This window comes from Microcebus murinus, chromosome 23 (assembly GCF_040939455.1).
Source record: "Microcebus murinus isolate Inina chromosome 23, M.murinus_Inina_mat1.0, whole genome shotgun sequence".
Lineage (NCBI taxonomy): Eukaryota > Metazoa > Chordata > Mammalia > Primates > Cheirogaleidae > Microcebus > Microcebus murinus.
In genome coordinates this window covers 23109217-23253395 of record NC_134126.1, presented here as the reverse complement: position 1 = coordinate 23253395, position 144179 = coordinate 23109217, and the positions used below count along the sequence as shown (strand labels likewise).

The 144179-nt window shown below is 41.2% G+C and overlaps 2 protein-coding genes and 1 long non-coding RNA gene across 5 annotated transcripts; 1 reads left to right on the top strand and 2 right to left on the bottom strand.

The window, feature by feature from the left end:
- Positions 1 to 57207: 57207 nt before the first annotated feature.
- Positions 57208 to 58304, bottom strand: LOC142863893 (uncharacterized). Its single transcript, XR_012914553.1, has 2 exons — positions 57906 to 58304; positions 57208 to 57295 (listed from the first exon to the last, which is right to left on the bottom strand). It is a non-coding gene; the product is annotated as an uncharacterized LOC142863893 (long non-coding RNA).
- Positions 58305 to 58446: 142 nt separating this feature from the next.
- PPP2R5A (protein phosphatase 2 regulatory subunit B'alpha) lies at positions 58447 to 106173 on the top strand. 2 transcript variants are annotated; one of them, XM_012781659.2, is made up of 13 exons: positions 58447 to 59306; positions 89290 to 89486; positions 92037 to 92138; positions 93525 to 93617; positions 97332 to 97462; positions 99203 to 99262; positions 100156 to 100264; positions 101213 to 101266; positions 101533 to 101583; positions 101851 to 101970; positions 102058 to 102185; positions 102974 to 103075; positions 104975 to 106173. In XM_012781659.2, the coding sequence occupies exons 1-13, from the start codon at positions 59126 to 59128 to the stop codon at positions 105105 to 105107; spliced, it is 1461 nt and encodes a 486-aa protein (XP_012637113.1). In that variant the 5' UTR covers positions 58447 to 59125; the 3' UTR covers positions 105108 to 106173. The 2 variants fall into 2 exon arrangements, with proteins under 2 accessions (XP_012637113.1, XP_075853190.1); XM_075997075.1 differs by lacking the exon at positions 58447 to 59306 and adding an exon at positions 59537 to 60381.
- Positions 106174 to 108631: 2458 nt separating this feature from the next.
- Positions 108632 to 141335, bottom strand: PACC1 (proton activated chloride channel 1). 2 transcript variants are annotated; one of them, XM_012781658.3, is made up of 8 exons: positions 141161 to 141332; positions 136254 to 136350; positions 127354 to 127563; positions 125828 to 125979; positions 121798 to 121940; positions 119794 to 119938; positions 117936 to 118043; positions 108632 to 109369 (listed from the first exon to the last, which is right to left on the bottom strand). In XM_012781658.3, the coding sequence occupies exons 1-8, from the start codon at positions 141194 to 141196 to the stop codon at positions 109208 to 109210; spliced, it is 1053 nt and encodes a 350-aa protein (XP_012637112.1). In that variant the 5' UTR covers positions 141197 to 141332; the 3' UTR covers positions 108632 to 109207. The 2 variants fall into 2 exon arrangements, with proteins under 2 accessions (XP_012637112.1, XP_075853191.1); XM_075997076.1 differs by lacking the exons at positions 108632 to 109369; positions 119794 to 119938 and having other exon boundaries at positions 117932 to 118043; positions 141161 to 141335.
- Between the last annotated feature and the right edge of the window lie 2844 nt (positions 141336 to 144179).

Genomic DNA, 144179 nt, shown 5'->3' with positions numbered 1-144179 from the left:
CCATTCTAATTGTAGGAGGAAAAAATGACAGTATTAGCTAAAACTTGCTTTTACCCATAGGCCTGGCACTATTCCAAGTGATTTACATACGCTAACTCATTTAATCTTTACAAGAATCCCACCAGGTAGGTTGTATTATTATCTGTATTTTACAGATGAGAGCACTGGGGCAGAGAAGGTTTAAGCAACTTGCCCAAGCCTCTCAGATTTGAGTGGGGGATCCATGATTTGAACCCAGGCAGTCCTGCACCGAAGAAAATGGGGCATGCTGCTGACCTTGGGTGCAACCTCTAGGACAGCACATGGACTGTGCCCAGGAGGGGCAGCACACTCTGACAGTATGAGCTCTGAGTGACCTCTTATTGGTGACCACCTCCTCCTCAACTTGCCCTCCAGGAACACCATGGCCATTAGCAGTTTTCCAAGAGTTGAGGAGGAAGGAAGCTTTGCACTATTTATTCTAGTTCATGATTCTTCTTTTGAAGGACTTTAAAAAAACACAAAAGATACATTTATGACTCTCCTGCAGATATAAAAGGAACACATCGCTATGGTTTGAATGTGTCCCCAAAAAGCATATGTTGGAAACTTAATTCCCAGTGCAACAGTGTTGGGAGGTGGGTCTAATGGCAGGTGTTTAGGTGACGAGGGCTCCACTCTCATGAATGGATTAACGGTGGCTATAAAAAGGCTTGAGTCTACAAGTTCAATGTCTCACTCTCACCATGTGAATCCTTTTGCCTTCTGATACGCAGCCAGAAGGCCTCCCCAGACGCAGCCCCTTGATCTTGGGTGTCCCAGCCTCCAGAACCAGGAGCCAAACATATTTCTCTTCATTATAAATGACCCAGTCTGTGATGTTCTAGTGTTAGAGTGGGAAACCGTAGTGCCACAGAACAAAGAGACAGGGTCACTGAGGCTGAAATCATCAAAAGGAGTTTTATTGACTAGCTCGAGCTAGGGTCTAAGTCCCAGAGCAGCAATACGGCGGCTCTATTGGGACAAAGACCCTGTGCACTGTGGGACGGAGCCCTTTATACTCTAGGTGCATAACCTGTCCACACGCTTGATCTTTACATTGATTGGTTGGCCCCTTGTGCCCATGCGCTTGACCTTTACATTGATTGGTTGGCCCCTTGTGCCCATGCGCTTGACCTTTACATTGATTGGTTGGCCCCGTGTGCCCATGTGCTTGCCCTTTTGCTTTATCCCAAAATTTACTGTGATCAGCCCGCTCAACCCAACTTCTTAAAAACAAGCAATATACATAAGCTAAAAGAAAGCACTTAGCCTGAGACTTCACAGTAGTATAGCAGCATACAATAGACTAAGACATGTGTTAAAGATTTAAAAACCTCATTATTAACAAGAGGACCAGGTGTATGTTACAACTGGTTCGAAGGAATCCAATCGACAGACGCATTTATAGATTAGGAATAGTGAAGATAATTTGCAAATGAATATAAAACTTTTTTCTAGGGTGAGGAATGGGGGCATTCTGGTTGTACTGGAAAGAATTTCTTTGCACGTCTATAGACAAGAGTTATTTTGCATTGCTATTAGTTCTCTACTAATTACAGAGTTGTGAAATAGAGCAAAGGCAATGAAATCTAGAATCACCTAATCCTAAAGGATGTGCTCTAAACAACACATAGTTTTCTGTTGGAGACAATCAGTAATATTTTTCGTAACTTAGTTCAAATTTCCTTACATTCAGCATTGCTCGAGTATTTACAACATGCTTATATCACTGTATTATTTTAGTAATTAGTATAGAATATGTTAAGTGTATTTTTTAAAAAAGAACATAAGCTCAACACTCCATTCTCTCACCTTTTCCCTGACCTTAGGACTTCTTTCCTTTCCTCATTCCACTGATACCAACTTTCTTTAATTTATATTCTGGTTTGATAATTCTGATACCTAATCTGATTCTTCTGTTTGTTGTTTCTGTTGATTGTCACTCATGGTGCTTTGTTTTCTTATACACTTAGTGATTTGTTTTTGAAAACAGTGAGTTTGTAATGTTGGGGACCACCCAGGAACCCCAGAGTTGATATAAAGATAATTTTAAGCTGAAAACATTTGAAATTCAACAGATGCAGGGAGGAAAAAGGCCTTCTTGGAGCTTTCTTTATCCTCCTAAAAGCAGCAACTTCTGGGAAATAAGGCTGCTATAAATTCCTCTTTAGGACAGATCTACTCCCAGAAGGGAAAATGTGAATAAAACCTCCCCCAAATCCCTTCTCCAGGGCAGTTTTATGGCCCTGAAGGGGACATAACTGCATAACTATTAATATATAGACAAACATTATGGTGAGGTTTCTTAGCTCCTGGTGCTCTCCTGAAAATCCATTTATCTTTCCAAATAGTCATTTGTTTCCTGTAAGTGCCTTTCTCCCTCTCCCCTTCACACATTCAGATGGTATATAAACCCCAAATTCTAACCACTCCTTTCGAGTTACTCATGACTGAGTTTTCCCATGTATATGGGTATTGCACACAAAAATACATTCTGCTGTTTTTGTTGTTAATCTGTCTTTTGCTGGTTTAATTTACAGGCCTTCACCACTGAACACAAGAGTGTAGAGGAAAAATGTTTCCTCCCACACAATATTTCCTTGATCTTTACCTATTGGAATTTTTTGAGACATGATGGAGGAAGGCATATTACATTTGCTTCTCCTGGGCAGCCGGAATAATATATACCCACGATCAATTTAAATGAAATTCTTGACTTGAGGTTTTCTAGAACATGCAAGTAGAGTGAATTTGGACCCCTAATCTGAGTTGAGGGCCGGCTTATGGTCACACGTATCTCAAGGGGACTTTTTTTCCTTCTCGCAAACTGAGATCCAAAACAAGCACTTTCCTTTAAGTCTCTTGGCGAGGTCCCCACTCCTACTGTAGCTCAGCCCTTTAGAAGTCCCAGCTTTGCGCTGGGCTCTCTAATCTGATCCTTCAGCTTCTGTGCTCCCCGTGGTCCCTGGAAATTGATAGATTCCCCCTCAGGTGCCTCTGGCTTTAGCATTCACTTACCTCTAAATTTGTGCTATTATTACTTTGATTTTTTTTTTTTTTTTTTTTGCCTTTCAGTTTTTCCTTGTCTCTGTGTGTACATGCATGTGTGTGCAGCTCGGCAATACATTCTAAAAGTTTTAAAAGTTTTATCCACGTATTTTTAGAATTTCTAGTCTTCGTATTTCTGGACATAAAAGTAATCTGTTACTTCTAAAGTAGTAGTGTGGGGTAATAAAATAAAACCGGGATTTGGGGATGGCTACTGTGTGCCAGGCACCGTCCTAGACACTGGTGAACAAAATTCTGCCCTTGCCCTCAGGGGAGGAGGCCTGGTCCAACCTCTTTCATGAAGTCAAAACTGGATTGAGTTTGGACCAGCTGTATGAACTGCAATGCATTTCTTAACCTCTAAAGAGGATATCAATACCACATGGACAGGAGTAAAGATGAAGTGGGCTAACCTATGGATGTCAGCACGTTCGCTGATGCAAGTAACGGAGCCCCCAGCTTGATGTGATTTATGCAGAAAGAAATCATCGTAATCGCACATCAGGAAGCCCCGGGCTCCAGGGGAGAGTATCAGGGCTCTCGGCTCTGCTGTTCTCTAGGTGTTGACATTCATCCGTAGGCTGATAGCAAGATCACTCCAGCAGTTTCAGGAATCTCACCTAGACGCAATACCCAGACAGAAGGCCATCTCCTTCTGTGTCTCTTCCCTAGAACCTGTCTTTCCCAGAACTCTCCTTCCTGTTTCACTGGCCAGAGCCACGTTATGTGACTTTTCCTTAAGTAGTTCTTGGCAAGGGAGATGGAAATAGCATGGTTGGCTTAGACTAATCAATACTTACCTTTAGAATTGGGGACAGGGTCACCTTTCTCCAAGCCTCAAAAGGGAAGAGCAGATGAACAAAACTGGGGTTCCGTTAGCAAGGAAGACGGGAGAAATATAACAGAGACTGAGCAGGTCTGCCGCAAGTCTGGCATTGCATTCTGCAAATGCCAAGCACAAAGACTATAGTACCCAGCAGGTATAAGCCCAAGAAATGTGAGTCATCAGTTTTCTCAATTGCACCTACCCTACATCAGTTGGTTTGAGGGCAACATCTTAAAGCAACTCTTCACTTAGAAATCAAGTCATCTAACAGGTGCCGATGGGAAGTTTTTCAAAAACTTCAGACGGACAGCGTCAGAAAGTAACTGCTGGCTCTTCACAGCTTGCAGCATGTTGCACAGCATAGCACATTGCCAAGCAGGTGTCCGGGATTGGATAGCTGCTCCTTCTGCTTTGAGACCCCAAGAATCTGGCGTTTCTCTCTTCTGTGTTGGCGGATCCTCTGAACATGGGCACAACCTTCGTTCCACAAATGGAGAAGACGTCTCCCCCGGGTTAGAGCCCGCACGCACTTCGGGCCTGGGGAGGGACGACACCCAGCCCTGTCCTTTCACCTCAAATGAGACACAATACATACGAAAGCAAAACAAAAGACAGGCAGACAAAAAGCAGACTCAAAAGCCAGAATTAGCCAGACACATCTACTTTCACTAAAGCAAGACGGAACAAAAGCAGGCAAAGGGGAAACCTCCTTCTGTCTACTGGCCGCTGAGAAATCAGGATTTTTTTAAAACTATATTTTAAATGTAAAGATTTCTTTCTTGTCCTCTCCTTCTTGGCGAGGATACACAATAAACAGTCCTCTTTTCTGCAGTTTCCTTATTTGTCGGGAGGAGATGACCAAAGGATCTTTCCTCCTTTAAGAAACACCCCCTCCTTCCTCAACTCCACACCCCTGCCCTAGGAATCCGTGACTCCAGGAAACAATTTCAGATAAAACAATTCCAGTTACTGGAAAATCATAAGGCTTTCCTCTGTGCGTTTACAACAGCCTGCCCTCTGACCCACCAATAAGAGAGATTTACTAAGTGAGCATAGCACCTTTTATGCAATCTCAACGTGACCAGCCAATTCATCCGTCTCAACGCAGGCTCCTCAATCATGCAACGATGAAGGTTGAAATGGATAAGTGGTTTCAAAGTGTGTGTGTGTGTGTGTGTGTGTGTGTAAGTGTGTGTGTGTGTTTAAGTAAATATGTATTTACTTAAACAACAGAACATCATTTCAAATGATGACCTCTTATGTGGAACTTCAACATAAAATGGGGTAAAACAAAGATATTTCAAATGCAGGAAGGTGGGCATGGAAAGGGTGGACTGATGTCCTCATTGTCACCCCAGCCAGGTTTCCCAGGCGGTTTGGCAGCCTCTGGCCTAGCTGTTCGCTAAGGCACCTTCGGATCTAAAACACTAAGATCCTGCTCTTTCTTTCTCAAAAACCAAGTCCAATTCCTCTCTTCTAGTTCTACCCAGTAGCACGATACCCCTTGATATAGAAGGAAGACACAAAGTAGGAGAGGAAAAAATTCCCTTCCTAATCTCATTTTTCTCTTTTTTTTTTTAATGGAATTTTGAAAAAAAAAATTCTTAATAGTGAGCCCTACAGGTAGTAATATAACTGACACCTACCACTCATAAAACTACAACTTGACATATTTGTCTCAAATAAATTTTTTAAAGTCAAGAAATAAAACCTGGCAGATAAAGTTCTCTTAGTTCATCTTCCCAGTCCAATATTCCTCCTTTTCTCCTCTGATAAACACTAGCATGACTACATAATGGTCCCCCCACAGAGAGCCATGGCCTAACCCCTGGCACCTGTGGATATGTTGCCATGGCAAAAGGGATTTTGCAAATGGGATTAAATTAAGGATTTTGAGATAGGGAGGCTCTCCTGAATTAGCCAGCTGGGCCCAATGTAATCATGAGGGTCTTTGTAAGAGAGGGTAGGAGGGTCAGAGAACATGTAGTGATGACTACAGCAGCAGGGGCTACTGTGATGTGGCCAAGAGCCAAGCAATGTAGGCAGCCTCAGGAAGCTGGAAAAGGCAAAGATTCTCCCCAGGAGCCTCCAGAAGAACATAGCCCTGCCTGCCAGTGGCATACTTCTGTCCCGAGAACGTAAGAGAATCCATTCATGTTCTTTCACGCTGCTGGTGTGTGCTCGTATGTTACAGCAGCAATAGGAAACTAATCCAACAAGTTGGGTGAGTTTCCATCTGGCCCATGTTTTTATACTTCTAGATAGATAGGCATGTAGAAATAGAGAAAATAAATTTTTAATATATTTTCTACACTCACTTGATGTTTTGAGTATATCCATTTGATGCATAAATGTCCAGTCCATCCAGCTTCACTGCTGTATAGTATTTCCTCCTATGACTATACCATGGTTTATTTATAGAGGTCTCTAAAATGAGCATTAGGATACTTCTAATTTTTCACAGCAATAAAAATACTTGTAAATATTTCCTTACACCCATCTCCCTGTATATATCTGCAAAAGGTCCACTGCAATATCTATCTAGGATTTGCAGATTCTGGTTTAACTCAGCCTCCAGATTACATAATAAAGTTCGAAGCCCTTGGCTTATGTCCCCAGACTGTTAACAGGGACTATCTCTCTGGGAAGGGAATAGGATTCAGGGGAGGCAAGCAGAGGTAAACTTTCACATTCAGCTTAATACTTTGATGTTGTTTGGATTTTTTTTACAGGCATATATTACTACATGAAAAAAAAATGTTATCCAGACATTTAGGACTCTAACATAGAGGTTGAAAACCTTTGATCCTCAGGCTGAATTCAAACATTTTTTGTTTGTTTGTTCCACATAGGATTTTAAAAATATTGAAATATTCATTTATATTAAAATAATTAGGAGATTTCCCATAAAAACCCAATATTCTGAATTGTCTTGAAAAATTAGAAGAGTAGGAAACATTGGACCTGCATTTTCATGTGAAGGTGAAAGATGAAGGTGAGCTGTTCCCACGGGAAGAGGAACAAATGTCCTCTCATTTTGCTGTGGTCCCCACCTCTCCCTATTGCCTGCCCACACAGCTCATTTATTTTGTCCTCTGGCCTCCCGTAGGCATTTGAGTTTGCCACTCTAACCAGAGTTGCTGGATACAAAAACAGGACTTACAATTTAAATTTTAATTTCAGATAAATAACAAGTAATTTTTCGGTATTAATATGTCCCAAATATTGCTGAGCATCCTGTATTTTTATTTGCCAAATCTGGCAATTCTAACCCCAGATCCCCAGCTCTCAACAGCCTGGCCTTCCCTCATTCCAGCTTTATCACTCATTGCTCTCCTTTACAGGCCCTGAGCTCTGGCCAAATCAGATTGCAGTTTCCCGAACACATTTGCATTCTTCTCTTGTCTTGGAGATCCTGCCTTCGCTGCTCTCTGGTTACCTAAGATCAAATCAGCACCCTTCAAGACCAAGTTGAAGTTCCAGCTCCTGCAGAATTGTCTCTGCCTTGGGGACCCCTTCTTCTTCCCAAGTCCCATTGCACGTTTAATAGAACTCACTTATTATTTATCATTTTGAACTGCAGGGTTCCTTATCTTTTCACAGATATCTCCCCAACTAGGTTATAAGCTATGAATTTTTACTTATCACTGTATCATCCTTCATGCCTAACAAATGATTTGTACAAGGGAGGTAGCTGATAAGAGCGTGTAAGGAGGATGTGTTATGAAATTAGCTTTTCATAACAAATCACCCCAAAACTTGAGGCTTTAAAACAACTCTCTTAGATAACTTTTAGTAAATTGGGCTCCTGTAACAAAATATGGTAAACTAGGTGGCTTAAACAACGACTTATTTCTGACAGTTCTAGAAGCCAAGGGACCAACACATCTGGTGCGTGATTCATAGATAGTGCCTTCTAGCTGTGTCCTCACGTGGTAGAAGGGATACATCAGCTCCCTTGGGCCCATTTTATAAAAAGACACCAATCCCATACATAAGGGCTTCATGCTCATGGCCTCATCTAATCCTAATTACTTCCAAAAGACCCTACTTCTTAATACCACCACATTAGGGGGTAGAGTTTCAACATATGAATTTGGAGGGGGGAGACACAGCAATCGGTGTAGTTCATGATTCTGTGGGTTGGTTGTGGTTCTTCTGGTCTGGACTGGTTTGGCTGGGGCCGGATGGTCTAGCAAGGCCTCACTCATACATCCGGGGCCTCGGGTGGAATCCTGGGGCAGCGGGTATGGCCGGAGCCTCTTTCCGCATAGTGCTGCTCATCAGTTACAGAGGCAGGAACGGGCTTGTTCACACGGCGGCAGAAGGCTTCCCACCAGCAAGAGCCTCTGCCCGTGTCACGTTTGCTGTTGTGCCTTTGGCCAAAGGTCACATAGCCAAGCCCAGATGCGATGGGTGGAGAAACAGATCGCTGCTTGCTGGGAAGAGGGACAAGAATCACATTGCCAAGGAGCACGCAGAGAGGCACGATCCCATTGGAGGCTGTTACCGCAACAGTCTGACTCAGATGGTAATGAGAGTCCAGCTCCCATGGTGCTTGGAAATTTCAAAACTCATCTCGATTCAGGAAGTACGCTTGGTCTCAGCATGTCAGGAGAACTGAACTTATCTTGCTCGGCCAACTCCTTCCCCCAGGGGCCTTTCCCATGCTGTTTGCTCTGCCTGGAATGCTCCTCCCATCTCTTTGCCAGGCTAATTGTTACGTTTCCTTTAAGTCCCTTCCTAAAGTCACTTCCTTAAGGAGCCTTTCCTGATTCTGCAGCCCAGGCCGGTTCTCCTGTTCTACACACTCAGAGCACCATGGTGCTGTGTTACTGGCGCCCGCCACCACCGTCATGCATGGCTTTCTCGTGCAGTTATTTGTTTAGTATCAGTCTCTCTCTCTCAACCGAAAGAGCCCCAGGGCAAAGACTGAGTCTAGTTTGTTCACTAGTGAATTCCCAGCATCTAGTGCAATGCCTAGCACAGAGCAGGCGCTCGGAATGGGAGAAATAAATGAATGAACCTGCGAATGAATGGCCTACAATGTGCTCAGCGTGGAATAGGCCTGTTCAGAAAGCTGTCAGAGTAGAAGGCTTGAAAAACTGTAACCTGTTGGGGACTGGGTAGCACAAATTGATTTGAGAACAACTCAGGCCCAAAGAGAGAGTGAGATACCACATGCTGGACTGCAGATGCAGGGGGAGATCAGGAAGAAGGGAGCCAGATAGGCCAAGAGGAAACTGAAGGTTTCACATAGGAGGCAGCACATGAGCTAGGTGCAGAGGAGGAATGAGATTTGATGCAATGAAGTCGGGGAAGAAAGCTAACACGTTAGGGTCATGAGTTTGATACGCCGTAGCTCCTATTATACTCGTACCCTCATAAGCTTTTTTTTCTCTCTTTTTTTTTGAGACAGAGTCTCACTCTGTTGCCTGGGCTAGACTGAGTGCCGTGGCGTCAGCCTAGCTCACAGCAACCTCAAATTCCTAGGCTCAAGCGATCCTCCTGCCTCAGCCTCCCAGAGGTAGCTGGGACTACAGGCATGCGCCACCATGCCTGGCTAATTTCATATATATATATTTTTTTGTTGTTGTTGTTGGCCAATTAATTTCTTTCTATTTTTAGTAGAGATGGGGTCTCACTCTTGCTCAGGCTGTCCTGGAACTCATGAGCTCAAACGATTTGCCCACCTCGGCCTCCCAAAGTGCTAGGATTACAGGCGTGAGCCACCATGCCCGGCCCTCCATTAGCTATTAATCGCAAGACAAAGCACACATGAGAGTCAGTGGAGATGGTTTGTGGGAGCCGTTCCTGCTATCATTGACACGGCTTCGGAAGGTTGTGTTTCAGAAGAAACTGCAAAGTCAGGTGCCCTCACGCATATAACAAACAGCTCATTCAGAGACCAGATTCCTCCCAGCCATTTGAATAGAACCACAATAAACATCTGCTTCTACTCGTCTGGAAACACTGTGGTCTGGATGTTCTCTTTCTTCTCTTCCACTTTTAATTATTTACTATGAAAACTTCCAAATATACACAAAGAGAAGAGCATAAGAAATCCTATCACCAACTTCAACAAGCATCAATACCTTGTCATATTTGTGTCATCTCTCTCCCTTCTCAACCTGTTTTTTCTCTCTCTTTTTATTTTTTTTTTGTTGCTAAAACTTTGTAGAGCAAATCCTAGCTACCATAACACTCCTCAATACTTCATCTCTGAAAGAAATAAGGGCATTGTCTTACATAACCACAACACCTTTTTCCCACCCAAAAAATAAAGCATAATTCCTCAATAATCATTTAATACTCAATCCATATTCCAAATTTCTCGATTATCTAAAAAAAAATGTCTTTTGACAGTTGGTTTCTTTGAATCAGGATCCAAACAAGGTCCTCACATTAACTTAATTGACATGTCTCTTAGATCTCTTTTAATCTAGACTGGGGATGTTCTCTTTTAACTGGAGCTTCTCTTGGCCAACAACCTGCCTCAGCTCTCACAGCCTTTATCTCAGCCCTGGATTGGCAGGGAGCTGGGAGATCAGAGGCAGGAGGAGTGAAACCAACAGTGGGGAGAGGGTGGGAGGGACAGAGTGGGTGGCAGAGTCCTCAGATCTTATGAAAAGAAACTCCTAATCAGCTTCAGGAGAAACAGATTAGAACAAGAGACTCTTAAGAACTGGTGCTGACCTGCACGCTCTCCTAACACCTAAGAATGACAAGAATTTACCGAGATTATAAGAGGCTGATTCCTGTGGGCAAGAGAGGGAGGGCAAGAGAAAGGAAATCAGGATGAATCTGATGGACAAATTGCGTTGAGCCTAATTTGCAACGCAAAATAAAAATCCCGGAGCCCTTGTTCAATAATTATTAGGAATTTCAAGATGGTAACAGCAGAGCACTGAACCAAGCATGCGGCCCTTCAAAGCACAGAGACTTATGTGACTGCACAGGTTACCTGCCCACCCCAGAAGCTGGCCCAGTGCATAGGTGGCTGAGTCCAGAGGCCCCAGGGAGTTGTTCTACAAGCCAAGGTTTCAAGAACCGTGTGTCTCGTTTGCATTTCAGAGACAAGCACAGGCCATCACCAGCATTTCAGACTTGTCAGGATACTTAGGGGTGGTGAATGGCTTCCAGAGGGTCATAGAGATCAACACTACATAGTTACAAACCATGGATATTGCTGGGTCTGGACCCTCTAGTCCGTGCGCTAGTCTATGTGAGCCAGAATGCCCGGCTCCAAAACATTGCTCTATCACTTACTGCTACTGTGTAACCTTGGTCAGTTATTTGACTTCTTTGTGTTTGTTTCCTCATCTAAAAACTGGGGTTAATAGAAGTACCTATTTAGAGGCTTATTTGCATGTTGAATCATGCTGGTACGTGGAAAGCACTATGTGCTCATCAAAGCAAAATAAATTCGGAGGCTAGAGCTGTAAGTGTCTCGCAGTGGTGATACGTGCAGGACAGACTGACTCTGCTCTTCTAGTTGGGGGGGAGGCTGTGCCTGGCATCTTGATCCCTGCTCCCCAACAATTACACAATGGCCATTCACTCAATAAGTGTTCATCAAGTGCCTACTGTGTACAGGCACTCACTGAATGGAGAAAGAGCCAGGCATGGTGCTTGTCCTCATGGTGCTACTGTCTAGCATAGGGAGGGCTCCATCTGCAAAATCAGTCCTGCCCAGGTGTAGGACCAGACTTGGCTCCAGGTAGGAGGAAGAAGAGATATCCTCAACCTGCAGCTCATCAATAAGGCAGTTCTGCAGCTGGTTAGCATGGTTTGACTTTAGTATTCTGATTCCCTGCTACCATTCTGCTTTGTGATGTTCTATTTTAATCAAACCCTTATCTGGTAATTCAGCATTTCCCTTCAAAGATCCAATATTTTATTTCCTGCTCCAAAACCCAGACACTCCCAGCCTGAGTTCCAACACCTGCTGTGGAAACCTCCAAGATGTTGTTACATGTTTGGATGTCCCTCCCCCTTTAAAGGGGTTCTCAGGATCTTGGATTTGGTTTTGGCCACTCTTGGTTAACAATGATTGTGTCATTGTTAGGACAGATAATGGGGAAGGCCAGAGTACAATGCCAGGACTTTTTATGGCCTTCTCAGGTTGGCCTGGGCCCATGTGTGTTCATCTCTCCAGTAACTAGTCCTGACCCTGCCCTCATGTCCTTAACACCTGGCTACTCCTTGACTCTGCATAGCTGCATGGACTTAGATGCCCATCTCACTAACATTCAAACCCAGGATCTGAAGGATTTGGTCAGGGAGGTTGTAGGAGCCCTTACAAATGGCAGCCTAACATTGAAACAGGATTCTTTTCCTTCAACTAACAAATCTTGGCCCTCTGCCAAGGCCTCTGAGGAGTAGATTATGGCAGGACGGCCATGAGAGGATAAGGCCAGGCGGTAGAGGTGCAAGAAGAACAATGGATACCATTTGATCCTGCAATTCCACTACTGGGCATCTACCCAAAAGATCAAAAGTCGCTTTATGAAAAAGACACCTGCACTCCAATGTTTATAGCAGCACAATTCACGATTGCAAAGCTATGGAAACAACCCAAGTGCCCATCAATTCATGAGTGGATTAATAAAATGTGGTATATGTATACCATGGAGTACTACTCAGCTTTAAGAAACAATGGTGATATGGCACCTCTTGTATATTCCTGGATACAGCTGGAACCCATTCTACTAAGTGAAGTATCTCAAGAATGGAAAAACAAGCACCACATGTACTCACCAGCAAATTGGTATTAACAGATCAACACCTAAGTGGACATATAGGAGTAACATTTATCGGGTGTCGGGAGGGTGGGAGGCGGGAGGAGGGGATGGGTATATACAACCACAACGAGTAAGATGTGCAATGTTTGGGGGATGGACATGCTTGAAGCTCTTACTTGAGGGGGGAGGGGGGTACGGGCAATATATGTAACCTTAACACTTGTACCCCCATAATACACTAAAATAAAAAATAAAAGAAAAAAGAGAATGATGGATAAAGATACCAGCAGCTTTCCTGTTGGCTGGCTCCAACCCTGAGGCCATTCTGAATGCTGCTCTGCCCATTCAGGACACTGGGGACACTGTCTAGAACACCACCATCCTGGCCAACAGCCTACCGGCAACTGGACTCTTCAGGTAGCTTGTGATAAAAAAAAAAAAAAAAAGTGGCAGGTGGAAGCCAAGGGAGAATTTTTTACACATCCTTTTTCACCAATCTGCATTTTAGAAGTTCTGAAATGCAAACAACTGGGTGGGGGAGAGGGGAGTTTTCCAAGGTCACCTTGAAAGAAGCAATCAGTGCATGCTCATTTTCCCCATAGAGCCTCCAAGCCACGGTAGGTCAGAGAGCTGCAGGCCCCGCTGATGAAGTAGTATCAGAACAGCAGAAAACCAGACCCTGCAAGGGTGATGCCAAGAAAATCAGAGAGGACTTCGATGTGTAAATCTGGGATTGCCTCTGACGCCTTTGGCCCTGGGAAGGCAGAGCAGAGCCTGGCCTGGGAAGAGGCCAGGCAGGAGGACAGACAATGGGGAAGGTGGCCAGGGCACGGTGCCAGGACATTGCATCGTGTTAGGCCATCACGTCGCTGCATCTTCCAAATATACAACCTTCATTCATCTTACACAAACTCTAGGCTTCTAAGTGGGGGACAAATTGAGTCAGACATTAGGGTAAACTTTTTTCTATCAACTAAGAGATTTTATAACAATTGATGTTGATGTCTTGAAGGACCAGCAGACAAAGTAATTAACCAACATTATGTCCTAAACAACAACCAAAGGCCTGCGGAGGGGAGGGAAGAGAAGAAAAAGTGTGACTTCCCTAAAGCATATTATAGTTTAGTAGGAGAAACTATTTTAAATCCTAGAAAACACAAAAAATCTACAAGAAGAGAGAGGGAATACGTTACAGGCAATAAAAGAGACATCGTTCTGAGGGAGCAGAAATCTTTCCTGGGGAGTGTCGGGGAAGACTGGGAGAAGGTAGAATTTGTGCCTGACCTTGCTGGTCGGGGGATTTAGATCATGAAGCACCTACTGGGTGCTAGGCACTTTGCATGGGAACGCAAAGACGAGCACTTCGTGGGTTCTGTCCCCAGGGACGTGCTCACAGCCTAGCATGGGCAGCAGATCTGTGAACAGAGAACAGAGCAGAACCCTGGAAAAGGGTGCCATCTTTGCATGGCTGGGGACGTAGGTTGGGGCCATGGAGCATGGCGTGTGCACACAAATGTGTGTGTGGGTAGGGAGAGGATGGGGGAGCGTTCTAGAGCAGGTCCACTGAGAATGTGGCATTTGAGCTGAGTCTTGAAGCCTCGTTTCACTCTGAGGACTTGGAGGAAGGGCATTCTAGACGGGGGGCGTGGGGGGCAGCTTGGGGGAGCAGCGAGTGAAAAGGCACAGACAGGTGCCACATAGTAAAGACCCGGAGAACTCAGAGGCGTCCGTGCGACCGGAGTAAAGGACACACGTGGGGTGTGGTGGCAGATGAGTCTGCCAAGTGGGCAGGAGAGAGATCGTGAAGGCCTGGGTGCCAGCAACTTACACAATGGCCGTTCACTCCGCAGGTGTTCACTGAGCACCTACTATGTGCCAGGCACGTAGTAGGTAAATAGCCCATAAAGAAAGAGCACGCATTTTACCCTGCAGGGGACTGAGTGCCAGCCACAACTTTTACGCAGGAGAGCATGGCTCATACTTACCTTTCAGGAAGCTCGCTCCCTGGGAGGAGGGATCTCATCACTTCAAGAAGCTGGAGGAAGGGAGACTAGTTAGTTGTAGGTGAGTGGGTTGGTTGGGGGTTGGGGACACTGAGGCTTTTAGGCAAGGACATAGCGGCAGCTCACAGCTGTGTGGTGTACAAGATGGATTCGAGGCAGGGGTACCATTTGCGGCTGGGAAACCTTTAGAGGAAAATGTTCCATGAATGGCATTTTTTTTTTCTTCAATTCCCATTGCTCTGGTTTTTTCCACCCCTTCAGAAGCACCTTTGATTTAAAAATGGTGAAAATGTCTGTCATTTCTGTAGCTTTCTGACGTTTGGGCAACAATTTCCTCTTCCCCTCAGTCAAAATGGATTGTGCTCGGCAGGACTCGTCAGAGTTGACTTTGACTTCCTGTCTTCCGAGACCTGCTTCAGCGTGTGTGGCCCTGCTCCACGCTTGAAGGAAGATCTGGGATTGTCTCAATGCCGGGAATTTTCTAGAAATGTGGACTGAGATCGGCTGGCACAACTGTGTTTGTTTAAAAAAAAACAAAAAAACAAAAGCAAACAAATACCTCAGGGGCAGCCCCCACATTCGATCCTGCCTACCCAGAGCACCCCACTCTCCAGCAGGTCGTGGGGTGGCTCTGTCCTGACAGGAAAAGCCACACTGTAACAAAAGGGCACTGCAGGAAGTGACTTTTGTTCTAATGTCAAACCCCTGGGAGACTGGTGCTCGGGACGTTTACACCCTCCTGACTTTTTACATGATTTCTCCAATTCTTACATTTCACGCACCAAGAGCAAAATGCGACTTGACCCCGGGTGACTGCATAGTGGCTCCACCCAGCCGGCCGTGGCACTCGGGCTTTGCCACGTGCACAGGCTGGCTGGTCAGGAGCCGGGAGCAGAGGGCAGGTGAGGTCTAGGTCGTGGTTGAAATTCCTATAGAGGCCAGCTGGCTGGGCACACCTGGCCCGTGCTCTCTCTGTCACCCCGGCCAGAAAGGGCACTGAGGGAAAGGGTGTGGGTGGCTCCACACGCAGCCCAACCCACTCTCGAAAATTGCATGGCAGGTTGCATCGTGTGACCTGAAAGGCCAGTCAGTGATGCGGACGCCAGGCGCAGCCCGACCTTGCTTAAACAACCCTCTGGAAGAAAACGTCGTTGGACATTTCAGCTGTGATTTTTTTCCCCATCCTTCATTGGTGATGTGGAGCAGCAATGATCGCAGTACCTTTTCTACCAAACAGAAAACATTTTGTCCGCTGCTCTCGCCAAAAATACGCGCTTCACAGATTTAATTTGGCCCCAAACAACTGCAGGTCCACAGGTGAGGCCAGTTTCCCTTCCCCACTGCCCCCTTCTGTGCCCTTCCCCACTCACCGATGGCCTCTTCTCTCCTGGCAGTCCCTGGTGGCCGTGCTTCTCCCTATCAAAGCAGGAAAGGCTCTTGTGATGGTTGTTTGTACCCGGTTGACATTACCCTTCATGGCAATGACTTCTGTCACCATTACTTCAACCAGGCGCTGTGTTTCAGGGCTTCTCCTGGGAGGCTGTAAGCAGAGGGTGGCAGTTAAGAGTGGGAAGTTTAGAACTATCCTGGTGGCGGTGTACAGTAATGACAAGGACAGTAGAGCTATAAGCAAGATTAGTGGGATAGCAGAGAAAAGCTATTAAAATTTTTAATTGAGGGGCCGGGCGCGGTGGCTCACGCCTGTAATCCTAGCACTCTGGGAGGCCGAGGTGGGCAGATAACTCAAGGTCAATAGTTCGAAACTACCCTGAGCAAGAGCGAGACTCTGTTTCTACTAAAAAAGAAAAAATAGAAATAAATTAACTGCCCAACTAAAATATATAGAACAATTAGCTGGGCATGGTGGCGTGTGCCTGTAGTCCCAGCTACTCGGGAGGCTGAGGCAGGAGGATCGCCTGAGCCCAGGAGTTTGAGGTTGCTGTGAGCTAGGCTGATGCCATGGCTCTCTAGCCCAGGCAACAGAGTGAGACTCTGTCTCAAACAACAACAACAACTTTTGAGTCGGAGTTTCACTCTGTTGCCTGGACTAGAGTGCCGTGGCATCAGCCTAGCTCACAGCAACCTCAAACTCCTGGGCTCAGGCGATCCTCCTGCCTCAGCCTCCTGAGTAGCTGGGACTACAGGCATGTGCCACCATGCCTGGCTAATCTTTTTATATATTTTTTTTAGTTGGCCAATTAATTTCTATTTATAGTAGAGATGGGGTCTCGCTCTTGCTCAGGCTGGTTTTGAACTCCTGACCTTGAGTGATCCGCCCGCCTCGGCCTCCCAGAGTGCTAGGATTACAGGCATGAGCCACCGCGCCCGGCCAAAAAAACTTTTGAAATGAAAAAAAAAAAAGAGCGGGAAGTTTAGAATCAATCAAAGCCAGGTTGGGATCTGGCCCTCACAGTTACCAGCTGTGTGACTTGGCGTAAGAACGTCCCCTTGCCAAGCCTCAGTTTCTCTCTCTTAAAGGAAAGCCCATAATGTAGTGTTCTGAGGACCAAAGGAGAAAATGCATGTTAGCTCTCAGCATTGCCTGGCACATGATAAATGCTAGTTACGATTACTTATTAACTAACTGGCACGCAAAAGGCTTTATTCCACTATAATAAAGCCCTCAGTACAATAGCTAGCAAGCAGAGAGAATTTTTGTAAATTTTTTTACTATAAATAATTTCAAACATGTAGCAAAGTTGAAAGAATAGTATAGTTGGCACTCAAATCCCTTACCTAGATTCTACACTTCTTTACATTTTACCATAGATAAATTTTTTCCTGAACTATGTCAACATGAGATATAGACATCACTCCTAACTACTTCAATACACATCGCTTGAAAATAAGGACATCATCCTCTTACATATTCACAGTAACCATTATTACACTTAAGAAAATTAATGGGCCGGGCGTGGTGGCTCACGCCTGTAATCCTAGCACTCTGTGAGGCCAAGGCGGGCGGATTGTTCAAGGTCGGGAGTTCGAAACCAGCCTGAGTGAGACCCTCGTCTCTACTAAAAATAGAAAGAAATTAATTGACCGACTAAAAATATATATACAAAAAATTAGCCAGGCATGGTGGCGCATGCCTGTAGTCCCAGCTACTCGGGAGGCTGAAGCAGGAGGATCGCTTGAGCCCAGGAGTTTGAGGTTGCTGTGAGCTAGGCTGACGCCACGGCACTCACTCTAGCCAGGGCAACAAAGTGAGACTCTGTCTCAAAAAAGAAAATAAAAAATTAATGATCATTACTTAATATCACCTCATTCCCAATCCATATAAAATTTTCTGAAATGTTCCCTGATATGTTTTTTAACAGATGTTTGCTTCAAAAAATATCCAATCAGAATTCTTACATTGCATTTAGTTGTCATGCTTCTTTGTTCCCTTTTATGCTAGAGCAGGTTGTGTGGGGAAGTTTTAATGACCACGTTGTCGCTGAAGTCAACTGTTGGCTGCCAGGTGGAAAAAGCCATTGCCCCCACTGGGCCACATTTACTAACACGGGCCCTGTGATATGGTTGCGTGGTTTGGTTTGCTGCACTTGTTGGTTGTTAGCATTACTACTTAATAACAGGAGGTTAGGGACTCTTCCTTTACCTCTATATTTCTACCACCTACATGGCACCTAACAGACAGGTGGTCAATAACAGTGGATGGAAGGAAAAGAGGAAGGAAGGGAGGGAGAGTGGGAAAGAGGCAGGTGCAGGCAGGCACCTGCTTCCATACCTGCTAGGTACAGGTGCCTGGAGGGGGACACCCTGCTCAGAGGGTTGACCCAGGGAATCCTGGCAGAAATGCAAGCTGAACTGAAGGAAAGAAAGATCACTCTTGAAGACGGTGCATGACACGTGTGTGATCGGGGTGAAGAGTCATGGAAGGGGAAGTGGGCAGTGGGTAACCAAGGTATGAGTGAAGGTTGAGGGTTGGTTAGGGACCGGGAGGAGGACTCCTGGCTTCCTAAAACACAAGGCCTAACTTGTGCTGCAAGATTTCTTGGGAAGCACCCACCCTCTTTTGGTTTGGGGAGGACGATTCCTTGCTATGGCACGTGCCTTTTGTCCTAATACGCCTTCTTCCCTCACTCTCTGCTTTTCCCATCTCCCACCTAGCTTCCCTGAGCACTAGCTGCGCTCCCTCAGAGCCTCTGCTATTAAATTAAATCTCTTCCTCTCTTCCCAGAGACATGGTTAACATTTGACATTATTTAAAAACTAATGTAGAATAGGTTGCCTTTTCCTACAACCACACTCATTTCCCCAATACCCTGGAGGGTAACTCCCGCGTGATTTCTATCTTCAGTAATGAAATTCTTGACCACCAGGTGAGTCCTGAGGAACATCTGCTCGATTCAGAGAGGTGGCATGGTACATCCATGAGGGGACAGGCCCTGCGTGGGGACTGTCCTCCCAATACAACCCACAAAGTTTCAACGAAGCCTTCAGGGTCATTCTATTCTTTGTAGTGAGAACAGTGACCCAATTGGCAGGAATAGACCAAAGTGTGTCTGGTGAACTTTCTCCATACCTCATCTCGAATCCATCTCTAAAAGTCTGACTTCAAGAAAATTCTAAGTTAAGCAAATTTTGAGTTAAAATTTTTGAGAAGACCTAGGGATTGGATGCAAGAAAGTCTCGATTATCTGCATGGCAGACTGGCTAACATTCATTCCAGGCTGACCTCGTTGATACGCTGCTCTGTCACCTCTCCTTGCTGGGCGGCTGGCTTCTATTCAAAGTACACAAGGCCATTTAATTATTAATCTGAGCAAAACATTCTTAGGGAAGTTACAGCGTCGAGTGTGTGTGTATCTGTGCACACGTGGGTCCTTAGATTACCTGGCTCTTTTTTTTTTTTTTTTTTTGCTGTTCACCGTTTTGAGCCCCTGCTCCTGTCCATCTGTGGAGACCTCTAAAAGGTGATTAGGAACACTGAATTCCGCAGAGCTTTTTGGTCCCTCTCCCCTTGTCCTCGGACGTGTGTGGAAATGTTTGCCAGCTGTGGAGCGCTCGTGTACACAAGAATCGACTGACCTTGGCCATTGAGTGGAGTGTGTATCTGTGACCAGGAAAAAGTCCAGAGTTTGTGTTTGGTGATGGCTTTATGCCCTGCCGTCAGGAGAGAGTGCTTTGTAGGGGTTGCTGATGGCCCAGGGCTCCAGGAACCATCATGATTATTTAGCCAACGATTTTTAATGGGCCCATATAAACTCATTCTATTTTTATACTAATAACAGGGAGGGAGAAGTTGGAAGATTAAATATAGAGGAGGATGTGTTTTAGCTTCCCTGCTCAGGGCCATTGGAAATTCTTCTACAGAATTAGATCCAGCTTGTTTTCATTATTTCCTTCTTCCTAAGGCCATCACTCTCTCCTTATTCTTCCTTCCATTGATTCCTTTTCTTCTTTCCTTTCTTCTCCTTCTCTCCTCCCTACCCCTCCCTCCCTCCCTTCCTTCCTTCCTTCCTTCCTTCCTTCCTTCCTTCCTTCCTTCCTTCCTTCCTTCCTTCCTTCCTTCCTTCCTTCCTTCCTTCCTTCTCTCTCTCTCTCTCTCTCTCTCTCTCTCTCTCTCTCTCTCTCTCTTTCTTTCTTTCTTTCTTCTTCTTGTACTGCATGCTCACTGAGTATGAGGCACAGTGCTAAGTGCCAGGGTGCAGAGAGGAGTAACACATGGCCCCAGCCCTCCTGGGACTCAGTTTAGTGTGGGAGGCAGAGGGAGACACGGATCACCCCGATGCACTGGGCAATGCTGGAGGTTAAGCACAGGGTGCTGTGTGAGCTCTGTGGAGGTTACCTCAACCCAGCTTGGCTTGGGAGGGAAGGGAGGAAGCTGCCTGGAAGAGATGATGGGGAGGTTGATTGGGAGTGGAGCTGGCAGTAGCACTCAAGCCTTTACCTGGCAGGCCAAGCCATTCATGTGGTTTAAGAGCGTTGGACAAAGGGAATGGGATGGAGGCCTTTGAGCGTGTGGACCTTCCATAGATGAATAACACCAGATTTCGTTGTCACTGGGTATGGTTGGGACCATAGGGGCAGAGTAGAAGTGTGTCCCACCCTTGAGATGTGGGGACATTCCAAGATGCTTGCTCAGAGGGTTGACCCCAGGGAACCCTGCCAGAAACAAAGACTGAAATAAAGGAAAGAAAGATCACCCTGAAGGCCAGTGCATGCAATGTGTGGTCAGGGGTGAAGAGTCACGTAAGGGGAAGTGGGCAGCGGGTAACCAGGTGACAGTGAAGGTGGAGCGTGGGGGGTGTGGAGGAGGACTCCTGGCTCCCTAAAAAGCAAGGCCTAACTTGTGCTGCAACTTTTACTGGGAGCTCAGGACTCTAGAGGAGTTCTTTGTGCCAGGAGGCAGGCAAGTGGCCGCAAGAGTTAGGTCTGGGAACCAAACGTTGCATAGCAAGGATTTACTCTACCCCTGCATCGACGGAGGCTGCATTTCAATGACTGCTCCATTCCGTCAGAGTCCATCCTGCTGCAGAAAAGGAAATTCTCTGGTTTAGCAGCTTCTGCTTTCTCACCTTTCAGAAGTTCTTACTTAGCAAGCCCAAACCCCTTTAGTTTCGGGCCCATTTTGCCAAGTTCTGTTCTCAGTGGAGTCGGAGATGCAAGGTAGCCCTCTCCCCTATCATAATCCTCAGTTATTTAAAGACTACTAAGTCAGGTCTATTTTTAAAAGCAGTGCTTCTTTCTCTGTTCTTACGCCAGCATTACCCAGTTCGGCCAGGAGGAATGAAACTCTTTGGGGCACTCTGGTTGGGGTTCCGGCTAGAAGCAGCACCCTCCTCACTTACCCCAATACTATCAGCTCTGAGTCCTCTGTAATAAAGGGATGGCAGGAGTTATAAAAGTCAAAATCTGGAGAGAGAACGAAAACTTGAGTTTAACCTTTAGTCTCATCACTACCCTTCTCAGAACCTGATCAGCCTGCTGTTCACAGGTAACAGTGACCTGGTTTGGGTTTTCTCTTTTCTCCCTGGCTCTAGATTTCTCCCAGTCAAGAGATTTGGAAGCAAGGGTTCAGCCATCTACTGTGGCCAAGCAGGGAAGCCTGAATAACCCACAACCTGATAGAGAGTTACTAGGTTGTCTAAGAGCCTAATAGTCTGTGACAGGTGCCTAGCCACTTCCACCTCTGTTCTGTCCCCATGAACTCTGATTTCTTTTTGCCCCAGAAGGGTTTGCTGTCAGTTCTTTGCACCTTTGTGCAACTTTAAATCAACGTGTTTCCTCTCTCGGGGGCATTTGTATTTTGAAATCTCTCTCTCTGAGTACGGAATGAGATTTGTCCTTTGTTACAGAGGCTAGCTGGTCACCTAATGACAGGTGATTTCATGTACCTGCCTCAGATGGCACAGAGAGGTTGGCGTAGGCATCACCTGCTAGAAAGAAGGTGCCACCACTTGATAGGTACATGGTGATGTCCTGGGAGGAGGGATGGACTATTCCAGGAGAAAGCAAGGCAGGCAGGAGGGGACTGCCAGGACGGCCTGTGTAGTTTGCAGGTTTTGGGGTGCAGGGGTATCCAGAGGCCTGCTGTTAGCCCAACCCCACCCTCAGCAGAACTTCCTCCACCGTTGCGGAAGGTACAATGGGACTAGTGAGCAGGGGAGGCGACGGTGACTTTTGGCGTACCCTGACAGCCCGTGTGCAGGGTGCTCTGCCTCAGGATGACTCACCAGGCTTGGTCATGACTCTGGGCCCGGGATTCACAAGTGTTCCAGAATTAGCAGCCAGCCGTGTACGCCCACGGAGCAGATCGACACTTCCCACTGGAAACACTCAATGGGATAAATACACAGAGACGGGGAAGGTTAGAAGAGCTGTAGGTTATTACAGCTCCTCCGATTAGCCTGGAGAACATACTCCTGTCTGCCCGGCCATCTGTATTTCTCTTTCTGGAAAATATATGCCCCTTTGCTTTGCTATTTAGTACCCGTTCAGTCACTCATTTAAGAATTCTTTTTACGAAACATCTTCCCTGTGTCTATCACTGTTCTGGGTCCGAGGGAGGCATCAGTAGAAAGCAGTCTTCACCCTCAGGGAGCCCACCATTAAGTAGGGGAGCCTTGGACAAGTGACCTACTCTCTTAAAATGTCATCATCTGTGGAATGGACTTAATAATGTGCCTGATTCATTGGATCCATTGGGTAATGCATATAGGGCACTCATCAGAGCACCTGACACTTAGTAGACATTTAATCAATCGTTGGCTCTTAGCTTCTGTTGAGAAACAGCTGGTTAGTACTGAGATTACCGGTGTGCTGATGTGCTTGCAGGTGCCATAGTGACACCTTCCCCGTGGGAGTGCAGGGCCTCAACAACGCCATGGCTGGGAGCTTAGCCACAGCAGGGCTGGGCCCAGAGACACCGAGCTCAGCATGTGCCTCGATCGGTCAGACTCACTTCATCTAAAAGGCATCGGAAGCCGGGCGCGGTGGCTCACGCCTGTAATCCTAGCACTCTGGGAGGTTGAGGCGGGCGGATTGCTCAAGGTCAGGAGTTCGAAACCAGCCTGAGCAAGAGCAAGACCCCGTCTCTACCAAAAATAGAAAGAAATTAATTGACCAACTAAAATATATATATACAAAAAATTAGCCGGGCATGGTGGCGCATGCCTGTAGTCCCAGCTACTCGGGAGGCTGAGGCAGGAGGATCGCTTGAGCCCAGAAGTTTGAGGTTGCTGTGAGCTAGGCTGACGCCACGGCACTCACTCTAGCCTGGACAACAAGCGAGACTCTGTCTCAAAAATAAATAAATAAATAAATAAAAGGCACCGGGTAGTCAAATAGTGCTTGATGGTGATGATAAAGAATCTATCTAGAGTATAATTCGATTTTACAGTCATCATTGATTTCCTCTTTAGTGGGGGGACCCACCCTCCACTCAGACAGCTGCTCAATGAAAATAAAGGCTGAGAATGCCGAGGTGTGTCACTGGTGGTAGTCCCACGGCTAGCGTGAGGACAGTCAGATTGCAAAACCAGCGCTGGCTGCCTTCAAAACCTGCGCTTCTCTGCCTCAGCAGAGAAACCCTGCTGCCTCCCAGGCCAGCAGCTTCTCTAGGCCTCAGTTCCTTCCCTGGGCCTCCTCCTTGGTGAGGTTTCTGGACTCCTGCAGGCACTGACAGTGTCTGGGTTTTATGCTCCTCTACAACTCCTTACAAGTGTCTGTTAACACAATCTTATGGTATTGTCATCATTTGCTTGTACGTTCCTTAATAGATCTTGTTTATTTCTCTATTCCTGGTGACCCTTCAAAGAGCCCCTTTGGGTTTAGAAAAGGCAAGACAGACCCTCTGGCCCTGCTCAGTGAGGACCTGGGCTGGTGGCAGTGGCAGGAGTGGGTCGGTGGACGAAGCCATCGTCAAGGGGGCAGCTTCTGCATCAGCCTCCCTTGCGTGATTCCAGGCAAGTGCCTAAAATAGCTCTGCCACCACCCGGTCACTCAGCCCCATTCACAAGGGCAAACCTTTCTCTTCTTCTGTCCGGGGCAAAAGGTTTAAACATACAAAAGAAGGCAACTGTTGCTATAAGTAGCCTTAAAGCCGACAGAGGGGCACTGAGTCCTCTCTAAGATTCCTTCAGGTCGGTGATTCTAGGATCTCAGCTATCCTGAGCTGAAGATAGTTTGAAGCTGGGCTGCAAAACCCTGGGCGAGGAGAAGAGCAAAGAAAACTAACGGATGGCTTAGAAAGTGAGCAGGGAACGGGAGACAAGTGTTGAGATTTTCCCATTTGAAATCTGGCTGCATTTAGAGCCATTTTTTCAGCATTTCCAGGTTCACCTTTCTAAAAGGCATTTAGAAATCTGCCACTGTCAGATTGAGATCAGCTCCCCGATCTGGCTGATTGATGGGACTCGAAAGTGGCAATGGGGCAGGCAATCAGAGGTCTGGCCTTTGCTGTGCCTGGGCGCTACCTCCAGCAGGCCTGATTTGCACCTTCCCAGCTTCTGTGGTCTTGCGGTGAACTCCTTTCTGAGCCCACTAAGCCTTTTCCTCTCCCTTTGCAGGGTCTTCTGTCTGTGTCAGGGTGTGGTGGAGCCAGACAGGCCGGCGTGATATCCACCACTTTTTAGTTAAGAGACTTGAACATAGTTAACCTGTCTGAGCTTCAGTTTTCCCATCCATAAGATGGGACCACATTAACCTGGCTCATAGAGTTACTATGAGAATTAACTGGATACCTGTATGCATGATCACGTTTAAACTTTACTAGAAAAAGCATTTGAGTAGGTGTCTTAGTCTGTTTTCTGTTTCTATTAATATAACTGAATACCTGAAACTGGGTAATTTGTAAAGGAAAGAAATTTATTCCTTACAATGCTGGAGGCTGAGAAGTCCAAAGTTGGGAGACCACATCTGGTGAGGGACTTCTTAGGGGTGGGGGTGACTCTGCAGAGTCCCAGGTGGCATGGGGCATCACATGACAAAGCGGTGCATAACAGAGAGCCAACCTGGCTTTTTACAACAGACCCATTCTCGTGATGAATAACCCACTCTCATAATGATAACCCATCAATCCATTAATCTATTAACCCATGAATTACCTCTTAAAGGCCCCGCTCCCAATACTGGTACATTGGGGATTAAGTTTCAACATGAGTTTGAGAGAGGATATTCAAACCATAGCAGTAGGGATTATATGCATGTCTGGCTGTGAGACCTTAAATAAGTTACTGTACCTCGGTTTTCTCATCTGTAAAATGGAGATAATAATACTACCTATTTCAATGGGTTTTGATCATGATTAAATGAGTTAATATGTGCAAAATGCTTGGCACAGTAATCGGCAGCTGGTGTGTGCTATCTCTTAGCTGTTAATATTACTATTATTATGCAAAATACCCAGTATAATGCCTGGCACACAGTAATGCTAAAAAAAAATTATTGAATCCCTCAGCACTGATACCTTTAGTTCTGAATTTGCTGCTGGTCCCCTGGAGCTCCTTCCTGTGGCTGGCTTGTTTAGCTGAGCCTCTCTCTAGCTAACATGAAGCTGGGGTTTTGGTGGCTGCTGAACCATCGGGCATTCAAGGTCCACGTTTGGTGGCCCAGGTAGGGTTAGCAAGTGGGTGCAAAGGAGGCGGAAGGGGTGAGAAGGACCAAGAGCTTTCACTGACTTCATTCCATTTTTTTTTTTTTGTCTGGGGTTCTAGCCACAGGGGCACACCAGAGAAGGGAGCCAGCGTGTGTGACTCAGGGCCCTCTCAGGAAGCAGGCCTTCCTAGGGGGAAGTCCCCAAAACAGATGGCACCTCCACATTTTATCAGCTCTCCCACAAGCTTAAGGAAGCTCTGGGTTAGCTTCAATAGGGATGTTTTTCTAAGGCTGCAAACCAAAGTAGGTGACAGTAACTTCCAGTCCCCAAAATTGGACTCTGCATTTAATATAAAGCTTCCACTTGCTGGGGAGGGCTGCTGGTGCTTTGCTCTACTTCGGGAAGGCTGCCACGGAGGGAGGAGAGCTAGGCCGCTGGGCCAGCTGCCCACTGCCCTGACCCAAGCTGGCTGTGCCGGGTCTACAAGGAAAAGACACTCTCACCATTGGCAGAATCAATCCCAGATTGAGCGAAGGCGGAGGGGAGGGCACACTGGAACATAAGATGAAGCCCATGCCCTCGAGGAGTTCCCCAGGTTGGTGGAAGAAAGAGAAACACTTGAAGAACAAACTAATAATAGCAGGATATCTGAAGTCACCAGTTTGTCCTTGCAGATATCAGAGACCTGTAAGACTCTTTAAACTCCTGAGATTCTAGGTAGAACAAACCTTCCTAGCAGAGGCATAATACTATCTATTGCATGGTAGGCATTCTTGTAGAGGCTTTCATATATATTATTTTATTTAATTTTCACAGCAAGCTTTTGCAGTAGGTGTTGAGATCTGTATTTTCAGATGGGGAAACGAGGGCTGTGAGTGTGTCTTGCATTCAGTCCCCTGAGAGAGAATCTGCTCAGCATGGCCATCCACCACCCAGAACAAGAGTCCCTCTCAGGGCAGGGGTCTCCTGCTAGACCCCTCACAGGTTCTGGCCCACTCCACATGGCTGCCCTTGGGGGAGAAAGGGGTGCCAGTCCAATCCCTTGTGGTGGGGGTCGCATGGTACAGAGGAATCAAATGGTTCTTTGCAACCACCTGATTGTTAGGAAGAGCTTACCAAATGCAGCAGTCCACAAAAAAAGGGGTGTGACAGCTCTACTTCCCTAATCATGCTGCACTGCAGCTGGCTTCTCACTCGGAAGCCTTAAAAAAACACATATTTGCACGTAGTATATTTATAAGACTGTTAATAAATAGTGAAAAATAAATCTACCCAACTATCCAGCCATAGGGGATGGTTAAATAAATTTGGGTGCGCCTAAACAACAGATTACTATATAACTATTAAAATCAATGCTATACAAATGTATTTATTAACATAGAAAGATGTTTTTCCAGTATGTTGCTAAATGTCAAGTTCAACTTGGAAAACACAATGAATAGTCTGATCCTATTTTCAGAAGGAAAAAAATGTGTATGAGTATATAGAAAAATATTCTCATTTATACACACAAAATATTAATAGGAGGTATCTCTGATAAGAAAGATTTTAGGTTATTTTTGCTTATTTGTATTTATATTTTTCCATGCATTTACATTTTTCCATGCATTTAAACATGCATTTCTTATTTAGTAAACCTGTTATTTAGAAAAAAATCTAATGGTATATTAGAAATAACTTTAATTTTGTAAAAAGAATCATGTTACCTTAAATATGGGAAAACAAAATATCTGGATTTCTTGTTATCTCTTTTTCCCCCTTGTTTTCAGTGGAAAGCAAATAGTATTCATTGTGGAGAATGAATATAAGCCAGTAATTTACCTTTGAGTCATGGCATATGAGAGCTGCCCAGTTCCTAGGAATCATGTAGCCCAGTTCCTTATGTAGCAGTTGAGGAAACTGGACCCAGAGGCTTAGCTAGTCCTGTAAGTTCTGGGTAGCAAAAGCTTGGTCGGATTATGGGTCCTCAGACTCCCAGACCAGGGCATTTTCTACATTTTCTACATGGGAAAGAGCCACTATTCTCAGCTCAGAAGGAAACATGGGGCTTGAGTTACTGCAGATCCAATAGTGAGAGTTACAATATTGTGACGACTGATGGGAAGATAATTCTTACAGTCTGTTCTAGAAACCTCTTCCCTGGGAAGACTCTGTGTGATTCCACATGAGGGCAAAGGCCCGGCCATGGGCTACTCTCTAGGTCCCTTCCTCTTCTTTCTGTTGGGTCATGAATGCTACTTGGGATATTTTCATTCTTCTTCCCAACACATAGTGATAACCATTCAAAGTCAGCATACTATATACACTGCCCTTAACCCTTTGTGAAACACATTTTGAGATGCTACGCTGATAATACTGCTTTGTCAACTTCCCTGGAGAATCCTTGGTGTTAGTACTATGGCTTTAATCAAGACTTTTGGTTGCACGTATCAGAAAACCCACTTGAACTAGTTTAGGCAAAAGACAGGCTATATTAGCTTATAGAATCCACCATGGAAAGGTTGAGTACCCAAACTCAGCAAAGGTAACATGGAGCAAGGCCTTGGCAACCACAGGCAGCGGGGACTTCAGCAGGCCAGGCCTTTGTCTCTGCCACTCCTCTGTTTCTCACTCACGGTTGCTTCACTCTCTTTCACTGCAGACAGACTGTCTCCATTTCCGTGGCTGTATTTCCATACGACAGCCTGCATCACCAGAGATGAAGTTAGCTGATGATCTCTCACTTTTCCCAAATTAAGAAATCTCCTGGCTGGGCCAGTGTGGATCAGCTGTGACTAGGTACTGGGTCATGTAAGAACATGGGAGGCATTGGACCGAGGCCAGGAAATCCTCCGCCCACACCCCCTTCTTAGAAATAACGAGCTTGATGAGAAGAGACTGGACCCTTAGCTGCCCGGCGAGAATCCTTAAGAAGGCAAAATAAAAATCCTGAGAGCAGGATGTGCCTGGCCAGGGACATTCTTTTTTACAATATTTTGACATCCAGTGAAAAAAATGGCTGTGACTCTCTCCTTGATTGGCCCCTAAAAAGGCACACCTGGGTATTTTAGGCCCCGAGTCAAGTTGGAAGAACTGTGCTCCCTCTTCGGAACGCTCTCTCCTTGGAGAACTCAACCACGGAGGTAGCAATCCTATAATTTTGACTGTATTTATAAATCCCTGATCCTTTATGTAGTGCTTTTTTTCTACTCCGCGCTTAGTCTGAATGTTGCTATTTTCACAGAGGAAATCAGAGGAAAGCGACTGTAATTATAGGTCAAACACCAGCTCCGGAAACAGTGAAGGCAGCCGGCTCCAGGCCCTCTTCCGGGTTACACCCTGGACGTCACCCCCCTCTGTCCCTGAGCCCAGGTCAGTTCTTTGCCTCTTTGTCCCCATATCTTTGCCCTCTGTTGTTTGCCAGTTCAGCATATCATGAGACAAAAGGGGCAAGAAAGCTAGAATCAAAAGCCAACGAGTTAAAACTGCATGATGCTGGGGCAGGCCTGCCTCTTGGAGATAATTCAAATGGAAAAGAAAAGACAAAAAAAAAAAAAAAAAAAAAAAAACAACCAACATTTCAGGTCATTGGCCTTTTTAAACAGACCGCCGGCAATATTTACTCCTCCTGAAATAGCACAGTCACATGAAATAAAACCGTGTTGGGTAAAGCCTACAAAACAAAAGGACAATTTGCAGGCTGGCATGCTCACGCAGGGCCCTGCTTCTGGCTGTCCTGGCCACCCTCTGCCCAAGGCCTGCAGGAGATCTGTGGGGGGTCAAGTTCCGATTGCCTTGGAGACCCTCCCCAAATTTCCCCCACAACCCTTAGATAATTCTCTCTCACCTGCTTTCCTCCATCCCACTTCCCTTTCTTACATTCCCTGTTTGCATTCTCTCCTGACCTCCTAGTTCTGCCGGGCCCTTCTTTGGGCTCTATTGGTTAGTCCAGCTGTTGCCGGGAGGTCTGAAGTTGCAGCCAGTGGCAGGTTAATGAATGCACAGTCACGGGCGGGGTCTGGAGTCGTGGAGAATTCCCACTGAGACTGAAACCTCACTGAGGACTCAAGGGAACCTTCTCCACCTCACTCTGAGTCTTCTATTGCCTGAATTGTTCCTCATTTTCCTGGTGCTGATTGAGATCATTAGCATTGCACGAGGCACTGTACACCTCAGTGCTGCTAAATTGTGCAGCATGAATCTAACATGTTGAAAGAGGTTGCGTGTGTAGATCACACAGTGTCAAACCTCTGTGGCTGTATGTGGTGGCCCTGGCCAGTTACATATTTCCTCCAACTTCTCCAACACTTATAGCCCAAGATGGAATGTTGGATATTATTTTTTTCTAATTGTTTCATGAGTGCCCATCTTATTTCCCTAATTACGACGTAAACTTTTGGAGAGTGAGACCATGCATTTTCAGGCAAAGGGATTCTTTTTCCATTCCTGCCCTCAGCTGAGGACAGGTAGGTTCTCCCTGGCGATGTGCCCTCCCTGCCTGACTCCAAGCTGAACGTAGACCTTATTTATGTCCTGATATTTCTTAGCATCATTTGATGCCTTCAGTGGGGGCTAGATTAATGAAAATCCCTTCATCTGATTTTTCTGGGTCACATAAACTCCACCATGGAGTAGGCTGGTTATGATAATACATTTGATAGAAAACTCCAGCAGAATCGAGGCCTCAGCACTGAGGCCAGTTGCAAAGTTACTCCAAGTTTCACTTTCAGTAGAAGAAAGTTCCAACTAAAAAGTAGGATGTGGCTCCCTCCATCTAATTCCTCCTGACTTTCCTAAACTTTGGGGATTAAAAAATCAATCATTTTCTGACTGTGGTTGGTTAGTTCCTTTTCCTCTGAAAACAACGGTCAGAAAGGTAGACAAGTTCCCAGCATGCCTCTGTGGGTTGTGCAGCGGAGCCAGGCCCCCTCCTCACCTTTGCACCTGTCCCCTGTGAGAGCCATCATCACAGCCTGTTCTCTCCTCCATGCCCTGCATTGCACGAGGGGGTCTGTCTCCAGACACCGGTCGGTGTTTACTGGAAGGCTTGGACAGACAGGAATGCCACTTCTTTAGTCCAGCATGGCGGAGAGCCTTGCTCCCCTCTCCTGGCCGCGAGCCACAGGTGGCCCAAAGTCTGAATGTCCCCACTCCGCAGGCACGTTCCCAACATGCCCTAGCCCGGGTCACAGCTGGCCTCAGAGTCTCTGCCTCCTGGGGGGGGGGGGGGTACGTGTGCTTGTGTGGTTTTGTGTGTGTGTGTCTGTGGGGTTTGTATATGCATATTATGGGTTGGAGTGCTTCTGTGTCTGCATGGGTGTGTATATTTGGGGAGCTGAAGTGGCTAAGTATATATAAAAATCAATCTTTTATTGTGAAACAGCCAACCAATAAAGAAAAATATAAGTATATTATAAGTATAATATAAAAAATATAAGTTCACTCAATATCACCTTAGTGGACATTTTCCAAGCTCCCCTACATACATGTGCACACACACACATGAAGATGTAATTTTCCATGATGTCTTCCAGTAGGGGAAGGCTGTTTTCTAAGCTAAAAATAATAATAATAGATATTTAGTGAGTGCTTTCTATATGCCAGGCAATGCAGTCCCTTAACATAGATTAATTTCACTCAATCCTCATGGCCACCCAAGAGGTCAGTACGACCATTATCCCCATTTTACAATGAGGAGACTGAGCTATGGAGATAACAGGCAAGGGTAGTCTCTAGTAGGTGGCCACACAGCTAGTAAGGAGGCCGAACCAGGATTTGGACTCATCTGAGTCCAGGACTCTGCTCCTGACCACTGCCTGATAGAGCCAGGCAGGTGACAGCAGGCAGCACAACTGGGCAAGGATCTTGGAGTTCATGCATTCATTCATCACTTACTGAGAGCCCGAGCTAGGTCATGGGGGTAAAAACATAAACAAGATACAGATCTCCTTGAGACTCAAAGTATTTTGAGGGAGACAAATGTGTAAATAAATTATTGCAATTCAAAGTAATTAGACAAATTACAAGGAGAGCAAAGGAGAAGCCATTACTTCTACTTGGGGACACAGTAGAGGTAACATTTTAACTGAGTATCCAGGGAAAAAAAAGAGAGAGGCTATTTGTCAGGGAGTGAAGGATAGGTGGAGTGGGACGGAGGGAGGGGGGCAAGGCCACTTCAGGCTGAGCAAATAACACGTGCAAAGGTGCTGGCAAGCTCACACGTGTAGCGCGGCCGCAGGTAGAGAGTAAAGGAGGTGAGGGTCACACAGGAGAGTGCAGACTGCACAGGGTCTAGATGCTCCACTGAGGACTTTGGCCTTTACTGTATAAGCAGAGAGAAACCACTGGAAGTGTTTGAGCAGGACAGTGGCATGATGGATGGTGTTTTGAAATATTAAATAACAACTGCACAGCAGCCTGGAGGAAGGCGTGGTGTGGAGGAGAGCTGGGGTTAGAGAAAGTGGTCATGCACGGGGCAGCAAAGCAAGCGTTCTCCTGCCTGGCTGCCCACAAGAACCACCCGAGGAGGTTTCTTAAGCTACCCATGTGCAGGCTCAGCCCTCAGAGATTTTGATTCAATTGGTCTGGGGCTGGGGCTGGGATCATGGCAGTCTCTAAAAGCTCCCCCGGTGATTCTGGTGTGCCACCAAGGTTGGCACCACATCCGTACAAGCTAGTGGTTAAGAACACAGGCTCTTTGCAACACAACTTACCAGCAAACAAGAGGGCTTGGGCAAGTGACTTAATATTGCTAAGCCTTCAGTTTTCTCTAAAATGGGGATAATAACAACTACCTCACTGGCTTCTAATTGCACCAGATAAGATATATATGGTTTGAATGTCCCCTCCAAAACTTATGTTGAAATTTAATTGCCATTGTAACAGTATCAAGAGGTGGGAACTTTAAGAGGCGATTAAGTCATGAGGGTTCCACCCTCATGAGTGGATTAATGCCATTATCACAGGAATGGGTTAGTTATCAAGGGAGTGGGCTCCTGATAAAAGGATAAGTTCAGCCCCCATTTTTCTGTCTCACACATACGCGTGCGCACACACACACACACACACACACACAATAGACTGTCTCTTCAGGAGCTTGTACTTCCGCTGGGAAGCAGCAGTACTTATGTATACAAAAGTCAGGTCAAAGACAGGGCAGGGCAAGGTAGAAGGGTTGAGTAGACTATACATGACACCACAAGGAGACAATCAGCAAATCCAGAATGTGGGACATTCCACAGGAGAGTTAACTTGGTCTGTTGTATATTTACTTAGTCAATGCCATGGGGGAAAAGTAGAGGAGAGACAATTCCAGTTCAAAAGGAGTTAAAAGAGGCCTCACAGACATAATCAAATACAATGTAGTAAGGGACTTGACTTTGTTTGGATCCTGATTAAAGCACACCAACTCTAAAAATGACCTTTTTGTTAAGACAATTTGGGAAACTTAAACATAGACTGTGTCGTAGATGATAAGAAGGAATTATCAATTTTTAGATATGATAATGGCATTGTAGCTATGTAAGAGAATATCCTTTATTGAGATGCATGCTGAAGTATTTGGGAGTAAATTGACCTAATGTCTAAAATTTGCTTTAAAATGCTCCAACCAAAAACCAAAATGGCAGGTGGAGGTGGAGGGAGGGCAGATGAGATGCATATGGCAAAACTTGATGGCTACTGAAGCTGGCTGATGGGTTCAGGAGGGCTTTTTATGTGAGTTTGGAATTTTCATAACAAAACGTTTTGGTTTTGCTTGTTGTTGTTGTTGTTGTTTTGTTTTTGTTTTTTTTTTTGAGACAGAGTCTTGCTTTGTTGCCCAGGCTAGAGTGAGTGCCATGGCGTCAGCCTAGCTCACAGCAACCTCAAACTCCTGGGCTCAAGCAATCCTCCTGCCTCAGCCTCCTGAGTAGCTGGGACTACAGGCATGCACCACCATGCCTGGCTAATTTTTTCTATATACATTAGTTGGCCAATTAATTTCTTTCTATTTATAGTAGAAATAGACGGGGTCTCGCTCTTGCTCAGGCTGGTTTCAAACTCCTGACCTCGAGCAATCCGCCCGCCTTGGCCTCCCAGAGTGCTAGGATGACAGGCGTGAGCCACCACTCCAGGCCTGCTTGTTTGTTTTTCAATGAGCGGTGCAGACACCGATGGTGGAGTTGTTCAGAGGAGGTTGCTGGGAGTCAGGACTGGAGCCTCTGGAGAAAGATTCGTGGAGGAGATGGAGCTGTGTGTTTCCTTCCTCCCTTCCTCCTTCCCTCTGTCTCTCCCTTCCTGTACGTTAGCATCTCCTACTACCAGTCAGGGCGCAGGGTTAGAACAGTCTGGCGGGAGAGCGAGTGTCTTTGGAGAGGTGGGGACTGCCTGGGGAATGTGGGGACTGCCAGGCCAGGGGCCTTCAGGTGCCATCGGCAGTGATGAAGCTTCCGTGCACGACAGAGTGACGCAATCTGCGCTCCGTGTGGGTTACTGAGGACACACTGGCCGTGAGCCAGGGAAGCCTGGTAGGGGGCCGCCACCCCGGCCCAGGCATGAGGAAGCGATAAGAGCTTTGACAGTGACTAGGGACATTTCAGATGAATGAACCAACCAACAATCAGCCGAATCTGCTGGTGCCTGTTTGTGCAACTATCAGGGGTGAAGCAAAAACGTACTTGAACTTCCGGGTCAACGGTGGTCCTGCTGAACGGAAATGAGGGACTGAGGCGATTTGAGAGATGAGCATGAGGGCTTGATTCTGAGTGTGCAAAATCTGAGGTGAGGACAGAAAGACCAAGCTGAGAGATTTCACACAATAGACTGTTCCAAACAACAGGCCACGTCAGGGGGACAGCGAGGGGACTCGGATGGGTTAGAGCCCCTGGTTAGATCTTTCACGCTGTCCCCCCTTCCCCAAATCAAACCTGAATTGAGTTTGAAGACTAAAGTCTGAAGAAGAATGTGACAAGGTGAGTGGGTCAGCAGAGGTGAGAGGTGAAACGACAGAGAAGGTGAGGAGGCGAGTGGGCGTCCCCACAGGCGCTGAAGAAACCCGGCTTTTGAAACCCGGCTGTCCTCTGACTCTGGCTTCCTGTTGTGCTAGAACCTTCCCAGTGTTGCAGGGGGCACGGCTCTCCTGAGTCACGGCGTCTGCGTGTCGCTGCCTCCCTGGCGGACAACCGCATGGCAGAGAAGGACACCGAGCGTTAGATGGGCACCGCCTCTCCTCCCCGCCGTCCCAAGTGACAGGAAAGTGTGCTCTTTCCGGACACATCCACAGAAGGTGCCTGCGACCTCCTGGGTCCCCACCCCACAGAACCGGGGAGCGGTTTCTGTCACCACTATCTAATTACTGAACTAAACAAACAAGAAAGAAAAGTCACATGAGGCAGGATTTCAAGAGCAAAGTTACTTCAGTTGCCTGTGGAAATAACATCGGGTTGTGCAACAAGACTTTTGGGGTGAAAAAGGCACACTGGGTCTTGGTCCGACGGCCTGGGCATCTGTAAAACTCACAGCCCACTGGTTCTTTTTCGGAGCCTCAGACAGGGCTGTGATGAGGCCTCTCTCCCTCCCCCCCCAAAAAAAAAACACCCAAAGAAAGGCCTGATATTCTGTGACACCCTAGATGCCTTGCTTTGATTCTTTTCTCTGATTCATTTTCAGAAAATGTCACCAAAAGTGGATTTTTTTTTTTTGCTCAACCTTCCTTCCTGCTAAAAACCTCTCAAGCTCCACCCATCCCTTCTGTACCCTGCCCTCTCCCCACCACGAACCCACTTCCTCCCCAGTCCCAGACTGCAGACCAGCACCTTCTTTCCCTCTGTCCCCTCCCCTCCCCTCCGCTCCAGGCTGCCAGCTCAGGGGCTCACGCCCAGGGAAGCCTGATGCTGGCTGAGATTCTCACCTCGCTCCGCAGCCCTGGACAGAGCTGGCACCTCCGAGCTGGGTCACCTTGGGGCAAGGCAGGCAGAGAGTGTGGCCAATATGGGTCTTGTTGTAAGCACTTAAAATATGGCTTCTGTTATTAATATTAGTATAGGAAGAAGAGCTACCAGTGAGCAAGTACCTACTGTCTTCCAAGCACAGTGCTAAACACGTTTCATGCCTTTTCTCACTTGATCCTCCAGCAAACGCATCGAGTAGGTGCTATAACCATCCCCTCTTTAAACATGAGGAAATAAGGTTTAGAGAGGTTAAGCAACCTGCCCAAGACCAGACAGCAGCGAGCGGCAGGGCTGGGATGCAGACTCAGATATGCCTACTTCCTAGTCCCCTGCTCTTAACCATGGTGACACACTGCTCGAAAGGCATGCACCTTGACTTAGTCCCCCCTGCTGACATGGGAAGACCATTTCAAAGAAGAAGCCTTGGGGGCTGGGGGGAAGCTAGTCGCCAGGCATCTGGGATCAGACTGCCCCAAAAGCCACAGAATCTGTAACTTGTCATCTGAAGGGTAGCCTGCTCTTTCTCAAGGGAGCTGTGGCCAAGCTCCATCTTTGCCAAGCCGCTGGGCCCACGTCCTAGTTGGTTCAGTGGTAATAGGACCAAGGTCACGATTCTGATTCCTCTGTGGGCCAGTTCACGTCCATCCGCCCCAGTCTCCCAGGTGGCTTTCCTAATTTTGGCCAACATTTCTCAAGTGCAGGCCGCTGGATGAGAATAAAAATGGTTTAGCACAGCCCTGTAATTATTTTTTACAAATAAATAACTCATTAAATCATATACCCTGCAGATGGATGGTCAACAACCTTATATAAAAATAGCTTTCTCTCTGCAATAGAAGAGACCTAATATCTCAGTGAATCCCAATCCCTGAAAGGCCAAGCTTCAAATTTACCCCTTCTCCCCACAAAAGGTACAGTGAGAAATTAATAAAGGTATTCTAGCTGAGATATCACATTTTGTTGAATTGTTCTGAGCTTGGTTAGGTCACAATTCACTACCATCTCATCAGAAATCCCTGAGATAGAAGTGAAATGTTAGTGTTCAGTAACTCAGCATGGATCTAGTGCAAAGCTCAAAATACAGTGGAAATGAATAGCTATGGGGGAAAGTTGCACTAATTGGCCTCTTGCAATGATGGCTATGGACTGTAGGGCTTGTGAATTATCCCCACAAGGCTCTGGGCCAGTGAAGGAGGCAACTGCCACTGTGCACACAGCACTGCAGTGGGCTTGGTGGGCAGTCATGGCTGGACTTTGGCCTGAATGGAGGAGACAGGGCACACACCCATGCATACAAAAACAGACATAGAAACATACACCCCAAACATAGTATACGTAATGATGAGGGGTGGAGACATGAAGGAAAAAGAACCAAATGGGTTTAAACAGGGAACAGATTTCCAAAAGAGGGACAGCATGGAGCTCGGCATTGAAGAGTTCAAGTCTAGATGGAGAGAATGTTGTGTCTGCGTATAGATGCAAGACCCATCCCAGGGAGCCTAGGGAGCTGCAGACTTGTGCCCAGAAGAGAACTGGAGACGAGACCAGCTATATCCTGTGGCACTGTGCCAATGCCATTTGGCTGGCATGCTTCTACTCACAATCTATACCTAATTAATCAATTCATCAACATCTATTGAGCTTCTACAAGTGACTGGCATTGTGCAAGTCACCAGAAATACAATGATGGTTAATATGTAATCTTACCTTCAAAGGTCCAGTCTAGTCAGGGGGACAGAAAAGCAAAGAGATGCTTACAGTATCCTGTAGTATCCTGCAACTGAGATCTGTCTGGGATGATCAGAGGAAACAAAAGAGGGAGATCAGGCTCAGGAGGGTGTCAGGGATAATGGCACCTGAGTTATCTTCTTAAAGAACAAATAGAAAATGGAAAGTGAAGAAGGTGGGAAGGGGGGCATTGTGAGAGAGAGAGTTCAGCCCAGGCAAAGGCACTGAAAGGAGAGAGCACACTGGGAACTGCAAGTCGTATTTAGGTGTGGCAGGGAGTGCTGAGAAATGCATTTGAAGATACAGGCAGGACCAAATTTGAAATTGAATGTCAAACCTAGGATGCAATGGGAAGTGTTCTTGGGATGAAAGGCGTTAAGCAGGGAAATAGTAGTGTTAGCATTTAATCCTGCAGTTGTAGGCATGGATCTGGGGTGAGAAGACAGAATAGCTTTTATGGAGAATAACTATGACACCTCTCCTCAATGCCCACCCTTTCTGCCAACATGCCCACTACCTCCAGCACTTCCCTCTTCCCTGCCCTTGTGCTGTTCGGCACACACACCAAGGATGCTGGGAAGGGCAGCCTGATTCTACTGCTACTAAGGAACAGCAGCAGGCTGGGGTAGATCTTAAACAGTCTCTCCTGAGTTTTTAGCATTCACCCCAAAGTGCCCTCCCAACTTACCGACAAGATGGAGAAGCAATTTGCTAGGAAGATACCATCCAAAGTCTTAAAGATATCTCTTTCCTGCCTCTCCAAAATCCCAGGAAAAAGGCAGGCTCTAGGAGCCAGCATATTCATAACTTTTTGATATTAGCGCAGAAGAATCTGAAAATAGGTAGGATGGATGGATGGGTAGGTAGATAGGTAAGTAGGTAAATGATAGAGAGATAGGTAGATAGAGAGCTAGATCAGCCAGTACTAGTTTTGGTTTCACTATCATGTCCAGCTACCCCAATTTCTCTTTTCAACAGCTATTCTTTCTGTTGCGAGAACTTTAACCTATTTACATCTGATTGTTTGCCTCTAAAATGGTTAAAAATGCCCATTTGATTTCCAAGACGCATTGGGTATTGGGGGAACAGATTAGCTTTTTAAATGGGTTTGTCTTTTTCAAAACAGGAAGCAGCATTGTCCAAGTTCATTAAAAATCAGCATCAGAGAACACTTACCGAATGCCTAATTATGTAATCAGATTTGGGCCTGAGGGCTGGGAATAAAGTTAGAAAGAGAGAGGAAGAGTCTGGCTGAACCTGGTTGAGTTTAAAAAAAAAAAAAGAACATGAGTGAGAGATCAAACCATCCCTCTCCATGGATGGTGGTCTCTGTTCATTCCACGTCCTTGAGCCTGATGGACCCAGACTTGATATGTCCTCCTTCCCCAAATCCAGTAATTAGTGGTCCTTTTCCCTGCATGGTGTTAATACCCTTCCAGATTGATTGTCATTGCGGCATCACACCTAACGACAACAGTCTAACTTTAACAGAACTTTGAGACAGTAAGGCACATCTGTATTACCCAAACTCAAATGAGTTGATAGCCAGCCCAAACTCACACTGCACTTGGTGACAAGAGCTGAATCATGCCTCTCCTGACCATGCTGCCTCCCCTTGTCCTTGCCCATTCACCATCATCTTGAAGCCACAGAAATGCAAAACAAACCTGAACCTTGTGTTGGGAGTTAAGTGCATGAGTCATAGTTGAACAGTAGCTTCTTTATCCCCACATTAGCTGTGTTTTTCCTCCAGTGTGGCCCAAACAAGAATCAACTTTGTGACATTCATTCATTCAGTGGTTCTGGAGTGCCTGTTATGTCGTAGGAGGTGTGTTTGGAGATGGTAGCTTCTGCAACGACCCAGGTGGTAAGATGTCTTCTCCTGACTGAGGACCCACGGTGGGGCCAGGGGCAAGGGGTGTGTTTGTGGGATTTATGAGTTCAGAAGGCAGGAGAGGAAGGCACCTAACTGCATTCACTTCCAGGTGGTCAGCAAAAACTGCATGCAGAAGGAAGGATTTCTGAACATTCTAAATCCCTGGGTGTAGGGAAGGCTCCCAGGGCAGGAAGAAGGAAGCTCTCAGAATAAGCTGAGATCAACAAGAGAATTAATTGGGTTTAGGCCTTGTGTCACTTTCTAAAAGCTGAGTGTGGCCAGACATAGCTGTTGTGGGGATTATGGGAAAGAAGGAGCTCTGCCTTGAGTTCTAGGACTGTCCCACAGGGGTGGGTGTCCACTCTGCTCCCTGACCTCTGCTCTGTCCTCAGCCACCACCTCTGCCCTTCTCAATATTCCATGTCAGCTCTGTTCAGCCCTTCATGCTTATCTCAAACTTTTAAGTAAAATTTCTTCTCTCCAGTGACACTTTTGTTTCTTTATAGAGGGTACCCAGATCTCTAGAGTCAAAATTCCTTTTTTCCCCTAATTTTTTCCAATGCTCCTACGTGGTGGTCAAATAATTTTTGAGCAATTGTCATGTGCTGTTGGAAATTCACAAATTATAAAGCATTCACCGTAACCTGACCAGGAACACATACACATGATAACATTAAACGGCAATGCAAGGTAGTATAGGACTATCTGCTAGATATATACAATAGGCAGGAAATGTTTCAGGAGTTTAGAGGATTGAAAGATCGCATTGGGGCCAGAGTCCACACTGAGGGCCTCAGGGAAATGTGGGTCTTCAGTCTAGATGGATGTAGGGAGGTCCGAGTATGGCAGATTTAGGGAACATATGCTCTCAGGAGAAGTTTCATGGGGGAGAATAATAAAAATAATGTTTAACAACTAAAGATCAACTTATGATTTACAAGTTCTTTCACACACACACTATTGCATTTAAGGGTGGCAAGCTGAACCAGATTACAGAGACTTCTGGAAGATTCAGCAAGTTTGTTGTGGTCACCTACCTCCTGCCAAGCAATTCTGTATATCTTAACCTCTTTTCATCCAAGAATTAATCTTGTGATGTAGATGTTGTTATTAACATTTTACATAGGAGTAAATTAATGGTTAAGAAACTTCTCAAGATCACATAGTTAATAATGATAATGATAATAATAATAGCAATTACACATGGTAATTACTACATGCCAGAGACGATTTAAATATTCTTATAACAAACCTATGAGGTAAGAACTATTGTTATCCCCATTTGTAGATGAAAGAATTGAAGTATGGAAACATTAAAACACTTGCCCAAGGTATACAACTAAGAAATGTCAGAGACTAGACATTTGCATTCTGGTTTCAGAACCCAGCGTCTGAAGTCTCTGCTCTAGAGCAAAGCTGCCAATGGAAATATAATGTGAGCCACAATGGGAGCCATATATGTAATTTAAAATGCTCTAGTAACCACATTAAAAAGTAGAAAGATAGCCAGGCACAGTGGTGCATGCCTGTAGCCCCAGCTACTCAGGAGAATCAGTTGAGCCCAGGAGTTCAAGGCTAGCCTAGCAGAGGCAACATAGTAAGAACCTGTCTCTAAAAATAAATAAATCAATAAAAAGAAACAGATTTTAATAATATATTTTATTTAACCAGACAGCTCTAAAACATTATTTCAACATGCAATCGCTATAAAAATTAATTATATATTTGACATTCTTTTTTAATGTGAAACCATCTAAATCTAGTGTGTATTTTTAAATTTACAGTATATTTCAATTAAATGATAAATTTGCATCAGAAATATTTGATCTGTATTCGTATTTCACACAATTTATAGTTGAAAAAAAGTGGATTCACATACCCAAGTTATTCCAAACACATTTAAAAGTTTTCCAATAACTGAGTCAAGCACTAAAAATAATTTCCTTTTAATATTTGTATCTATATTGTCAAATCTGATTCCTTTATTTTTAGAATTGACTTGATTTTGAAAGAAAATACCATCAGTTTCAAAATTATGTCAAAGTGACTCACTAACTCTGCTGTCAACTCAGTATTATTAATACTTAATTGAAAGGGATATTACATAAATTGAAGATAAACTATAAATTTATCAATATTGATGTGTTCATATTTTTCTTAGTTTTTGCAACAAATCTGCATAATGCCCTTGATTATAATGAAAATCTGCACTTTAAAAATATGTAAAATTATTATCAACTTGTATTATGAAAATTTTCAATTTCAACATCAGTTCTTGTACATGTTTAGCTAGGTCGCAGACATGATTTTCCTTTCCTTGGATCTTCAGATTTAGCTCATTCATATGCAGTGTGATATCGGTAAGAAAACATAAACCACACTGCCATTTTTTTTCTTTAATTATTGAATATTTGGCAATTATTCCTTTTGTTTCAAGAAAATTTTAAATGAAAATTACCAGTACAATAAATCATTGTAAAGATCCTCCACTTCTCAACCAGTGGGCAGTGGAAAAGAGCACAAGATCATCACATTCATTTTCTTTTATTTCTTCCTACAGTTCCACAAGCTGATGATTCATAGCATTTGCACATGTATAGAACAACTTAAACAACTATATCCATGACACTGTTCAGAAAACTGAATACAAGTATCTTCAATATGTATCATATAAAAGGAACAAAACAATAGAAGAAAGAGCAGTTTCTTGCTTTAAAATTGCAATCAATCCAGACTTTTGACTTAACATAGCTGGAGCACTCTTTGTTGCGATGGAAGCTATGTTCTTCATCTGGCTGAAGATTTTCTTTGACAGGCATGAAAGACTCAAAAATATATCTACACCAACGAGTTCAGTTTTTAGGCTGCAAAATGACAACACTTTTACAAAAAATAAGTTAGAAAGTCCTTTGAGACAAAACACAACGAAAATATTCATTGAGCAATGTCTCTTACATCACATAACTCTTCTAAAGTGGAAGAAAGTCCTTCCAATTTTTCAAAATTTGAATCAATTGAACTTTGATATTGTCAGAAAGATTTTGCGTTTAATAGGCAATTGTTTGGTGGCTTAATTGAAGAGCTTCCAACTGTCCCCCGGCTTCACTGAAGTCTGGTTGACAAATAAAAATTGTGTGTGTTTAATGTGTACAATGGGATGATACATGTATATTGTGAAATGATTACCACAACCAAATTAATTAACATACTCATCATCTCACATAGTTGCCCTATTTGTATGTGTGGTAAGAACACTTAAGACCTATTCTTTTGCCAAATTTCTATTTGTACATTTCCATTTCCAATTGGGCATTTGCCAAATGTACATTATTATTAACCATAATCACCATGCTATACATTATTAGATCTCCAGAATGTATTCATTTTATAAAGGCAAGTTTGTACACTTCGACCAACAACTCCCTATTTCCCTCAACCCCAAGTCCCTGGTAACAACCACTTGACTCTCTGTATTTATGTTTGACTTTTTTAGATTCCATATATAAGTGAGATCATGCACTATTTATCAGAGCGTCTAGCTTACTTTATTTAGCATAATATCCTCTAGTTTCATCTATGTTGTCACAAATGGCAGGCTTTTCTTCTTTTTTAAGGCTGAATAATATTCCAGTGTGTGTATAACATTTTCTTTATCCCTTCATCCTTCAGTGGGCACTGAATTTGTTTCCATACTTCGGCTGTTGCAAATAATGCTGCAATGAATGAAGTGCAGATATCTCTTTGAGATACTGATTTCATTTCCTTTGGATAATACCTAGAAGTGGGATGGCTTGATCATATGGTAGTTCTATTTTTAATTTTTTAAGGAACCTCTGTATTGTTTTCCACAATGGCTGTACCAAACTTTCACTTTTTGTAAAATATTTAAAAATTTTTTTTCTTATACTTTTCCAAAAAAATTTCAATAACTGAAGTAATAATTAATTTTACTACCTCTCCACCTAAAAATGATTTTTTCTTTTTGTGTAAGAATCCAAGTCATCTTCAATTCTTGGATTCTTCAAGTCATAGGTGGCCAACATTATAAGTTTAGATCCTGCTTAAAATTGTTTAAAAATATTGTTGGACATTTAATTCTAATTTCAGGCAACTAATATTGATTTTCTTTTAACTGTTGATAGGAAATGTCCTATCAAATTCATATATATTTGCTGCAAATGTCTCTTATTATTATCTACTTTATTACCTTAAAAATTATTTTTTTACAAAACAAATAGCTTTTTCATTTTTCTTTGCTGCAGAAAATTGTAGTTACCATTCATTTTGTCACTTGTGACTTGCCTTTTTCCAGTCTCTTTTCTTTACTGTTCCAGTTACAGTATTTACTAGCATCTGCTGCATCTCTACTCAGTTCTGTGTCAGTGGTAGGCCTTCACTTTAAATATTACAAATTTTTCATAGGCTGGGCACAGTGGCTCACGCATATAATAGCACTCTGGGAAGCTGAAGCAGGAGGATTGCTTGAGGTCAGGAGTTCAAGACTACCCTGAGCAAAAGGAAGATCTCGTCTCCACTGAAAATAGAAAAATTAGTCAGGCATGGTGGCACGGGCCTGTAGTCCCAGCTACCTGGGAGGCTGAGGCAGGAGGATCGCTTGAGCCCAGGAATTTGAGGTTGCAGTGAGCTATGATGACACCACTGCACTCTACCTAGGGCAACAGAGTGAGACTCTGTCTCCCAATAAAAACAAATTTCATACTTAACTTTTTTAAAATTTCAGGATATATACCAAGAAGAGGAAGCCCTGAAAGAAAAAAGAAAAAAAAAAATTTTTCAGGATATAATGGGAGTACAAACATTTTGATTACATGCTGTAACTTTGCCACACCCAAACCATGATTTGAGACGTGCCTTTTCACCCCTACAACACTCACTGCGTCCATTAGTTGTGAGTTTACCACCCCTAAGCCCCTAGCCCCAAAGAATATGACTACTGTGTGAGCACCTTAGTGTTGATCAGTCAATGCCAGTTTGATGGCGAGTACAAGTGGGCTATTCCTCCATTCTTGTGATACCTCACTTTGGAGAATGGGCTCAAGCTCTACCCAGGAAAATATAAGAGGTGCTAGATCACCATCGTTTCTTATAATTGAGTAGTATTCCATTGTATACATATACCATATTTTATTAATCCACTCATGGATTGATGGGCACTTGGGCTGTTTCCACAACTTTCAAATTAGAAACCTAATTTATTATGTCATAATTAAAATTAAAATAAGCATTTCAATTTTATTACCAATTTTGGCTTACATAGGTATCACTGTAATTGCCTTGTCTGCATAAAATATTTAAATAAACATAATGTTACATCAGTGTGTAAAAAAAAATCATTCAAGCCAATCAATCCATTAATACCAACTAAATCAGAAATGTGATGATGTGTATACTAGAAACTATGCATGCACCCAACACATGCACTACAATACAATATTTTTCACACTATGTTTAATGGAAAAATGATTTGCAGTATTTCAGGTTTTAAATTAAAATCAAATTGAATTAAAATTAAATAAAATTTAAAATTCAGTTCCTCGGTCACACTAGCCACATCTCAAGTGCCCTATAGCCACATTTGGCTAGCGGCTGCTGGATTGGACAACACAGCTCTAGACTGTCTCTCAGGGGCAGAATCAGAGCTGTGATTCGAACCCTGATTCTAAGTCCAGTATTGCTTCTTCAGCCCCTCATTGCATCTCAAGCAAGAAGGTCTGGCTGCAAGAAGTCATGCTTGTGGCCTCCCAGGTTCAAAGTCTATAAACGGGATGTTAAGAAAGCTAAGATAAATTTTAACAGCCCAAACTCCAGGCAAGTAAGAGGCTGAGAGGACAGGTGTGGGTCTTTTTGCAAAAGGAGGCAAACGAAGCATAAACCACTTCCAATAGTTCTGGTCCAGAGACACACAGAGACCTGGCCTTAACCAAAGCAAGATAAAGTAGGGCATATCTGCTTAATTGTGAGGAGGCATGGTCTACTCCCATGGCAGTCTTCTATGGGGAGTGCTCAGAGTACCAATTTCCCTAAAGATATCTGGCCGAGAAGTGATGTGATGGTTCAGGTTAAGGAAGGCCACTCCGGCAGCAGCGAACTGCAGGATAGACTGGATAGCGAAAAGAATGGAGCTTCATGCTCAGTTCTGAGATGACTGCTGTCCAGAAATGAGGTATGTGGACAAGGAGACAAAAAGGAAAGGATGAAAACTGGAGGTGCCACTCTGCCCTCTTTTATTCTCACGGGTTTCCTCCTTACTCTGCAACTTGTCTACACCTTTCAGTATGGGATTCCTCCAGATGGCCACCTCCCCTCTTTGATTAGCCTTTTGTGCTTTTGCCTCCTAGACTGGTTTCTGCTTTCTCCCAAGTTGTGTAATGCCTTACATTTTATAGAGCTTTTCCTTTTCCTCTCCTCCCTGGACTAGTGCCTTTAGGTACTAGTCCATTCAGAAAGTCACTCCATTATTGAAAATACTCAGAATGCATTTTCTATTTCAACTGATTTTTATCTTACTTGGGGTTTCTTGGATTTATTGAATTTGTAGTTTTATAGTTTTTGTCAAGTTTCGAAACTATTCTGCCATTATTTCTTCAAATGTTTCTCCTGCTCAACCCACCTTCCTCTGGGATTTTAATTATGCTATGTGAGACCATTTCATATTTCCTCATGGGTCACTGAGGGTCTATTTTGTTTTGTTTTGTTTTGTTTTGTCTGTTTGTTGCTTGTCTCAATTTTCTCTCTGTAGAATGGATAGTTTCTGTTGATATGTTTTAAGTTCATCGATCCTTTCTTTCTACATTGTTTAAGCAGCTGTTAAGCCTACTTGATGAATTTTTCATTTCAGATATTTCTCAGCTCTAGAAGTTCCATATGATTCTTTTTTATGCTTTCCATTTTTAATCCTTATTATTTCACGTTTTCCCTTAAATTCTTGAGTATATTTGCAATAGCTTTTTCCAGTTTTTGTCACCTAATTGCATAATCTCTGTCATTTCTGGATCTGTTTCTATTGACTGATGTTTTTTCTTGTTCATGGGCCACATTTTCCTTCTTCTGTGCATGTGTAATAATTTTTGATTGAATGTTGGACATTGTATTCCTACATAGTTTGGTATATGGACAATTAATTTACTAGCAGATTGGTTTGATCTTTTTTAAGGGTTGTTTTTAAGATTTGCCAGGGAAGATCTAGAGTAGCCTTTACTTCAGGGCTAGTTTAGCACTGCCACATAGGTAAGGCTACTCTGAGGTCCCTTCAGAATGCCACAAGGGTTCGACAAGGTCCCTCCACTCTGCCTGGTTGGAACTTGAAAGTTTCCCAACCCTGTAGGAGCTCAGGAAATTATTTAGTGTACAACTCCCAGGAGTTTTCTTTGTTGGGTATCATGGAGTTGCACTCTATGTAGGTTAATATTCAGCCTAAAACTCAAGTAGCCTCAAGATTTCTGGAGCTCTTTCTCTGCTTACTTCCCTCTTCTCTGGTACTCTCCCTCACCAATTCCAGCCAACTCAGCCTCCCCAAACTCTGATCTTCTTGTTCTCATCTCAGCAAAATTGTCATGTCTACTTGGGTCCCCTTCCTTGTGGTGTGGAAAGTGCCCTGAGGCAGAAAGCCAGGAACACTGTAGGGATCACTTCGTTTGTTTCTCTTTTCTCAGAGATTCTCTTTTCTTAAGAGAAAAAAGAATCCTTCACTGTGTGTTGTCCAATGAAAATAATTGTTTCCTACATTTTGCCTAATTTTCCAGTTGTTTATGAGTGAGAGGGCAAGTCCAGTTCCAGTTAATTTTCATGTCTGGAAGGGGAAGTTTCTTCACAGCAATTGCTTTTTGCACTTCTAAAATCGTTCTTGCTAAAGTCAATACAAATATTTTTCTGAACAAGTCAAACTGTCTTCTCTTACTAACTCTATTCTCTGCTGCCACTGACAGCCTGTTACTTCCTTGTCTATGCTTCTTTCTCCCCAGGAATCTGAGGAATTACATTTCTCTTGTTTTTGTTTTAGCAACCCATCTGTTCCTCTAGCTTTTTCTCTGTTGGTGCTACCTCAATGTCACTTATTGTGGGGAGGGTACACTCTAGGGTGGTGCTTGAGATGCTTTCTCTTCCGTTATCCATCTCCTTTTTGGGGATCTCTGGTGTAGAAGCATTGGCAGTCATCTGCTGGCTGGATCAAAAGCACGCTGCAAAGGATTCTCTCCATATTTGGTTCCCTCTTTTGTAAATGCCCAAATATCAGCCTGAGCTAACTATTTCTAAAATACGGAGACCTTTCTTTCTTCATTCCAAAATTTAAAAATACATTTGTACAAATATATTATTTCCTACATACAGACCATGTAGAAAATAATATAATAAACACCCACCAATCCAACATCCAGCTAAAAAAATATAAATCATTACAGATATAGGTGAAGCCCACAGTGTCTCTGTCCCATTTGTTTTCTCCTTCCTACTCTCCTTCTAGGCAGTAACCAATTTTCCAAATTTAGTGTTTCTAATTCCATATATATGTGTATGTTTATGTATACGTATGCACATGTGTGTGTATATATAAAAATATAATGCTATTTGCTGCTTAGGGATATGTATATATAAAGTTGTGTGTGTATGTGTGTGTATGTGTGTGTTTGTATATATTTGTACTTACTGTGTATCCGTAAACAATAAATAGTATTTTACATGTTTTTTTTTTTTTTCTTTTTTAGACCTCAGCATGTGTTCTAAGTATTTTACATGTTTTTAACTCCATTCATTCATCCATCCAGGGTTATAGCTTTTCTGAGCGGCTGTGTCTGAACACAGCAGACAAAACAAAGAGACACTCCACGGAATTCTATTTACCGGAGGTTAAGGGTTGGCTCTCCCAGCAGAGTGGTTATCTTAAGAGAAAAAAGAAGACAGTATAACTACTTGACTCAATATACAGCCTTGGTCATCTTAGGACTGGGCACTTCTGGCTATAGCAAGGGTTTTCCATTTGGGGTTTTTTCCCCCTGAACTTATGGCAGAATTCTGGGAAGAATAAAAAGGTTACAAGGAAGAACTAACTGTCCAATTACCATCACCACTCTGTCTCCCCTGCTCACTATGAATCAGGAACTGAGATAAGTGTTTTTCAAAGCATTGTCTCTGATTCCCAAAAAAATCCTCAAAGTAAGCATTCTTGTCCTTGCTTTACAGATGAGGAAAGTAAGGCTACAAAGACCTTAACCAAACCTTCTGTCTGAATATCAGACCCTCATTCCAAGTGGAAGTAAGCATCTTCATTAACAGAGTCCACAGACATGTTCAACCCAACACGTCCAAATTTTCTCTCTGCCTGTAGCTGCCTTTATTCCTCCCAGTGTACAGCTGTGGGATTAAACCTCCTGCACCCAGGTCTGATCAATCCCTGTCCTGCCCCCAAGTCTTCAATAGCTTCTCACTGTTTAAAGAATTAAGTACAAATTCCTTCTCCTGACATTGAAAGTTCTCTGTAGTAGGCTTCTAACCTATGTTCCCAGCTTTATCTCCCACTGTTCTCCTACACCCCAACCGAACTGAACTGTTTGCTGTTGTCAAATATGCCACGCATATTCCTATTTCCATGACCTTGCTCATGCTGTTTCCCCTGCCTGAGTGTCCTTCCCGTTTCCTTTACATATCTACCCACTGAACTTGTATGCACTCTTCAAGGTCAATTTTAAATTTCCCGTTCCTCCCTGTCACTTGTTTTTCATTCCCCAATCAGAATGTTATTTTTCCTCCTTTAACCTTAATTGCATTTCTTTGGTATATCCCTTATCTTCCTGATTTCTACTGTGATTCTCTGTGTGCTTTTCTTCCCCCATGAAACTGATGCGGAAAATGTCAGGCGCCAGGTCGCGGTCCAATGCCACGTCCCCGTAGTTTCGCATCTCCAGGGGCCAGTGCTGCGGTGACCAGAGGCACGCTGCTAGGGCTGGGCCCCCGCAGAGCTCAGACACCCCAGACTCCCGCAGGTTATGCTGCAGGGACCCCACGTGCGGGAATACCCCAGGCCCTCGTGCCACGGCCTGTTTCCGGCCACTGCTGCTTGCGTGATCCTGATTGGATAATTTTTGAATCCCACTGTTTTTGGTTGGATGTTAAAGCTTGTTGTTGACTGGATGTTGAAGCCTGTTGCTGATTGGATGTTAAAGCCTGTTGCTGATTGGATGTTAAAGCCCGTAGTTGATTGGATGCTTCTTGAGCCCTACCAAGGGTATAAACGCAGAGGCAGAAGGGCAGGAAGGGGAGAACATGGGGGAACGTGTGAAGATACGAAGAGAGCTGTAACACTAGGTGTGCAGAGTCTGCTGTAGAAGAATAAAGGCTGTTCTCCGACTCGACTCTTCATGTGCCGCTTGGTTCTTTCCCCCGTCAAACAAATAAGAGCTATAACAAGGGCTGTAACACTAGCTGTGCACACTGCTGCAACAAAACTATAAACTCTAAGAGAGCATACTCTGTGTCCCCTTCATCTTTGTTTCCCTAGCACCCACCCAGAAGGAAATAGTGCCATATTAAATCATTGACTTGATGTAGTACTTTCTCTCTTAAGAAGACCAATACGCAGCCTGGTGCAGTGGTTCATGCCTGTAATCCCAGCACTACTGGGAGGCCGAGGTGAGAGGACTGCTTGAACTCAGGAGTTTGAGACCAGCCCGAGCAAGAGTGAGATTCCATCTCTACAAAAAATAGAAAAATTAGCCGGGCATGGTGGTGTGCACCTGTAGTCCCAGCTATGCAGGAGCCTGAGGCAAGAGGATCTCCTGAGCCCAGAGTTTGAGGTTGCAGTGAGCTAGGCTGATGCCACCGCACTCTAGCCCAGGTGAAACAAAGCGAGATTCTGTCTCCAAAAGAAAAAAAAAAAAAACAGAAGACCACCAATCCTCAAATAATTCATGTTGAAATATGGAGGCCAACATGTGCAAAGACTGGAATTGCTTCTTATACAAGCATTCTCCAGTCCTTTCCATATCCTTTGCCCAAAGGAAGCTAGGAAGTACAACCATTGTAACTCAGCGTGAGGGAGAGGGACGTAACCTCTGGCCACGAGGAAAGGCCTTAGCCAATCAGAAGCTGGGAAAGCTGAAAGCCTGCACAGGCCTTGCCTGAAACTGACAGAGGCACTCCTTTGTAAAGGCATCGTGAGAAGGTTTAGTTACTGTTTTGTTTGGAAGGAGGTCAGGAATTAAAACACAGGGTGAGAGAGTGTGTGTGCATATGGTGTGTCCAGCGTGGTCACTCGGCCCTATTTGTGAATCGTGACGGCCACCTTGTTTCTGATCTTTGGCCCCTTGGCACGGTGGGTACAAGCAGCTGCCCTGGGCCTGGTGCTGTCCCGTCCAGTCCTCCTGCCCACTTGGCACTGCAGAACACTGAGGCACATGACAGGCTACACATCTTCTGCTCATTCATTTCTGTCATGATTTTTTTTTTTCCTTAAAGAGGAAAAAGAGGCTTGTAGTGTTTGTGTAATTTCTTTCTTTGTGCTGGCCTACTCCAGGCCGTCAGCCGGGTCTAGCCGTCTTCTTTCTCCAAATGAATATACAACATGTCATCGCCTCTTTTTAAAAATAAAGATCCGGTGCTCCAGCTTCAACGACCTTAAAAAACTCTACTAACTGAACATGTGTAACCTCAGAGTCATGTTGCTTCCCTTGTTCTTCCTTCTCCTGACCCCCCTCTCTTCCCTCTCCCCCCAAAGGAAACTGGCACAGCTTCTGGATTTTTTGCTAGACGACCCCAATTCATTCAGCCACCCATATGAAAACTCCGTTTTGTTTAAAGACTTAGTTCAAATGTAACTTTTTCTGTTAAATTTTCTCTGACTCTTTCTTCCCAGACCAAATTTGATCTTTTATTTCCCCCCGCTGTCTTCCCATAACACCCCAAGGAACATCTGTGATAAGGTCCATTTGTTTATGTTGTCCTGTCTTTCTAGTTGATGGCAAGGCCATGCTTTATCTCTTCGTTCCCAGTGACTGGCATATTGCCTGACACACAGAAGGCACTTGCAAAGGTTTACAGGGTTGAATTAAAGTGTGGAGAGTTTGCCAACATCCGGCTTTTTAGTCCCGCTCTGCAAGGATGACAGCACGTGGCATGAGCTGAGCCCCTTCAAACTATGTCCTGGTTCCTCATCTATACAAGTAAAGGATTGGGTAGACCAGGGCTGTCAAATGTTTATGATTCCAGCCCAAATAGATGGGGGGAAAGATTTCATAGCGATGGAAAAGGGATACAGTGATAATCAGAAAGTAGAAGCACACCAGCATGTTTTGGAGGATTAATAATAATCCTCTGCTGTACCAACAGCCCACATTCAATCCATCTGCAAGTCCTATGTACTCCTTGTCCAGAATAAATCTCCAATCTAGCCATCTCTTCTGTCATTGATCTGTAGTCTAAGCTCCTGGTTGACCAACACAACAACCTGTACAATAATCCACAACAGACTGAGTTAATGATGATAAGCTTAACTAAAAGAAATTTATAATTAGAAAGCAAAAATGGCAGCAATTGAAAACCACAACTACTGATATTTCCCTGTTAACAAAGAAGTCTTCCTGAAAACTGCAGGACTTCTAGTTATCTCAATGCACACTTGTGCCTGTGAATTGGCCAGACAATGTGGAATTGGAGTCTTTGAAAAAAAATCTAGAAAAGTGCTGAGTTTGGTTTATGAAAACCAAATTTCAATAAGTTCCAATAACTCACATAGTAAGTTATTAGTCAGAAGATCTTGTTGCACATAGAAATGAAAGTCTCCAATAAGACATGGGGGGAAAAAGGACTTTCTGATTTGGATCAGTTTGAGGCCTATGACAAGGACCTCCTTGGTCTACCTGGAGTTAGGTATCAACTGGACCATCCCTGTCCTAATCAGCCTTTAAGGTTCCTTTCAACTTTCACATTCTGTTGATGCACAGGATACATGTATAAGGATCTGTTACATGAGTGAATGAATGAATGAAATAATGAATAAATATGAATAAGCCTATATGGGCTCTGGAAAGTTTTGCTGAAGTCTAGGAAAGTGGTTTTTAAACTTCTTTAGGTAGTGAACTACCTATGAGTCATGCAGCTTCTTCGTGACTTTTTCTTTTTTTTTTTTAGAGATGGGGTCTTGCTCTGTCACCCAGGCTGGAGAGCAGTGGCAGGATCACAGCTCACTGCAGCCTCAAACTCCTGGGCTCAAGGGATCCTCCCACCTCAGCTTCCCTGGTAGCTGGGACTATAGGTGTGCACCCCCACACCGGCTTTTTGTTTTCCTAAATAAGTTTTATTGTGTATATTTAAGGTTAACAACATGCTGTTACGTGGAGTACATATAGACAGTAAAATGGTTACAATAGTGAGGCAGATTAATATGCCTATTATCTCATATAGTTACTTTTTGTGACAAGAACAGCTAAAATTTACTTATTTAACAAAAATTTCTAATATAATGCAATTTTATTAAACTTTAGTCCTCCTGTTGTAGGTTAGATCTTTAAACTTCTTCATCTTACATATTTGCTATCTTGTATCCTTTGACCTATATCTCCCTATTTCCTCTCTCCACCCCCATGGTAACCACTGTTTCATTCTTTTTCTCTCTGTATTTGAACTCCTTTTTTTTTTTTTTAATATTCCACATATAAGTGAGATCATACAATATTTTTCTTTCTGTGTCAGGCTTATTTCACTTACATAATGACTTCCAGCTCCATCCATGTTGTGGCGAATGTCAGTATCTCTTTCTCTTATAATAGCTGAATAATATTCCAGTGTATACATATGTGTATGTGTGTGTGTATAAAATCACATTTTCTTTAGTTCACTAGTCCATTAGTCCACTGATGGACATTTAAGTTGTCTCCATATCTTGGCTATTGTGAATAATGCTGTAATTAAAATAAGAGTGCAGATATCTTTATGAGGTGGTGATTTCATCTCCTTTGGATATATATGCAGAAGAGCGACTGCTGAGTCATATGGTAGTTCTATTTTTAATTTCCTTAGGAACCTCCATACAGTTTTCCATAATGACTATACCAATTTACATTCTACCGACAGTGTGGTAGGGTTTCCTTTTCTCTATACCCTCTCTAACATTTGTTATCTCTTGTCTTTTTAATCACAGCCATCCTTACAGGTGTGAGGTGATAGCTCCTAGTGCTTTTGATTTGCATTTCCCTGATGATTAGTAATGTTGAGTACCTTTTCATATACCTATTGGCCAAGTTTTATGTATTCTTTGGAGAAATGTCTGCCCTTTGGAGAAATGTCCTTTGCCCATTTTTTAATTGGGTTATTTGTTTTTCTGTTATTGAGTTGTAAGAGTTCTTTATACATTTTGGTTCTAACCACATATCAGATATGTACTGGTAAATATTTTTTCCAGTCCATTGGTTTCATTTTGTTGATTGCTTCCTTTGCTGTGCAGAAGCTTTTTAGTTATTTAAAAAAAAGGAAAATGACAAATATTTAGTAAGAACATGAAGCTTTTGAGTTTAATGTAGTCCCATTTATTTATTTTTGCTTTTGTAGCCTGAACTTTTGGTGTGATACCCAAAAAATCATTGCCAAGGCCAATGTCGAAGAGGTTTTCCCCTATGATCTCTTCAAGGAGTTTTATGGTTTTAGGTGTTACATTTGGGTCTTTTATCCATTTTGAGTCAATTTTGGTGTATGGTGTAAGATAAGGGTCTAATTTCATTTTTCACTTGTGGAAATCCACTTTTCCCAGCACCATTTATTAGACTATCCTTTCCCCATTGTGTTCTCTTGATGCTTTTGTCAAAAATAAGTTGACCGTACATGTTTGGATTTATTTCTGGGCTCTCTATTCTGTTTCACTGGTTTATGTGCCTGTGTTTATGCCAGAACCATATTATTTTGATTAGTATAGCTTTGTAATACAATTTTAAATCAGCAAGTGTGACACCTCCAACTTGTTCTTTCTCAGCATTGCTTTGGCTTTTTATTTTTTTGTTGTTGTTGTTTTTTTGTGGTTCCATGTGAATTTGAGGATTTTTTTTACTATTTCTGTGAAAAATGCCATTAGACTTTTGATAAGGATTGCATTAAATCTGTATATTGCTTTGGGTAGTATGGACATTTTAACAATATCAATTTCCTGGTGGTCTAGTGGTTAGGATTTGGCACACTCTCATGCAGATTCTTAAAATGTGAATTTGTTAAGCCATAAGCAATTAAACAAATTATATCTCTGGAAACATATATAACAAACTGATAGCCTGGTTGCCACCCAAGGGAGGAACTGGATGTTGGGAAACAGGGTTGGCAGTGAGACTTTTCCTGTTACCCTTTTAACTCCTTTTGAATTTTAAACAATGTGAACATATTTAAATAAAGAACAATGAGGCACTAAAAATTAACATATTTTATAATGAATCAGATAGTACATTGATTTAGATTCTAGTAAAGTGGTAGTAAGAATCAAACATTTTAAAAGAGATATAAGAGAGAAGTTTTATTTTTGTAAATTTGGAAAATACCACATTCTGTGGATAAAGCACTTTGGTCTGGTGGTGTATTGGAGCAGTTTGGGAACCATGGCTCTTAAGAGAATGCTGACAGTCAAAACTTCGCTTGGATATGCTTTAGAGAACTTCACAGTCATTTGAAAAGAACAGTCTCTCTGATGTACTCTAAAATCATTAAACAACCGTGATTTTGATATTGTGGATATTATTGTTGCAAGAATCATTTTTCCCAGCAAAAGAATAAGATCAGTAAGCATACATGTTTATGAACTAAAGAAGTCAAGTCATGTGAGGACAAACCAATCCAAGGAATTTGCTAGTGATGAAGCCTTGGACTCTGAATCACTCTTTACCCAGGATCTTCACATATGGGAAGGAGTTGGAATTCTATGGCATGGAATCAGACACTCTTCCTGCTTCAGGGACACAGACAGTTAAGTACCAATATTTTGCAGTTTTCTGTTAGATGATTCTTAGTGATCAAATCACTGTCTAGGACCCAGATACCTTACTTACTCGAGATGGTGGATGGAAGATAAATGTTTGATCAATACATATATTATAAAATTATCATCTGTATAATGTTCATTTCCTTGACTGTTTTCTTTCACATGTCACATTTAAAACTCATGCCAACTCTGTGAAGAAGGCAGTTCACTGAGTTTTTTTCTGAAGTACAAATGTGGAAAGCAATGCTCTGACAGAATGAGTAACTGGACAGGATCACAGCTTTGATAACTAATATAAACTCAGGCCTTTTGATCCTTGGGCTATTATTCTTTCCTCCCTAACATGTTTGGTGACTTGAATCTAGAATATCAGATTCTAGATTCAGAATCCAGAATATCCTCCTCTCTTTTCAGGTTTTGACTCCATTTGTCTTCAAAACTGTGCTTAAATTTCTTACCCAAGAAGCTGTTTCAGACAAAGCCCAGGTAGTTTTGTTGGTTCCAAATCTCCCAACCACTTGTTTCTGGTATCTATTATCTATCATGTTCTGGTATGAATTTTAGTTTTATTGAATTTGTTTTCTCTCTGCTATGTCTCCCCTTGTTTTATGTAAATTATCTCTATTATACATAGTACTACTCATGAAATCTATAGATTTATAATCTATTTTTAATAACATCCAGATGCCTAGAGAACAGTCGTTCCAAACTTTTGTATACACAAGAATAACCTAGGGAGCTTATTAAACATAGATTTCTCAGTGCTTTTCCCAGAGGTTCTGATTCTGTGTGTCAGGGGTGAGGTCCAGGAATCTGCATTTTAAATAAACACCCCAGAGGATTCCGATGCAGGTAATCCAATAATCACATATTCAGAAACCCTGAGAACTAAAAATTTGATGGTTACATACTGCATATCTATCCTGGGGACTACAGAGGTGTAAATACCCGAGTTCCTTTTCTCTTGGTGTTTACAAACCTTCAGGGGAGAAAGAGCATACTGCCATCTTAGTATGTGATGACAGTGAGTGATGTGGACAATAAATACAATAGGAATGCAAGAAGGGAGATATTACTTCTGGCTGGATTGTCATGACCAGCTTCATAGATGACAGGGGTTGATTTGGGGTTTGAAGAAGGGTTTCAACAAGATGAAAAAAAAAAGTGGATTATTTCAAGGTGTTGGAACAGCAAAGACTAAGTGTCAAGGAACCACAACTACTTTTAGGTGATCAGCATGTGGAATGATGTGCCTGAATTAAAAGAGTTTGTATAGACACATGAAAGGAAGGATTTACGCTTGGGAAATTAGATTGAAGAAAGCCTTGGACTCTATTCTGTAAGTACTGGGTGGTTCTTCAAATGTGCAGATGAGACAAAAGTGGCATTTAAAAAGACCGATCTGGCAGTGAGTTTGAAAGCCCTGAACTATGTGTGGTGGTTGGTTGTACAAATTTGGAGAAAGGCCTAATTTCGAACGTTTGTGAAGGTAGATTTAACACGATGTGGAGCATAGACTGGATGAGAAAGAGAAAAGTGTCAGAGATGCTGCTGAGGTTTGAACCTCCTTGACTGGGAGGATTGTGTACAATTTCACTACATAGTGAATCTGAAGAAGGAAATGCTTTTTTTTTTTGAGACAGAGTCTCACTTTGTTGCCCAGGCTAGAGTGAGTGCCGTGGCCTCACAGCAACCTCAAACTCCTGTGCTCAAGCAATCCTCCTGCCTCAGCCTCCCGAGTAGCTGGGACTACAGGCATGCACCACCATGCCCGGCTAATTTTTTCTATATATATTAGTTGGTCAATTAATTTCTTTCTATTTATAGTAGAGACGGGGTCTCGCTCTTGCTCAGGCTGGTTTCGAACTCCTGACCTCGAGCAATCCACCCACCCGCCTCGGCCTCCCAGAGTGCTGGGATTACAGGCATGAGCCACCGCGCCAGGCCAGGAGGAAATGCTTTGAGGATAGTATGTTTGGTTCCAGGTCTAGAATTCAGCTTCCCGTGTTAAGTTGGAATCTTCTGCACATATGCATGCAGGTAGCTTTGCTTAAATATATGGCAACTATTTTTATTACGTAGAAAGGAAAAACGTCTGGAGCTTGAGGGAGAGGACTGCAGATTTGGGTCCACCTGCAAGAAAGGAAACAATACTGTTCAGATTACTTACTAAGTATTATTAAATGGAAAACACTGCACAAAAAAACCTAAGACGACTAGTCCTTGTCCTAAAGAAATCTAAAGTCTGGCTGGAATCTCTAAGGAAAAGATCTCAGTAACAGCACATGGCAAGCCTCCAAGTCCACAAACCACTGACCAGCAAACTCATACTCTTTCCGTTGCAGCAGTTGAAGGCCTTGGGCTCAACGAAGAGTGAAAATGAGCAGAATACTAAATTGGGAACGTGAAACTTCTCTTTGGAGGGCGCGCACTTGCAGAACTCCTTGAAGTAGTAGAGGCTAGGCTGCCCCAACCCCACGCGGAGCAGCTCTCAGGCAGCTGCGGAGCGGAACCACCGGGAGCTACAAATTGACTTCGCAACTACTAATTACGCGGCGGAGGGCCAGCGGGGCTCCGAGACCCGCCCCGGAGTCGAAACGACTGGACGAGCTCGCGTCCTCGCCTTCCCCGGGCTCCTTCGCCGGTCAATCCCGCAGCTCGTTCGCCCACCCGCCTCGCTTCGCCCCTTCTCAGTGACGTGACACCCGGCGCTCTTTCGCGCCCGCGCCCTCAAGCTCCCCACCAGTCGCTTCCGTTCCTCGTTGGCCAGCAGGGAGAGGAAAGGGAAGCGGCACTGTCTTCTGCTTTCCGAACTCCCCCTCGCTAGTTTTCCGGTCTTCCCGTCGTCTGTCAGGAGAGCAAGTGTAGCTGGAGCTGCCGCGCAGGCGTGAAAAGGTGCCCGCTGGTGAAGGGGCACTTCCCCTCCTTCCCAAGAGATTTGTTACACTGTAGTGACGCAGATGGCACCCCGCTCGCCGCCTTCACTTACGATTGGCTGTGGGCGAAGTCCGTCACACAGCCACGCCCCACTGTGTCTCTCCGCCCAGCTCCCAACGCTAGGTAGACCGCCCAGGAGGCCACGCCTCATCCCGTGCCAGCCGCTTAGCCCTGCGATTGGCTGAAGGCGCTGGCATGGTTTCCCGCCCCCGACCCACTCCGCGGCCCCGAGAGGCTGGCGGGACCCCGCGGAAGTTGTCAGTCAAACTCCTCCCTCCCCACCCCCCGCGAGGCCCCTCCCCCGGGCCGCGCGCCTCAGCGCGCGCGCGCGCACACACTCCCCCCTTTCCTGTACCAACCACCTTCTCAAGTTGTAGCGGTCGCTCCCCGGGGGTGCTCCGTGGGCGGCCGACGGGGGAGGGGTTCGGACCGCTCGGAGTGGAGAGGAGCGAGGGTGTGCACGCGGAGGGCCGGGGCGGCGAGTCTCAGCTCCGGGCGATGAGGGGCCGGCGCTGACCGGGAAGAGCGGGCACCGCGGCGGCGGCTCCGAGGGGACCTGCAATGGCAGCGTCCCGGGAGGAGGCTCCAGGCAGGGCGGGCTGCGCGGACAGCGGCCGCTGAGGGGCTGGCCGGCCGGCTGGCTGGCGGCCGGGGCGGAAGGGACGAGAGGAGCGCTCGGCGTCTGCACCCCCGCGCCCTCGCCTCAGTTGTCTAAACTTCAGGCTGCCTTCCACCCGCCCTCCGCGCCCGGAGTCAACAACTTCTTCACCCCCTCCGCCCCCGCCCTCCGCTCCGCCAGCCCGGGAGCCCGCCGCGCGGCGGGGACCAGGAACCTCGGGCGCCGAGATGTGGCCGTGAGGCGTTGGCGGGTGGCGAGGAGAAGCTCGGCGGCGTCCCGGAGCCGGAGGGCGGCGGGGCTGGGGCGAAGGGGCGCGAGCTCTCCGCGCCTCTCCCCCTCCTCCCCCTGCGCCGCTGCCCGTGCCTTGCGAGCCGCAGCCGGAGCTGCCAAGCGCCAGGGCCGCGGAGATGTCGTCCTCGTCGCCGCCGGCGGGGGCTGCCAGCGCCGCCATCTCGGCCTCGGAGAAAGTGGACGGCTTCACCCGGAAATCGGTGCGCAAGGCGCAGAGGCAGAAGCGCTCCCAGGGCTCGTCGCAGTTCCGCAGCCAGGGCAGCCAGGCGGAGCTGCACCCCCTGCCCCAGCTCAAAGGTAGGCTCCGCGGGCGCGGCGCGGGGAGCGAGCGCGCGGCCGGCTCCGCTGCCTCTGCGCCAGCAGGGCCATTTCCTCCCGGGGCTCGCAGTGCGTGCCCCACGATGCCTTGCCCTCCCCCCGTTTTACCAGACAGGTTTGATGTGGGGAGTCTCGCTGCTTTTCTCACTCCTCCCTAATTCACCTTAACTCTTCCTAGTTGAGGGGAGGCCAGCACCCCTCCCCACCTGCGCGCTTGCCTAACCGGCCCTTCCTACTGGACTCCGCTGCGTCCCGCGAGGTGGAGTTCTTCGCTCTTCCCTCAGGCTTGCCCTTGCCTGGTCCAAGCCTTAACAGCCGGACTCATCTTCCGACCTTCCCTTTCCCGAGGCTTTTCCTCTTTTCGGCCACTCTCAGCTAGTCCTGTACTTTCCCAGTTACAAAGCCGTCTGCACCCACCCTCTTCTCAACTCCATTTCCCCATTGAGTGTACCCGAGAGTCGTCGGGAACCCGAAGGCAAACAACGGTTACAAGCTAGCTGGCCTTTGGTTGTACTTACAAAGAAAAAGCCTGAAAATCTGACCAGTGTAGTGTCTTATTTACTGGATCGTTGGGTTGAAATGTTATCCTTTAGCTCAAAGAATAGAAAGAGTTAAAATATTCTGTTGTCTGAGATGATACACACTGTCTATTTGGAAGTATTAAGGAGTAGATAATGTTTCTTTGTAATGGAATGGGAACTTGGTTTGCAGGCTGCGATTCCAGGGACTTTGTAGGTTTGTACAGTAATTCGAATTGGTATCCGTGCCTAATGCCTTGCAGGAGAACTTGGCACTTCTTTTGGCTCACTTTTCCCACTAGGTTTAGAGGATTTTCAATAAGTTGTTTCCTGGTGTTCTAGTTTAGTCTTTGTGTATTACAAACTTTTAATCTTACACTTTCGATACCTTTGCTTTTTATGAGATAGAAATCATCATGGAACAAGACGATAATGTTCTTAGACATTTAAACAGTTTTTGCAGCAATAGAAACCTAATTGACATCTAAATCATCTGTTTTGTAAGACCAGGAAATTAAAGGTTCATACTAAAACAGGTAAATGTTCAGCAGATTTTTCAATCCATTTGAAAAAGCTCCAGTATCCCTTCAAGGCCAATCTGGTTCTGATTTGTCTTTGGGCCTATGAATCCAGCCCCAATTTGGCAAATGTAGGAGTACTGTATTTTCATGCCACTGAGCTGCTCCCCTGAGTCTAAGGAAAATCCCAGATCAAATCACAGTTGATCTACAATAGCTCCAGAACCCCATTCAGACCCTACCCCCTGACTCTTGAGGTGTTTCTAAGTCAAAGACATCCCACAGTCAGAATCAGACAGGCTTTTGAAAAGAGATTTTAAGATACGTTTAGTCTGTGCTATGGCATTTATCATTTGGTAAATCATTTAGAATACAAAAATTGTTACCGTTTACTTGGGGAAATGGTAGACCACAATGGTAGGCATTGCCAAGACTTTAATTCTGGAGTGATGTCATAGCTATAAAAGAATAGCGTCTTACTTATTAGAACATTGAATTGCTATTGATAGATTTTAAATTTTATACTTAATTAAGACCTTATAGTTTTTTATACTATTTTTTTCATTAAATTGTCAAATTATTTTTGCAGTCTGAAAGTTTGGTGCTGGGATTTTTCTTTCATATGTATTTAATGTACTTTTTAGTAAAATATTCTGGTTCCTTAGTATTGTATTTGTTAATATCATTTACTATTGTTTAATAAAAAAATTGAATATTAAACATATGGTCAGTTTCAAGCTAGGAGGTGCAGCTTTGATACATTTTGCTTTTAAAAGCCTGGCAAAAATATGCATAGCGTCAGTAATCACCTCAGTTACATGATGTGTGGTTCAACAAGTGAATGTGCCATAAATGTTTTATTTATAGGATTTAGTTACTACTAGAGAAAAATAAATTAGAACTTTATATTACTTCTAGATACTTGCATGAAAATACAGTATTCTCATAAGGAAAGTTATATATTGAGGATAAATTTACACAGATTTTATTGAGGAAATAAGACCCTCACTTGGATCACACACTAGTAGGAAAAACTACTTTTACTCCAGATGCCAAAATGCTTGAAAAGTGATTTTTTTTTTTTAAATTCAATTGCTTCATTTGGTACTTTGGCAGTGTACTTGATACCACAGCGTTGTGTTTTTTCTGCCAGTAGTAGTTTTTTCCATTTGTGGCCTTAACAAAAAACAGTGGAAAGCCCTTTAGTATGTGTATGAAAGATAATTTTTCTTCCTGCTCTGAAACATAATCTTACCATGGAGTGATTCAGATATCTAGGGGCATCCAAGATCTTTCAAGTGTTTATACCAGCCTGCTTATGTCACACTTTGTCTGCACGGGTCTGAACTGGAAAGGTGCCAACTAGTTTTCCTCAAAGCGCACTATGAGTAAGGATTAACAAAATAATCCAGCCTTTTCATCTGTAAGAAGTTTATTTGAGCGTTTAGTAAGTAGGTTGCAGGATTTTAATGGCAAAAATGTTCAGAATAAGTTGTTTTATTGTAGAAAGTATTTAATAAACAAACCTTGTTGAAAGGTTCTTTTAAAATAAGAAACTGTTATGTGGGTCCTGAAGATTAAACTGCCTGATGTTGTAAAGCTTTAGAAGAGTTTTTTTTTTCAAAACACCTTTTTATCTCATGCTATGTTAATTCTATAAGCTGCTGTATTACCTGAGAGCTAGGTATTAGAAAATAAAATTAGGGGCATTTTGTCAATCGTTTTTTCTATATTTAAAATTTATGTTAGCATAGGACTTAATTTTTCTACCTTAAACTTTTCATCTGATAACCAACAGTTAGGATACTTTCTAAAAAGTATCCTAAAAAAATCTTCTAAAAAAAATCTGTTATTCACGATGGGATCTGTGTAGCCTATTTTGTTTACGACTCCGGAAGCATTGGTTTGGTCAAGTAGTTGATACCTTACATTTATGTAACTTTTACATTTAAAATTATTTTATCTTTTTCTTTGTTTTTAAATTACAAAACAGTATTGTTCCTAACATGTGAAACAGTCCAAAGATGTGTATCCCCTAACCCCTGTTATCTGCTTTTTCACGCCTAATGAGGTAATGCTGTTGTGTGACAATCCACAGCTCAATGTATTTTTAAAAACACTATTTTATTAGGTCATCCCAGCAGCTTTTTGCAAGACCAGTATTATTCCTATATTACTGATGAGAAAGTCGAGGCCTACACAGATTAGTTTCAGCCCCCTTGTTACACGTGGATACTTTGCAACTGACACTGGGAGTTTGGTCAAATGATTTCAGTATTTTTGCTGTTTAACCTGTTTGATGTAAATTTGAAGCAGTGTGATAGAAGGAGTTGGGTCACTGGGGTTAATCCTGGGTCAAAGGTAAATTTTTAATCTTTCTGAGTCATTTTCCTTATCTGTAAAATGGGGATAATACCTTCAATCTCCCCAGGCTTGTGGGGATTAAGTGAAATAATTTAAGTGCCTAAAAATAGGCAAAGAATGTTAGTTCTCATTCTTTTTGATATATGAAAATCCAGATTAAAAATATTTTAAAAAGGAAGGATTATTAATAGGATTACTAAAATGGTAAACTTTCCTAGTATTGTATTTAAAGTATGATTTTATTTATCAGGTTTCAGATGTGATTTATGTGAAGTGAGGTGAAGCTGTAATGTTTTCAGCATGAGTGTAGAAATGGTAATACAGTCAAGTCAGACTCTTTAAAATATTACAAGGTGCAGCAAGATTTTTTTTACCAAGTGAAGGAATCGAATTAACCAGAATTGTTTAGATGTGTATTCCCCATAGGGGACAGCCATTAAATAGCAAGAATGGACTGAAACTGGTTTTGAAATTGAAGTCCCCATCAGATGAGGTAAAGAACTTCCCAAGTAGCAACTCAGATTCTTTGTTGGTCTGTTCTTAGAAACTGGGTCCCATTGGAGGTATTGAGGTCAGTAACAGTGGTGCTGATGGAAGTGCCTTGCTCACCTTTAGGGGGAAAAATGTGTTGATTTTCTTGAGGTATGTGGTCTTTTAAGGTAATTGTGAAGCAAGAACACGGGCCTAATATTTTGTTTTGTGTTGGAGGAAAACACTACTACCCGCTCAACTTCTAAGGTTTATAGATCTTCTCAGTTAGTATCATTCCATCTAAACACAAAACCCCTTTTTGTAATTGAGATGGCAATAAAGAAGAGTTTAAATTTATCTGGGTCTGTTAAGAAAAATATTTACAACAGGATATAACATACTGGTCATTTTAAGACTTTTCTGGAAGTATTGTCATATGTCTTCTGGAAGATTTATTTTAAACAAATTTTTTACATTTTTTAAGGATGTACTTATTAGAGAAGTTGGTAAATACAGTGTCCATTGTTAGTCTTACATGAAGGAAAAACTTTTTCTAGTCTAACATCTTCAGTATTCCTTTTTAGGATCATGTCTCCCTTGTATTACCTTCCCTGATTCTTAATTCAATTTTGGGTTACTTTATGAAGTGGCCGTTATTAAAGTGCTAATCCAGTAAAATGTATTTGGTAAAATAGTGGGATCATAGTAGACTTAAGTTGTCTTCCTGCATCAGTAGTGCTTCTCAGATGCTTTGGGCTAGTTGTTTAACCCCTTTGAACTTCTGTGTAATCATTTTCACCTGCAAGAATAACATTTTTCCCTTGATAAAATCACAAAGATGAATTAGTATTTAATGGTTATTGCCTTTTTGGATTCCAAAGACAGCTTTATCAACAAAAATAATACATTTGGGAAATAATTGATTTTTCGTGCATCACTTTTTAAACTGTAAAAAACTGGGGATAGAGACTAGTTTATTTTTATGTGTTTAGCATTCTGCTTCTCAATCCTGGCTGTATACTTGGAGAGCATTAGAAAAAAAAAAGCAACAGTACCTGGGCTTACCCCCCAGAGATTGTAAATTAATTGTTCTAAGGTAGAATCCAGTTGTATGAATTTTTAAAAGCTCCCAGGGTGATTCTAATGTGCAGCGAGGGTTGAGAATCACTGGTTTAGCATTATCTGTCTATTGATTTAATTCATTAATTGAGACTTTGTCCTTTTCTCTGATACTCATGGCTCATTACCCAGCCTATTAACATTTCCTGCCCTCACTTCACCTCCTGCTATTTACATTTCACCCTTCACTCTGCTGCCCCCTATGGCTAATCAGCTGCTCTCCTGAACGGGTTTAGTGCTGTTAGATTCTGGAGTTTAGGTGTGATGAGATGATTCTATTGGATTTTGTTGTAGTTATAATTAAAGCCCAGCTATTTTCATTTGATGCCAGGTGGTCAGTTTTCTCTGTGATTTTTGGAGTGAAGGCTGAGCTGGCAAGTAAAATTGAGAACATATAATAGAGGTTTGCCTAGTTTTAATCCCATCATTCAGGATAACAGGCGATGATTCCTGTTTGGAATCAGTGATTACATTTTGGAATGTAAAACTGATTTCTCTATATGCTCAGAGCACTCTTGTGTTTCTTGAAGATCTTGGCCTACTATTACTACTGTATATGTTGAATATAACATATTGAAGAAATGAACTATCCTTGAACTCAGCTGTGGTTTTGGTCATGTCTTACATTTATTTTACATCAAGAAATGTTTTTCTCCAGAGTCTTTTCATGTCTACCATCTTCTTAATAGTTAATCTTAGGCTGGGTGCGGTGGCTCACGCCTATAATCCTAGAATTCTGGGAGGCTGAGGCTGGAGGATTGCTTGAGCTAAGGAGTTTGAGACCAGCTTGAGCAAGAGCAAGACCCTGTCTCTACTATAAATAGAAAGAAATTAGCCAAACAACGAAAAATAGAAAAAAATTAGCTGGACATGGTGGCACATGCCTGTAGTCCCAGCTACTTGGGAGGCTGAGGCAGGAGGATCGCTTGAGCCCAGGAGTTTGAGGTTGCTGTGAGCTAGGCTGACGCCAAGGCACTCTAGCCCGGGCAACACAATGAGACTCTGTCACAAAACAACAACAACAAAAAAACCAAATAGTTAATCTTAGCTACAGCTTTTTACTGAAAGGACAGTGAGGATCCAGGCCCACTTATATTCCATATTCCTATTTTGTCTTTGGCTTTTCTGCTAGCCAGTTGGAATAAGGGGTGAGTATTAAACTGTTTTGTAGTGATGTTTTTCCAGAATGAGATAGTACATTTTTTGTTTGTGAAAGCAGAAATCATTATCTGTTTTTTCACATCCCATTATGATACCAAATATAGTATTCTGTGTATAAATGTGGTCATGTAGATTTTGAGGAAGAAATGACCTATTAGTTATCTTCTAGTTACCCCCAGCCCCTTTATTGATTGTGCTGCTTGGTGCTATCTACCAGAGATTGATTTTCTTCTGTTTTGTTTGTTTTTAATATATTTATGCCTAAACTGGTTCAAGGTTATTTAAAGTAATACCCTAATACCCTGACAGTAAATAGTAAATGTAGATTTAAAAGAAAAGATTGTTTGCTCTTTTGTTTATTTTGCCAATGACCAGTGACTGACATGTAACATTATTGATAGGTTTGTTGCTAGAAAAGTTATTATATAGTATTTGTGTGGAGAAGTAATACTAGGTTGACTCCCAGACATAGACATGTGTGTTTGAACATTGAAAAATTGAAATAATTTGTTTGTGGTAATTTCTAAATTTGAGGTGCAATCTTTATTTATAAAGATGTCCTTGAGGGAGATGAACAGATTTAAATATCTATAATTACTTTTTAATGCATTATTCTATAATAAGAAACCTAAAAGCTTTGCTGAAAAAGTTTTACAGGACAGACTGGGTTTGTGCAAAATAGATTCTACTTGTTGGAGCGGAATATTGACTTATAAGCGGTTTCACCCCTACTTTTTATGTCTGTCTTTCTGAACTCTTACCTGAATGAATTTGTTTATGTGGGCTTTTAGAGTGATTAATGAGGAATTTTAGAAATCCTGTAATTTTGAATAGATTTCCTAAAGAAACCTACTGGGATTTTTTTTTTTTTTTTTTTTTTTGTAGTCTGCTGAATATGATAGGCTCACATGATGAAACTCAGAGAACCTATTTCTAACTTGGATACTGAAGGCAACGGATTTCTTGGAAACACACTCCTCCTACTGGAATGGTGATGCTAATTGCAGCTACTATAACCTCACCGTTAAATCTAGTTGGGCCTTCCAGTACTGAATGGACTTCAGAAGTCATTCTGGCTTACCTTCATTGGGAATTAATTTCACTTTTGTTTTTCTATTAATAAATAGTTATCTTGTCATTTCATCAGAGAAGTTTTCTTTAAGGTAGGGAGGAAAGTACAGGATTTTTAAGCTCTTATTCTCAGGTTTTGCTTGATTAATGAATAAATTGTATTAGACAATAGCTAGAGAGGTTAAATTCCTGAAATAAGAATTTTTAAATGACTGGGCTTATTAGAATTTACAGTTCAGGAGTGTCAGATCTTAAATATAGCTTCAAAAATTGTATATTTTATCTGTTTAATTGGTTTTGCCTTTGTTTCACATTTGTATAAAGGATATTTTAGAATTAAGGCTGTTACCATAAGTTGATGATTATTTGGACTTATTGTTAATCCCCTGCCCTAAATTGGCAAAAGTGAAAAAGATGAGAGTTTTTGTTATAACAAAATTTTGATTAGCAAAACTGGGTGGGTTTTTTAAACATAACTTTTCAGATGACTTTTTCTGAGGATAAATATCTGTTGAAGTTATAAGTAAAATAAGGCAAATTCTGTAGGACTATGTATTGATTTTTTTTTAAACTTGTACTCCTTTCTTCTTTTAATTGGCCAGAGGAAAAAGATTTTGTTTGCTTGCTTTGAAATTAGACACATACTTTACTTCCAGAAATTTAGTACTGAAGTATTTACATCTCTTTGGTTTCCATAGTGCTTAAAACATGGATGAACCAATATAGAGATTAAAAACTTAGTGAAGTAAAATGATGAATACTTTTTCTTTTGAAATTAAATATCTTTAGGGGCTTTAAACTTCTAAAGTGTGGATGTGGGTTGGGGGAATACAGACTTACAAGCATGCAATTTCAGTTAGTGTGATAAGTGTTGTGCAAAGTGTAAGCTTTAAGACGTTAGGGGAGCATGTGAGGGACCTAACCCAGTTTTGGTATGAGAGGGGAGAGATCAGGGAAAGCTTCTTGGAGAAAGTGACAGTTAAACTGAGACCTAAAAGGCCAGGTGATGTTAGGCCAAGATAGATGGGGTCTAAGAGGTCCACCTAAAGGACAGTATGTGCAGACCCAGAGGTAAGTGAGCAAAGCATATTTTGGGAATTGCTGGCAGTTTACATGGCTATGATATAGAATATAATAGGGGATGGCTAGAGAAGAGACTGGAGAAACAATTAGGGTCCAGTTCAGTCTTGATGCTATGTAGAGCTGTGGGCATTTATAAAGAATATATTGGGAAATGAAAGTGAGTAGCTAGTTGGGATGCTGGTGTGGTAATCCAGACAAGAGAAGAAGGTGGCCTTGTCTAAATAGGGATGGGGTAGTATCACAGGCAGGACTTAGAGGGAAAAATCAACAGTGATGCATTTCTGACTTGGGCAACTAGATGTATGATAGCAGTTTACTGAAAGGGAAGAGGGGAGACAGATTAGATTTGGGAGGAGAAGGTAATGGTTCTTTGGAAAAGTTGAAGTGCCTGTGGAAAATCGAAGTGAAACTACCTAGTAAGAAGTTAGATAATTTGGGTCTGGAACTAAGTAAAGAGATGTATGTTAAAGATAATATTAAGTAATTTGAGAGTCTTACAGGTGGCATTTGAAGCAATGGAAATAGAAGCAACTGCCCACTGAAAATGTGTAGAATGAGAAGAGACCTAGGAATTTGGATGATGGTTAAAGGCAAAGGAGCCAACTAGGAGGCAAGAGAGAGAGCTCGAGTGGAGGCAAGGTGGTCAAGGGAAGAGTCTTTTAGAAATTGGGATTGGGGTAGAGGGAATAGTAACAGAGAAGAACTGTTGACAGGTCAAATAAGAACTGAAAAGGGTTTGGTAGCCTTTGGTAGTCAACAGTGGTGACTCAAGAGGCATTCAGAGGATTGATAGACTTGAAATGAGATTTCTGTAAGGTGAGGAGCTAGTGGAAAGTGTGAAAGCTGAATCAGTAAGTATAGACAACTCTTTTAGGAACTTTGGCAGTTTTAAAAAAAAGTACTGTAGCTACGGGGTGGAGAATGGATTGTAGCAGAACAAGATTTTTAGGAGGAGGACTGGTTAGGAGATTATTTTAATATCCTGGGTAAGACATGATACAGCTTTGGCTAGGGTGGTAGCCCAAGGTGGAGAGAAAGCGATACACTTGAGATATATCTTATATAGGACTTGTTAATGAATTGTGTGTGGGGGTTGAGGGGTGATGGAAAGGGAAAGGTAGGAGTCAAGGATGACATCTGAGTGAATGGGTGTGTACCACTAATGAGAGAGTACAATAGAGAAGGAACCAGGTGTAGAGGGAAAATCCAGAATTATATTTTGGAAGTTTTAAATTGGAGATGTCTTTTGGAAACCCAGTTGCAAAATATCAAATAGAGGAGACTATTGGATATGGGAATCACGGAGTGCCCATTAGGTAATTTCTGTGATTTCTAAATATTAATTACATTCTTTATTTTAACTTTTAATGACCTGCCAGGACTTTCAGATTTGCTTGTTAGAAGGCATCCATAGTTTGGGTTACTGGCCACATGCTCTTCTGGCTGAATTATGATTATCTGTTCCCTAATGGGATGTCTTCTGTGCACACCAGATGGCAATGTATCTTGGTGTGTGCATGAGGGAGACCACAGAATACATCGGGACAAGTACATGGATAAGGTTACTTAATTGGCTCCTTTTTGCCTTTAGACTGTAAGTTAAGTGCTTTGAGACCTGAGATCTATATCTTCCCATCAGCATTTAGGCAGTCAGTGCTCAGTTTTATATTTAGTGAATGAAAGAATGAGGCAGAAGTTATTGAATTAATTTAAAGAAAAACATCATTTTGTATGATGCAGTAATTCACAGTTTTATAATGATTTATAACTGAATGTTTACATTCAGTACCAAACTTGTTAGCATCTTATAGATAAAGAAAGTAAAACCTAGGTAGGGTATATTCTTGTGCCAGTCATTAATAGCTTGATCTTCTCGCTTGGTTATTGAATCATCTGTAGTGTTTAAACTGAAGACGTATATTGCCTGCAGTAAAGCAAAATTGAGTAGCTCATTTCCTAACTGTGACAGAGAGAAATATTTGTAATTGAGAACCTTATCGAGAGAAATACTGGTTTCTTTTAGTTGCTGGTTAGGTAGGCCAGTATTGAAGATAGGTTTTTCTAAGAATCTTTAAGGCAAGGGATCTTTGTTTCTTGAATTCTGATACAAAAATATTTCACTGATCTTTGTGGTCTTCCTTTTAGCACTGTTATTCCCTTCCTTTTTAAAGTAACCTAAAATTTTTCTCAAGAAAAAAATCTTATATTTGTTTCATGAATGAGTACAGAGAAACAGGATGAAGTGAACTGTTAATCAGCAAATTTGTGTCACAGCTAGATTTATACTTTGGAGTCACTACTCAGTTAAAGGTAAAATGATCTGTAATTAGCAGCTTGGAGAAATTCTTATAGATTATCAAGTACTAATTAGACTCTGCTTATTTTTGCCTCTCTTTTGGAAATGCTAGGTATATTTTGGTTCCCCTTTACAAAAAGTTTTTGAAAACTTTTTTATACTGCACCATAGTAGCATAGCTCTGCCTTTCTGACCATTTTTTTCCTAATTTGAAAGAGGAAAATAAGTTGGGAAAGATAACTGAGGCTTGGATGTAAAGTCAGTTGGGCTAATTCATCTGTCAGTTTACTGATTTTATTCTCCTAATAAAACCTTTAGATAAGCTGAAATTAGACATCTCCATAAGTAGTTTTCCAAATGCCATTGTGTTTCCAGCCAATGAACCAACCTAACTTTGAATCCAAAGTAGAAATAAAGAAGCAAATGTAACAATGAAGTACTTTTAAGATACATTTATTTCCTATAGTTATATTTTCTTCATAGTAAATTTTTTTTTTTTTTTTTTTATTGAGACAGAGTCTCACTTTGTTGCCCAGGCTAGAGTGAGTGCCGTGGCATTAGCCTAGCTCACAGCAACCTCAAACTCCTGGGCTCAAGCAATCCTTCTGCCTCAGCCTCCCGACTAGCTGGGACTACAGGCATGCGCCACCATGCCCAGCTAATTTTTTCTATATATATATTAGTTGGCCAATTAATTTCTTTCTATTTATGGTAGAGATGGGGTCTTGCTCTTGCTCAGGCTGGCTTCGAACTCCGGACCTTGAGCAATCCGCCCACCTCGGCCTAGCAGAGTGCTAGGATTACAGACATGAGCCACCGCGCCCGGCCCATAGTAAATTTTGATTATTAATGTATGAAAGGTAAAAATAACCATGCTTTTACCTAGGTATCAGATATCCAGGCACTGGTTTTGGTATGTTAGGTATTTTGATAATCTGTTTTTAATTTGGCTCACCTGGATACCCTAACAACATATTTTGAGAACTGGTTTTTTTTTTTAAAGATCCTGAGAAGTAGCTTCTCCCATGGAATAGGAATGACTATTTTAGGTTACAATACTTGCTGTGAGTCATAAGTGAATCTCAGTTTTCATGGTTTTCTAAAATAAACTTATTTAAAGAATATGTAATGAGAAATGTCATATTCTTAACTACCCTATTTCTTTTATAATGGCTTTATTATTTTTGTAAAAACTTATAGACTCACTGTTAAAAACAACTTTTAAAAAAGAATTTTATAATGGTAGAAAATAAAAATTCCCATCCAGAGGAAACCTCTCTTAAATTTTTGAACATTGTCCCATATTTTCCAGTTGGTGGGATCCTATAATATATGCTGTTCTAGAGCTCATTATTTTCACTTAGTAGAATATTATAAATATTCTTGCAGAAATATAAATATTTCTGAAAGAGAAAAAGTAGAATCAATTTAGAATTGTTTATGAATAAAGTATTTCTGGAAATACTAAATCAACTCATTTAAAACCTTGGTTATAAATAACTTAACATTAAAAGAAGAATAAATAACTTGTAAGAGTACTGGTATTTAATTTTAGGGAGGTTATATATGGATCTCTTGGGAAATTCAGTTTAAGGAATGCACCATCTTAGAAAATATATACAGTATTTTATATATTATTTCCATGGTTCTTGAATATCCCCACCAAAGCCCATCTGTGGCGTTGGGGGAAAGTGGAATGTCTGTAGAGCGTAGGTCCTGATCTGGAGACTTGAACACCTTGTTAAAGTAGGCAATGCCTTTTCTTAACACAGCAGCAGGTATTTCCTAGTAGTTACAGGTAGGAGTGGCAGCAAGATGGAAGCTCAATCACAGCCATCAAAACTGAAAAGTAGTGATCACCCTCTATTTCATCTGTAAAGATCTGTTTAGTTCTTCTTGTTCCCAAAAGTCCCAAATGAGAAACAGAGGTACTTCAAAAAACTTATTTAATGAATAGTAGATTTTATATTCAAATTGAATTAAGGAGATGACATAAATATTCCATTTATTCTCTTAGGAGACTGTTTTTCAGTATTCTTAAAGTCCAAGGTTCCATCCAGATCCCAAGGAATCTCTATAACATTCCCCTACGAGCTCAACTTCATTCCTTTTTCTTTTTTGCTTCACCAGAAGTGGTTTTTGATGCAACAAAACAGTTAACTTTTTTTAAATAAAAATTGAACAGTATATTTAACCCTTGTATAATGCAGAAATTGTAGATGTATTTATAGTTCAATGGTCATTGATTAAAGCATGGAAATATTTATGGTTTTGAAAGTTTTAGATAGTATTTGAGGGGTTTTCTTAAAATGATATATATTTGTATTAGAACATTATCAAACTGACAGTATTGACATGTATTCAAATTTCCTAAAATGTGATGTCTACAATTTTTTCCCATCATTTTCAATTTTAATGAAATCACAGAACCTTGACTAAGTCATATTTAGTCACAATGCTGTGAATCATTTGCTAATAAATGTTTCCATTGTTACTTTATAATAGCCTGCTCTCTAAAGTTTCAAATAAAAGCTGATTTTAGATTCTTAGTTATTAATGTTCTAGGGATATTGCCAAAAAAAGCTACATGTCCTATATTCTGTGCCAGTTTCTTAAATTAGAATCTTGGATTGCATCCTCAGTGTGTCACTGTAGTGGTATTGCTGGGTTGCTATGATACTGTGCTTGTTCTATAATTTGTAGCATGAATCCTATATGAGATCTTACTTTAGATTTCAAATATGTTAGTAGCAGTTACTGGGAATATGAAACCTTTTTCCTTTAAGGGAAGTTATACCTATAAAACTATTTCTGTTACAGATGCTGATACCAGCTACTTCAAATTATTTATCCTTAAATATACAGCTGCGGTCCCCAACCTTTTTGGTACCAGGGACTGGTTTCATGGAAAACAGTTTTTCCACAGACCAGGGGGTAGTTTTGGGATGATTCAAGTGCATTACATTTATTGGGCAGTCAGCTACTCAGCTCCACCTCAGATCAACAGGCATTAGATTCTCATCAGGAGTGTGCAACCTAGATCCCTTGCATGCATAGTTTATAATAGGGTTCACACTCCTATGAGAATCTAACGTCACCACTGATCTGACAGGAGGCGGAGCTTATGCAGTGATGTGAGCAATGAGGAGTGGCTGTAAATACAGATGAAGCTTCAAATGCAGAGAAAGCTTTGCCAGCTCACCCTCTGCTTGCCTCCTGCTGTGCAGCCCAGTTCCTAACAGGCCACAGACCGGTACTGGTCCATGGTACTGGTCCACGGCCTGGGTCTTGGGGACTGTAGACTAGAGGATTTACAATGCACAACTTGAAATAACTTGGTTATTCTCTCAGAAGTTTATCACATTGCCTTTTATGAAGATGGGCAAGAAGAGGAAGGCTTTATGAAAATGAATATATTAAAATTTTAGAGTTCTTTGACTTGCTATTTAAGATATTATAAGAGGAATGAATAAAGACTAAGACACATTTGAGATAGTACCAGCAAAACTACATTGCAGGGAAAAACTACAAATCATCTAATTGTACTAGATTTTTTTTAATTCAGTGAACTGTTCTTATAACTAACCCAATCATAGCCATCTTAAGATATTATTACCTCTTTTACTTTCTTTTTTTATTATTATATCTCTCTCCCTCCCTTCCCTCCCTTCCTTCCTTCCGTCCTGTCTTTTCTTTCCTTTTTTTTTTTGCGACAGTCTCACTCTGTTGCCTGGGCTACAGTGCAGTGGGGTCATCATAGCTCACTGCAACCTCAAATTCCTGGGCTCAAGTGATCCTCCTGCCTCAGCCTCCCAAATCTCTGGGACTACAGGTACATGCCACCACATCTACTGTGTTTCCCTGAAAATAAGACAGGGTCTTTTATTTATTTTCCCTCAAGAAGACACCCTAGGGCTTATTTTCAGGGGATGTGTTATTCTCCCCTCAAAGCCTCAGCTTGCAGCACGGACCTGACGGGGAGCCGACCTTGTTGATGGGGCTGCCCGCACCTCTCCGGTCACCTCTGGGATAGTAGCTGTTATGATGGGGCAGATGAGAAGGGCTGCTCATCTTCTTTACTGCTCCTCGACGAAATGCATGGGTTGTGCAGATATGCCCATCACTAGGTCTTATTTTCGGGGTAGGGCTTCTGTTGTGCAAGTGCTTAGAAATCCTGCTAGGGCTTATTTTATGTGTAGGTCTTATTTTCGGGGAAACACGGTAGCTAATTTTGGTATTTTTTGTAGAGATGGTGGGGGAGTCTCGCTATGGCCCTCAGGCTGGTCTCACACTTCTGGCCTCAAGTGATCCTCACACCTCAGTGTCCTAGATTACAGTCTTGAGCCAGTGTGCCTGGTCCTCTTTAACATTGTATGTGTTAGGTTTCATTTACATGTCCTTTGAAAAATTTTAACAATCTAATTTAGTATTATTAATTATAGGCAGCATAAAGCAAAATGACTGGATTCTAAGCATGTGTTGTGTATACATTTGTGGTGGAATAAAGTTTATGGGATTATTGGTTGTATTACTCCATGTGATCTCTAAACTGTCAGTAATGTCTTGGGTATTTGATATGAAAATATTATAGAGATCAGGACTGGACTAAATTTTTTTAACAGCTTTATTCAAATATAACTTACATATCATCCAGTTCACCTGTTTAAAGTATATAGGTCAGTGGCTTTTAGTATAGTCACAGGTATGTGCAAACATCACAGTCAATTTTAGAATATTTTCATCATCTCAAAAAGAAATCCCATACCCTTTAACTGTCACCCCCTATTCCCTCAGGGTTCCTTCCTGCCACCAGCTCTAAGCAACCACTAATCTTTCTGTCTCTATAGATTTCCCTATTCTGGAGACTTCATGTGAATGGAATCATTCATGTGATCATATCATATATGAATGGTCTTTTGTGACTGTCTTCTTTCACTTAGCATAATGTTTTCAAGGTTCATTCATATTGTAGCATGCGTTAATAATCCATTGCCTTTTATGGCTGAATAATACTCTATTGTATGGCTATACTATGCTTTATTTATCCATTCATCCCTTGATAAATGTTTGCATTGTTTCCACCTTTTGGTTATTATGAATAATGCTGGTATAAACATTTATGTACAATTTTTTGTGTGGACATACATTTTTATTTCTCTTGGGTATAGACCCAAGAGTAGAATTGCTGGGTCATGTGGTAATTCTAGGTTTAATCACTTGAGGAACTGTCACAGCGTCTTCCACAGTGGCTGCACCATTTTATATTCCAACCTGCAGTATATGGAGGTTCTCGTCTCTCCACATCCTTAGCAGTACTTCTTATTCTGACCTTTTGATTATAGCTGTTCTAATGGATATGATATGGTATCTCCTTGTGGTTATAATTAGCATTTCTTTAATGATTAATGATGCCAAGTATCTTTTAATGCGTTTACTGGCCATTTGTATATCTTCCTTGGAGAAATAGCTCTTCAGATCCTTTGCCCATTTTTATACTTTTTTTTTTTGAGACAGGGTCTCATTCTGTTGTCCACGCTGGAGTAGAGGCCTCATCATAGCTCATTGAAACCTCAAACTCCAGGCTCAAGCAATCCTCCTGCCTCAGCCTCCTGAGTAGCTGGGACTACAGGTGTGTGCCACCATGCCCGGCTAATTTTTCTATTTTTTGTAGAGATAGGGTCTCGCTTTTGCTCAGGCTGGTCTCTAACTCCTGACCTCAGGCAGTCCTCCAGCCTCGGCCTCCCCCAGTGCTAGGATTACAGGCATGAACCACTGCACCTGGTCCTCCTTTATTATTTTATTTTTTAGGAGGAGCTTGCTTTGCCTTACTGGAATTTTTTTATTTCAAAATATTTAGTGAGTATAAGTGTTTTTTGTTATATGGATACATTGTATCATACCAAAATCAGGGCTTTCAACGTACCCATTACTAGAATAGTGTACATTGTACTTGATAGCTAGATTTTTATCCCTTCCCCCTTCTTAGTTGACAGTGTACATTACTGTTCTTTATGACCATATATATTCTTCATGTAGCTCCCACTTACAAGTGAGAACATCAGGTATCAGTTTTTCCACTCCTGAGATATTTCACTTAGGATACTAATCTCCAGTTCCATCCAAGCTGCTACTGTAAAAGACATTATTTCATTCCTTTTTATAGCTGAGTAGTACTCCATGCTGTGTGTGTATGTGTGTGTGTGTGTGTATGTATACATACACACCATATTTTCTTTATTCATCAGTTGATGGGGGCACTTAGGTTGAGTCCCTATCTTTGCAATTGCGAATTGTGCTGTGATAAATATTGTGGTGCAGGAGTCTTTTTGATAAAGTGATTTCTTTTTCTTTGGGTAAATGCCCAATAGTGGGATTGCTGGATCGAATGATGGTCTACTTTTAGTTCTTTGAGGACTCTCCATACTGCTTTCCATAGTGGTTGTACAAATTTATATTTCAGCAACATTATATAAAGCATTCCCTTTCACTACAACATCTGTTGTTTTTTGACTTTTAATGGTGATTCTGTCAGGGGTAAGGTATCTTACTATGGTTTTAAATTGCATTTCCCTGATAATTAGTGATGTTGAGCATTTTCACATATGTTTTTTGGCCATTTGTCTTCTAATGAGAAGAGTCTATTCATGTCTTTTGTCAGCTTTTTGATGGGATTATTTGGTTTTTTTTCTTGCTGATTTGAGTTCTTTGTAGATTGTGGATATTAGCCCTTTGTCAGATGTATAGTTTGAGAATATTTTCTCATTGTCTTTTAACTTTATTGATGGTATCCTTTGAAGCACAAAAGTTTTAAATTTTGATTAAGTCTAAATTATCTTTTTTTCCCTTATTTCTAGTTCTTTTGGTGTCATATATAAGACTCCTTTTTCAAATCTGAGGTCATGAAGATTTACTCCTATGTTTTCTTCTAAGAATTTTATAATTTTAACCCTTACATTAAGGTCTTTAGCCATTTTGAGTTAATTTTGATATAGGATATAAGGATTCAGATTCCTTGTTTAGCATGTGGCTATCTCATTCTCTCTGCACCATTTATTGAAAAGACTATTCTTTCCTCATTAAATGGTCATGGCATCCTTGTTGAAAATCAGTTGGCATGCAGTTTTATTTCTCGATTCTCAATTCTTTTCCATTGATCTATGTGTCTACTGTGTGTCAGCACCATACTGTCTTAATTACTGTTATTTTATCATTCTGATTATGATTTGGTTTGCCCTGTAGTTCTACCTACAGGCATACATCATTAGAATATTCTAATACTGTACTTGGGGGGATAATTTCTCATCCTAAATTAATAAATTGGTATTTATTACTGTCTTATGGAGCTTGGTTAATTTGTTTGTATTTTATATGAGTTTTTAACAGTATCTGAGTTTATAAGGCAGAGGAATAGACTCAGACATTGAAAATTCATCATGAACACCATGCTTCTTGGAAAACTGGGCTTAATCTCTATTAAGGATGAACTAACATCCCTGTGTGGTTGAGAATGAGAGTTTTCATTTTCTGTCACATTTCTGTAGTCATATGTAACTTAACACAGTGTTTATGAGGTCTTAAAGACCTCTTAGTTAAACAGACTTCCTAAGTAGGTTTCATAAACTGACATTTAAAAATACAACGTAGAGCCAGGGATGAGAGGCTGAGAAGAGAGGATCCATTCAGGCCAGCTTGGACAACATAGACCCCATCTCTTAAAAAAAATTTTGTTTGAAAAAATTAGCCAGAGGTAGGTGTAGTGTCTCATGCCTGTAATCCCAGTAACTTGGTTTGAGACCCATTGAGCAACATAGTGAGACCTAGTCTCTTAAAAAAAAAAAAATAGCTGGGCATCCATGGCACATACCTACATAAGTCCCAGCTACTTATGAGGCTGAGACAGGGTTGCTTCAGGCCAGGAATTTGAGGCTGCAGTGAGCTGTGATCATGCCACTTCACTCCAGCCTAGGCGACAAAGCTAAGACCCATCTCTATAAAAATAAAAAAAGAAAAGAATGCAGTGTAAAACTTCTTTGCAACATTTTCCTAAAGATTCTGATTTACTTCAGAAGATGTTTACAAAGTTTGCAGAGGTTGGTTCACCAGGTTTAGGAAAGAAGCTGTCTTCATAGCATCAAAGTGCAAGGTGAAGCAGCAAGTGCAAGTAGAAGCTGCAGGGAGTTATCCAGAATGTCTGGCTAAGATAACTGATGTAAGGGGCCACACTAAACAACAGATTTTCAATGTAGATGAAACAGCCTTTTTTTGGAAAAAGCTGCTAGCTGGGACTTTCATAGCTAGAGAGGTGAAGTCAATGCCTGGCATCGGAGCTTCAGAGGACAGGCTGACTCTCTGTTAGGGGCTAATGCAGCTGGTGACTTTATGTTGAGGCCTGTGGTTATTTAAGACCATTCTGAAAATCCTAGGCTGTTAAGAATTGTGCTAAATTAACCCAGTCTGTGCTCTATAAATGGAATAACAAAGCTTAAATGGCAGCCCATCTTTTTATAGCATGGTTTACTGAGTATTTTCAGCCTACTGTTGAGACCTCCTCAGGGAAAAAAAAAAAAAAGGATGCCTTTTGAAATATTGCTTACTCATTAACAGTGCACTTGGTCACCCAAGAGCTCTGACAGAGATGTACAAAAAGGTAGATGGTTGTTTTCATGCCTGCTAACACAAATTCTATCCTGCAGCAAGCCCATGGATCAAAGAGTAATTTCACATTCAAGTCTTATTATTTAAATACAATTCATAATGCTATAGCTGCCATAGTGATTCCTCTGATGGATCTGGGCATAGTAAATTGAAACCTTCTGGAAAGCATTTACCATCCTAGATACCATTAAAAACATTAATGATTCATAGGGAGGAGGTCAAAATATCAACATTAACAAGACTTTGGAGGAAGTTGATCCCAGCTGTCAACGGATGATTTTGAAGGGTTCAAGACTTAAGTGGAGGAAGTAACTGCAGATGTGGTAGACATAAGCAAGAGAACTAGAATAAGAAGTGGCATCTGATGATGAGTTTGAATTGCTGCAATCTCATGATAAAACTTGAATGGAGGAGTTGCTTCTTAGAAATTATCAAAGAAGGCAGTTTCTTGAGACAAGATCTCCTGGTGAAGATGCTATGAAATTTGTTGAAATGACAACAAAAATTTAGAATATTACATAAACTTAGTTGATAAAGTGGTAGCAGGGCTTGAGAGGATTGACTCCAATTTTGAAGGAAGTTCTGTGGGTAAAATGCTATCAAACACCGTCACATGCTACGGAGAAATCTTTTGTGACAGGAAGTGTCAGTTGATGTGGCAAACTTCATTGTGGTCTCATTTTAAGAAATTGCTACAGCAACCTCAGCTTTCAGCATCCACCACCCAGAGATGGATGGTGATCAGCAGCCACCAACATTGAAGCAAGATCCTCTACCAGCAAAGATTGTGACCCACTGAAGGCTCAGATGATCATTAGCATTTTCAGCAATAAAATATTTTTAATTGATTAAAAATGGACTTTTTTTTTAAACAATACTATTGCACACTTAATAGACTACAGGTTAAACGTAACTTTTATATGCACTGGGAAACCAAAAATTCGTGTGACTTGCTATATTGTAATATTTGCTTTAGTACAGTGGTCTAGAACCAGATCTGCAGTATCTCTGAGGTATGCATGTATAGCCTGTATATACTTTAAGGACTTTTGTGACTGTATCTTTCCATGAAGAATCACCTTTGGAAGTCATGTCCTTTACTGTGTCGACCTAGCCTTGGAAATCACATAGCATCACTTTTGTAATACTTTGTTCCCTAGAAACAAGTCACCACGTCCAGTCCACATTCACAAGAGAAGTAGACTCAGCCTTGAAGAGAGAAAATGTCAAATAATTTGGGGACAAATTTTAAAACTACACTGATTAGCATGGAATTTGAATAAGGGAAATTTTGCAAATATTTAGTGGTATTAGGTTAACATACACTGATTCTCTATCTCAGTAGAGATACAGTTATGTTTAATGGTTCTGGTATATTTGAAATCCTTTGTCTGTCTAAAGATTTTCTCATTGGTTAGTGTTTGGATGGGCACTGTCTTTATTTGCTTCTGAAAAGAACGAAGAATAATGGCGACAAAGTGCATTCCAGTCTGCAAACAGGCTGTTCAGAGAACTTTTAAGTGTCAGTAAGTGAAACATGGGCCATAAATGAGGGAGGAATGGGATATGAAGTTAGAAAGGCAATGCCCCTCAGTTTCTCCTCCTCTCCTTTCTCCTTCAGCTTTTGTTGTCTTTACTTTTATATTTTCAAGGTTAACATTTACTGTAATCATGATTAAGTTTTCTGTAATTTGTAAGTTAATTCTAAAAGTTGAACATCAGTGAACAAGGTATATGTTGTGTGATTATATTAGGCTTCAGAGCCACATAATGTAATTACATTTCCTTTTTTAAAAACGTTTCCTAAAGTTTCTAGGTGTCTCTTGTTCTTTTCTCGTACCTTTAACGTACTGTTTCCCCCATCTCCATGTAATAAGATAGATATCCTATTGATCCTCCCTAGACCTAGAGGTCTCTCTTGTGGGGCCCTCTTTTCTCCTCTAAGCTGACCCAGTTCTCTAGACCTTTACTGCTTTTCTTAGTTGATTTCCACATTCCTGGAATCCATGCCTTTCTCTTTCTCCTTTATTGCTGCATCAGGTAATTCCTAAGAAAGGTGGTGAGGATGGTTAAGTTTTTCAAGTATTTGCATGTCTGAAAATGCCCTTACCGAACCTTTATCCTTAAATGATAGTTGGCTAGTTATAGAGTTCTAGATTGGCATTAGAATTTTAATGGTATAGCCCCATTATCTTCTGGCGTGACTCTTGGTATTATGAAATCTGATGGTTATCTACCTCTGGTTCTTTTGTGGGTGACTTTTTTTTTTATCTGAAAACTTTTATTCCTTCTGAGCATATGAATTTTCACAGTGATATGCTAAATTGTCCTTGTTTGGAGTCATTTTTCTCTGTTTATTTCTTTCCTATTGCAGGCTTGCTTTGGATGTCTGCTGGTCCTTTATTTTCCATTAATATGTATGAGTGAACAAAAAAATTAAGAGTTGGGGTTTATTGATTGCCTGGTTTTGCTCAGAGTAATTGGGCAGGGAATTAGTTAAATGCTAGAATGTGTGGCCCTTCTCCGGCATGATTCAATTTCTTTAGCAAAGAAACTTCTAATTTTTTTTGCCTAAAGCATAAATGCTTGATTGCCTTTTGGAGTGAGGTGGTAGACTGTTGAGCACATGCAAACTTTTATTTAATCCCCCTATCTAAGCTCATGTTTTATCATTTCCTCTATTTCACTAGACATTTCTTAATCTTGAACTAATCTGGAGCTCTGTAGTACCCTTTTCTATAATCCCTTTTCTGTTTATTCTAGGATGTTACTTCCTCTGTCTTGGTTTTGTTAATTATCGCTTCTTCATCTACTTTGAGTTTTCCAGAAATTTATTGAAGTCTCTTGCCTAAGGGCCTATTCTTCTATTCTTTGTTATTGAGATTTTTAATATATCTACATATATATTTTATTTTATTTTATTTTTATTTATTTATTTTTCTTTTGGCCTACTCTCCTTTCAGAGGGAAGGGGAGGAGATAAACAAAATTGCCATTTTATGCACTGTGAATCTCTAAGTGGTTAAGGGTTTGGAATACAGTCTTTCACCCTCTTAGTGCAGTGGGCTGAAATATCGGCTTTTGCGTCTAGGGTGAAAAAGCGGATATTTCGGCCCTCTGCACTAAGAGGGTTAAAGGAAAATTTCATATTTCAGAGACAGTATTGTCATACTTATTCTCCTTGCATTCGAGGTGGTTTGAATCCAAGCTTCATTACAAATTTGCCTTATGATCTTGGGCTTGCTATGTAGTATGAGATCTTGTAGTACTTCACAAATGACAAAGCAGTGGCTTTCAAACTGTTTTGGCTGCAAACTATAGTAAGAAGCACATTTTACTTCACAACTCAGTACCCATATACAGTTCCATGAAATAATACCCTTACATGCAAAACACTTTTTTTTTTTTACCTCTGCTTGTGACCCACTAAAATGATCTTACTACCCATTAAAATGATCTTACTACCCACCACTGGGTTGCAGCCCACACTTTGAAAAACAGTACTCTAAAACTGTATTTCTTAAACTGTGAGCCAGATACGTCTTCAAGTTGGATATTGAAAAAAACTTAAGAATTTAGGAAAGACCTAGTAGGGCTTTTGTGAGTTTTACAAGGTACATTAATAATAATTCTTCAAAGATGAAATACCTTTCTTCCTTAGAGTCATGTTGATTCTACCTCTGCTTGAGGCTTTGTAGGGATTTTTACAGTGGTTAGAATTCTTTAGTGAGATCAGATTGCAATCATAGTAAAATGGAATAATATGTAAGGCAGTTATAGTGTGCTTAGAAAACTCATCTTCCAGCCAAATTTAAATTAATTTTGTATTTCACAAAGCAAGCCACATCCATTTTTTTAAAGACAATTCCTTGATTGTGCAGTTTTTCTTATACCTCTTATAATCTTCATGTAGAGCTTTTTATAGTGGGAATTTTAGCACTATTTTTTAGAGGAGTGCTTTTAATAAATTCTTAGTCCTGATGTTGAAAAGATGAATACAAATTGATATTGCCTATGACTCTAGGGACATCATTAAATAAACACAAAAACAAAAAATTGATTTTGCAGGTCATTACATAATATTCTTAAGATTGTGGTCAAGTTTCCTTGAGGCAACATAAAGACTTAAGGCATTTGAAATTGTTAAATATGATATGCTATGATGGTAGCTAGACACTTAGGAAGATCAGAATACAGTTGGCCCTTTGTATCTGTGGGTTTCATATCCCTGGATTCAGCCAATTATGGATCAAAACTGTTCCAGGGGAGACTGAAGAGTCCATACTGAAGATGTATAGACTTTTTCCTTGTCATTATTCCCTAAACAATATAACAACTATTTCCATAGCATTTACATTTCATTAGGTATTATAAGTAATCTAGAGGTGATTTCAAGTAAATGGGAGGATGTGTGTAGGTTAATGCCAATACTACGCCATTTTATGTAAGAGACCCGAGTATCCTCAGATTTTGGTATCTGAGGGGAGTCATGGAACCAGTCCCCCACAGATACTGAGGGACAACTGTAAACTGTTTATGGGTAGGACTTTCTCTTCATTTAAATGGAGGTCACTAGGATTTTAATTAAATACTCATCCCTTATTTTCTCATTTATTTACACAGTTTGGAAGAAATCAATATCTATTTGAAATAGATACATGTCATCAGTTCCAGAAAACCTGGTTAAAACTGCCCCAACAAAAATTTGGGTCTCTGGGGTCATTAAATTTAGAGTGACTGAGCAAATACCGTGTACTGTACTTTGGAGCATGATGCACACAATTAATTATCCTGTCACCATCCACAATTGCAGTTGCCATATGATGTAGTATTATAAAGTGTTCTGAGTTTTTCCTGTGAACTTGTATGTTTCCAGAGATGTTTTTATTTTTAAACCTTTAAGTAAAATATTATAGAAAACATCATATAATATTGCAGGGAGAATCCCGAGTGAGGGAGCTATCACCATAGGAATCAGAATGGACATTATTATTCACATGGAAAATGGACAGTCAACATCAGCCCAGTGAAAATAGCCAAGTAAAAACAGTATGTGACATTACTGCCTAAATGCAAGACATTGCCAGACTGAAACATTGAATATGATAGGCTTTGTTTGCCAGAATTCTTATAATGAAAAAGCTGAAGAATAAAGTGACTGATGTAGATATTGTCAGTGCTTTTTATTAATAGTTAACAAACATTATGCATTCTTTTCCTCCTAGATTGTTATTCATGTTTATGAGATACACCAACAAGATAGTCTGATCTTTTTTAAACCTATTTATATTTTTTTCTTTTCCTTATGAGAAAATTCAGTGGTACTATTTCAGAAAGGTACCTAGAGTTGGGACATATTAAACATCTACAAGTACAAAACATTTTATAATTTTTTAATGATGAAAACAATGATCACCATCTTTTCTTATTAGGATAACTACTATAATAATGTTTTTGACCTATATAAAATATTTCATGTCTTGAGCTTACAAGTAGGCCAAGCAACAGTAGATTGACAGTGGCTTCTTTTATCTCATTTAACCTTTTACAATCTGCTCTACTCTTCCCCAGCTCTTTTACCTTAGCTGCCAAGAAATTCAATGCAAACAAGGTCCTTAAATATAGCAAAGGCCTTGTAATATAACTTCCTTACACTTAATTCTGATTTCATTTTTAGTTTTTCTGTTTATATTTAATCTCACAAGTACTCTCCCATTCTTTTTGATTCCAGATTGTGTGGCGAATAGGCTGTGTGTGTGTGGTAAATGGCAATACCTTTTGCATTTTGCCTGATAGCATTATCTTTTTATGTTTTGTATCTTGCCTTCTCAACCTGTTTCTAATCTCTCGAACGCAGGAAGTCATCTTTAACTTTCAAAACTTGCTTCAAAGGGTTATTGTGTAAGAGTTAAATAATTAGTACATATAAAATACTTACATTATCTTTGGCATGAAATACTAATGTTAGCAGTAGTACTGTTTTTTAATATGTAGCACAGCAGACTGCTTAATAGATGTTATATACTTATGGGAAGGGTTAAATAGGAAAAGACTTTTCTATCCCATAATATCTAAACATAATTGAGAATTGGGCACTTCTCTTTTAACTCAGAGCCAAAGGAGTTGTAATGTTAACTTCTTTTTAAATGTTTCTAATGTTTGGGAAAATTCAGATGTGACCTATCCCACTCAAGCATTAGGTAATACTGAGATATAGTTCTGGGGGAGAAAAAAACAAAAAGAAATTTAAATAAATCTTTGGGTTAAGAAATGGATTATAGAATGCAAAAGCTATGAAAAATTTTCTGGAAAAGACCCAAGAGTTAGGTGCCCAGAAAAAAAAACATCCTTTTGTATGTGTAACATGTACTTAAGCCAACTACAGTCACATATTTCTTAATGATGGGAATAAGTTCTGAGAAATGTGTCATTAGTTTTTTCATTGTGCAAACATCATAGAGTATACTTACACTGACCAAGATGGGACAGCCTACTATACACCTAGGCCGTAGCTTCTAGGCTACAAACCTGAGTGTACATCATGTTACTGTACTGAGTACTATAAGCCAGTGGTCCCCAACATTTTGGGCACCAGGGACTGGTTTCATGGAAGATAGTTTTTTTTTTTATTTCGGTATATTATGGGGGTACAGATTTTAAGGTTTCAATAAATGCCCTCCCCCCCAAGACAGTTTTTTCACAGACCAGAGTTGGGGGGCATGGCTTTGGGATGATTCAGGTGCATTACATTTATTGTGCAGACAAACCTTTCTGCTAATCATAACCTGTATTTGCAGCCATTCCTCAGCGCTAGCATCACCGCCTCAGCTCCACCTCAGATCATCAGGCACTAGATTCTCATAAGGAGCACAATGTAGATCCCTCGCATGCGCAGTTTACAGTAGGGTTCGAGCTTCTATGAGAATCTAATGCTGCTGCTGATCTGACAGGAGGCGGAGCTCAGGTGGTGATGTGAGCAGTGGGGAGTGGCTGTAAACACAGATGAAGCTTCCCTGGCTCTCCTGGTGCTCACCTCCTGCTGTGTGGCCCAGTTCCTAACAGGCTATGGGCAGGTCCAGGTACGAGTCCGCAGCCCAGAGGTTGGGGACAGCACCTGTAGGCAGCTGTAACACAATAGTAGGTATTCGTGTATCTAAACATAGAAAAGGTACAGTAAAAATATGGTATTATACTTTATGGGACTACCATCACTTATGTGGTCTGTTGTTGAGCACAACTTTGTTATGTGGTACATGACTGTATTTGCCAATCCTGAAAATCATTTTGTGTCTTATGTCATGTAAGCTTGTGGTGTAAGGAAAAAATGCTCTCAATTTATATTCCACTTTGAAATATGCACTCATCTTCACGATCGTTATCTTATTTAATCCATTTAATTCTACCATCGAGGTAGATTATTGATAAATATGGTCATTGTTAGCAATTCTTTAACATAACCATGACGTAATAATAATTCATTATTTATGCCACTTTTGATATCTAGCACCAATTTTGAACTTCTGCTTGTTCAGTAGGCTGTTCTTCAGTGCATGATGATCTTTATTCTTCAAATTCAGACTTTTCTTTCAAGCATCAAACAAGTATATTTGTCAACTCCTTATATATACCCTATGCTAGATATAAAAGAAATAAAAGGGAAACCCTGCTCAGTGAATGATCCTTGCCCTTGAGGAGCCTGAAATCTTCTGATGATTGATAAACATTTGTTGAATGTAGGCCTAAAGAAAATGGGTATTCAAATATATAATTAAGGGTATGATGTTTAGAGAAGAGAGAGATCTTTGTATCCTGACCTACCTGAGGGAAATTTTATGGAGAATGTGGGATTTAAGTTTGTTCTTAAAGGGTAAGTAGAATTTGGAAAGACAGTGGAGGAAATCTGGTAAAGTATTTCAGGTAGGGAAGAGATTTTTGAACAAAGACATGGCCTTTAGAGACTAGGAAGATGACTGGTTTCACACTGAGGAGGTGGTAGTAGGAGGAAGGAGAGAATAGGACTGGCTATATAAGGTGATCACATAGTGAAGTGGGATCTTGTATGAATTTGTATTACTTTTAGCATTAGGGGAAAAAACATTAAAAATATTTTAAAACTCTGTTAGAATTGAGTTAGCCTCTAAAGGTATGGCACCTGTTTCCCTAAATCATCATTATAATGAGAGTTAATTACATTAATTATAAAAATATATATTACAATAAAGATAAAATAGAACTATGTAATAAAGATATAGTTATCTTTGGAAGCAGATACATAAAGATATTACTGAGTAACTGAGAGAACTATGGGGGTTTCCTGTACGGTATGGGTTGCGAAGGATTCTTATAGCCAACATAATCATCATCTTCTCTAGTATATAATACATACAAAATCTGGTAAGTTTAGTGTGATTAAGAAGCTTACAAAAAGCAGAGGTATCCATTTTCTAGTTTTTCAAACTAAGTATCAGTATTAAGCAGACATCTGTTTATTAATTGAAATCAACTAAGTATCAGTATTAGATAGTATTTATTATTTATTAATTGAAATTAAATGCATATAACCATTTTAACTTAAAGGAAGAAACCCCAGAAGTTTTAAGAAAAAGGCTACTCAAAATATAACTGACTTTGCAGAGAACAAACATTCTGCCTAGAGTGTATAATGGTCACTTTGGGATGAATAAGGGTAGTGACCACATAGCAAATAAAGATAGCACTTTATTTTCACCCCCAATAGAATGGAGTTTAATTCTGTGGTAAAGATAACTATTTAACATTGCTTGGTATTAAAAATAGCTACAAATTTACTGTATCAAAATATTCCCACTTAAGAACAGTTCCATAGAAGGTGACCATGAATCAAACATTTTACCAAAATGGTGGTCAAAAATGTCATATACTCTTTGTCAATATTATATGGATTCTGAGTGTCACTCTTAGTATTATAGACCTTAGCCTTCATGTAGTAAAGAGACATTATTGATTCTGGAACAGAAGAGTATTATACAAGTTCTTTGTCAGTGTAGAACTATCTTATGAGAAGTTTTTACTGGCATAGGCACAAATAAGCTACAGCATATTCAAAACTTATTTAGAGTCTTTATACTTTTACTTTAAAAGTTATGTGAATTTTACCATTCTTTATAATATATCCATATTTTTTATTGTAAAAATTATGTCTTCAATTATCCCTGAGTAAAATTGACCAGTGAAAAGAATGTTGTGTGTTTGTCTTCTGACTTTGTGTGAGTGAAAGTATTTGACCTGCCACATTTTGGCAGTACCTTATCTAAACAAGCTTTTTAAGGACAGAAACTTGAATATAGTTGCAAAGAAATTTAATTAGCTTCCTGCCGCAGAGAAATTAAAAAGCATAGGTAATCTTGATTAGGTTATCATCTTTAGGAATATTTCTACATATATCTTTATATAAAGTAAGTACTGGTTTTGAATGGAAGAGTAGTTTGTATATCATGAGCTAAATATCAGTGTTGAAATATGTGATCTTAAAAGTCTAATCTCACAAGTTCAGTAAACTTAAGTAAGAGCTAATTGAAGGTCATTTATAGATTTGAAAGTTCAGAATTGAAGTTTTGTGGTTTCTTAATGTTGGAAACAAAAAAAATTGTTAGAATCAAATAAATATAATGTGCCCGTATTTTTGTAATAAGTAGAAGGTAAAACAGTAAACATTTTTGAGTGCCTATTATGTGCTAGGTAGGCATTGTGCCATATACTAGAACGAGAGAAAGAAGAAGGGAGAGATCTATAACTAGATAAATACCTCTTGTTTCCTGCATTTAGGGGTCTCATAGTATGGAGTTGTTAGCTATGTAAACTATAATTGCCATGTAGCACAATGAATACTATAATAGAGATTCGCACCTAAGATACATTTGGGTAAATGTGGATTACCCAACCAATTTAGCTTCAGTGCCATAACGAAAGCTTCTGAGAAGGGACTTATGCTAAAACTTTATTAAGTAGATAATGTTCCCAGGGTGGGGATTGGGAAGAAGGGCATTAAGGAAATAGTTTACAATCTTCAGGGAACCACACAGAATATGGTTCAACCAAAGTAAAGAAACATGGGGGAAGTGTTGAGAGATGACTCTTGACAGTAAGCAGCTGCATTTTGTATATAATCCAGAGGAATGTGAACTTCATTTTCTAGTTATTGGAAGGTCACCGACAAGTATGGAGTATGATCATACTGATTCACATTTTAGCAATATTTTAGCTTCTGAACAACTAGTTTGGAGGATAATTAGGATGTCATTGCTTTAGCATGGATGAGGGATGATGAGGTTCTGAAATGGCAGTGGGAATGACAAGAAAAGGATAGATTCTAGATATATTAAAGAAACAATCAATAGCATTTAATGATTAGCTCTGGGGTATGGTGTGCTCCTGTAGCTCAGCTATTTGGGAATCTGAGGCAGGAGGATTTTTTGAGCCCAGGTGTTCAAGTCTAGCCTGGACCTACATAGCAAGACCCCATCGCTTAAAAAAAATAATTGATTGTGGGTAATGAGAGAGAGGGAGGAGTCTAGTATAAATCCCTGAATGATGGGATTAGATGGGTAAATTTCTCAATGAATTTCTGAAAGAAGTTTTATGTATGTGAATAGCTTCTAAAAAGTTAATATATAAAGGTAACTTCTGAGTCGGTTATGTCTAAGTTTTCTGTTTTTGTGTTCTTTATAGATGCCACTTCAAATGAACAACAAGAGCTTTTCTGTCAGAAGTTGCAGCAGTGTTGTGTACTGTTTGATTTCATGGACTCTGTTTCAGACTTGAAGAGCAAAGAAATTAAAAGAGCAACACTAAATGAACTGGTTGAGTATGTTTCAACTAATCGTGGTGTAATTGTTGAATCAGCGTATTCTGATATAGTAAAAATGGTAAGCCTCCAGACTTATGTTCCTCAGATTTATATAAATTCAAATAGGATCTGAGGTATAATTATGAATTAATGAGACTGATTTTTAATAAATGTACAATAATTAATACACCCAAAAGAATGTTTTTAAAAGTAGTTCATTTGAAAGATTATCCATCCATTCCACTGATGCTGTTATTGCTTATAAGTGTTTGGGAATTTAGTAACCACAATGGCTGGTGGCTCCCATATTGGATAGTGCACATCTAGAGCTTAAGAGAAAGATGTAGGCTCAAGATTATACAGGTTGATAGATAATCAATGGTATAGAGGTGAATAGTCACTGAGAACTTCTAAAGGGTGAATAGAAGACCAGTGAAAAACTAGAGATCTCCATCTATATTTAAGCAGTGGTTAGGGGAGTCAGGTTTAACAATTTAATTGAGACTCAGAACCTTTAAGAAGTAATATAAATAAATGTTTGGAATATCTGATGTGAAAAATTAATTACTGCCAACTTTATTGAAGTTGTTTAGGATATTTGCTGTTTATTAGTAATTCAACTTTATTACCCATCAAATAGTAGAAATTTATTTAGTATTTGTGATTTTTGTATTTTGTTGCATACTAACAAAATACAAAAATTGAGTTGGAATAATTAAAGAGTTTATGAGTACACAGTTTAAACTTACACCGTGGTATAGAAGCTAATAGCCAATATAACCTACAGTTGCCTTCATTTCCCTGTCCTTGCTTAATATATATTCTGGAGGAAGAATCAAATGCATAGTGGGAAAGATAAATTTGGCCCTAATATACTAGTTGAGTTTTCTTTCATCACATCATAGTGGAAGACCTGTCAAAAGGAATTAGGAAATTTTGATTGATTTTTTTTTTTTTTTAAAGAAAATAGAAGCCTAAATTGTTTAAAGATTAGCTATGGAGAGAACATTAATCAAAATGAAATTGGCTTCCTAAACTCCCCCAGATAGTAAAAGGGAAATGATAGTTTGAGAATATAAATATTAAATATTGATGGACTATTTTTTTTACCGTTATAAAAAAGTTCAGTTGTTGACAGATGGTGAAAGTACTCAAATAATTTCTGTAATTTGCTATATATTAGTAAATTCTGGGATTTAATTTCTTTGCCCAAGTAAAAGGTGTGTGTGTTTTGTTGCTGTTGTTTTTAAACTTCTGGGTACTTAATTTAATTTCCAGAGAAGACTTGAGCCATCTCATCTACTTAATCCCTTAAAGCTCTTCTGAATATTTATTCTATACAGTTAATTTTACTGGTGGCTACAAGGTTAACTTTTACTTCTGACAATAATATGTATAATCTCCAAGGACAAATTATGCCTTCTTGTGGGATATATATTTTTTCAAATTCTGTTTATGACTTTCTGCTATTTGTGAAACTGATGTTCATCAGACTGTTTATTGGCTCTGCCCTCAAGTACTGGCATTGAGTTCTGGCTGATCAAATTCTAGGTTAGTACTTATTTTTATAGTAATTATAGTATAGTAAGTCTTATGTTTATAGTAATTGATTATTAGCAGCTATTTGCCTATCATGGATGCCACTTCATAAGAATAGTTGGGAATTTGCTTGCACCATCATCAAACATCCCTTGTCTCATCCTCTGCTCCCTAAATGGTTTATCTCAAATGATCAACCCCTTAGCAGGTTGGCCTTAAATGTTTACTAAACTATTTGATCTGTCAGACTGTTCATCATTCTTGAAAGCATTGTGGGTTGGGACCATAATCTCTTCTTCGCTAAAGAAAAAGGATATTGAGTTATCTTGGTACTAAGGTAATGTGAAGACTCAAATTATAAATACTATATTTCATTGAATCTAAAATGAAGACTCTTCAAAGCACATTCCAATTTCAGAGAGATCAGTGGTTTTTAAAAGTCTCAAGAGTAGATGAAATAACAGTCAATTAAATCATCAAGGGCTATTCTAAACTGTCTGTAATAACAGTGAAGGCATTCTACCCGCTCCTTCCTCTCCCTTAGTGTGTTATGTATGTATAAGAATGGAGGTATTTTACCAAACTCTGAGTTATAAGGTAAGTATAGAATGTGGCCAGGTTAGAATATGGGAGGAAAGATGAAAGGAATCAAGTTAGAGATGGGGATCTCATCTCTCAATGAGTTAGAGAGTTAGTAACTTTCCCCTCTCCCCTTCCCCAAATTCCTTCTGCTCCTCTCCCCTCTACTTTCCTCCTCTACTTTCTTTTTAAGCAGAACTTGGAAAGAACAATTTGTAATTTAAGGAAGAGAAATTCAGAGGTAATCTGTATTCAGTAGCTTGGGGTCTGAGGAGGTCAGAGTTATTGGATAGAGAAAAGAGAGAAACAAAAACATCTACCTTTGTAGATGAAGAGGTTGGGGGGTGGGGCTGGGGTTTATTGGTTGAAGAGGTTTATAGGTTTTGAACTAAGCTGACAGCCACAATTTAACGTTTTTCATCAATAAAGTGATCATTAAAATATTCATTTTGCATTGTTGAATTCAATTACACAACAAAGAACATAAATTTAAATTCATTTTTATTTACAGATCAGTGCTAACATCTTCCGTACTCTTCCTCCAAGTGATAACCCAGATTTTGATCCAGAAGAGGATGAACCCACCCTTGAGGCTTCTTGGCCTCACATACAAGTATGTAACATAATTATGTATTGACAGTTTTTATATTTATGATATTCTGGATAAATCATGGTTCTCTCTTTTAGATTCTTGATCCATTTTGTTATCTTTTTGTATGTGTGTACCCTAGAGCAAAATTATCTGTATTGTTGGTTGATTAGAAAATTATCCATGAATTAAAATTTAATTGATACCAACTTCTGGTTTTTTTTCTTGTTGTAACGCAAACAGGTAGTGTTAGATCAGATAAGCATTGCTTCTTTGGCATAGTTGGGCAAAGGTGCATCAAACAAAGCTGTATTTACTCAGATCCCAAAACTGTTATTAGCCTTAGGATGTTATTGAACTCACAGTAGTAAAAATTTGTTGTCATTTGGTGAATAATAGGGCCCAGATCTGGTAATGCTTTTGTATGCCATAAAGTTTGTGAATTTAAGGTAGCACTCTTTTTTTCTTTTATTCTCTCTTCTACATCTGACCTTACTGGCTGCCTGTTTATAGAATGAGTATTTTTACTTTGGGATTGAATCCTCCTTTTTCATTTTAAGGGTGCTAAATTAATATAATATTACTTAATAGCTAATAAATTAAGGTACTTTGGGGGCTATATTTCCACCTTTTATAGCTATTAGATTTATTAGGTTGCAAAAAAACAAAACCCTTATTGTATTTGTCTTTCTCTTTGAAAGTAGGTGTGATGGTGACAAATTGAACCAGACATTACTTTTAATTCTGATTTGTGGTAGCAAGTGAACATTTGCTACTACTTTTAGGATGCCTGGCACTTGTTAAGTAGAAGGCCTACTATGAGTTCTAGTTTATTTGCTGTGGTGCACAGACATTTCTTCCCTAGCACTGTACTTAAATAATTTGGTTCATTATTTCCCAAGTGTGGATAGGTTTGCTGGTTTTGATTTAATTAGTTTTCCCACTGTAGTTTTATAGAAAGACATGAAGTTTTTCATTTCTTTTTTAAAAATTGTTATTGATACACTGCCCCTCTCATCTAGAGGTTTCTGACCTCTAGAAATTAAATTGAGGTAGGTTAGTAGTCCACTGGGGAAGGAACATTATTGTTCCTGCTGAGTATGGATTATAAAATAGTCTGAATTAAATATTTTAAAGGCATTGTCATTATTTTCTAGCTCCTATAATTTAACATTTTCAACAAGTAATGTAAAGCAATAAATAAATCTCACAGTTTACCAACTTAGGAAACTAAATTGTGAATATATAGTTTTTAAAATCCTGTATTTTAAAAAACTATTGCCAATTCATTACATTTTATGATATCTGAAATCTCCCTACTAAGTTGGTAAGGGTGGTGTGATTTTTATAGGAAGTAATGACTTAGAGTAGTATTTTATAATTTAGCTTTTATTTGACTTTCTCTCATAGTTGGTGTATGAATTCTTCTTGAGATTTTTGGAGAGCCCTGATTTCCAGCCTAGCATTGCAAAGCGATACATTGATCAGAAATTTGTACAACAGGTAAGGAACTCTCATGTCTTAGGTTTTCTTATATTCATCTTAGCAATGATTTATTGTCATTAAAATACTCTTTCAAAACTTAAATGGTTTATTTCAATTTGACTGCACTTAATATTCTTGCCAGACAATTAGGATAAAAGTGAAGTAGCTCTGAGAATGTAAGAGCATTTTTTATCAAGGATGAACTTCTAATAAAGGCTATCAAATTATCCTATCTAATCTTAAATTCTAAGACCAGAAAAGCAAGCCTTTCTGTAGTATCTGAGAAAATTTGATAGGACCATTCAGTCTAAGGGCAGAACTTTTGTTTTAAAATTTTTAGCCTTTGAACTTTATATATTTTAAGGATTATGTCTTTGAAATGACAGAGGGGAAAAAAAGGAAATGGAATGATTGTGAGGAATTAGGGCTTTAGGCTTCTTTCCTGTCATTAAGTATCAATTATAATTCCCTTTTCCTTCCCTCTTCCCACCTTAGGCATCCTATCCACCCAATTCCTAAACCACTGATAAAATGGGATCATTAAGAAGAAAAGAATGTAGAGTTAAACATATGTGATGCCTTCTTTCTTTTTATAAACTGGCTGTTAGCTGTTATTTTTGGAACATACATATTCACAATTTCTAAGAATGTGGTCATTTTAATTTTTATTTTCAAAATAATTTCAACTTAGAGGCCTCTTTTTAACTATATGGAATTGGCTGGCCCTAAACAAAATTATAAAGTAGACCAAAACTTTCTAGGTCCATTTTCTCTTTTGTAATACTTATCAGTATGTAATGCCTCATTAGGAATTTGATGCTGAGGCCAGGATTAAAATCATTAAAGGACCTTTCCTACCCTTCAGACCACCTTTGTGTGTCCTTTATGATAAAGATTCTACAAATTTGAGTTCCATATATTTAGAGCTCATTTTTGGTCATTTGTAACTACTCCCAACCTTACATAAAGTATTCTGACTAGTTGCTGTGCAGTACTGATAAATGAAGAACATTGTCAGCCCAAAACATTCCCTTCAGCCATTCAAGTAGTTTTTCATATAAACTATAAATATTAGGTGTGTATTAACAGTAAAATGTACATTTCAAACGTGAGTAAAAACCAGATTAAATGGAATTGTGTTATTTTGGTAATTGCAAATGGATGCATATTTATTTCCTTCTGTAGTTCTTGTATGGGATATATTAGGGAACTCTAGTAATGCCATATTAAATTGTATTTAAGACAGTAACAAGTCGAGGGGAACAACAATTGGCCTTAGTGCTTCCTCAGTCTGGAGTTTGAGGTATTTAGGCTGCTGTATTATTCTGTAGGTTTCAGGGACGCAAGAAGAAAACCAGTAGGGTGGAACCCATTTTCTACCTTCTCCTTTGAAATGCCCGAATTATCTGAGAAGCCAAGACCCGATAATTTGTTTTCAGCAGTTTATATGACTGTTCTTTTACAGATCACTTCTCTGAGGTATTCTTAGGTGTTGCTTTAATAAATAGTATGTATGAGAATTCTCAGCTTGTGTATTTTGAAATGAGTTGGTAGTTGGTAAGTTTTAAGAATTAGAACAGGAGAAAAAATTAAGTTTGGATGTTCATTATTTCAAGAGAAGAAAACAATTGCACAGTTCTAATTTATGTTCAGATCAGGGAATTTCAGAAGAAAGAAGGAAACAAAGATTTATTGAGTGCTTTTTATGTGCCAGGCACCATCCTTACGTGCTTTTATATAAAGAGCTGGACCACGTTCAATTTTATAGATCACTTCTCTGCATAAAGAAGATTTGAACTAGGCTCTCTGACCGTGATAGTATATTCACTTAAAAAAAAGAATAATTGGTTTCAACCTTCCTCATTATATCGATGAAGAAACATAGGCTCAGAAGTTATGAGTTACTTTTAAAAGCATTTAGATATTAGTATCAGAGGCAGAATAAGAAACATAGTTTCCTAATTACTCGTTTTGTGTTTCATTATATGAATAGTATATTTATAAATAGATTATTTATTTATAGTATTTGAAAATAGATTTGAAACTTAGTAGCTAACACCTACTCTCTAATATTTTCCTCTGAAAATCAACTTGAATTAAGTTATATTTATTCTTGAATTAGACATGATGACCTTAACAGTTAGGGCCCCCTTTATTAATATGAAAGCATGTCTTCCAAGTAAACCCATCATCAGAAATTTAAATTTGAATGTCTTAAGTAGAGTAGCCATTTTTGTTTTGTTTTTGAGACAGAGTCTCACTCTGTTTCCCCGGGCTAGAGTGCCATGGCATCAGCCTAGCTTACAGCAACCTCAGACTCCTGGGCTCAAGCAATCCTTCTGCCTCAGCCTCCTGAATAGCTGGGACTACAGGCATGCACCACCATGCCCGACTGATTTTTTCCTATATATTTTTAGTTGGCCAATTAATTTGTTTCTATGTTTAGTAGAGACAGGGTCTTGCTCTTGCTGGTTTCGAACTCCTGACCCCAAGCGATCCACCCACCTTGGCCTCTCAGAGTGCTAGGATAATAGAGTAGCCATTTTTAATTAGAATAACTTGAACTGAATTTATTAGGTATAGTAACATAAATTCTCATACTCCATAATTTTTTTTTGCTGGAGCCTCATGCAGTGCCTTCACAATCTACCTCACAAAGAATGTAGACAATATAAACAAGTCACTTGTTTTGGAGGTATATAAATGTTGACTTAAGTGATCCACTCTGGTTCGAGATGCACATGTAAGCAACTGTATATAATTCAAAACAAAATGGAATAAGAATTTCTGATGAGGTTCAGAGCTTGCCATCTTTAGTGTAATTATGAATACCAAAGCTCAAAACATAAAATTCCTTGACAACCTCATAGATATTTATAGTCTACAAAGAGAAGTTTTATATTTTTTCCTAAGAAAATCCAATGTTTCATTTAAAATACAGTATTACTTTTTTTGACAGAAGAAATCAAGTGTCTTTACCATTTTAAAATGGAAATTTGAGCTTTTTCTAAGTTCTTAAGGCTTTGTTGAAGAGTTGTATAGAGGTGTAGAAGAGTGTTGATTGGGCCCATTTGAACCGGTTTAAAATTTTTCAGCCATTTTGTTAAGCTAATAACCTTGTATAAAAATCTATAGCCTCATCTTTTATTTCAGTGTTATTTCATGTATGATTTCCACTCTGTTAGTATGTCTGATATCCTAATAGCTGAATATTAATTTTTGAGCTGTTCGTATGGTAACCATCTTGAAATTTTGTATTGTTAAAATCATGAAAAGAAGCCTTAGTTTATATAAATCTTTCCAGTAAACTAGAAATAGACATTGACACATGGATTTTTCTAAGCGTCATTTATCTGATAATTTGCAATCTTTTAAGATTTTGTATATAACTTTGACTCACAAAAAGCATTAACAATCCCTCAAATTTTAACATTTTAAGATTGTGAGCTATGTTTAGTAGTTGGGAATAGGAAAAAATTTTAAAATCAGCAAGGCAGAGAAAAAATTATCTACTTTTTGAAGTATTTCTATTTATTGTGTCATATTTTAAGTGAAAAAAAATATTCCCTAAGCTTTTCTGTAGCTTCATTACTTAGCAAGAATAAAATCAATCTGGTAAGGCAGAATCTCTAAAAATATTTTAAAGATCTCACAGCTAATCCTAAAATGAGAATAAAGTGAAGTTTTAGCTCGATTATTTTTTAAAAGTAATTTCTCAGATTTCTTTTAAAGCTCCTGGAGCTTTTTGATAGTGAAGATCCCAGAGAACGTGACTTCCTGAAGACTGTTCTACATCGAATTTATGGAAAATTTCTTGGATTAAGAGCATTCATCAGAAAACAAATTAACAACATTTTTCTCAGGTAAATTAGTCATTTATTCGTATACAGCACTTTACTGTTTTTCCCCCTACATATCTTCTTTTTAGGTTAATTTTTAATATCTGAAATCTGCAAATTTACCTGATAGTATTTGAGTCATCTTTAGCCTATTTTGTGGCTACCATTTGATTGGATCTAACTTTTTAGAAGCTAGTAACCTTAATCTAAATGATAGTAGTAATGAGGGCAACTTTTTTCTTTGCAAGCATGAAACGAAGTTGACTGAGGGGAGGACAAGATAGGTTTACAGAGCAAGAGCAAGATACATTTGCCACAAAATGATAAACAGGCCCCTCCTCGTAACAAAAAGGCTTAGGGCAACTTTTAATAGGTAATACCAATGTTATTCGTGTTTAAGATTTATGGAGAAGAGAATTTAGCTAGTTATCTATTTCTTTAAATTTTTTGTTTATAAATACTATTTAAAATAATAGCTCTTGGAAGTACTTTCATTTTCTGACAAAGCTGATTAAATTTATATGGGGCATACCATTTGACTGGCATCTGTGGGGGACTGGTTTCAGGACCCCTTATACCAAAATCCATAGGTACTCAAGTCTCTTATATAAATAAAATGGCATAGTATTTGCATATAACCTCCACATATCCTCCCATTTACTTTAAATTATCTTCAGATTGCTTATAATACCTAATACTATGTAAATTGTTATTTTTTTAATTTTTTTATCTGTTGTTGGTTGAATCCATGAAGATAGAACCTGCAGTTACAGAGGGCCGACTGTACTTTATAAATGTTAATCTGGTTAAGTAGTTGCTTCAAATCGGGATTTTACATTAACACCTACATTTAAGGTTTGGTTTGTTTAAGTAATTGAAGATCTGGCAAAATTGGGCTAGCCCTCCCACATTGCAACAATTACAGATGAGTAATAGTTCCTTCCTCTGGAGAGACAGCATCCTTCTCTGTCGTCATCTCCTAAATCCACTTCAGCCATTTATGATGCCTGCCCTGTTCTATAATCATTTATGTCCCTCTGCTTTAAAAGTGATCCTAATCTTGGAAAGCTAAACAGCTGATGTCGTTTGAGGCTTAAGAAAAATTCTCAAAAATGGCTTTATTACCTATCAGTCCTTTTCTCTTGGATTTTCCTATGAGTAGAGGTTTCCTGTTTTGAAAAGCATGTTTGAGAAAACTCATCTTAAAAATTAAGTAAAAAATGGGCCAGTCATGGTGGCTCATGCCTATAATTTCAGAACTTTGGGAAGCAGAGGTGGGAGGGTTGCTTGAAGCCAGGAATTCAAGACCAGCTTGGGCAATGTAGCAAGACTCTTGTCTGTAAAAAAAAAAAAAAAAAAAAAAAAGAAAAGAAAAGAAATTTAAAGGGAGGAAGGGAGGAGGGAGGATCACCTCACTTGAGCCCAGGAGTTTGAGGCTGCAGTGAGCTATGATTGTGCCACTGCACTCCAGCCTTGGTGACAGAGTGAAACCCTGACTCTAAATAAAAACAAAACATTGCAGGTGAAGTGATGTTCTGTTTTCTTCACATATGGCAACCTTTAGTGAAAGTATATGTGACTTAATAGGAAATAGACCTTATTTTGTAAGATTCCTATGAATTAACTGATTTGGGGCAAAATAGCTTACAAAGAAAACCTGAAACATGCTTGTGTGTTTCTTACAGCTGCTCTTTGATTTCTTCACTTTCCTTTTTCTTAGTTTTCTGATGTTTGGTTTTTATTATATATTTATTTTAAATTCAGGTTTATATATGAAACAGAACATTTCAATGGTGTTGCTGAACTCCTTGAAATATTAGGAAGGTAGGTCTGGTTTTTTTGTTCTTTTTAAGAATTAAAATCTTAGTTGGGGCTGGAGAAATTATTTCATATTTTAAAGTTTAAGAACAGATCATAAGACATAGTTTCTTAACTGAATTCTTATTACAGATTTTTAGGGGGTCAGCATAGTTACTTTTACTATATTTTTGCCATATATGATATCTGTTTCAAGATGAGCTTCTTGCTTTTGAAGCTGTGGCATATTTTATGCCTGATCTTGCAGGCTGCCATAGAAATATATAGGATCTGATTGAGAAGAGATGAAATTAGCTGTGGTGACTCTTTGAGGAAGCTGCAAGAATTCTTGCTCAGATGTTGACCATTCCTAATCCATCTGTTCTTTTTAGAAGAATCGATAGTTTTTGGTTTTAGTTTATATGAACATTTTGCCTTGCTTATTTACTACATAGCAGTATTAACTTGAGAGAATTTTAGACCCCTCTATTACTATTTAGAGAATGATTTTGTCTCCTTTATTAATATTTAGAAAATTATTGTGGAAAGAACTATACTACTTAATTTCAGATTACCCAACATTTACTTCAGAAAATATTGAAAATTCTATACAATATCAATATTGTGATATTGACTCTCATGACTTTAGGGAGGAAAAACAATGCATAAAGTGGCAGGCATCATGAAAATGAGGATAGAAATTACTTACTGGGGCATTACTTGGCAGTCCTAATTTTGGAGGGGGGGAATCACTGAATGATTTAGAGGAACAGCTTAGTCTTCCTAAAGTAGTTCAAGGATGAATAGTCATTCAACATCAGGATTGAAGCAGAGCACTGTTCCTTATGTATTCATGGATATAATAACTTTTAGAAACAAAGTAAGTACTTAACCCTTCCCCTGCCTTTTTTTCCCTCCAGTATTATCAATGGCTTTGCATTGCCACTGAAAGCAGAACATAAACAATTTCTAATGAAGGTTCTTATTCCTATGCATACTGCAAAAGGATTAGCTTTGTTTCATGCTCAGGTAAGTTGCAGAAAATTTTCAAATAAATATTATTTCAAAGGCAAATAAATATAAAGACAGAGGAACTAGCTCTCTGGGAGGCTGAGGCGGGCGGATTGCTCGAGGTCGGGAGTTCGAAACCAGCCTGAGCAAGAGCGAGACCTCGTCTCTACTATAAATAGAAACAAACTAATTGGCCAACTAATATATATAGAAAAAATTAGCCGGGCATTGTGGCACGTGCCTGTAGTCCCAGCTACTTGGGAGGCTGAGACAGAAGGATCGCTTGAGCCCAGGAGTTTGAGGTTGCTGTGAGCTAGGCTGACGCCACGGCACTCACTCTAGCCTAGGCAACAAAGCAAGACTCTGTCTCAAAAAAAAAAAAAAAAAAGACAGAGGAACTGAGATGATAATTTTACGTATAATTAAGCAATTTGTTTACAAAGTTACCCAAAGCAAATTTTTTATTATTTTAAAATATAATTATTTAATAAGACCTATGAACTTGAAGTGTAGATACAGAAAAGATAATACCAAGTTTTCTTATGTTCTCAGTCCAGGCCCTGACCTAAATAACTGTGCGACTTTGAATAAATCCCACATGTCTGCAGAATGTTCCTTCCAGCCACGATAATCTAGTTAGAGAGATTTTGGTCTCCTCTATTAATATTTAGAGAATAATAATATATCAGCATAGGCATACATGCAGGAGCATGTTAAAAAAGCTAAATTGTTAGCTCCAGTCTCAACTGATTTAACTTTATATTTAGAAATTACTACTAAAAACTCTTCCTTGAATTAGAAGTTACTTTCAAGGTCAAATTTACACAATTGTGAATATATTTTCATATATTGAAATAGTTTGTCAAAATAATGTAGTGATTTTCGTTGGCTAAATATAAAAAAAATCTTATCACTAAATGTTATTTCACTCAGTAATATTTATAAACTGTGCCTTACCTTTTATAGCTAGCCTACTGTGTGGTACAGTTCCTGGAGAAAGATACAACACTAACAGAACCAGTAAGTGTCATATTTATTTTCATGTCTTTTTGGTCTACATTAATAGCATTTCTTTATAGCCTACAGTATTATTAAACAGTAGTAATAATGTTCCTTAAGCTAAAACCATTTAGAAGGAATGTGACATTAATCTGCGTTCAAAAAAAAGGGGGGTTGGAAGGGGAAAGTTAATATTTACTTAATAATCACAGCCATTGAATATATCCTGAGATTAACTAGCTTTATTGTTTGTTTAATTCATACTAAACTTTTCTCATTTTTTTAAGGTGATCAGAGGACTGCTGAAATTTTGGCCAAAAACATGCAGTCAAAAAGAGGTGGGTTTTGTTAGACTTTCTGAGTCCCAGAGGTATAAATATAAACCATGCTTCTTTGGGTTGGCTGCATTGCTGTTGTTATGGAGCAGGAGATGTAGACTTGGTAGAATAGCCGTATTATAGTAAATTGTATACCATACCATCTTTACCAAGGACCTTTTCTTGCCCCTTGTAGAATTTGTAGGTTAACCTTCTCATTTGTATGGTTTCTATATTGATATTATATAATTTATATTATGTTTCTTAAAGAAAATTTTTTAAACCTAGGTGATGTTTTTAGGAGAAATTGAAGAAATCTTAGATGTCATTGAACCAACACAGTTCAAAAAAATTGAAGAGCCACTTTTTAAGCAGATATCCAAGTGTGTATCCAGTTCTCATTTTCAGGTATGATGTTTTCAATGAAGCTATAACTTTTTTTTTGTACTGTTTCTTTTCTCTTGTAGTTTTGACAATACTAAATGTCTTTTTTAGGTTGCAGAAAGGGCATTGTATTTCTGGAATAATGAATATATTCTTAGTTTAATTGAGGAGAATATTGATAAAATTCTGCCAATTATGTTTGCCAGTTTATACAAAATTTCCAAAGAACACTGGAATCCGTAAGTATCTTTGTTTTTTTTAAGCTTTTTGTCACTTTATTTCCTAACTCAGACATGAAACTATACAGATTTGGAACTTATTCTTAGGTTAACATCACACAGTTTTATTCTGTATTTTCTATACATATAGCTTTATAAAGTTGTAAATGTTATGTGTCTATATTCTCTTTAGCATATGGTTTTAATGTCAATTTAAAACTGTAAATCTCTCTGGAGGTAGGACTATCTGGTATAACATTCTGCACCAGTTTCTAGTCAAACCCTGTTGGGGAGACCAGCCAAATATCTGCAAACTACTCACTTAATGCAGTTGTTTTGATCGGCTCCCAGTACATAGTCTCACCTATACAGATAGTATTGTCCTGGGGGAAAGCTGAAGTGCAGGTTATAGTGATACTTAGAATGTATATATTCTAACTTCTATAATATCCTATTTGCTACTTTTTCTTACAAGTTTCAGTAGTTGGAGCTTTTTCTTCATCTTTTATGTTGTTGTTCAAGGTTTCAGACATGAGACTCTAGAGCAAAAGTGAAGAAACCAGTTTTTAGCTAGAGTTTAAGAATGATGAAGTAGGAAAGATGTAAGTTTTGGAGTCAAACTATCTCTACCACCACTGGTCGTGTGACCCTGAGCAAATTCCAAACCTCTTGAACCTCAAAGAGTTTTATCATCTCTAAAATGCACTAAATGAAACAGGCAACATTTAACCTATTTTAGAAATGATAGTATTATATTTCCTGTCTGTTAGCAGCACCAATAATCCAGGACTGGCTCATTTTCATTTCAGGACCATTGTAGCACTGGTATACAATGTGCTGAAAACCCTAATGGAAATGAATGGCAAGCTTTTTGATGACCTTACTAGCTCATATAAAGCCGAAAGACAGAGGTATTTGAATTTTGAATTATAAAATTTATCTAGACATTTTAGTTTGAATGTGATTCAGTTCAGAAAGGTATCCAAGTTAAAATTATATTTTTTTTTTTTTTTTTTTTTGTTTTTTTTTTTTTTTGTTTTTTTTTTTTTTGAGACAGAGTCTCGCTTTGTTGCCCAGGCTAGAGTGAGTGCCGTGGCGTCAGCCTCGCTCACAGCAACCTCAAACTCCTGGGCTCGAGTGATCCTTCTGCCTCAGCCTCCCGAGTAGCTGGGACTACAGGCATGCGCCACCATGCCCGGCTAATTTTTTTATATATATATCAGTTGGCCAATTAATTTATTTCTATTTTATAGTAGAGACGGGGTCTCGCTCTTGCTCAGGCTGGTTTTGAACTCCTGACCTTGAGCAATCCGCCCGCCTCGGCCTCCCAAGAGCTAGGATTACAGGCGTGAGCCACAGCGCCCGGCCTAAAATTATATTTTTAAAAATTATATATTTGAACATCTCTTAATGCTTAAGTCATTTCCAGGTAAATTAGCCCAAATATTTTTATAGATTTGCTAAGCAGAAATAGTAACATTATTTAAGGTTTTTATATATAATTTATCTCATTCTGAGCCATAGATTATCAGTCTGGTAGCATCTACATTGTGAAGTATAATTTATGCTGGATTTTAAATACCAATTTATAAAATTTGATTTCTTATCCTTGTATATATGAAAGTTGTTTTTGTCCACAAGGTTCCACTCTTCACCTGTTATTTGCATAAAAGTCCATAGTTCTTATGCTGCAGATTATCAGAAGGTAGTATTTCAAAGCCAACATAGTTCTCCTTTGGGAAAAGGGAACTCACAATGTTGTTTATGGCTTAGCAATAATATAATATCTTATAGAATAAATGGTAGCACCTATCAGCATTTAAGAACATGGCTTAGTGATTCTTTTTGAGAATTTCATAATCACATCCTTCTCATATAAACTTAAGGATTTTCTTAAACTTAAGTGGGCAGTAACCATCGTACCTGAGCCCACCCATCATTCGAGGATAATAACTACCATTTACTTTTAATAAGCATATTACCGGTTCTGTTTAGAAAAGCTGATCTATTTTGACTACAAGTTCGTAGTCATGGTTTTCTTGTGTCAAGTTCAGAATGGATAGCTCTTTATTGAGGCCATCTTGGCCCATCAATTCAATTCAATGCATTCTTTTAAATAGCAGTATTCAGGCAGGAATAGAAATCAGGCACATGGTTTAATGGAAAGAAAGAAAAGATGACTACCATCATGTAGAACTTATATATCTCACATGACTGAGAATCATCATTTCTTACTATCTGCATAAAATCAGCAAAATCCTTTAAAAGGATCAATCATATATAACTATAGAAATATAAGCCTGTGTTTTACATGTCCATATATAGTCTTTCAGAATAGTCTGGTCCAAGTTACTCAGAAATGTTTTGATTTTTGTTATGTTTTAGATTATTCAGACTTTAAAGTTTTCATTTGACATGTAAGATACAAACAGGTTAGTGGGTGTGGTGAAGGGCAGGCGTCAGCCTGACTCACTGGGCAGCCCCTTCAGGCTCTGTCTGTAGCAGTGATCATGACTACTACAGCTACTGCAAGAAATGTAGGTGAGAACATTAATGTAGTAGCAATAAAAAAGTAGGGAAAAGGAAAGCAAGTAGTAACATCCAACTGGTACAGGAGATGCACAGACTTAGTGATTACATTTGGTAGGGGGTGACAGGAAGAAATTAGGTGCTCCAAGTAATTGGACTCCAGTGCTGTAGTAGAGGGATTTCAGTGAAATATGGGGAAAATGTGTTCTCCAGTAAACTGCCAAACAGCACCTCTCTTCAAGTTCTGAAATAATTTCTGATTATAAAAATTTTATCTACAGAGAGAAAAAGAAGGAATTGGAACGTGAAGAATTATGGAAAAAATTAGAGGAGCTAAAACTAAAGAAAGTCCTAGAAAACCAGAATAGTACTTACAGCACGGACAGTATTCTCAACACGGCAAGTGCCGAATAAAAAAAAAGCCTGCCGCCACTGCTGGATAGGCAGTTTTGTATACTTTTTTGAAATATGTAAAAATGACAAAACAAACCTCATCAGTATAATTAAAAGGCCAATTTTTTTTCTGGCAACTGTAAATGAAAAAATATATGGACTCAACATAGCCCTGTGCTCTATCATGGCCACAGCATATTGTAACCTTTGTCTAATCATTGATGTGTCACTTCTAAAGTTTCACAGAAATGAATGAATTTTATCTATGATATGAATGAGATAATTATGGGAGTGGTAAGAATTATGACTTGAATTCTTGATTGTGTTGCACATAGATATGGTAGTCTGCTCTGTATATTTTTTCCTTTATCATGTGCTTTTCATATTGCTGCAGACCTTAGTTACATCCTAGGAACAAGAATACTTCCTAAAATAAAACTAAGGTATCAGCCTTATCTTTCCCTTTATGTCTCCCAGAAAAAAATGATGGAATTACCTGCCCCAATCCCTCCCTCATTAAAGATATTACTGTACTCTGGAATTTGAGCAAAACCTTAAATTTCCAGGCTTTTTAAAGCACAAAATATAAAAGCTGGGAAAGTAAACCAAAATGCTACAGATTGTTCCTCGTGAATATCCCTCTCGCCCCCTTCATCTGCAACTCCCCAGAGTGATGAACAGATTAGTAGAGGCAGCTCAGGTGAATACTCAGCTTGCCTCTCAATTCATTCCTCCTCTCAAAGGCTGAAGGCAGGGCCTTTCCAGTCTCACAACCTGCCCTTCCCCCAGTCCCTCCTAACCCAGGGATGGAAGCTTTGAGTCCCACGGTGTGGTGATACGGAGCGATAGTTGTCACTGCCTGGCTTTATTTAAAGGAAATACAGTAGGCTTCCTCTGTAGAGTTCTGAAAAAGTTGACTATATAGAGGTCTTGTATGTTTTTACTTGGTCAAGTATTTCTCACATCTTTTGTTATCAGAGTACCATTCCAATCTCTTAACTTGCAGTTGTGTGGAAAACTGTTTTGTAATGAAAGATCTTCATTGGGGGATTGAGCAGCATTTAATAAAGTCTATGTTTGTATTTTGCCTTATGTCATCTTTGCTTTTTTTTTTTTTTAGCTCTAAGCTTAGGCATACAGGAGCAGCTTTTACCCCCTTTATAGATACATACATATATTTATAGAAATTTTTAAGACAAATTGTGAGATGTATTCTAATTACACTGAAAATTCTAAGTTCTAGGCCAGGCGTCCTCAAACTACGGCCCGCGGGCCACATTTGGGTGTTTTTGCCCATTTGTTTTTTTACTTCAAAATAAGATATGTGCAGTGTGCATAGGAATTTGTTCATAGTTTTTTTTAAACTATATTCCAGCCCCTCCAGCGGTCTGAGGGATAGTGAATGGGCCCCCCGTTTAAAAAGCTTGAGGACCCCTGTTCTAGGCTATCCTCCCTGTGTTCAGAGGATAGTTTTAACTTACTAAAGGATACATCTCATAATCCATATTAAATAATTGCACTTTATTATAAAGTGTTTTCAACTACTGATGCTTATTTGTGCTTTAATGTCATCAAGGGAAAGCACTAGCACAGCTTTGTGCACTACCTCTAGGCCATCACGAAAGTGCTTCCTTTCACTCTGTGGCCCTGGATGAAACGTTTCCTTCTGGTACCGTGCCTCATATTTTAAGGCATTCTCACATAGCAAATACTGCAGAGCCGCTGTGTCGTGGCCACTAGAGCAAGGTTTCCCTTCTAGATCCTCTATACCTGGGCACCCCAGACCAGTACCATTCGGTGACCTGTTAGGACTGGGCTGCACAGCAGGTGGTGAGTGGCCGGCAAGCTAGTGAGGCTTCCTCTGTATTTACAGCCCCTCCCTACCACTCTCTCATCACCGCCTGAGCTCCGCCTCCTGTGAGATTAGTGACAGCATTAGATTCTCACAGGAGCTCAAACCCTACTGTAAACTATGCATGCGAGGGATCTAGGTCGTGCTCCTTATAAGAATCTGATGATCTGAGGTAGAGCTGAGGCAGTGATGCTAGCGCTGGGGAGCAGCTGCAAATACAGACTATTATTAGCAGAGAGGTGTGTCTGCCTGCACACCAAATGTAATACACTTGAATAATCCCAAAACCATCCTCCCTCCCCCAGGGAAAAACTGTCTTCTGGTGCTAAAAAAGTTGGGGACCGCTGCTCTACACTAACCCAAGGCCAGATGATGGTATTGCTGAGAGCTGGGGGACAGCCCAATTGAAAGGATGATCCTACTACGAAACAGAGACTGAAAAGGCAAGCCCCTGCCTTTCTAGAAAGCCAAGGTTAGGTCTAAAGGTCTACTTTATAGAAAGTATAACCACAGATTTCTTTTACTGAAGAGTAGCCAGAGTGGACTTTGATGGGTTGCAGCTAATAGTTAAAGCTTTTTTTTTTTCCTTTGAATAGGTAAAAATGTTCACTTAATTCCTAATTATCTACTTGTACTAACAGTACATTTTTTAGGTCTCTCAACTTTCCACAATATAGGAAATATAGTTTCTGTATGTTCATTGAGCAGATTTTATTAGATGTTTAAATATTAAAGTGATATGTCATTTTTATAGATGTTCTAACAAAAAATGCCTATTTTCCAATACTGTTAATGTAAGCTTTTATGCCTGGCTTTGCATTACAATAAATTGTATTACAATTCTTTGCATTATATTAAATAATGTAGATAAATTTGCATCTATCTACAAGATTTTATAAAGAGACCTAGGCAAAAATTTGAATTCTCATGCTTTTGTGAAGCAGGAAAGTAGCAGGGAATATGTCTTTACACAAGTTCACTTTTAATAATTCAACCACAAAAGTTTTTGCTTAGACAGACATGAGATAAAAATGCCCTACTCATACATTTGCGTTTTTCTCTCTGGATTATCTAAAGCCAGATTATAAAATTTAGGAAATGCTACCAAGTCCTCTGTGGATGCAGTGGGCATTAAATAATTTAAAACTCTGGAAACCATTTTTATAACCTTAACTCAGTCAATGTGAGAAATAGCTAGATGGCTTTTTAGAAGTACTCACTTTTGTCAAAACCTAGGCTGAAAGCTTTAAGGGTCATACTGAGGGCCCCTTTCTCAGACAGGTGGTTTTGAAGGATAAGGACTTAACACAGCTTATGCACATGGCACGGAATGTTATTGTTCCTGGTCACCCACTGTCAATCACCATGCCCAACCTACCCCTTCCCTGGAAGCAGTCAGGACATACCTTGGGAGTCAGATCCATCCATCCTGGGAATCCAGACTCACGCTACCTTTTGTTTTTGGAGGTCACAGAATCAAAGCGTATTGGTGCCTGCTGATTTAGCAGATATTCATCCTGGCACACTTATTTCTTTTCTATTAACCTAACTTTTATTTCCCTGTTAATGAAATCATCAAAATACACTGAGTGGGCATCTACTATGTACATCTGTCCCAATGCTTTTGAGTGCTAATGACTCTAGACTCATACTTGTATCAGCAAATATTCTAGCCAGACAAGTAGGTGGCTAGTCAGGACATAAGAAATTTAATTACTAGTTTTTTAAAGTCTCATGTAATATTTAACAAATGAGAGAGCTTGTCAGAGGCTAGGTAACATCAATAGCAAGTGATGCCAAAGTCATAAGAGTTTTACCTTTGTGTACAGTGCATAGGTTCCAAAGTATGACCCACATATCTTGATAGTTACGGGGTTTTGGAAAAAGATTACACTCTTCTTCTGTCCATTTCAGAAACCTCAGGGGAAAACCTAAGGTAAAACGTACAACCTTAATTATCCTGTAGAGCTTAACTGTACAATGAACCAAATGGGAAAAAGGCATCTTCTACAAACCCTCACAAGTCATTGGACAGCTCTTTAAAATGACTACTAATAATTTAAACACTTAAATAACTTTTAGGTTACCCATTCGATCTTTTCTGTTGGGCTCTAAACAGCCTCTTTCTGGGCCAGGTTAGAAGTTGCTGTCCCTCCCAGGAAGGCCCCATTTCTTCAAGTGAATACAGGATTGCTGGTAGCTCAGTTTATCAAAGTGGAAGTGGTAAGAACTTCCAAGTGGGCAGTTCCATGAATAACGCAAGGCGGCTTCAGCTTATGTGGTTCGTTGCCTGACCTCTTCTTTTAAGGTATCTCTTTCTAATTTTGATCATCCATTTCACACTCAGTTTGGCAAACTCTGCTGCTTTAAATAACGCCAAGAAGGCCCCGCAGAGAAGAGCAATTGTGTTCCAAGGATTGGCAGTGATTATCTGTGAAACGAACACACACACAAGATTAATAGTTTGCTTCAATCTTGATTCTTAAGTCATACTAGTGTTATTGTCAAGAGCCCTTCCTAAATTATTAGGGCTGTAAGAAAAACACCTGGGTTCTGAAATTGTCATAACTCTACACTTCAGACTATACCTTCAATGTCTGTAGCTCAGTTTGAGGAGAAACACTTTTCCCTTCCTATAATAAAGTGATTCTGAAAGAAAGAAACTTGTTTTTAAAAAAAAAAAAAAAAAAAAACTCTGCACAAATAAGATATTCAATACTGAGTTTTAATTGGTGGCCGAATCCAACAATAAATGATGTTACTTTGAAATAAATTTCCCTAAGAATACCCAATCCATAAGAAAGCCAGTTACTCTTGTTTTCTTCCTATCTCATAGTTACTTTAGTTTCAAACCTTTCCTCCTGTCCAGTCCAATGACACTTTCCTCCCAAACCCGCCTTGTGGATTCCCGTCTCCAGGCCTCTAGCTCCTCTTATTTTTTGTCTGTGAAGTGTCCTGTCTGAGACATTTTCTCCCTCTCTAGATTTACTAGTCCTTCCCAATCTCAGGGCTTTCTCTGACCATTAAGCCAAAACTCTCTCTAGATTTCAGCAGAACTATGTGTCCTACAAACTCCTTCCATGGTTACTTTTGGTTGGAATTAATAATTTAAAGCAATTATTCCCTCCACCAAATCTTACTCTTTAAGGCAGAGTTCTTATCTTGGATTTCTGAATTCCCTAGCCTGGTAAAAATGAAACACTTTTAAGCCCAGTTTAGCTGGGTGACCTTAGACAATATGAGCCTCAGTGTCAACATATGCAAAATGGTTGTATCACCACTGTTAGGGGCTCTTGTGAAGCTGAATGACAACGCAAGTAAAGCATGGCTCAAGTTTGGGGCTCTACTTGGCCCATAAGAGGCACCTCATACTGAATATAGTTCGAAAAAAACGTTTGCTCACACATTTTACATGTACAGCTGCAAGCTATTACTTTTTCACCCAGTCTTGATTCAGTTAGCCTCAAGCACATGCCTCTTCATACACAGCCTTGCCAATCCATAATTAATAGTGGTAGAGGGTTAATGGAGCACATCAACGTCACAAGGTCCCTACCTGGGGTCAGAAACCTTACATGTTTGAGTCTCAGCTATGAAATTTCTTCCCCTAAGCCATGATCATGTCAACACATTTAGTGATGGTGTGCCTGCCAGTCAAGCCCCAGTACTGCTGGTCTGGGAAGCTATGGGTTTGGTGTGCAACTAGCATGACACCAGCTGCGGGTGCCACAGGAGTACCTGCCTCACCCCTCCCCCAACTCTAGCAACTCAGTCACACTGACTTCTTCCCCTTGGTGGAAAGAGAGGGAAGCAAGTGAGGGACTTTGCCTGGGAACCCAAGGGATTCTCCCTGGTCCTCCCCAATTCCATCGGGACTGGATATCTAGAAGTGTTCAGGAGAGTCTCAGCGTGGCTGGGCTTAGGGTGCCCTCACATGCTGCAATGGCTGTTGTGATCACATGCTTAGAGAACTCATCAATCAGTCCACTTTCAATTTATGGAAGGCCCTCTGAAGATGGCCACATACAAACAAGGCCAGACTGCAAAGACTGGAATAAATACATAATTTTTCAATCCCCAAATAAATTTCCACAAACACCAAGAACATTCAGGGAAACATGACCTCACCAAACATACTAAATAAGGTACCACTGACCAACCCTGGAAAGACAGAGATGTGTGACCTTTCAAGGAATTCAAAAACTAGTTGTTTCGAGGAAACTCAAGGAACTTCAATAAAACACAAAGAATCAATTATTACATTTATCAGAGAAATTTAACAAAGAGATTGAAATAATAAAACAAATCAAACAAATCCTGGGGGTGAGAAATACAATTAATGAATTGAAAAATGCATCCGAGTGTCTTAACTGTGGAATTGATTGAGGAGAAAAGGATTAGTGAGCTCAAAGACAGGCTGTTTGAAAATACAATTAAAAGAGAACAAAAAAGAATGAAGAACACTATGACATCTGGAAAATAGCCTCCAAAGGGCAAATCTAAGAGTCATTTGCCTTAAAGAGGGAATGGTGAAAGAGATAGAAGTAGAAAGATTATTCAAAGAAATAATAGCAGAGAACTTTCCAAACTTAGAAATGGATATGAATATCTAGGTACAAGAAGGTGAGAAAATACCAAGTAAGTTCAGCTCAAATAAGACTGACCCAAGGTGTATAATAATCAAACTCTCAAAGGTCAAGGACAAAGAGTGGATACTAAAAGCAGTAAAGGAAACAAGCAAATAACATATAAAAGATCTCCAATATATCTGGCAGCAGACTTCTCAGTGGAAACCTTACAGGCCAGGAGTGAACGGGATGATATACTCAAAGAAAACCACTTCCAGACAAGAATACTATGCCCAGGAAAGCTATCCTTCTAAGATGAAGGAGAAATAAAGACTCTCAGACAAAATCTGAGGGAATTCATCACCACCAGACTGTCTTATAAGAAATGAAAGAACAGCACACTAACATGCAACAAGAAATCACCTGAAGTGTAAAACTCACTGGTAAAAGTTAGTACACAAATTCAGAATGCTCTAATTTTGTAACTGCTGTGTGTAAACCACTCATATCTTTAATATGAAAAATCTATCAAAAATAGTAAGTACAACAATTTAAGAGATAGGCAACATAAAAAGATATAAATTGATACAACAAAAATGTCTAAGTGTGGGAGATGGAGTTAACTTTCTTTTCTTTTCAAAGTTAAGTTGTCATCAGTTTAAAATAACTTGTTATAACTCTAAAATGTTTTTTGTAAGCCTCATGGTCACCACAAAGCAAAAACCTCTGATAGATACACTAAAAATAAAAAGCAAAGAATTAAAACATGCTACCTGAGAAAATCACTTAGCCATAAAGGAAGAGAGTAAGAAAGGAAGAGAGAGAGAGAAAAGTTACAAAACAACCACAGAACAAGCAACAAAATGGCAGTAGTACTTACCTGTCAATAACAACACTGAATGTAAATGGACTAAATTCTCCAATTAGAAGACAGTGGTTAATGAGACAAAAAAACAAGACCCAACTGTATGTTGCCATTAGACACACAAGACTGAATGGGAAGGGATGGAAAGGACATTCCATGCAAATGTACCCCCCCCCCCAAAAAAAAAGTAGCTATAAAATGGACTTCAAGTCAGAAACTGTAAAAAGAGGCCAGGTGTGGTGGCTCACACCTGTAATCCCAGCACTTTGGGAGGCTGAGGTGGGAGGGAGGATTGCTTGAGGCCAGAATTTCAAGACCAGCCTGAGCAACACAGCAAGTCCTTGTCTCTACAGAAAATAAAAAATATTTAGGCATGGTGATGTGTGCCTGTAGTCCTAGCTGTCTGGAAGACTGAGGCAGGAGGATTACTTGAGTTCAAGGCTGCAGTGAGCTATGATCATGCCACTGCACTCCAAGCTGGGTGACACAGTGAGACCCTGTCTCAAAAAATAACTATAAAAAGACAAAGATATAATGATAAAGAGGTCAATCCAAAAGAAGATATAACAATTATAAATTGTAAATACATATGCACCTAAATATATCAAGAAAATATTAATAGATCTAAAGGGAGAGATAGATTATATACAATAACAACTTCAACATCCTTCAACATCCCACTTGCAACAATGCACACATCACCTAAACATCAGAATTAAACTATATTCTAGACAAAATGGACCTAATTGACACTTATAGAACATTTCATCCAGCTGCTACAGAATATACATTCTTCTTATCAGCACATGGAATATTCTCCAGGATAGACCACATGTTAGGCCACAAAACAAGTCTAAACAAATTTTACAAAACCAAAATCATATCAAGTATTTTTTCTGACCACAATGGAATAAAACTAGAAGTAAATAACAAGGGCAACTTTGGAAACTGTACAAATACATGGAAATTAAATAACATTCTCCTGAACATCCAAGGGGTCAATGAAATTCAAAGAAGGAATTTTTAAAATTTCTTGAAACATGAAAATGGAAACAATGTACCAAACGTATAGGACGCAGTAAAAGTACTAAGAGGGAAGTTTATGACAATAAATGCTTATACCAAAAAACCAGAAAAACTTTGAATAAACAACCTAATGATGTACCTCAAGGAACTAGAAAAATCAAGAAAAAAAAAAAAACCCAAATCAGCAGGAGAAATAATGATCTGAACAGAAATAAATGAAATTAAGATACAAAAATGAAAAGTTGTTTTTTTGAATGTAAATAATAAACAAACCTTTAAGCTAGACTAAGAAAAAAAGAGAAGACCCAAATAAGATCAGAGACAAAAATGGAGCCATTACAACTGATATCACAGAACTACAAGGATCATTAGAGACTATTATGAACAAATATATGCCAACAAATTGGAAAACATAGAAGAAATGGATAAATTCCTAGAAACAAAAAACCTACCAAGATTGAACCATGAAACAGAAATATGACAGACCAATATGAGTAATAAAATCAAAGCAGTAATAAAGTCTCTCATCAAAGGAAAGCTCAGGACCTGATGGCTTTACTGCTGAATTCTACCAAATGTTTAAAGAAAAGCTAATAGCAAGTCTATTCAAACTATTCCAAAAAATTGATAGCAAATCTCTTCAAACTATTTCAAAAATTGAAGAGGAGGAAATACTCACACTCGTTCTACAAGGCCAGCATTACCTTCATACCAAAACCAAAGACACAACAACAAAAAAGAAAACTACTGGCCAGTATCTCTGATGAACATATATATAAAAGTCCTCAATAAAATACTAGCAAACCAAATTTAATAATACATTAAAAAGGTCATTCACCATGATCAAATGGGATTCACCTCAGGACTGCAAGAATGTTTCAACATATGCAAATCAACAAACATGGTATATCACATTAATAGAATCAAGGACACAAACCATGTGATCATTTCAATAGATGCTGAAAAAAGCATTTGATAAAATTCAACATCCATTCATAAAACTCTCAACAAACTGGATACAGAAGGAACATGCCTCAAAACAATAAAGGCAATCTATGACAAATCCAAGCTAACATATTCAATGGGGAAAAATTGAAAGTCTTTCCTCTAAGATATGGAACAAGATAAGGATGCCCACTTTCATAACTTTTATTCAACATAGTGCTGGAAGCCCTAGCCAGAGCAATTAGAAGAAAGAGATAAAGGGTATCTAAATTGGAAAGGAAGAAGTCTAATTAATTAGTCTTGTTTGCAGGTGACATAATCTTATATTTAGAAATACCTTTAAGACTCCACCAAAAATTGGTTAGAACTGATAAACAAATTCAGTAAAGTAGGATACAAAACCAACATACAAAAATCATTAGCATTTCCATATGCCAACAGCGAACAATCTGAAAAGAGAAAACAAGACAGCAATCCCATTTACAATTGCTACAAAAAATAGAAAATATCTAGGAATAAATTTAACCAAAGAAGTGAAAGATCTCTACAATGAAAACTATAAAACACAGATGAAAGAAATTGAAAAGGACAATTTATAGTTTATGGTTTAGTAGGATGTCCATACTACCCAAAGTGATCTGCAGATTCAATGCAATCCCTATCAAAATCCCAGGGACATTCTTAACAGAAATAAAAAAAAAAACAATCCTAAATTTGTGTGGAACCACAAAAGATCCTGAATAGCCAAAGCAATCCTGAGCAAGAAGAACAAAGCTAGAGGCATCAATACTACCTGATTTCAAAATAAACTACAAAGCATAATAATCAAAGTAGCATGGCACTGGCATAAAAACAGACATATAGACCAATGGAACAGAATAGAGAACCCAGAAATAAATTCATTTACGTACAACCAACTCACTTTTGACAAAAGTACCAAGAACACGCATTGAGAAGAGTATCTTCAATAAATGGTGCTGGGAATACTGGGTAACTATATGCAGAAGAATGAGACTAGACTCCTCTCTCTTACCATATACAAAAATCAAATCAAAATGGATTAAAACTTAAATCTAAGACCTGCAACTTTGAAACTACTAGGAAAAAAACACTGGGGAAGTGCTTGAGGACACTGGTATGGGGAAAGATTTTTTTTGGTAGACCTCAAAAGCACAGGCCACAAAAGCAAAAGCAGACAATGGGATTACATCAAGCTAAAAAGCTACTGTACAGCAAAGAAAACAATTAACAAAGTAGTGAGACAACCTACAGAATGGGAGGAAATATTTGCAAACTACACATCTGACAAGGGATTACTAATCAGAATATATAAGTAACTCAAACAACTCAATAGAAAAAAGAATAATCAAATTAAAAATGGGCAAAAGATCTGAATAAACATTTCTCAAAAGAATACAGGCTGGTCCAATGTTAGTGAGTTATCTCAATTGATTATTCACAGTCATAGATCAAACTCCTTCTACTCTATCCCCTTTTACCATTACTGCACTTGACTAGTCTTAAAAAAAGAATACATACAGATATACCAACAAGTTAATGAAAAAATGCTCAACACCACTAATCATCAGGGAAATGCAAATCAAAACCACAATGAAAGGCCGGGCGCTGTGGCTCACGCCTGTAATCCTAGCTCTTGGGAGGCCGAGGCGGGCGGATTGCTCAAGGTCAGGAGTTCAAAACCAGCCTGAGCAAGAGCGAGACCCCGTCTCTACTATAAATAGAAAGAAATTAATTGGCCAACTGATATATATATAAAAAAAAAAAATTAGCTGGGCATGGTGGCGCATGCCTGTAGTCCCAGCTACCTGGGAGGCTGAGGCAGAAGGATCACTCGAGCCCAGGAGTTTGAAGTTGCTGTGAGCTAGGCTGACGCCACGGCACTCACTCTAGCCTGGGCAACAAAGCGAGACTCTGTCTCAAAAAACAAAACAAAAAAAAAAAAAAAAAAAACACCACAATGAAATACTCTTACCCCAGTTAAAATGGCTATTGCCAAAAAGACAGAAAATAATAGATGCTGGTGAGGATATGGAGAAAAAGGAACTCTCATACACTGTTGTTGGTAATGTAAATTAGTACAGCCGATATGGAAAAACATTATGGAGGCTCTTCAACAAGCTAAAAACAGAACTACCGTATGATCCAGATATACATATCTGGAATATATCCAAAAAAAGGAAACAAGTATATCAAAGGCATATCTGCACCCCCATGTTTATTGCAGCCAAGATAAAGAATCAACCGAAGTGTCCATCAACAGATTAATGGATAAAGAAAACATGCCATATACACACTATAGAATACCATTCAACCATAAAAACAAATGAAATTCTGTTATTTGCAGCAACATGGATGAAACTGGAAGTCATTATGTTAAGTGTAGCCAGGTACAGAAAGACAAATATTGCATGTTCTAATTACATAGGAGCTAAAAAAAATTGATCTCATGGAGGTGGTGACAAGAATTACAGAGGCTGGGAAGGTTAGGGGGAAGAAGGAAATAAAGAGAAGTTAGTTAATGGGTACAAAAATATAGTTAAATAGAAGAAATAAGTTCTAATGTTAGATAGTACAGTAGGGTGACTATTATAACAAGAATTCATTGTAAGGCCGGGTGTGGTGGCTCATGCCTGTAATCCTAGCACTCTGGGAGGCTGAGGCAGGTGGATCGTTTGAGCTCAGGTTCGAGACCAGCCTGAGAAAGAGCGAGACCCCATCTCTAGTATAAATAGAAAGAAATTAATTGGCCAACTAAACAAACAAAAATATATATATATATAAATATAAAAATTAGCCGGGCATGGTGGCACATGCCTGTAGTCCCAGCTACCCAGGAGGCTGAGGCAGGAGGATCGCTTGAGCCCAGGAATTTGAGGTTGCTGTGAGCTAGGCTGATGCCAGGGCACTCTAGCCCGGCAACAGAGTAAGACTCTGTCTCAAAAAAAAAAAAAAAAAAAAAAATTCATTGTATATTTCAAAATATATAGATGAGAAGATTTAGAATGTTTCTAACACAAATAATAAATGTTTGAGATAATGCCCATCCCAGTTACACTAATTTGATCATTATACTTTGTATGCCTATATCAAAATATCACATGTGCCCCATAAATATGTACATTATGTATCAATTAAAAAAAGAATTTAGCATTGATGCTTTGTCAATTATTTACTTTTATCTTTCTGTTCCGCCTTACCACAAATATCTTTCCTACAGAGAAATATTAAAGAATAACTTCCAATGGCGGTACTCTATATAGTGACTTAATATTTTCTACTCAATTCATTCAATGAGTATTACTAAGCAGTAATATTGCTAAGCACTCTGCTAGATACCAGATAAATTATAGTGAACAAAATAACAAAGTCCCCTCCTTCATAGAGACAGTAGTCTAGTGATGAAAACAAGATCAGTTAAACACCAAGTATACATAACGTCAATGTCCTAAATGTAGATTACAAACTGTGTTATGAGAGATGAGGACCGTAAGGCAGACTTACCAGTCTACAAGAATGAGCCAAAACTGCTTCAGGGCAGGGAGTTTGTTCTCATAATCTTAAATAATACTCACATCTTGGACTTTCTGGATGAAAGGATCTTTCCATTCAAAAACCACAAAAAATAACTGAGCACTTTTTTCGGCAGCTGGCCTCTGGTCAATGTAGTTAACCACACTCGTCTAGACGTAAACAGAAAGAGAAAGCACTGTTACCATCTCTGTGTGCCCTTCCCTTGCCTGGGCCCCAGGAAAGGAGAGCAGGATGGGAAACTCAGACCTTGGCTCTCCTCACACCATCTTTAGGGGAGAGCGCACCAAAAATCTCATTTACACAAGATCCTGATACTGGTACCAGAGCAAAGGCTTTACCTTAGTTTGTATGGTTCTTTGGGGAGACACATAGGATCTGGGATGTACAATAGGTGTTTTAGATTGTCCCCAACATCTGTCATTAGGTATCACAATTAAACCATATTCAAACTACCATGCAATACTCAAAATCACAATTAAAAGTAAAAAAAATAAGGCCTGGTGTCATGGCTCATGTCTATAATCCTAGCACTCTAGGAGGCCGAGGCGGGAGAATTGCTGGAGCTCAGGAGTTTGAAACCAGCCCGAGTAAGAGCGAGACCCTGTGTCTACAAAAAATAGAAAAATTAGCTGGGCATAGTAGTGTGTGCCTGTAGTCCCAGCTACTTGGAAGGCTAAGGCAGGAGGATCACTTGAGCCCAGGAGTTTGAGGTTGCAATGAGCTATGATGAAGCCACTGCACTCTAGCTGGGGCGACAGAACAAGACTATCTCCAAAAATATTAAAAAAAAAAAATCCCAAATTTCAAAATATTAATCTTAAGAGCTGAGTATTTCAACCCTTCAAGTTTGCAGGGATAAAGTATAGCTGCATAAATCTGCACAGCTGACCATTCTCTGTAAATATTTAGCAGGTTTGCTGGGTAAGATCTGTTTATCAATTACTAAAGAGGCTGTGTGATGTGATGGAGAGGAGAAAGGTTACAGAGGCAGGTTACAGCGGCTTCCTCTGCTGCACCTGGCCACTTATGCTCTCAGTGTGGATGCGGGAGGAGAGCAGAGAGCCGCTGCCTAGGTAGAAGCCTAAGAAGTAGGGATGGCCCTTGCTTTTGCTGGTGACTTACTCGCAGCTCTACTGAGGCAGTCAAAATCTCCCATCTCCATCCCCACTGCCAGATCTTTCCCAAAGTCTTCACCATCTCTCATGGGCATCATAGCAATGAGACACCTAGCATGTCTCCTGGCCTCTAGGCCAGTGGACTGAAAGCTTTTTGATCAGACTTCCCATTAGTAAAAACGTTTTGAGCATGCACCCCATATATTTGTAACTTCATAGGTGACATATAATGTACACTTACTATTCTAATGTTATACACATTTTATACATCCAAAAATTGAAATGTTAAAAGGATGAGATAAAAATAAATACCAAAAAAAAAGCTGTTCTTTTCCTCCAGCATCTCAATGGATCATCATGTGCATGACGCTTAAGAAACTACCGTGTCCAGACTAGAAGCCCCACCTCAGGAAAAAAATCTGTTATTCTGCCCCGCAAATAACAGATTTGTCATGCTGTTGCCAGCAGCTCTCAGAGTACCGCTGGATGCAGGACATCAGATACAGCTGGGCAAGTCACCCATCTGTCTGCAAGACACAGTGATCTCTGCTCCGCACGTGTGTTCTCTGAGGACTGGCCAGCATATGCACTGCCTATAGAAGAACACGGGCTCCCTGGCATGCTGTATGAAGCCCTCTGCCAGGGTCCCTTCTCATCCTGGCCAAGGTCTACTCCCCCTTAAGACCCTGCTTGAAGGACCCTCTCTTCTGCAAAGCTTCCCTCCACACCAGACTCAAGTATGGAAAAGTGGCCGGCAGTTTCAAGCAAACCCAGAGCCACCTACCTCCTGCCGGAACTCCACCGCTTCCCGCCCATCCTCTTCCTTGGTCTTCACCAGTGACATCTTGACCCAGGTGCGGAAGCCCCCAGAGAATTTCCAGCTGGAATAGGCACTCTCACAGGCCTGCATGAAGCCTACCCTGTCTGGGCTTGGAGGACAGAGAGAAGAAAGATCCAGGTCAATTCAGGCCTGATAGCAGGACTCAACATGACCAGACTCAAAACTCCAGCCCCCACTGCAAGCCGGTTTCTTTGCTGGCACAATCGGGATGCTGCCCACTCCCTGCTTCCTCTCCAAATTTTGGTTTTCTCAACAGGGCCATTTGTCAGTCACCAGCAAAAGCAAGGCCCATCCCTGCTTGCTTTCCATTCAGTTTCCAAATGGAGGGGGAACTGTCACCAGCCTGAAGGCAAGAGCATGATCCTGAAGCTCACAATGGGAGAATTCCTCCTCCCTCCCACCTCATCCTTCCTACCACCTGCTCCCAAAGCAATCAGTACTGACATTTGAAGACACTCCCCACAACATGGTACACCTGGCTCCTCTGAGAACTCTGGACTTAAACAGCCTGAGGAAGCCTCCAATGGCCTGTCAACTCCCTCTGGAAGGCCCAGAGAGGGGAAAAGGATTCCTTGGGGAGGTCTCAGCCAGATGAGACGCCCATAGCATCTGCCCCAGGGTGATGTAGATGCAGCATATCAAAGCACACATAAGCAAGTAGAAACTGCAGCACTGTACTAAAGAAGCTCATGAAAGGAAAACAGCAGGGGTGGGATCCTTTGGAAAGTCTTCCAGGGGGAAGGTAAAACAAGCCGACTTCAAGCGGGGGAGGGAGAGGCAATTCTAGGTGGCAGAAAGGATAGAAAAATGCTAAGGCAGAAGCTCTGTGCCCCAGGGGAAGAAGGATGGCGCTTGCTTCCTGTTCAGCTGGGGAGCAGCCTCCCTGCTCACTCTGAATGGAGCCTCTCAGCTCAGTGAGACCTAGCTGGGACTGAGTCACCCTCAGCTCATGAACATGCAGAAAATGCACCTGCCCTTAACGGGCACTCTGGGCCCCAGATATGGCACCGCAGTGTGACCTTGAAGCAGCATGTGTGGAACAGACAAGAACGTTTTTACGGTCAGGGGACATTCATCTCTGTAAGAAAAGACCAAGGGCAGCCAACATACTCAAGATACCACTGATCCTTGAACAATGCAGGTTTGAACTGCATGGTTCCACTTTTACATGGGTTTTCTTCTGCCTCTACCACCTTGACACAGCAGGAACCATCCCTCCCCTTCCTCCTCCTCAGCCTACTCAACAAGACGATGATGAGGATGAAGACCCTTATGATTATCCACTTCCACTTAATAGAAGATACATTTTCTCTTCCTTATGGTTTTATTGAGAACTTTCTCTAGCTTACTCTATTGTAAGAATGCAGTGTATAATTTGTGTAATATACGAAATGTGTTAATCAACTGTTATGTTATTACTGGTAAGGCTTCTTGTCAATAGTAGGCTATTAGTAGTTAGTACTGGTGGAGTCAAAGTTATATGCAGATTTTCAGCTGCATGGGGGTCGATGCCCCAACACCCGAGTTGCTCAAGGGTCAATTGTTTTAATGGAAAACACACAATGATCCCTCATTAAGGGCAAAACATGGTTCCATGCACACTACAAGGGAAACCAAGATACCAGGCAGGGACCTGCCCTCAAGGGGGCTTGCAAATCGAAGGCAGCCCCCCAGCAATGGCCAGACCAAATGATCTCTCCAGAACCACCCAGCACTCTGTGCATGATAAGCCAGAATGCTCCACTGGACTTTGCTGAACTTCATTACTATGAGAGGTTTAATGGACCAGCCAAGCTCATGAGGTCCTTTCCTGGGCCAGTGGGTCCCCTGGCAACACTGCTTCCCTACCCCTGCCCCCACCCCCACTTCCCAAGCCTAGGCAAGTACAAGGCTGGAATAAGATTTAAGAAGTAGACAGCCAGCCTACTGTGAACTATAAAAGCCCACCTTCGCAGGAACTCCTGGAAAGAAGAGAATAGGAGGTAATCAATGGCACTGAAGTCCTCGCTACTTTTGTTCAGGCGGAACTGGAGGAAGACCAGCTCCCGCTTCTTCACTTCCCGGGGCCCCTGGACAATCAAGGCGGATTTCTGCAGGAAGACAAAGGACAGAATCTCAGTCCAGGGAGAGCTGCATGGTCCCTCTCCACACTCACCTGACACACACAGAAGCCTCTGGGTCTGCGGGCGGAAGCGCTGACTGGAAAGCCCGCAGCTCCTCGCCCAGCAGCCTCCAGTCGCCTGCTGGCCAGATGGGCCTGGTCAGGAAGCGCAGGCCTGCGTGCAAGACCCCGCTCCGCCTGGGGGCTTTTCTCAGCGTGGTGCCCAAACCAGAACCAAATGCAACTCATCCTCTGTCCACTCTTCTCATGCCTGGTTGAACTATAGAAGCTCTGTACCAAGGACAATCACTTCCATCTGCTACATGTGCAAATCTTTTCTTCCAGTCTGTTACTTTGTTGCCAACGTCATTTGTTATATGGAAGCTTTAAATTTAATACAGTAAAACTGATTAATCCTTTTCTTTATGGCTTCTGGGTTTTGCTTGCTAAAGAAAGCTGAAATTATATTCAATATTCTCCTGTATTTCTTAATAGCACTTTTTAGTCTTTTTTACATTTAGATATTTTATATACCTGGCTTTAAGTTTTGTAAACAGTGTGAAACAGAGCTCTAACTCCTTGCCTCCAAACAGAGGTTTTAAAGCCCCTTCCCCTTTTTCTCCTTTATCCTATACTAAACTCAAGTAGAGAATATATAGGTCTGCTCCTGGCCCTCATATGATCTATAAATTTATTTGTCTGTCTCTGTGCTAGTACTGTACTGCTTTGACCCCTGTGCTTTTATACTGTTCTAATATTTTACTGAGCAAGACCCCTCCATGTGACTCCTCCCATCCCCCAACCCTGTCTTGGATATTTTTGTACATGTGCTCTTCTAAATGTACTTTGGAACTAGCTTGCTGAGTTCCACCAATAATAAATAAATAAAACCCATAGGGACTTCTAACTGTGATAAAACTGAATTTATGAATTAGAGAAAAAAATCTCTTTTTTCTGAGACAGGGTGTCACTCTGTTACCTGGGCTAGAGTGCAGTGGTGTTGTCATAGGTCACTGCAACCTTAAACTCCTGGCCTCAAGCAATCCCCCTGCCTCAGTCTCTCAAGTAGCTGGGACTACAGATATGTACAGTCACGCCTGGCTAATTTTTTCCTTTATTTTTTTATAGAGCTGGGGTCTCACTGTTACCCAGGCTGGTCTCAAAGTCCTAGCCTCAAGCGACTGTCCTGCCTCAGCCTCCCAAAGTGCTAGGATTAATAGATGTGAGCTACCACACCCAGCTGATAAAAAATATTTTAACATCAACTTTTATAAATGCTCTACAGACATTTGAAAAGAGTATATTGTCAGGTACAAAGTTGTATACACACACACATACATGCTCTAAATTTATTAATTGTGCTATTCAATTCTTACTATTACTTTTTATCTATTTGATCTGTGAACTTCTGAAAGGGGTGTTAAAGTCATACTCTAAGGTGCTGACATACTTTATTTCTAACAGGTTTTGCTTAAAATACATAAATGACATGCTATTTTGTACATAAAGATTTATGACTATTAACTCATCTTAGTGGAGAGGAGTTGAGCCTCCTATCAATATTAAACAGCCTTCTTTTAACCCTTTACACCTGGAATTCCCTACTGACTCATGTTAATACTGCCACTCCACTTCTGGTTATTGCAGTATTCTTCCAACAGATCTGTGTCCATCCATTTACTTTCAACCTTTCTTGACATTTTAAGTGTGCAGCTGAGAATGCTAACTGTCCCCAGTTTCCATTATCCATTTCTTCTTTTAGTACCAGAACCACTTCCCAATCCCAGATTTCAGCTGAATACAGTGCCCCTGCTGTAGCCGTGTGATGAAGTCCTAGAATGTGTGAAAAAGTGAATCATGCCAACTCTGTGTTATCCTTCAAAGGGAACTGCCTATCCTCTACTGCTCACCTTCTCAGGAGTGGGCATGTGCACACAAACTGACCTTATGGACCAGAACAACACCCAAGGGACAGCACAGTGACAAGACAGAATTAGAACAGAATACAACTGAATAGAATGCAATGGAACAGAATGGAAGGGAATGCAATAGAACAGAATGGAATGAGATGGAATGGAATGGAACAGAATTAAATTATAAGTTGAATTGAATAGAATTAGGACTAGAATACAGTTAGAAGTACAACAGGAATAGGATTAGAATTAGAATAAAATCAGTATTAGAAGAGGAATAGAATTAAACTGAATAAAAATTAGAATTAAATAGAATAGAATTAGAATGGGAATAGAACAGTTTGAATTAGAAGAGAGACACAACTGAAATAGGGTTAGAATTAAGAACAGGAATAGGATTAGAAGAGGAATAGACAAGGACTAGAATTAGAATAGGAATAGAATTAGTATAGGAACAGAATTAGAATTCAATGAGAATATGAGGCCTACAACTGGAATAGGATTAGAATTAGAATAGGATCAGAATTAGAATAGAAATAGCATTAAATTGAAGAGAATCATAATAGAACTACAACAGGAACAGGATTACAATTGGAATAGAATGGGATCAGAATTAGAAAAGGAATAGAATTAAATTCAACAGAATGAGAATTAAAATAGAATTGAATAGAATTAGAATAGAATTGGAATAGAATTAAACATAATGGAACACAATGGAATGGAATTAGAATTAGAATAGGAATAAATTAGAATTAAAATAGGAATAGAAGAATCAGAATAGAATAAGATCAGAACAGTTCAGTACAGATCAGAATCAAATAGATCAGAATAGAATATCAGAATTGATCAGCAGAATAGATCAGAATAGAATAGAATGGATCAAAATAGATCAAATAGATCACAATAGGTTAGCATAAAATAGATCTGTAGATCTGTTCTATTCTATGGTGGTCTATTCTATTCTGGAGTAGGAATCATTTCAGCAGGATTTTAGGAGGAAGCCATACTGACAGAAAATTCTTAGTGTGATTCTTTCATCCCAAAACTCACTAATACCTCCCTGTCACCCAAAGGAGCAAGTCTGGCTCTACAGCACAACACATGGGCTTTTACCATCTGGCTGTTACTCTGTCCACAGCTTCCTCTCCCATTACTCTGACCCTCTAAAACACTTTGCCTGCACTGTAATTTTGTCCAGAGGCACAAGCACAACATATTGTCTCTTCTCTTTAGGTCCTGGTGTGCAGTTTCCTCTGCCTAGAAAACCTTTCCTTCCCTCTTGATCTAAAAAACAATTGCAGCCCCTTTAAATCTTTTCTGAAGCAAAGATATGAGATTAGAAAAGATAAGATGTAAGTTAATACAAAATTCCTACCCTGCCTTCAAACCCTGTGCAGGTGCTGCTCCTGCTGCTCAGAGCCCCTTCCCTCTGTCACCACTCCCAGCAGCACTGTGCGTGACAGCAGAGCCAAGCCAGGGCCCAGGAGTCCTCGTCCCCAGACCAACACTCCTTCTTTACATTGCCACATTTATTTCAAAATATGGATTCCCAGGCCCTGTCCTCAGGAATTATGGATGTAATTTGCTTCACATGAAACCTGGGAATCTATATTTTCAAAAACTATCCTGGTGAATCCGTCAAGGGTCAGGTATGAGACCCACTCTGCTACATCACACCAGCCCTGCTCTTTAGCCTTGCCATTCTCCCATCAAGGACAGGGTCTCACCACACCGTCAGGATTCCCGAGGATCACTCAGCAATGGAAGAAGGCCTCCCTGTCCTCCCTGAATGCAGGCGAGCCAGCCACAGCAAAAGGTCCACCTGGCACTGCCAAGTGTCTACTCAGGACCAAGGCCCCACACCCAGTAAGTGGGAGAAGGCCTCCTGGGAAGAACACGTGGGCCCTTGGGGTATGGGGCTAACCGAGCACACTGCCCAGACCCAGCTCTGGGAGACAGTTACCACGGTCTGATTGGAGAAAGGGTCCGTGTAGTTGATCCTCTGGGTGGTACAATTCATGTCACCTGGCTGGCCGGGGTTCGTCAGAGGGGGAATGACCTCGTAATGGTGCTTACAGCTGAGCAACTGGGCCTGACCAGGATATAGGGCAATACCTGGGGGCACAAACAGGGAAAAGCAAATGTCAGAAGTCACAGTCCCTGACCACACCCCTGAAATCTTCTCACACCCACCAATGATCTATGTTTTAGACTCCCCAGGTGACTGCAGAGAAGGGAGAAGAAAAAGCTTACAGGGGAGGGGAGTTGCATCCCTGCCCTCAGAAGCCCTACTCTAGTGGAAGGCACAAGCCCCTCCTCGGTAAGCCCCTTGCTGGCTTAGGATACAGCCACCCGATGCCCACACTAAAACCTGCTCCACACACTCTGAAGGAGCCTTCCTTGATCCCTGACTGAGCCCAACTGTGCCGATCCCTCTGGCCCGTCACCCACCCGCAGAATGCTGGGAGGCTCTAAGCTATGGGATTCCCCAGAACTCATTTCATCTGTCATCTCTGCTCTGATTGGGAGCTCCAAGTGTGGGAGAGTTGCATGCCAATAGTCCTTCCCTCTCCCCCAGCCCATGGACCTCGCTCAAGGCTCTACTGACAGTTGTTCCATTCTCGCAGAAATGCTGAGAGAGTAGCACATGGCATCAGACACAGAGTTGCAAGACCAAGAGAACAGACACAGAAAGCAGAACCCAAAGATAAAGAGGGACAAGTACAAGACGGGCAAAGATGGGCAGACGAGCCATGACCGGCACACCTGATTGTGCTGGCTCTGCCCTGTAGCAGGCTCTCCTGAGGGTTGCTCAGGGGCATTGACAGAGCACCTGGCACATACTGGGTGGGAAGAGCCTGAAGTGACAGAGCTCATGCCTCCCCATTTACTCTGTGGCCTCCAAAGCGCCCAACACTAGCCCAATAACACAGAGCAGACAGTCTAGAACCAAGCTGACATCCCAGTCAGGGACCAGACCCCTCAGGGGCAGGAGAGGTATACACAGTGTGGCCTGGGAGCCCTCTCCAGGCAGGACCCCTGCCTATCTCTGAGTGGCCTTACCTCCTCTGCCACCCCCCCACCCCACAGTCCAGCCTTGACTCTCACTTCCCCTCAACCCTGGCCTCTGGGCCAAGCCAGACTAGTCCCCTCCTTTCCAGAGAGGCTCTCTGCCTCCCCATACTCCCCTTCACTCCTGCTGATCCTCCTAGAAAACACTCTCTTCCTACCTATATGCTTTACAAAGCCCAGCTCAAATCCTACCTCTCTGCAAAGCTTCCCTTGACCACCCCAGTTCTGCTGTAACCGTTCCAGGGTGGTGTGCAAACATAACACTCTGCAGGGTCCTGTCAGCAGCTCTTTGGGTGTGTATCCGACACCTAGACTACCCTCCACCCTGCCTGTAGTGCCCGGCACTGTGCTAGGAATACAATGGCGGCTCAGGGAGTTTCTGCCAGTCGAGGGTGCCTGGTCCACAGCAGGCTCTACCTGGGGCATCATAGCGATCCACCTCTTTGTAGGACACAGACATGACAGGGTGCTTGAGTTTCTCACGAAAGTCCGTGATGGTCTGGTAAACCAGGAAGACGGCCACAGCCATGAGCAGCAGGTAGATGAAGATAAGCAGGACCGAGAAGACATTCTTCAGGCAGGCCTTGCTGAAGCGGATGCTGCTGGAGACGGACTCGCTGTCCAGGCCTGACAACAACAAAACATCATGTGACCCAGCACACACGGGCAAGGTACAGCCAGAGACAGCCAGCAACCTCCAGGTACTTACCTGCCTTACCCAGGAGGAGATCACCCACACCCCCAACCTTTTTACCTCACCCTCCAAACTATAACAAAAGGGCACCTGCAAACATTTACTACCAGGCAGAGGGCACCAAGCTGAAGGAGACTCGTTTATTGTCTTTAAGGAGTTTACTCTCTAGAAAGATAGGCAGCTACAATCCAACAAGTGAGCTGGCCCCAACCCACCTCTAACTTTACCCCTCACCACTCCACTTCCCCAGTTCCCCAGGTCCACCAATGGACTTTCTTGTCTTACAGAAGGCCCTTCCCAACCCTGGAGCCTTGCACATTTGCCATTCCCTGTGCTTGGCTTGAAGCACTTTTTTTCCACAGCTGACTCCTAACTCATCCTCCAGGTTTCAATTTAGAAAGACATTTTTTGGGTAAGCCTTTCCCTGACCCCTTACCTTTATTTGGGTAACCCTTCATCATCGTTCCCAGGAAGCCCTACATGTCCCCCTACTTCATCACTCTGCTGTATCACTGTCTATATGTCTTTTTATCCCCCTAGGCTGCAAGCTCCCTGAGGGCAGGGGCAGGGCCAGTCTTATCCAGAACTGAATTCCCTGTCCTTCACGCTGTGCCTAGAACATGGCAGGCATTCCGCATTTACATGGTGACTGAGTAAATGTGTCCTGATGCCATTTGTACAACACAGCTCTGCCTCCCCTACCTCCCTCACACCGTCCTGAGCCTAGATCAATCACTGTTAAGGATGAAACCACATCTTCCATCAAAATTCATATGTTGAAGCCCAACCTCCAATGTGACTGTATTTGGAGACAGAGCCCTTATGGAAGTAATTTAAAGGGGTCATAAAGATAGGGCCCTGATCCAACAGGACTGTGTCCTTACAAGAAGAGGAAGACACACCAGGAGTGCACGCACTCAGAAAAATGTTCATGTGGGTATACAATGAGAAGGTTGCCATCTGCAAGCCAAGGAGAGGCCTCCTTCACCAGAAACCAACCCTGCTGGCACCTTAATCTTGGGCTTTTGGCCTCCAGAACTGTAAGAAAGAAATTTCTGCTGTTTACGCTATCCAGCCTGTAGTATTTTGTTAAAGCAGCCAGAGCTAAAATAATCCCACAGGGTTCCCTGTGCCCCCCCCCCACTCCCCACTCCCTGCCACTCCTCAGCTGAAAACAGGAAAAGCCCTATTTCATCCATAGCACAGCTGGGCACAAGGACAAAGGAAGTGTCTGAATGTAAGCTCAAAAAGGTAACTGGTTGGCTTCTTCCTTCCAGCAGTGACAAAGTAGCTTGGTCATAATACCATCCTTCCACAGATAACAATTAACAATGACAAATTTCAACAATTTATTTAAAATAATTTGAGAGCACAGGAGAATGACCAAAAGCAGGCAGAAACTGGAAGAGTCTACCCTTGAAAGAGAAGAACTGCACCTGGTGAGATTTGTAAATCTGTAGCCTTTTGCCTAAGGGCAGATGCCAATCCCTTTTAAGGCATGCCTCAGGGTGGCCAAGGATAGAGTTCAGGGATGGAAGGGCAGCCAGAAAGTTAATAAGAAATCTTGGAAGGAAGCAGTCAAATAGGGTGAACCTCCCAAATCTGCAAATGTTCAAACTCTTGGCTAGAGACCCCAAGGGGACCAGCAAAAAAGCAGCAACTGATAAATGAAAAAACTGAGTGGAGATTTCAACTATTGCTAGTGCAGGGAGGATAGGAGTTTAGAGCCTAAGTCTTGCCATATTAACTACCTGCTAAGATAAAAATTCTTCAGAAGATCATAACAGAATCCAGAATATCTATAATGTATCATTCATAATTTCCAGTGTTCAGTCAGAAATCACTAGACATGCTAAGAAACAAGGCAATGGGACCTATACTCAAGAAAAAAGGCAATCCATAAAAACCAACATCAAATGATCTGTATGTTGCCATTAGCAGACAGGAACTTGACAGCATTTAAAGGAAAATACATAAATAAGGAATAAGGGGAGGGTAAATAGAGAAATAGAAACTATAAGAAAAGAGCTGAATATATAGCTTCAGTTTTATAGGATGAAAAGCGTTGTAGAGATGGAGGTGATGGTTGCTGCATAGCACTGTGAATGTACGTAATACCACTGAACTGTACACTTAAAAATGATTAAGATGGTGAGTTTTACATTATATGTATCTTACCACAAGAAGAAAAGTTTTATCAAATTTTTAAAAACAAAATGGAAATTCTAGAGCTGACAAGAAATAAAACGAAAGATTCCCTGCACAGGCTTAACAGCAGAAGATGGCAGGAAAAAAAGAGTCAATGAACTTGAAGTTCAATGAATAGAAATTATCCAATCTGAAAAAATACTGAAGAAGAAAATGGAGTCCAGATAAATATGTGACAATATCTAGGCATCTAAGGCATATAACTGGAGAGAAAAAAAATGAGTCACAAAATATTGAAAAAATAGGCCAAAACTTCCCAAAACTGAAGACATCAATTTACAGATCCAAGAAGCTCAATAAATGCCAAACAGGATAAATAAGAAAACTATCTTGAGGCAAATCACAGTCAAACTGCTAATGTAAAGATAAGAGAAAAATCTCGAAAGAAGTCAGAAAAAAGGGACATATTACATATAAGGGACTGATACTAATGATGACTAATTTCTGAACAGAAATATCAGAGGTCAAAAGACAACTGAACAGTCCAGGCATGGTGGCTCACACCTGTAAGCCCTAGCACTCTGGGAGGCTGAGGCGGGAGGATCGCTCAAGATCAGGAGTTCAAAACCAGCCTAAGCAAGAGCGAGACCCCGTCTCTCCTAAAAGTAGAAAGAAATTAACTGGCCAAACTAAAAATATATAGAAAAAAATTAGCCCAGCACGGTGGCGCATGCCTGTAGTCCCAGCTACTCAGGAGGCTGAGGGAGAAGGCTTGCTTGAACCCAGGAGTCTGAGGTTGCTGTGAGCTAGGCTGACGCCACGGCACTCTAGCCAGGCAACAGAGTGAGATTCTGTTTCCCAAAAAAGACAACGGAACAATATCACAATATCTTTAAAGTGCTGAAGGAAAAAAGTATTTTGTCAACTCAGAATTCTACATCCAGCAAAACTTCAAAAATAAAGATGAAATAAAGATATTTTCAAACACAAAAGCTCAGAGAAAAGGTGCAGACCTGCACTATAATGCATGCTAAAGAAAATTCTGAAAGCTAAAGGGAAATGACACCAGATTATAACTCTCAGATGTAAAGATTACTGAAAATGTTAAATGGGGGAGTAAATACAAAAAGCTAATTTTTTAAAATTTAAAACTAAAGCAAAAGTTATTCCACAACAACATTGTGAGGTTTATAATTTTCAAGAAAGAACAAGAGAAACAAAATAGTGGCGGGGCAGAATACAGTGCCTTCCACATAGTAGACACATAATGTTTCCATGTCTGTTAAATGAATAAACAACTCAAATAATAGTCGAACTAAGTCTTGCAATGCTAACTCAATTTGTCAGAGAATACTAGTACATTTCAGACACGTAAAACTATAAACCAATGAGTGTTCCTTGCTATTTTCTGGAAAAAATACCTTAAGAAGTTTTTACTTTCTTTACACAAGAGTGCAAATTCCCAGAAGGGCAGTGAGGCCCCTTCAGGTTGTAAAGAACAGGTTACTGTGGGCAATGGAGGTTGCAGCTCCAGAGAGAAAGACAGACCAGGGAAATGGGCAGCTGAGAACTAAGCCACAAAGGTCCACAGCAAGTCTAGTTGTCCAAAGGGAACTCAAGCAATTCTTTCGTCTTTGATTCCACTTCTGCTTCTACCTATTGCTATTAGAAACTATCGATTCCTGCTCCCTCACAGATTTGCTATCTGCCTTCTTTCCATGTTTCTCTCGTGACCCTGTCCCTACTTTACTAAGTCCTTCTCTGTGAGTCTTGCATTCAAATCCTCTCCCAGAGAGTACCCTATATACGGCCCTCCATTGCATACCTCACAAGACACGTCCTCCTTCGTGCCTATCCTCTACAGACAGCTTCCCCTTCTCGGGCACTGATCCCTGACCAGTTAGGTATAGCCGGGCTGCAGGACCACAGGATCCAAAGCAGGGTGGTCTGTGCATAGGAATCTACCCATAGCCATTTAGCTTGGAAGGCACAACCATGTAGGACCATGGGTGTACTTCACAACAGACTGGGTAAGAACACATCCACTGTCATGAGCTGCTCATAACTGCAGTGGCAACAAGTACCAGCTTGCCACATTCTAATAGGGTTTGAAAAGATCACAAGATAAAACTAAAGGAATTCTGAAGTGACTGATTGGGTGCATAACATCCGAATCAAAGCTTTAAGAGTTGGTATGGATCTAACAGGCCATCTGGCCCAACCCCACTCCTTGCACAGCAATCCAGATCCCACAGCCAGTAACTGGCACAACCAGAATCAGAGTCCTACAGTCCCAACTCCAAGCCCAGTGCTCTTTCCCTTCACAGCAGTGAATGTTTACATTTAAAATTCCAATCATTAATGATGATAAAAGCTCTAATTAAAAGAAGGTAACTTCATAACAAGGAGAGAAGTCTGGGATACTTTTACAGCAAACTGTTTATTACATGCAGGCTAAACATTAAGACAAAGAGGAGCAATGACTGGCATTTGTGGACAGGTGTCTACTCCGCTATAAGCCAGATAAATATGATCTGAAATGCTCTGCCCTCTTGATGCCTTTGGTTAGAGAAAGAGATGAAGTTCTCTCTACATGTTCTTGAAAATTCTTAAAAAAAAAAAAAAAATTAAGGTACAATAAAAAAGGCCAGTTATGCCAATTATGTCACTATGAGTTGTTTGGCAGATGTGTTGGGAACAAATTACTCTCACAGGAATACTGACCAAAAGTTTCCTCCTCTGTTTCACTCACAGAAGCCAGGTTTAACTTCTTTATGGGCTTTTCTTGATCCACAAATAGAAGTGTGATGTAAATAAAACTAGGGTGTCCCAAAAGTTTCTATACAAAGGAAAAATTTTATAATGAATATTTCATCAATAAAGGTACATTTAGCTACAATTTTCCATTTTCCCTATGTATGGTGACTTTTGGGACACCCTGTATTTACGTATTATCCACACTTGCTGTAAGTAACATTCCAATTCTGAAACTAGAAACCATTACATTTTTACCTTAAAAAAAAAAAAAAAAAAGATGCTATTTGACAAAACATCCCACACACTCTGCAGTGAGAGACTGAACACTGGCTTTTTTGTGGCAAGCTAGATGAATGTGTTTTAAAAGTATACATCCTTTACCTGAATGCAAATGTATGGTAGTAGAAAGACAAAAATAATGCACAAGGTTTTCCTGCAAAAGGTAATTTATGTGTTTTGTAAAATCCATGACAGAATTCCTTCAAAAAGCCAAACTTGCCCCAGAATGTAAGTCAGGCCACTAAGGGGATCTGTGATGGACAATTCAGTTTCTGAAAACATCATGGGACCTTTATTCAGAGGACAGGAGTCTAGCTATCTGCCATAACTCTGTGAAATTCTACCTTGCAGAGGGCACTGGGCTAAGATGCATTCTGAATTCTTCATCTGTCTTTCTTTTTTAGTGATGGGTTTTATTTGGGCTTTTTTTGGAGATAGGGTAAATTTTATGGTATGTAAACTTTTAAAGTGAACATATTCAGTTTTTAGTATATTCATAAGATGTGAAAACATCACCATTATCTAATTACAGAACATTTTCACTACCCAGAAAGAAACCCTATACCCATGAGTGGTCACTCCTTCCCTGGCAACCACTAATCTACTTTCTGTCTCTATGTATTTGCCTATTCTGGAGATTTCACATAAATGGAATCACACATGTGGCTTTCTGTGTCTGACCTCTTACACTTAATGTTTTCAAGATTCACCCAAGTTGTAGCATGTATATCAGTTCCTCATTCCTTTTTATTGCCAAATAATATTCCATTGTATGAATATACCATTTTATCCATTCATCAGCTGATGGTCATTTAGGTTATTTCTATTTCTGGCTATTACAAATAATGCCATTATGAACATTCATGTACAAGTTTATTTGTGCACATGAGTTTTCATGTAGATATAAGTTTTCATTTCTCTTGAGTATATACCTAGAAGTGGAATTGCTAGGTCATATGGTAACTATATTTAACCTTTTGTGAAACTCCCAGACTGTTCTCCAAAGCAGCTGTACCATTTTACATTTCCACCAGCAGTGTATGGGGGGTTCTAATTTCCCTACATCCTCACCAAAACTTATCAGCCATCTTTTTCATTATAAACATCCTAGTAGTTATGAAGTGGTATCTTATTGTGGTTTAGATTTGCACTTGCCCCTGGGGGCAAGAGGATAGTTCAGGGTGTGGTAGACAAAATAAAGACTCCCAAAGATGTCCAAGCCTTAATTCTTAGAACCTGTAAATATATTCGGGATTATCTGAGTGGGCCCAGTGTGATCACGAGGACTCTAAACATGGAAAAGGGAGGCAGAAGAGTGTCAGTGATGTGATGCTAGAAAGACTCAACCAGTCACTGCTGGTTTTGAAGTTGGAGGAAGGGGCCACAAGCCAAGCAATGCAGGAAGTGTCCTGAAGCCCAAAAAGGGAAGGAACAGATTCTCCCCTACAGCCTCCTGAAAAGAATTCAGGTCAGCTGACACCTTAATTTTAGCCCAGTGAGATCCATTTTGGATTCCTGACCTCCAGAACTGTAAGATAATTTGCATTGTTTTAAGCCACTAAGTTTGTGGTAATTTGTTATAGAAACAAGAGGACACTAATATACAAAGCTTTCAAACTGCTCTACCTAGAGCCTCAGGGCTTCTGAGGTAGGCCTAATAGCAGAGTAGGAGATAGCCAGGCCACTATCTTTTACATATTGGGCTTTAATAAAAGAATGCTTAAAAGATTTTAAAATCACTGGTATAGGAGAAAGAATTTGGGGTCAGACAGAGTTTGATTCAGTCTGTTTACCAACCATGTGATCTTCTCATGCTTTACCTAACTTCCCTTAGCCTGGGGTCCTCATCTGTAAAAGGAAGATGATCACCTCACAGGATTGTTATGAGAATTAAATGGGGCATGGGTAGGACAAAGTCTGGCACAGAGAAAGCAATCAGGAAACATTAGCTGCCCTTCCAGCCTCCTTCCTTTTACATGGTCTTCTCTAAGGAGCAGGCAGAATCCCAGAAGTTCCTATCCTATTCCCCTCCCCAACAAATAGAGGAATCAGGAGGAACAAAACTCCACCTCCCCCAATCGACCCTAAGAGCTGGAGTCAAATTGGGGCTCCACTCACTCTTTTATTCACTGAACAAATCTACTGCATGGTCAAGGTAAAAGTGGTGAGCAAAACAAGCCAGTCTCTGCCCTCAGGGAGTTTCATTCTAGTAGAACAGACAGACAGACATTAGTCAGATGGTCAAACAAGTATACCGTTCTAACAGCAAGAGCTACAAAGGTGAGGTTTAGACTATGAGAGACAGTGTTGGAGGATGAGAGGAGATCCAGCTAAGAGGTCAAAGGCGGCTGTGGAGAAAAAAAAATGAGTGAGCTGGGAGCTGCAGAATGATTAGGCATTAACTAGGTGGCAGGAGAAAATTCCAGGCAGAGGAATAAAACAAAAAGGCCCTATGATGGGAGGAAATGAGGTCTAAAATAAAAGGTCAGCATTGCTGAGGGGCAGAGAAATAGGGATGAAGGAAAGGAAGGAAGAATGACTCCAAAATTCAACTACATAAGTGGTGGTGCCATTCCCAGAAACAGGGAACATGGGAAGAGGACTACTCTGGGAATGAGAAGATCACGAGGTCAATTTTGGATATATGTTTAGGATAGCTTTGGGACAACCAAACAGAGCTATCACCTGGGCAGTTGGCTATGTAGGATATATAAGTCTGGAGTTTATAGGTAACCACTGGGCTAGGGATGCAAGCAAGGGAGTCACATGTGAGCAAGCAGTGAAGCAGGCCTGGGGGAGATGGCCCAGTAGAGAGAAGGGGGCCTACGACAAACATGTAATGCCCAAGAGCTAGACAATGACTGCAAAGGACCATGGAAAGACTGGGCTGAGAACTGTTACAACATAAAAGCTACAGAGTGTACCTAGGAGGAAGAAGTTGTCAACATTGTTAAATATTACTGTGAGGCTCTGTAAGATGCCAACTGACTGATAGGATCCTGCTCACCCAGCTGGGCAGCAATACTGGACAGGCCTGGTATCTGTGAGGTAGGGCCTATTAGATCTCCTCCTAGAGGGTTCTGGGCAGTGGCCTGGATATTAGAGACTCACCTGCTAGTAACTTCCTAGGGAAGGAGGAATGGAAGAGCAGAGACCCAAAGCATTTACCACTGTATCCACTGACCTGGTCACAGGAACTGGCTTACACTGGAGCAAAGAAAACAGCAGATACCAACCTGGACATATTCTCTGTCCTGAGACTGGTTAAATATGTATGGCATTAAAACTAGGGCAATACTTGAGATCTGACACCAGGGTACAGGGAAGGAGGTTCCTCCTCTCCCACAGTTGGCGAAGTGCCTGGTCTGGGGCCTCCCCCTACAGCAACAGCACAGCCCTGTTTTCCGGCCCTTCTACTTTCAGCACTAAACCCACTCACCTGGTAAGAAACCCGGACCTTGGACTTTGATTGTCTCTTCATCCAGCTTGTCTGCCTGCTCTGAGTTCTCAATCACCTGGTCCAACTCCTCACTCAGCTACAGGGAGAAGCAAAGAGAGCAAACACGTGAGCTACATCAGCACATCAGCCTTGCTTTTCTACACTAGAATAAGAAAGTAAAGCTGTTTCTCATTTGTCACACACACACAAAAAATCACATTATGTAGAGCAGTCGTCCTCAAACCGCAGACTGAGGGCCACATGCGGCCCACCGAGGACATTTATCCTTATCCAACCCATGGTGGTTTTGCTGCCGCTGCCTGTCCTGCTTAGCAGCCGACTTGTCCCCGGCCCACAGTGCGCAGGTGTGGAATGTGCACCACACTCTCCAACGGCCCTCCAACGGTCTGAGGGATGGTGAACTGTTGGGGGCTGATTCTGGTGTTATACCTTATACTAATCTAATCATTCACTACAGCCTTTAATGTACGTGTGCTGCCTGATGCAGCAGTCAGCATTTTCTTCAGACACGGTTGCTGCCTTGTGACTTAATAAGCAGCCTGAGTTGTTGCACATAAGCAAATGCTCCCAACTCCCACACGGAGGGCCCCCATGGTGGGAGTCTGGAGGCCATAAAGAACAAAAAAAAAAACTCTCCCAAAAACTGGCCCCCAATTAATGGTTGGTAGTCAATGACGGGTAAGACTCCCCATGGAGAGGGGCAACCTAACAGGCACAACCGTGGGGGCCAAAAAAGAGCCGCTGCCTAAGATTGAGACCAAGAAGCACTTCAAATGGCTGCATTGTTTTATGTTGCCTAGCTGTGTCCGGCACCTTAACGTTAATAACCGTTTTAAGGTCTGAGACCATAAAAGATTATTCCCTTTTAAAACAACTCCGGAATTGACAGATATCGCTGCTATGCTCAGATGCTCACGTACAAGGAACTAACCTTGGGTCTGGGGGGTATAAAAATAAAGCGACCGGTGCATTGGTCACTCGAGTCATTGTCATGTCCATGTGTGTCTGTGTCGTTATTTTACGTTCAGTGTCATCCCCCCTCCTGTAATTGGGCTACGTCAGTGAACTGCCCCGTTTAAAAAGTTTGAGGACCCCTGATGTAGAGTGTTATGGCATTTCTACAGATGAGAATACTGAAGCTCATAAAACTCAAGGAACCTCCCATCCACTTTGTTATAGTGGTCATAAGTGGTTTCTTATGACCACTATAACAAAACACCACAAACTGAGTGGCTTAAAACAACAAAAATGTCTTCTCAGTTCTCAAGGCTATAATTCTGAAATAAAGGTGTTGGCAGGGTTGGCTCATTCTGAGAGTGGTGAGGGAGAAACTGTCCCATGTCTCTCTCCTAGCTTCTGGCGACGGCTGGCAATCCTTGGGATTCCTTAGCTTGCAGATGCATCCAAACTCCCATCACTGCCCCCATCTTCACAAGCTATTCTCCCTGTGTCTGGGTCTTCGCATGGTCATCTTCCTTAAGGACACCAGCCATGTTGCATTGGGAGCTCACCCTACTCCAGTTAAGACCTCATCTTAACTAATCACACCTGCAACAACTCTATTTCCAAAGTCACAATATGAGGTACTGGGGGTTAGGACTTCAACATATCTTTTTGGGGAAACACAATTCAAACCACAGTATTTCCCATGGCCATAGAGCCAGTGAAAGACAGAGCCTGGAGTCAAATCTAAGTTGGCCTAGTTCTAAAGCCCACGGTCTCAACCACTTCCCAAAGGAAGAGGAAATGCGGCTTACAGTCTGCTGAGAGAGAAGAGGGAACAGTGAAGTTGGGGTCAAAGCTCTCCAGCACTCTGGCTAAAATAGGGCTGCAAATGGCAGAACAAAACAAGGAGAACGTCCATCCCAAGGACAGGTGCTAACTAGCAGCCTGGTCCCAGGCAAACTTAACCTCACTTCATCAGTGTTCTCACCTGTTAAATGGGGAAATTATGCCACTGATAAGGATAGAAGGGCAGAAAAAAAGACCATGATAATCCATAAGTCTCTGTAGGATTAGGGAGGAAGGCAGAAAAGGTCAAGACCAGAATTTAGAGAAGAAGCCATCACCGAATTAGGAAGTGGGGAGGGAATAGCTTTCCTAAACGTTTTCTTGAGCTGTGTCATCACTTACAGTTTCAAGACATTTTGCATTAAAAATTCACCTCTAAAAGACTTGAGTTAAAAAACAGCTCTTATGCATCTATCATTTTTCCATCTACTCTCCACACCTGCTCCTTAGATCCAGGCAAAACCTCCAATTTAAAGCCCGCAAGCACAAAAGAAAAGAAAACCAACCAGTAGGAGAGGGCTGGGAGTCTGGAGATGGCACCACGCGATGCAGGCCACTAGTGGGAGTACAGATAAAGAGGTCTCCAGAGGTCTCGCTGACCAAAAGGAGACGAGGGTGTTAGTCCTGGGAAAGTTCAAAGTTCTTTGATCCAAGACTCATCCACGTTCACCCTGACCCAGGTGGTAACACCCTCCCCACCCAGTTCCCTTTCTGACTGCCCACAGCCATTATGAGCCCACCTCCTTGCCAGCAAGCCCTTGGCCACTTCTCGGTACACCCTACACCCCAAAGCCAAAATCTCCCTTCAGCAAAGCAACCTAACTTGGAAACAGGTCCACTTTCAGAATGATCTTGGCAAGGAAGATTCAGGCCATTGTGTGGGCAGCCTTCTTTCTCTGAAGGTGGGAGACAGGGACTTCACAACAGACCTCTGGGAAGGCAGGGGAGGAGGACCTTCCAGAGCCTTCCACCATGGGCATGCCCCCAAAGGGCAAATGACTCCATCTCTTGCCTTATCCCTGTAAGCAGAACTGCTATATTTTAAAAAACATCTTCTGAGCCCTGCTAGGTGAGGAGATCCTGCAGGCTGTGTGTGGATGGTGAGGGACATAGTCCTGTTAAGCCAGGACCCCAAAGCTCCCTAGAAATAGGAGCTGCCCACACCCTGTTAACAAGAGCAATCATTCGCCAAGGGGTCAGCACCTGGCAGGCACTAAGCTAAGCACTTTTCCGCATATCAACTCATCTAATTCCCACAACCACCCTAGGAGGTAGGGACTACCATTATCTTCATTTTCAAATGAAGAAACTAAGGCTCAGAAAGTTAAGTGACTTGACAAAAGTCACAAAAATGGCAAGAAGCAAAGCCGGGACAGGAAGGTGGCTTTTTGACTTCAAAGGCCTAGTATTTACCCACTGTGTTCTACTCCCTTTAAACCTGAAAACTTTCAGAGTTAGGGAAAGATGATGAATCTCATTCCCCAGGATTACCCCACTGTGTAGGGCATGGAATCTAGAGCCCATGGAATCTACAGCACTGGGTAAAATCTACCAGGCTCCTTTTAGATAAAGGAAACAGAGGGGATAAAGGGGAAATGGGAGGAGAAATACAGAAATCTGTCCAAGGCCCAATTCCAGCCAAGGTCCTACACTAAAAAAATGGCAAACCTTAGGCAAATCTCATCTGCCTTCAACTTGACTTCTACTGTGGAGCTAAGCCACCTGTTTTATATACTCCCAAAGCCTTTCTGTGAATTATACTCATTTACAAAGGGAGAGACGTACATCAATAATTACTGATCAAAACAGAAAGCAAGTTCACATAAGGACAGGCAGATTCAAGACTGGTCTGGAAATTCAGCCCCTACAGAGCAGGTGGGACTCGAGGTGGCCCTTGACTAATGGGGAATTTTACCCAACAGAGCTTGCAAAAGGGTTAAAGAAGGATTAAAGAAGAAATGGTTATGAGCATGAGCATAAAGCTAGAAGCATGTTTTAAAATGGCGAGTTTCCAGAATGGTCAGAAACTGGGTGGCTGAGCAGATGGCAAAGGTAATGGGAGATACAGCAGTTGAGCTGTATAGAGCTTTGAACGCTTGCTGAAGTTTGGACTGGTCTGGACAGACCAAGGGCAAGCATCAGGTCTATGAAAACAGGAATGTTCCGGGGTCAAGGCAGGGCCTCAAAACAAATCTGGAGAGAAGAAGAAGAGACTGAAGGGAGAGGTGGTAACACTGTTTCACATTCGGGTGGTTAGAGCAAACACAGGGACCCAGACTGCAGGACTATGTGGAATGGCCTGACCTCGGCAAGCAAAGGGGCACAGGAGAGGAAGGTTAGCAGAGATGAACAAGGTCTGGCACCTGAGAAGAGGAGGAGCGGAGACCAGTTTCACTAAGAAAGGGGGAGTCAGGAGGAAGAGCTAGTCAGGAGGAAGAGCTGGTCTGAAGGAAAAGCTGGAAGCGAAGCGCAGCCGGTAGCTCAGGACAGACAAAAGACAAAGAACTGGAAAGTGATAAAGTTGTGGGAGGGGAGACACTGGCGGAAGGGATGGAGAGGAGCGAGAACCATCAATGTCGGTGAAAACACTTTTTCAAAGTCAAGGGGCCACGAAAACCTGAGATAATTATCCCTGTCACTAACCACCCCCGGGGGGTGGGGGGGGCGAGGCCTTGGGCTTGGAGGAGGACTAATGCAGACAGTGCATCTGCTCTCGCCGGGAGGAGGGCGCGGGAGCTTCCACTTGTTGCAGGCAACGCCAGGTTCCTCAGCGGGTCGCGCTTCTGAGGTGGCTGTAATCATTCACCTGCTGGTTACGGGTCCCGGCTCCGGGACCGGGCTCCATCCCTCGGCCGAGCGACCGGCAGCATCCGGAGGAGGCAGGGCGCCCGCTCCGCCGCCCCGCTTCCTTCCTGCCCCCTCCCCGCCGCTCCTCTGCACGCGGGGACCCCTCCCGGGACGCGCTCCCCGCGCCTCTCTCAAGAGCCCTCGGCCGCGCAGCCCGGGCGCCCCCCGCACCCCACCCGCCCGGACGCCCCGGACCCCGCTCCTCCGCCTCACAAGAAACTTTCCGTACGTCCCCCACTCCCTCGTACCTCCTGGTAGGATGTGGAGCGCTCCTGCCGGATCATGGCACTGGCCGGAGGTACGGCACACTTGAGTCCGCTACAACCCGGGCCGCAGCGTCAGGACCTGCCGGCTCTGCGAGCCGAAACTGGTTTGCACGGGCGTCCCGGAGACCAGGCGTGGTGGCACAAGGCGCATGCGCCTCGCTGCTGCCGCCTCAGGGGCCGCGAGAGGGCTGCTGGGAAATGTAGTCCGGCGGGGCGACCCTCAGCACCGCAGGGGCGAGGAGGGCTGAGAGGTACCCAAGGGCCGGCTAAACTCGGGCTTAGGCGCTCGTGCCTCTTCGTCTCTCACTTCCGCTCTCTGTTGGAGGGGGAGGGACGGAGAAACTGAGTGAAAAGTGGAACAAGGTCAGGTGGGTAGGAGCGCCTAATCTATCATTGCAAGAGGAAGCTTGGCCTGGTGATTTATAACCGTTATAAATGTCTGGAGAGCACTCTGTACGTTACAAAGCGTATTTGTTGTTTTCAGTAAAATACCCAACAAACAAGTTTTTGTGAAAATGCTTCCACCCTCGTCTGTAACTTTGTCACCAGGCTTTTCCTGGTACATCTGCAAAAGCTCCAGTAGCATATCCATATAATGTTCTGCATCACAAACTGCTGAAGTAGTTTTTTCATACTTAGCTACATTAAGCTAGTCTTGTACAGCGTATCTGATGGCTTCCATGCAGGGAACACAATTACAACTTCAGATCAAAACAAATATTTTAGAAATTGCAGCACTCTGGGCTGTTCCAGCAAGATGTACAGCTAGCGTTACAGCTCTTGGCGGGGAAAGAACCGAGGGGCACATGGAGAGTCAGAGAACAGTCTCTATTCTCTCAGCTGACTTCTGACCCATCACTTCCTTGTTCTCCTCCTGCTTTTATACCCTTGGTAGGACTCAATCAGCGTCCGATCAGCAATACGCTTTAATATCCAATCAAGATCCCGCAGTCAGCTGGACTGGAGGACTGGAGCAGGCAGGCCAAGCACCCAGTGCAGAGGACAGCGGGCATCCACACGTGAGGGGGGACCCCAGCAGCATGCACCTGCTGTGGCCTCCAGCCTGCCCACCCAGCCCCGGCCCCAGGGGATGCCCAGCGGCCAGGAGGCAGCGGACAGCTGCGTCCACCCAACGGTTTTCCCTGTCACGGCCATGTTCTCACAACAAAGCAGAGACAATCTAGTAGTTACCTCTAGGTGCTTGAAAGCCTCAAGAATGGCAGAAAAGTGCTTATATGTCAAAAGATAATGAAGTGCAAGAGCGGTTCTTTTGCAGAGTTTTTCTTCCCGAATCTCTCTATTAACAACTTGAAGACGTAGTCGTATAGCTTTAATTTTTGTACAATCATTTTTCTGCCTCCAAGAATAGCCTCTCCATAATGCCTGAATACAGATGGCTGCATGCACCTGCTTGCTGGCGTTCTTCGCGGCCATGTGACGATTATACGCTCTTTGAGTTCTTAGAGCAGACAGGTGGTAATGCCCAGCTGTAATAAACTGGAGAGGCCGAATTTTGGCCTTCTGTTCTAAAATTCTTTTTCTTACTAACCAACCATGCACCAGTGCTTATAGAATAATTAATTAATACAGCTTTTCACATTATGCCCATGATCCTGCAAGGAATCCTGTGAGGACATTTTCCTCCCTATTTTACAGAGGAGGAAACTGAGGTACTTTGTTTAGGAAGGGATGAGGGGAGGGCGGTAATCAAGTAGAGTTTATTTCCTCCAGGAGTGGGCTATATACAATCCACGTTCTTTCCATTATTCCCGGGGCAGACGCTTGGGGTCAGAACCCTTAGGTTCTTGTCCTGATTCTGCCCCTCACCCTCAGGTTTTGCAATGCTCTGAGCCATGCTCTCTTTGCCTTAGAATGCAACTGGCCCTGCCTGACAGGGCCTTATGGCTGCAAAAAGAAGGGATCATGCAGAGAAAACCCAGAGGCACCATTCAACTACAGCTTGGCCCTAAATGTGGCAGAGTGGACCTGTGGACCACATCTTCCTCTCCCACCGCCTAAAACAGCTGTTCTGTGTGGCTGCCCTAGGCTGCTTAATGCTGAAGCAGATAGAGGCTGCTTATTATGTCTTGGTGAATGCTGCTCTGTGTCCCTTGCAGCTGCAGGGACAACCGCCTCCACTCAGGAGGCCTCTTCGCTCCTCTCCTACATAATAAGCAAGTAACACGGACCACATCAGACCTCCTGGAGCACCAGCAGTGGGATGTCCCCATCACCTCTCCTGACCACCCTCCCCCACCCCAGACCCTCTGCTCTTAACATCTATTATATGGGACACTATATATAGCACCTAACACATTGTAGACACTTAACAAATGTTTGTGGACTTTATGAATGGAACACTTATTACAGCCATTTAACAGTTGCTTGCCAAGATGAATAAACAACAAAAACAGCTAATTAAATTCATTACTGTATTAATACAAGGGTGGTTGACAAAACGAGTCACACAACCATAGAGTTTTAGAGCTGGAAGGAACCAGAGAATTCCATTCCAGCCTTATTCCTCTCTAGTCTTTATTGGTGTGACCAGGCTGAAAAATGATGGGCTCCCACGTTTGAAGGAGATACTGGTTAACACAATATTCAACGTGGTTTAACAAATACAGTGTGCTGGGCAGTGGGATGTAGAAATGAATAAGATACCCCAAGGTCCTGGGGTGGGTTTTTGTTTTTGTTTTTTTATCCTGGCTTTTGTAGCTCTTCTGTGCTAGGGTGGACAGACCATAAACATGAAGACAGAATTTTCTGTTTTGCTGTCCCCAAGTCCTCTTCTCCCATTTCATCGTGAGCACACACTGATCAGGCTTTAGTCCTTCCGCTCCACTGGAACAGTGCTTTTCAAGGTCACAGTGACCTTCATGTTGTCAAATCAGACAGCCATTTCCCATCCTCTTTCTTGACTTATCAGCTGCACTGGACTTCGCCGAGCCTCCCTTCTCCTAGATACACTGTCCTCCCCTGGCTTCCAGGCCCCCACGTG

What these genes read in the sequence shown, in the direction of transcription:
- PACC1 (XM_012781658.3), bottom strand. Translation starts at nt 141,196, where the DNA reads ATGATCCGGCAGGAGCGCTCCACATCCTACCAGGAG. An exon ending in GGATCGCTATGATGCCCCAG is followed by an intron (nt 125,980 to 127,353) that starts GTAGAGCCTGCT and finishes TTGTGCCCCCAG; the next exon opens with GTATTGCCCTATATCCTGGT. An exon ending in TCATCCAGAAAGTCCAAGAT is followed by an intron (nt 109,370 to 117,935) that starts GTGAGTATTATT and finishes TTCGTTTCACAG; the next exon opens with ATAATCACTGCCAATCCTTG.
- PPP2R5A (XM_012781659.2), top strand. Translation starts at nt 59,126, where the DNA reads ATGTCGTCCTCGTCGCCGCCGGCGGGGGCTGCCAGCGCCGCCATCTCG. An exon ending in ATACAACACTAACAGAACCA is followed by an intron (nt 101,267 to 101,532) that starts GTAAGTGTCATA and finishes CATTTTTTTAAG; the next exon opens with GTGATCAGAGGACTGCTGAA. An exon ending in TCCAAAGAACACTGGAATCC is followed by an intron (nt 102,186 to 102,973) that starts GTAAGTATCTTT and finishes TTTTCATTTCAG; the next exon opens with GACCATTGTAGCACTGGTAT.